Source organism: Arabidopsis lyrata, assembly GCF_000004255.2.
Source record: "Arabidopsis lyrata subsp. lyrata unplaced genomic scaffold ARALYscaffold_2, whole genome shotgun sequence".
NCBI classification, from domain to species: Eukaryota; Viridiplantae; Streptophyta; class Magnoliopsida; order Brassicales; family Brassicaceae; genus Arabidopsis; species Arabidopsis lyrata.
The window spans coordinates 3,866,770-3,991,900 of record NW_003302554.1 but is presented as its reverse complement, the minus strand read 5'-3'; the positions used below and the strand labels follow the sequence as shown (position 1 = coordinate 3,991,900).

Genomic DNA, 125,131 nt, shown 5'->3' with positions numbered 1-125,131 from the left:
CTAATTTTGTTTCAAATAAGGGTAAAATGGTCATTAAAAATTAAAAGAGGGCAAACTTAAAAATGGACTCTCAAAGGGGGCATTTTTGAAAAGGGGTATTGAAAAAGGGGCATTTTTAACAATTTCTCTTAAAACATATGTAACGTCAAATAACTCTAAATGGATGCATTAGTGATTAGGCTAACAGATAACCAAAATAACTCTAATTAATTCAAAACATTAAATCCAATTAATTCACAAAAATGTACGCTAAGTCTACTTCTATATATTACCCACATGTGAAGCTAAAAAAACTATTGTAGAGTTTTTGCTTTTTCCAGTCTGTTCTTTTATTTTTTATTGACTTTTAGTTGCTTTCTCTTTATTTCAGGCTATTGTCCATATAGTAAAAATATCTACAAAAGTTTTCTCATTTGGTGTTCCAGTTAGGTTTGTGATTTCATATGGTGTTCAAGTTAGGTTCACCAACACCATTAGTTCTACATAAAAGTGTTCTATTTTTTTTTAAGTTCTATTTTTAATTGTTTCTTTATTTTTCAACTCACCAATAAGATTTGTATACATACATTGAGAAAATTTATATCTATTATTATGGTCAGTTAAAGTGTAATTATAAATTTAAGTATTTAGATAAATGACATTACATTATATTTATTAAATTTTCTCACTCTTATGATCTATATGTATTCATAAATTTGAAAACTATAAGTTTGTTAAAAAATTTATGATATAAAATGAAAAACCATTTATGTAATTATTCTCAACATCACTTATCAAAAAGTTAAGAGTTTGTTTTCAAATTTATGAATATGTAAAGCTGTTTCAAGATGATTTTGTTCTTGAATACGTAAAACTCATGGGATCATGAGTCAAAAAAAAAATCAGATAGTTTATGCCATTCTTTATTTCTTTTACATAATTACTCAACGTTTGAGAGAGATCGACGTTTGAGTTTCATATATCTTTATTTTTAATATTGTATAACATTTGACTTGATTATGTTTTGAATTCAATTTATTTTTAGTTTATCATACAAATTAAGTAAGAAATAAAGATCATATGAAAGAATATAAAATTTGTATTTATTTTTATCAAAGTTTCCATAAAACCAACCCAATGAAATTTACCCAAAAAATTTAAAAAGTTCCACCAAAGGTTTTTTTTCTTTTTAATCTATCCTCATGGGATTTTTGAAAAGAATTATGTTTGCTTAGGGAATTTGCATAGAATATCATAATTGACTAATTCAGTTAAAACCTATCATGCTATTAAAGTATTTAGATAAACGGCATTACATTATATTTATTAAATTTTTGTACTCTTATGACCTATATATATATATATATATATATACAAATTTTATAAAATGGCATATTTATTTTGTTTTCAAACAATTGAATTTATATATATACATATATATATATATATATTAAAACTGAACTAAAATTTTTTAATATAAACTTTCAAAAATAAAATTTTTATTATATCATCTGAAGTCATTTTCCTAAATTAAATATGATTATAATTAAGTGTAACATATATATATGTTTTTTGCGCAAAGGCTGATTCAATTTAACTTATGTTTGGGCAGGCTCATTACAAGAGAAACGAGAGACTGTTTTGCCAATGAATCAGCACCTGAGTTCTGCAAACGGGGAATGAAACTAAACGAAATAACATCAAAGGTAGAAGATAAATTCAGGATATCGAAGAGAATCCCATGAAGCTCCTTGTGTTGAAGCTCAGATTTTAAAGCTTTGACTAGCTGTGCTGAGTCGGAAGCGAGAGAGAGATGTGAAAAACCCAGATTAACATGTATAAAATATGTTTTTTCTCATTTGGACCACCTTGCTATTTTATTAAATTTAATCATTATCACAAATTATTTAAATTTTTCTTAAATTTTTAACATATATAGATAAAATTTAGCAAAAAAAAATAATAAATATGAATATATTTTACCTTTGATCTCCTAATTTTATTATGGATTATATGGATATAATATCTAAACCTTATTGTCGAGGGAAAGTCATGAGATCGGGAAGATCTACCTTCTGATGAGATCCAACGAGGGAAAACGGCCAATATCAACCCCAATTATCAACTCGAAACCACATAAATGTCAAATAACAAACCTAAACTATGTAATCGTTAGCCAATTTTAACATATACATGTTATTAAATAATGTAACAAACCTGAATTATTTAACCTTTAGCCAATTGAATAAAATGAATGATTCAGATACAAAAGAACATATAATTACGACTTAACAATTCTAATCGACATTAACAAATACAAAAAAAAAACTGTGTTAAAATTGGATAACGGTTAGATAGTTTAGGTTTGTTTTTTTAAAAATTGTATGAGTTCGGGTTGATTAGCTCTGGGGGTCAGAGTTTGGGATGAAAAAGCCGCATAAAAATAGTTGGAGTTGATTTTGACCGTTTTCCCGATCCAAGGATCATGAAGCAGCAAACAAGTGATTCTACGATGAGGTATGATATATATATTTCCACAATAAAATATTTTATGTAAATGAAGAAAAAGTAGTGGTATATATTTATGTCATACCATCTTGTATTACTTTAATACAAATTTCATTATTATCCAGAATTAATATTAAATATATAACCCACGCATCGCGTGGGCAGCTTTCTAGTATATATATATATATCGTTTAGTTGTTTGATCATATAAATTCTTTTCCATTCTATTAGTTTTAACAACAAATATATTTTCTATCCAGCAAGTTTCAATTTTTATTTATCATATATGATTCACTTAAGCCCTTAAAAAAAAAAGAATCATTATACAGTGACTCTATTGCTAGAATACATTTGACATTTTCTTGTCCTTTCTAATAGAAAGTTTCTATGATCGATTGATAAAATAAGAGAGATCCGTTAGAAAGTGTAGAAAAGACCAGTGAATTTGACAGAAAATAATAGAATTTTAATTCTAGTGCTATTCAACTAGGTATTTTATAAATTCTTTAAAATTCTTATGTTATTCAATTTCTGAATTTAACTTGCTCTTTCAAATGCAGGTGTTATTCAAAATTATGTAGTTTTGTATGAAAATTTGATTTTACAATAATTTAATAGAAATCCTAGTGTAAAATGTAAAGAACAAATTCTCAGGTTTTAAGTTGTGATTTGGATAGAAGGGTTCTCAAATGAAATTGTCGTTCTCCCCTTGGTCTCACTTCGTCGGTAAGAAGTTAATATTACTGTCCGACGATGATCTATCACGTCGTCGTTCTCATTTCTCACTCTTCTTCGTTTCTGTGTGTTCTCGGCCATGACAAAATGTCCTTTCTCCCTCCTCAGATTCGGATCTACTTTTTCTTGTTAGTAATCATTTGGAGATCTTGTGATTTCATTATTTTACGATTAACAGATAGTATATATGACTCTCCATAACACGTGACAAATTCCATTTATATTTTACATGCTAAGCTTCGTTCGTGAAGAAAGAAAAAAAAGAAAACAGATTATTTATTATTATGAAAATGAAACACAACAAATAAGCTTATGATGCGGCGGCTAAAATAATCAAAACTAACAATAAAAAATATTTACTTAGAAAATCCATGGTGATTGAATGAAAACTCACCTAGTCCGACATGATCGCACTTGGCTATGCAATGGGAGTGAAACTGTGCGTTTTAGCTTTGTCGTTTTATCCACAAATACCTTATTGGTGCAATTTTTTTGATCCGAATCAACCACAATCGCCAATCTCTCACAATTGTTATTTTTAGTTTCTTCATTTTCATTCTTCCCGGCAGAATCGTTGACACAGTGTTCTTCTTCCACGGCCACTTTAGCAACTTGCATTGACCCGTGGCTTGACGAGACAACCATGACAATACCGAGACCTAGCCAGATGAGACTAGGAAGAATGATCAGGGACAAGGAGTAGTAGATGATCCATTGGAACCCGCTATGGTTTTTGCCATGAAATGTCCATTCAAATGCAAAACCGATTCCGGAGAAGAACGTGGCAAAACTGCTTATAAAAAAGATTCTAATGGTTCTCGGGTTAGGAACGTCGAAAAATGTCTTGATGTGGTTAAGCCAACGCTTTGGTGGTTGCGGTTGTGGACTAATGGCGGTGGTCTTTGGCTTTTGGTCCATGTTCTTTTCTTTTTCTTTGAGAGGAAGAGACTACATAAGTCGTTGAAGCTTTGACTACTAATATAAGGAGATTAATTTTTTTTTCCTTTTTTTTTGTTGGAGTTGTTCAGATTATTCTTGCGATTTAATGGTTGAGATTCGAATATTTTGAAATTATAATACAAAACAGAAAATAATTTAACTATTTATTTATTAGTTACATAAAACAACAAAACCAAGTCAAACCAATACTACTAAATATTTGCATTAACCGAACTATGGAGAGTAAAAATAATAACGAGGCTAGCTTCATCTTTAATTCGACTTTTGATCCTAATTGTTAAAACTAAAACGACCAAAAACAAAAGGATGAAGAGAGAGCAATACTTGATATATAGTGGCTACTGGCTCATAAATCTTGGTTACTTGATAGTGATATAGCGGTTTGTGCCGTGCCTAACCCAATAGTCCTTGAGATCAAGTGGAGAAGAAAGCTCGTGCCCTTCTCTAGCTAAACGACTAAGTAACCTGGACAAGACAATTCCGCTCACCTTCCTACCGCACACTCGAGAATGCCGCTTGTTTGGCATCTGCGAGAGCGGATACTGAGACAAAGTGGTTGTGCAGCAAGATGATTGCCAACCGTCTTACCCGGCCCCACTTATAACACTAACGAGAAGTCCCGGTGCAAGTGCACATGGGCACTGCCATTGTCATTTTATCGAATGTGACTACGTTTCAAGCCAAAATCAAAAGAGACTGAAACCTTTAACTAAGAAGAGAAGCAAACATGCTTAAACTTTAAGAGAAACAATAGAACAAAGAAAACAAATTAATCGCGGTCAATCCAAAAATAACATCAACCACCTCCTATCAAAACGAGAGGGCCGATTTTTCGACATCAATAACCAATAACTTCATAACTTCAAAAACCATTAAAAAAAAAATCTCGAACAAACATATGACAAATTCATTCGTTGATATTTTTAATTTTTTTATGAAGATATGTCAATTTTTTTTAATTTTCCTACAACAATTAAAATATGATATTTCTTATAAAAATCCTAGTAATATGGTAATACGTAAAAAATATCCTAATAATATGGTCAGCACAACTGGTTTTGCCATAACCGGAAAGATTCCAAAACAAATCGTCACTTTAAAATTGGATTAAACCAACCGAACATCGAAAAGATTCGTCTGTTGTCTTCTTCTTCTTCAACTTGTTCTCTGTTCCTCACTTCTTGGTTCTACACACTTCTTGGTTCTACATTCATTCATGTCTCTACCCAAATCTATCTGGTAAATCAAAATAAAAAATTTCACAATCCCCAATTCTCATATCATTACAATCCCTAGATCTCTCTCTGAGTCCCAATTTGCTGTAGTTTTCATGGACCTTGTTCGATTGAGAGACATAGGTTCAATTTCACCTCAGAGAAGAAGGAAATGGCTGATTCTATTAGCGGTTTTCGGTGTTTCGGGTTATGGAGTTTACAGGGTTTACAATTCTGAATACATCACTAGGAAGACGAAGCGTCTTATGAAGCTATTCGGAGGTATTGTTTCATTCGCCGAATTGGTAATCGATTCGGCGGAGACGATAAGTATCGTTTCTCGGGATTTGAAAGAGTTTCTGGATTCGGATTCTGATGAGATCCCTAATAGCTTGAAACAGCTCGCGAAGATTACTAAATCGAAAGAGTTCACTGATTCTTTAGCTAGGGTTTCTGAAGCCCTAGCGATTGGGGTTTTCCGCGGGTATAATTTCGATCAGGAGTTGAAAAACGTCGAAAAAGAATCGAATTTGAGTGTAGTTGATAGAGTTTTCTCAGAGGAAGGAGCTGGTTTTGTTTCTGTTGTTGTTGGTAGCTTTGCTAAGAATCTTGTTCTTGGATTTTACTCTGGTGAGATTGAGATTGATGATTCTTCGAAACCTAGATGGATGAATTTGTTTAGTGATGGTAAGTGTAGAGAGCTTTTAGCTGATTGTATTGAGAGATTTACTAGCTCAGCGGTATCGGTGTATATCGATAAAACGGTTGGGGTTAATACTTATGATCAGATATTCTCTGGTTTGACGAATCCGAAACATCGAGATAGTGCTAGAGATGTTCTTGTTTCGGTTTGTAATGGAGCTCTTGAGACTTTCATGAGAACTTCTCACGATGTCTTTACATCTTCAGGCGAGAAAACCGATTCCTCCTTAAGGAAGTCGGAGAATCGAGAAGAATCGAGAAACGGATGGGCTGAGGCGCTTTCGACTACATTAGCAGTGCCAAGCAATAGGAAGTTTATGTTTGATGTTACGGGAAGAGTGACACTCGAGACAATGAGATCAATTCTTGAATTTGTAATCTTGAAAACGTCACAAAGCTTTAAGAGGAGTTTGGATGTGATTCATGAAGAAGTTACAGAGCGAGGACGTCAAGTAGTTGGATACGTTGGTGCCAAATCTTCAGTGATAATCACTGTTTGTCTTGCGGTTTACCTTCACATCTTTAACCGCATTGTTCGAGGCTCTCCGGTTTACTTAAGCCAGCAATTCTAGTTATCGGATCGATCTTTTAGCTCGTTAGAGTTGTTAGGGACATTAGATCTTCAGCTTTCACATTCTTATTAGTTTATAGTTTGAGCTGAATAACGTAGAGTTTTAGCAGTGTAATGTACACCCCACATATTGATTCTTATTTATACAGAGGATTCTTGAGATAATCTCTGCATCTATGCAACTATAAATGATATAAAACATATGATTGATTACTTGATTAGGCTGTAACTGCTAAATTGCTTAATTGGGCTAAATTATCAGTTAAATTGATGCTGAATTTGAAGGTTGGATGTGACTCAACTAGTTATATACTCTGCTACAGTATTAGGAGTGTGTGACACAAATTGTTACAAAGAACAACAATGAAGAACTTTTTTTTTTCCAAAGTTCATGTGGAAATGATTGAATTACAACATAGATGAATTGATTGAGGAAGAATGCAAAGATACATAATCGAAATGTTGATGTGGCATTGGAGTCTTATTGAGAAGATCCAAGAAGAGTAAAAAGTGTTCCATGAATTTGAATTCATAAGAGTAGTCATGTGAGGCTTGCTTTAAAGAGAAGCTCATGTAAATATTAAAAGATTATGTGAGCATAAGGAGCTTAAGGTTTAGCTTAAGCTCTTGTAATTTTTTTTTTGTCATTCCTTACTTTTTTACATTTGCTTACTCTGTTATATCTTCTTTTATTGGTAACACAAATCAGCAGTAAATGTTTTTTTAGCATATAAGAAAATGGTAAACGACATCAGAATAGTTAAAAGCAGTGACAATAGATACAAAAAGCGATTAAAACAGTAAAGCCCATATATCGCGTTGGTACCAGATTACCAATCAAATCGTTTTTTTTGGTGTTTTTTAAGGCCAAATACTATCTTTTAACAGCATCGAACAGTACTAAAAATAATACTCCCTCTGTTCCTTGTTAATTTATTTTCAAGGAAGAACATTTATTTTGAAAATATATATTTTGAGGTTATATGTATTTTTTAATTAGCTATTGATGATGAACTGTAAATTTCAAAAATAATAAGTTAATGCTATTGGTTTAGTGTTATAAAAATTTGTAAAATCGCAAAAATAATATATATATATATATATATAAATCAAATTTTAATATATTTTTTAATATATGTGAATAGTTATTACTTATTAGTACTGGTTTGGTGCTAATTTTTTGATACACCAACTAAACATTAGAAAAATCAATTCTGAATATACTAGATTTTTCAAAAATAGCTTCAATACATATTTTGAGTGGGTTCATAAATTAGGGCATTCGACGCTAACACCTCTTATTTATTTTATAAATGTAGTTGCGATGACGTAAGAAAAAAAAACAATTGGCGAATAAAAAAATAAAAAGCATTTCGATATGGCTTGTCGTATCTCTTCACCATCTCTTAAGTATGTTGCACTATTGAGTGTGGAGGTGTCGCTAGGTTTACTAGCGTCCGTGATGTACCACTGTTGCACGTCTTTATGGTTTAATTTTTTTTTTTTTCATTTGTGTACATTTATGGATATAGTCTATCGAGTGGAGCGGATTAAGCGGATCAGGTAGATCAAACGGAATAAGAGTGAATCAAACATTAATGGCGGTACAAGTGCGGATCAAACGGTTCTAACGGTCCAAAATGTGTGAATGATGAAAGCGGATTAAATATTTATTTAGTAAAATATATTATTTATAGAAAACAAAAAATTCTTGGATTCACCCTTAGAACCTCTTTCATTCACCCCCTCTTAATTAACCAATTAGAATTTGCCATATCATCTAACTAAACTGGATTCAAGCTGGATTCTTGTTGATGGAGAAATAGAAGATGATAAGCACAAAATGTAAGTTGATTTAACTTCACTCAAGGAATCTTTTACAGCCCAAAATACTTTTTTTAAACCAAAAAATCTCGTCAATTAAATAAATAAACAGGTTTTAGTCAAAATTAAATAAGCAAACCTAGAGTTTGTTTCATCGTCAATATGTCGGAATCTTCTGAGCTTCACCATTACGAACCAAAGGATCCCAATCAAGTCCCATGGACGGAGCTCTGGTAATGCTGTAGTGAGTGACTCTCTTACGAGACCAAATAACATCGACTCCATATGCAACTAAGGATCTCACCACCCTAGCTGCACGGCGGTTATTGATTATAAGCATGAGGCTAAGTAAAATATTTTATTTAGTAAAATATTTAAAATGGCGGTACAAATACCTCGATATTTTCTATACCTCTATATGATAAAATATCTTAATAATAGCTGTAAGAGTCAGTTATTACCTTAACCAAACGGTTTTCAGGCAGTTCCCCAAATTTCTGCCTCGGGTGAGGGAAGCCTATAGCAAAATTCCATCTATTATCAGCAGACTTTTTTAGAATCTTACCAGTCCCCACTATTTTCCACTCCACCGACCGTGGGGATACATTTATCATCTCCGGGCTAGTCTTACCAATAATATAAGATACGGTCACTTTGAAGTTCCTAGCCAAAAGAGCTTTAATTGTTCGAACATAGTCTTTGTCGCAGACAATGACAAAGGTTGACCCCGGAGGTTGATTCTCGACAGCCCATTTTTACATGTGAAGTTTCATGTTAATGTCCGCATAATCCCGTTTCTTCTGGCCTAGAAAATCTAAATAAACACAACAAGCATGTTATTGATAAAGTGATAAAGAAAAAAAAACAATCGGCGAATAAAAAAATAAAAAGCATTTCGATATGGCTTGTCGTATCTCTTCACCATCTCTTAAGTATGTTGCACTAGTGAGTGTGCAGGTGTCGCTAGGTTTACTAGCATTCGTGATGTACCACTGTTGCACGTCTTTATGCTTTAATTTTTTTCTTTTTCATTTGTGTACATTTATGGATATAGCTAGGGTATTGAGTGGAGCGGATTAAGCGGATCAGGTAGATCAAACAGAACAAGAGTGAATGAAACATTAATGGCGGTACAAATGCGGATCAAACGGTTCTAAAGGTCCAAAATGTGTGAATGATGAAAGCGGATTAATTATTTATTTAGTAAACAATATTATTCTTAAAGAAAAGAAAAATTCTTGGGTTCACCCCTAGAACCTCTTTCATTCACTCCCTCTTAATTAACCAATTAGAATTTGTCATATCATCTAATTAAACAAATAAAAACAATTAATATTATCTAAATACATTAATTCAAAAAATTTATTTAAATATAGTTTACTGTAATTTATTTTTTTCCATAAGTTTATTTACATAACACATCATCTAGACTCGAGCATGGCATGAGGTTCTCTTCTTTATTGATGTGTCTATCTTATCCCAACGATCGCCTGACAAATTATTGCCATTATTCTTTTGTTCATTTCCTTTTCCTTTGTTTTGCCTGAGCTTTCTCTTGGGCGTGCTAGGCGCTGAAGGAAAGCAATATTTAGATTCTTGATTTGCGGAATCTAACTACTTTTCTCTAAAAGCTGATTTTATCTCATCTACGTGGTTAGTGATGATATACGATTGGTTTTCTCCGTTTTACGTTCAAAATCTAATGCTCGTTTACACAAATTCTTGCTTTGACGTGAAGTTTTTCCAACCGCATCTTTGTCTCAAGTAGATTCTTGATCTTTACTACTTCTTTTTCTACACACATTTCCACCTAAACATTTTGTCTTCTTGACCATATACAATTTGTTTTGTAGGAGTTTACGTATTATAGTTTATCTTAACTTTTTTGCTAGTCGGCCTTTGTGGAGTCTTGGTCTGTTGAAAAACATTCTTATTCACTGAGATGAGACTCTCGACTGGTTCATTGTATATTTTTTTATCATCTCTGTTTTCCTCCAACAAAGAAACAAATGACATAAAATTCTTAGAAAACTTTTTTTAATGATTCTTAAAATATCAAGACTTCATATTTCATCTCTTATCGAAGACATCGAAGTTATTATAACCAGTAATGTTGTTGTCTAAGTGAATCGCCTGCATGCATCACCCGTTAAGTGAGAAGAAAAATTTCTTAGATTCACAAGTTAAAAGTAACTAATTAAAATTAGAAATATACTCGAAGCTATTAGTATAATAATGGACGATGATGAGAAAATTTTAGAGTAAAGAGAGAGAGATTATGAAATGTTTATTCGATTAGGTCCCAAAAAGGACAAAATGCATTTTATTATTTGACATTCTCCTATCGCATAATTTGATGAATTATGTTTTTTTTTTTTTGTGGGTCAGCAAACCTATTATCGAAGGGTAATACAACAATCAAAAATACTTTTAGCTCATTACACGTTTATAAAATGCTGGAGATATTTCCTTCTTTATCTCTTCCTTAGTGAATTTCTATGTTGTCTTGGGCTGTTTTTCTTTTGTAAGCTCAGTTAGTTTGAGACTTTGTAAGATTGTATTTCTGAAGAGAAAAAAAAAAGACTCTTAATAGTTTCTAAAAAATGTTATTGTAAATCCTAGAATAAAAATGTAGCTCTTAAAAAAGAAAGATTATATAATTATAAGAAAAATTGAAGCTTGCAACTTGTTAACTTGGGCATGAACTGACTTTGTCAACTTGATTTTCTTATATACTATATAAGGACCATCCCGATATGCGGGTTTAAAATATTTTAAATTAAATTAAATTTAACCAAAAAATGTATAAAATTTCATTGTAATTAGTAACAATTTTTAGGAAGTAAATAGAGAATTTTGTTAGTTAGCGAAAATAATTATTTAGATATTCTTTTTTGTCTTCATATACTCATTTACATTTCTATATTATAAATTTATTTTAAGATTCTATATATACATTTTTGAATACAATTATGAAATAAATCCTGGCTTTCACTACTATTTACAATGGAATGCCACTGGATTTAATTCTTAAGATTTGGAAAATTAAATAAAAGATATGAAAAAAAGATTTTGGCTCCAAAGATCTTGCTTAAATATGATGTTTCCTTTTTTTATTAACGATTTTAAAGCAAGTTTTGTTATATTTCTGTTTGTTTTCTTAATTATTTAATTTACACTAATTGTATTTGATTAATTTTTTTTTTTGGTCGTAACTATGATTCATAATCAACACTAAACTTAGATTTTTAGTTGGTTTTGATTATAACTATAGTAAGCAACATCTATATATTATTACTTTATTATAATAAAAACATTACAACTATATGTTTTTTTAAAGCAAACTTATAAATTGACTCGAATTGTATATGTTTTTAAATAAAAATATTATTAAAAAGAAATATAACAAAATGATGTTTAATTTCATGGGACGGGTTATATGGTGGGACGGGTTTGGGTCGATATTAATACGGGACGGTATACTACGGGTGAAATCCTAGGATTAACAATCAAATACAGTTATATAATCTTAAACACTAAATAAAATAAATAATATTAACAAAAAAATACAACTTAAAATTTAAAAATTATTGTTATAAAAAATCGACCCGAAGTATCGCGGGGTAATATATATAATATATACATATGTAAGTATATTTAACCAAACAAAACAATAGGTTATATCTATAGATAATTTTCAAACTTTTGTTTAAAGTATAGCCCCGCGGTGTACCGCGGGTTAAAATCTAGTTATTACAATAATTTAGTAAAGTTAAGTTATCAACCACCAATACTTTTGCCAAATATTCATCATTATTTATTATTGTCAAATCTAAAAAAAGTAGTTTCTTAATCTCGCCTAGAATATGATTCCACAACTCATTAGAAAATGTTTTACATGCAAACCACTGGTCAAACCGTCATCTGATTTACATTATGAATCTACTATCTACTTTACCACTAAAATTGTCTTTTTACATCAAATCATATATTACTATTGAAATATGTTCTTTACCATCACCTAGAAAATGTCTCTATGAACACATTAAACCAATTATATGTCTCTCTTTTTTTTTATGTCCAACTATATGTCTCTTTACTTTCGTTTTTGTATAGTTTAACCACTAAAATTATTGACTCAATATATCACCTATCATTAATTTATGATGTATTTATAAAAGGAAAAATTTAAATAAATAAAAACTACTCAATTGCAATAAGTTTATTACTAATCAATAAAGGTAACTAAAAAAAATTAATTTGACATAACTAAAAGAAAAAATGGAAAATTGTTAGCACACTGATATATAAGTCTTAGAGAATTCAAAGATGAAACTAGAAATTAAAATAAATAGTCTTAAAATACTACAAGTAAAATAAAAAATTTAGAAAAAAGTAAGCATATATTGATCTTATATACTTCTAATTGAGAATGAAAATTCAAAAAATATAAAAAGTTATTTTAAATCATCAAATATTTCTAATTAGAAAATGAAATTGAAATATATTTTTTTTGTCAACAAATGAAATTGAAATATATAATGTCAAAATGTCGCAATCTAAAATTATCAGCACGATCACATATCATAAATCTTAAATAATTCAAACTGAAAGTAGAAATCAAAATAAATAATATCTAAAAAGAAATGTTTTCAGGATATTGAAAGAATGTGTAGTTCATTCCTTTGGAGTGGTTCACCGCTTGATGCAACAATGGCCAAGGTGTCTTGGGAGGAGGTATGTTACCCGAAAAAGGAAGGGGGGTTGGGAGTTCGATGTATGACTAAGGTCTCTCGGGTTTATGCACTGAGTCTAATTTGGAGGTTCTTTACCATGTCGGGTTCTCTATGGGTGGCTTGGGTCAATCAATACCTTCTACGTAATGAGTCGTTCTGGGATATCAAAGCTACAGTCTCGGGGTCATGGGTTTGGCGTAAGCTGCTCAAGCTTCGACCACAAGCCATGTAATTCATAAAAATGGAAGTAAAAGATGGCGTTAATAATACACAGTTTTGGTCAGATACTTGGTTGTCAATGGGGTGTCTTATTGACTTAATTGAAGAAAGGGGAACATAAGAACTAGCTGTGCATCGATTTGCCACAGTTTCAGAGGCAGTTACCGGAGGTTGCTGGTCAATCTGTCGCGGTCACAACCAACACAAAAAACTGGTTGTCGACTAGATCATGGCTACGACTCTGCCTGTACTTTTGGCTGGTAAGGATCTTATTTTATGGAGGTATGCACCACAGCACCAGACACATGTGAATAGGAATTCTCAGCAAAAGTGACGTGGGAACAAATTCGCCTTCGTCGTCCAGAGCAACCTTGGGCCCGTTCAATATGGTTCTCACGAGTACGTAGTGTCGCCGTTTGCATTTATAACTTGGCTTGCTGTCAAGAATCGGTTATCGACTGGTGTAACGGCAAGAGTGTGGGGAGGGGATCAACCATGTATTTTTTTTGTAGGGAACCAGACGAGTCAATAAATCATTTATTCTTCGCTTGTCCTTACACTTTTACGGTTTGGAGTGACATTGTTGGAGACTTGCTGGAATCTCAACCCAACCCGGATTGGGATATTACTTTGCACCAACTCAACAAAAACCGAGATAAGCTAAGTCAGATTCTCCTTCGTTTGGCTTTCGAAACTACAATTTATTTTGTATGGAAGGAGCTAGAGAAACGATCGACGACATGGGGCTACTCAACGTACGATTACACACATGACTCGTACGATAGAGAAAACTGTTCGACAACGTGTCCTTTCACTTTGTTATCAAGACTCCCACGATTGAGATCTGTCCTCCAAAGATGGTTTCAAGCTCGTGGTTTTAGATAATCTTGTTAGGTTTGGTTTTATTCATTTTTTTTTTACATAATCACTTTTTTATATTGATCAATAAATTTAACTTTTCATCAAAAAAAAAACACAAAAACAATTCAATGAAAAATAAAATAGATAATTATAAACACGATGATATATAAATCTTTTGCTAATTTAACTCATGTCACTATCATGTTAATTATTAACTTTGAAACATCAAACATTATATAATAAGATGTAATTGTAATTATAATTATTTTAATAATATAGTAATTGTAATTATTTTTTACATTTACCCTTTTTAATAAGTTTTTTAGTAATTGTTGTTTTAATTGAAGTATATCCTTTTTAATCATATACTATAATATGCTGTCAAAAAAAAAAAATCATATACTATAAAATATACGTTTTATTTTGCTTAGGTTTTTATGTATAATTTTCATTTTAAATATATATTGTCGATATTATAAGATGTTAGTAATGTGGGTGCCACAGGAAAAATGGCGACTTTTCGCTCTGCGGGTGATCGCTAAGGCGATTCCCGATCATCCTTCTTTTCTTCTCTTTTCCGGAGGAATTTTCCGGCGATATTCTTTATTTGTAAAGGTTTTTTCAACGGTTTCACTCTGCCTGTTGACTTCCATGGCAGTTGTTGGATTCCTATTTTCCCGAGGGGTAACTTCCAATCCCAACCGCCAGGAACCCAATTCTATAAATTTCCCAATTTCTGTCTTCGATTTAACATTCCTTCATTCCGATTAATTCAATCACAAACAGAACCAATAACAATGAGTGATCTCCGAAAGTCAATTCAGGATCTGGATTTGGGCATCGATGATGCACCACTAACTCTACCCCGGGAATTCATTGCAAGGGCTGCTTCTGTCAACCGTTTTGCTCTGGTCGTCACCGCTGTTAATCCACAGAAGCAGAACCTCAGAGCAATGATCACCCAAATGCCAAGGGTTTGGGGCCTTGAAAATTCTTGTGTTGGTCGGGTCCTCGGGAATGGAAAAGCACAATTTGTGTTTCAGAACGATAAATCGATGAATTTGGTGCTCCGCAGGAATCGATGAATTCTTGTGTTGGTCGGGTCTTTCAATGATTGGATGGTCTCGGTCCACCGATGGTACCCCAACATAACAGACGAAGAGATGAAGATAATTCATTTCTGGGTGCAGATCAAAGGACTTCCATTGTTGTATCTCACTGGGGATATGGCCAAATCCATTGGAAACAAATTGGCGCCGGTTACAGATGTGGACTTTGATGTGAATCGGGTGGATTTTGTCAAGGTCAGTATGTCTTGGAACTTCAATTCACCACTGCGCTTTAAAAGGAACATTCAGTTTGGATTTGAAGAGAATTCCATCATTCAGTATCGCTTTGAGAGGCTCTGCAATTTTTGTACAAAATGTGGATCGTTGAAGCACGATGTGAAAGATTGCACTTTGGACTATGAAGACGATGATCCGGATATCCAAAGTGGAGAGGATGATGATGACATGGAGGGGAGAGACGTTCCACAGCAAGAAATTTCTGAGGCAAACACTATGGAGACCATTGACCTGCATGATTTAATCCCGGGTTTGCAGATGCATAGGGATGACAACACGCCTTCTGGTAAAGATACTGATGCTCCGTCCTTACCAAGTGTTATTGAGGATGTTGAATTGACTGCAGAGAGAGCCTTCATTTCTTTCTGATAACATCGTATAATAGCCCACTTTTACTATGTTTTATTTAGGTTTCCCAAAGAGAAAACATGAGATATTGGAGATTTCAAGGATGTTTTCAAGTATTTATGCTTCAAGGATGAATAATGTGTTTTCAAGCAAAAAAGAGTAAAAGACGATCAAATCCCGTTTCAAGACAGTTTATGTGCCTCAGAAGTATGGCATCCGTTTGAGGTCTTACCGATTAGAAAATCAAAAGATCTCGGTAGCTATGGAAAGCTAGGAGAGTCAAGATTCACCTCAAAGTGGAATCGGAGCTTTTCAACGAGCCAATAGGAAGTTATGCCCTGAAGAGGGAAGACATGTCCCGAACACCCAGACAGCTTCGCGACCGGTCCGGAGCCTTCTGACGCCCCCGGTCGTGAATGCCCGTGCCCGAGCTTCAATTCGTAACTTACTAAAGGATGTAAGGTTTTGGTCATCAAAGTTTAAAGAGATCCGTTTTGCTTTTATAAGACGATCATGTAATGAAGCAGTTCATGTGCTTGCAAGATATAGTTGTAATAATTCTGTAAAACCACCAATATGGTTGGAACACAAATTTTGTAGTGACTTTCAAATATAGATATAACCTTATTTCGACGAAAAATAAAATAATATATATATATATATATATATTTTCTAGGAATAATAATTGTTGTTTTTCCCTTTTTATGGTTTGGTCATTTGTTATATTATTTTATTTTTATATATTTTGAAAAAAATTGTAATCTTTTTACTTTTAAAATTTGTATGATTTTCTTTTTAGCACGTATCAAAATTTGATGGATAAAATTTATTTGTCATATATGAATTACTAACTTTGAAACCCACCATTTATACAATAAAATTTTTTTAATTGCAATCACAGAAAATGATTTATGCGCAAAAAGAAAAGAGGGAGTAATGTTAATTAGCACATCGGAAAAAATGAATAAATAATGTTAATTTCAGTGTAGCAAATCGGTAGTTATTGAGGTTCCCCGCTCCGATTGACGCAACACGCCAACATTTTGCCAACGCTAAAGCAAATCAGATCGACGATTTGTGTTCTCTTTTATCTCACTCGCAAAAATTAGAAACGAAGAACCAGTCAGAGATAGTGACACCAGAAAAAAAACCCTATTCGATCACGAGATCGTCAACCACGAAGAAGAATTTAGCAGAATCATCGGAGGGTAGAAAAAAATGCTCAACGATGGAGAAGAGACTCCTTCTAGGTAAACAAATCGAGATCATAACATCTTCAGATTTTTTTCTTGTTCTATGTTTGATCTCGTGCTTAGTTCCATCAGTCACTGCTCAAATTGAAGTGACATAGTTGTCTATTTGATGGATTTTGTTATTCCACCATGAAATTGCTTTATTCGGAAACTAAGAATTCGTAGTAATTCAGCATTTATTTGATTCGATCGTTCTATATGTGATTTTATTTGTCTGCTTCATGTTTTTGTCAGACATGAGATTCTGAGTATGGTAAAGAAGCACTCAAAGTCATTAGGAAAGACGTCTATTGATGAGCAAGATGCGTCTGATGTAGAAATGGACTCTAATTTCTGGCATGGTGTGTTTGATGTTTACTTCATTCGTTGCATGGAGTCAAGGAGGCGGCAAGACGATGATCTTCTGTTTTTTGTCAGGAAATTGGTATGTAAGCCGGAAATTTACAACATCGGTATTATCCTGCAGGCTTGATAATGTTGCTGAGTGTTTTGTTGCTTTTTGCCAGAGCTGTAAGTCATATGGTTTGACTGAAAATGAAGAAGCACCGGCTCCTTACTTTGTGCGCAGGTGGGCACCTAAGGTAAAAACTGTAGGAAACAGATATCTGGTATTGTTCTTTGCTGGCCTACATGCCAAAGCTTTTCATGATCTATCATATCTTATTTATCTGGGAACTAGACCACTTGAGGCTTCAAAGTATCTGTTTGTTTGTTGTGTTCCACCTTGTATCTATTGTCTATAAATACATGGTAATGGATTTCTTCTCCATTTTGAAGCAGTTGGATGAGCTGCTTGGTGAAAGTTTGGCTGAAGTTGATTGGAGGAAATCATTTTATTTGAACATGATTGCTCACACATCATATACTGTTACAGTGGCTATTTGCAGGTAACCATTTGACTTTCAGATGGTGATTAGCGTTTCATGTCGGTCTATTTTACATTAATTAACAATTTTGGTTCTGTGATTACTGTTTTGCTAATCTTACTATCCTCCTTTACTGTTTTGGGTTCAAATACATCTTATTGCATCAAGCATTACTTCAATCTAGCTATTTCTTAGGTTGGAATTTCAGATACCCTCTTCTTTGTTTCAGTGATTAGGCCTTGAGTCATTTTTATGACCTGTTTCTTCTGTGGTCCAATGTTATACTTTTCATATGGCTTTTTTTGTCTTTCCATTTTACTCCATCATGGTAACTTTTAACTGCTTGTGTTTATAGTAATGAGGCCCTTAAGACGTACCAAGGAAATAAAGACACAAAACTCTCTCCTATATACAAGGTTAGAGATCCTACGAATGTTGGATGAAATTGCTCTTGACTCTTCAGCTCGTCTTTTATCTTTTCATATGAAAAAGCAACAGAAGCAAAAGAGTAGTTATATACACTGCTGTTCAAAACATGTCAGTCCAGCTTTGTTTTTATCATGAGCCTATTAAAACAACGGTAAGGAAAAGGAAACGGAATAAGAAATCCAGTTTCGTTTTTCTAAAAGAGAGGACATTCCACAGGAGTGTTGGGCCAGACATAAATTGGATATTTCCTTCTGAGCCTCATGTTGGTTTCATATTCTGTAAGCCAATAATAATCACATTGTCTGATCTGACATTCATATCGTGCAGGTTGTAAAAACTGTATATGCATCACCTAGTCGTGTTAATTTTCATCTGGACTCAAAAAAGGCAAGTATAGTCGCTTTTCTGGTAGCAATGTTTTTCCATTTGGAATTAGCGTTTGATGTTTCCATTGTTGTGTCAATAGGAAGTGGAAACAACACCTGCCTACCCAGAAATTTGTTTTGCCGTAGATGATTTTGACTCAACCTTTGATGCTGTGGTAACATATTTTCCTTCCTTTATATTGCCCTTCCAATTGTTATATTCTGTAGTCCTTTTGTTCAAAGAAACTCTAAACATGAATGTCAAAGGAAATGTGACATTTTGTTCATAATGAAATCGGCTCTGGAAGAATAGTTTTTGGTTGAGGAAATCTGCATGAACTCCCCTTTGCCACTGGGGTGAAGTTACATGCATTTTTAGTTTCTCCTTACCTGGAGAGTAAAATCTTTTGTAGGATACATTAGTTGGCTTTTGGTACAGGATCCAGATAATAATATTATAACTACCCTTTGCGGTGCTTTAACATCCTCTCCTTATTTGAGTTCAGTATCTGCTTTTTATTATCTTCTTCAGAGGATTGGCCTGTCTTCTTCTTTAGTTTTGCTTAAGCCCAGAGGGGTTTGGCTTTATAGTTCCTATAAATAACTTAAGTCGTATGGTTAGATTTATGCATTGAAGTTGTTATACTGACCATAGTTTTTTCCGACCTTGTTCATTGGCTTTGTCATTGATGTTTGCAGGTTCTGACAGAAAAAGATCATTGCTATTGCGTACTTCTAAATTCTCACGATGGGGCAGCGTTTCCAAGTGCAACTGTTAAAGATTCGAGTGATTCTAATACGAGTGCTGACCCTAGAAGTGTGAAAGATCCTAAGGTCTAGTTTTTCCCCGTCTATGTTTCTCTATTTTCAGCAGTTGCTGCCAATCATCTATCAATTATTCATTTGCTACCCTTTATAAGTTTCAAACAGATTCCTTAATATGTGGTCTTGTTTAGCAACTGGTAACGTAATCCTTCTTTAAGTAGGAGAAAACAACTAAAGGTATTTATCTTTTGCAAACGTAACTGTCCATGTATATTGAGGGCCTTGACCTATTCCCCATACTTTTGGATGAACGTTTGGCTCTTACTTTCCATCGAGATGACCTCCATCTTGAGTTCTCTAATAAATCTCTATGGTGCACATTATACTATAATAGCCTGTTTCCATCTCAAGGGGTTTGACTGCAATTGAGTCTTAATTTTAAGTATGCTAGTCAAGCATCTGGGTTGGCCATTCTTCCAACTCAATCCTTATAAAAGTGTCTGTAGACAGCTTTGAATGAGTTCTCTGTCCATAAAAGGTTATTTAAGGATCTAAAATATCTGTTGAAGTTCAGCTGCTCCGTGCAAGGAGATTATTGATTATTTAATGCTTTGAAAATATCTTTTTAACTATGTCATATAAAGGAATATGTCGGTAGTTTCACTGATACTTGCAAGGGTCGATCTTAAACAAATTAAGGAATATTGTTTTTGATTTTTGGAAAGATGTTTTAACTTCAAGCACAGTGGTTTGTAAAAGGCCTATGGACACATTACATGGTCGTGACTTCCTAATGAGAAAGAAAATTGACATGCTGGTGCTTTTGGTTGCAGGTTACTCTGTTTTCTGGGTTTGTCAGCTATCAGATGGTTCGAGAAGCCTATGAAGGTCACTTTACAGTTTCTTATCTATTTCTTATGCAGTTTTAGAACCTAATTCAATTCTCCAGCAACTTTTGTAGTCATGGTTTACTTGCCTTAGTCTTCTAGTACTTAGCACTATCATTGTTGATCTCGGTCTTTCATATTTCTCCCAAAATATTTGATGGAAAGTATACATTAAGGGTCAATGATAGTAAGGAACTTGGTCTCCAGCTTGCCTCCTCTATAGCACACAGAATTCATTAGTGGTTACTCATTCGTGTCAGGGAAACATGCAGTCTTAATATTCATGCCTTTACTCATTTGCTGGAATCAATGGCTGACTCAAAGTAAAGTTGAAAATTTTGGAAGTAATATCGTTCCTTTAGAGATCAAGGAGGTGTGAATATGAAACGGTACCCAACCCCAAGATGGCTGGACTACACAATTAACTTTTGTAGACATGAAATTTTGAGATGTTAAGAGCTAAAAGACCTAAAGGAACCTATTCCTTGTTTCCTTGTCTATATAGGCTGAGATCGGTTTTGTCGATTTAGGCTAATTGATATTTTCACGCTTTATGTTTTTTCATCTTTTAAACTTTTTTATTACAGGGGAGAGGAATCGGTTTGGAAGTCTCCTATCACTCGGTCATAATACAGGAAAAGCAGACAGACTTTATATGAGAGGTCCAGGAGGACGTGGAGAAGTTGAAGTAGCTGTTTCTGGCGTTATAGGTACTTTTCGCTTCTTATGCTTGAATGGCTCTTTATTTTTCTGTTAGTTTTTTTTTCTATTTTCTCGAGTTTTACAGTGTAGTTAGTAATATTGCATGGAAGATAAAAAGTAAAAACATATAGAATGCCCTAGCCAACAACTGCCTTAAGTCGGATTGTCTTAATAACAGAAAATTTTAAGAAGTACAATCGCCAAAAGTTAAGAGTAGCAGATTCTTTGAAAGGTATATGGACGACGTAGCATGCTTTAAAGGATGATTGTATAGAATTGATTTTCTCAGATCAGAGCCAAGTAGTTTTAGGGCCTGTTTCACCAATGTCTTCAAAGAAGAGCATCGATCTCGGCTCCATTTTCCGTAAAGCAGCCTCTGTTGCATCTGTCGCAGCTAAACATGCAATAGCAGCTGCAACCGCCTCATATGATGAAGACGAGATGTTCCCTCTTAAATGCTGCTTAATGTCCATCTCGTTACCGTGGGACACTATTGCTCATGATCTTTTATTCAAGGTACCAGATGATTTGTCATCAACAATTGAAAACTAGTGGATCTTTTCGATATATTATCCGTTTTGCTGATAGATTCCACTTATTGTGTTTTATTCAGGCATCTCCACCAGTAAACATGGAGTAGAACACTCTGGAATGAAGCGTAGGAAACAGAAAGTGTGGGTTTTGTCAAAATGAGTTTTTGTACTCTGATGGAATATTCCTTTTGTGCTGTTACTTGACTAAGTGGTTTACCACAACCACTGTTATTACCTCCAGGAATAAATGAAAGTGAAGTTGTGATTTTGTGAATTTGCAATCATCAAGTCTATAGATTCTTGTTCTAGTATTGTGTAAACACTCAGGTTTATACTTTTACAAAAATCAGTTCTTAATTCAGTTCGGGCCACAAACTTTTGTGCGGTTTGGTGGATTGATGAATTTTGGTTCAGTTTGGTTCAGTTTGGTTCGGTTTTTACGCCGATCCCTATAAAGATACTTACATCTTGCATAGAGCATATGGCACTTAGAGACTTGGGAGTATTATACATGTGAAATAAAACAGCTTTTTGCCTTGTTTTGTTGGACTTTACTTGAGAGGTGAGAATGTGGAATGCTAAAGAATAAAAAGAAATTTAGGGTAGACAAATAAGGAGGAAGCACATGAATCCAACTCTTGGTGGTAGACATTTCTTAATTAGATGGCAAAACTCTGTTTGAGGTTAAACTAATTAATGTTCCTATCTTTACGCAAAAAGAAATATGTCAAAATATAGATTGGTTGTTAGACAAGCCTTAGTTAGATGACAAAACTCATGTCTGAGGTTAAACTAATGTTTCTATTTTAATAACATAAAGGAATTATGTTAATATATAGAGTCGGTTATAGAAGTTGAGAAAATGTGAATGCATGTTTGAGTCCACTAACAAAAGCTACAAAGTCACAAACAGTGGACTTTGGATTTTCTTGAAACGTGATTACAAAGGTCAAATATAAGAATAGTGTGTTCTTTAACATCCTTTAACTCTGGAAATAATTGTAGGCAAAAAAACAAGATTGGTGCCCACTACATAAATTTTTGACATAAACAAAACCCTCTTAAGTAAATAGGCAAGATTAGTTATACACTTATACTTATACCACAGTGACGAGATATTCCAATATATCACTGTATTATATTATATATCAACCCCCTAATGGATAGACGATATACGATTATACCAAAACATTTACCCTTTATTATTTTAATGAATTTGTTTGATTCAGAATTTTAATGATACATTTACCCTTCACTACTAGTTGCTGCCTCTGTGGTTTGTTCCCGGAAACTCGAGATCATCTGTTTCTTCATTGTGAAATTAGTGAAGATCTTTGGTCAAAGGCAACAAAAAGATTGGGCTACACTCCTTTTGCTTTCCACACTTGGGACGCTTTCTCAACTTGGTTAGACATCAAAGACTCTTCCTCACCACGTATTCTTCGGAGGCTCGTTGCGCAGGTAATAATCTATACCATTTGGATGGAGAGGAACAACCGGTACCACAATAGCATTGCAACCGAGACTCACGCCTTATTCAAGATCATTGACAGACTGGTTCGAGATGCTATCTTGGCGAAAAAAAGACGCAAACACTTCAAAAATCTTATGAGTGTTTGGCTTAAGTATGACTAGATTACCTTCTGATCATATTTTCTCTTATTAGATTCTTCCTTGTTTTTACCTTTTTTTGGCAAGGAACAATCTTTTGTATCACGACTATTGTAACTTCTACAATCTTTTCATCTATTGAAAATTCACATATTTATCAAAAAAAAAAATGATACATAACACTATAAAGAGAATGCAGCTGTAGTTTCACTTGTATTGTTTACTTTATCTTACTAAAAAGATAAGAAAATCCAAAGACACAAAAAATAAACTAAGACGTAATATGCTTTTTGTTAGATTCTTCGCCATTAAGCTAAGCTCTCATCTTCTTCTTCTTGTCAAGACCCACACACCATTTTCTCCCCCTTGATTCTTAACTTAAGTAAAGAACTGTATATATAGAAACGCCAAAACTTTTGTCTTTAGTATACAATTTTATTTGATTTTTTTTTTTTGTCAACAACATGTAATATGCTAGCTTGAATTCGGAGTCGTTTCTAGCAATCGAAGGACTCGAAGAGGAAATAAAGTGTGTGTCCTCTTTTTTATCACATTTTTAAAAAGTGGATGCATTTTCTTAGTTTGAAACTACTCAGTATCTCTAACACCCACTAATTCATATCACTATACACATAATTGGTCTCATAACTGAAATATATTTTTGACACAAAGACAACACTAACACATCAATAGACTACATATATCCTAATCATTTAAAAACTTAATTATGATCTGAAAATAATAATTTAGTATACCTTTTGTATAGTTTCTTTCTGATATTTTAAACATGGCGACATCCGATCCTTAAACATTCAGTGCTTTATATTAATCAATATTACAAATTTTGTTTAAAAGAAAACACTAATCTTACAACAGTGTGAAATTAATACACTATCTCTGTAGTTTTTTTTTTGGTAAGCACACTATCTCTGTAGTTAAAAGTAGTGCTAAGAAAGTGATAAAAGTTAAAAAAAGCAGTATCCAATCAAAAGGTAAAATAATATAGTAATTATGTTATCTAGAGCACTAGTGGACAAACATTCCAATTAATCTCTTAGATTGACTCTGATTATGACATATTAATACTTGGCACTTTTTTAGTGGACAGTATAATCCCAATGTGAGTCACACGTGTTCTTCCTCATTTCTCTCTATAAATAACCACTCTTGGTTCATTTTGGATCTTCCCCTTCCTCTCTAGCTTTCATTCTCTAGCTTAAATACCAATTATACCAATAACCGGTTTAATACCAAACCGGATATCATTTTCTATCTAATATCGATGTTTTCTACCAATTTAGAGCCGGTTCATATCTGCTTTGATGATCATGATACGATAACCGGTGATGAAATCACTGAAATATTGGCGTTTCTTCAATCAGACGAGTCGGGTATTCCAAGTGGTACAAACGAATTAGTACCGGTTGATGAGAAGAAGAGAAGACGGACGATATCAAACCGGGAATCGGCAAAGAGATCGAGGTTGAAGAAGAAGAAACGTTTTGAAGAGTTAACCGAAGAAGTGAACCGGCTGAACCAAAGGAATGAGGAGTTGAAAAACCGGTTAGCTAATGTGGTTAGTTGTGGTAATTTCATATCTAGTGAGAATAACCGCTTAAAAACCGAATCGGTCTGCCTTGAAATTAGGCTTCTAGAGTTGTACCGGTTTTTAGTGGCCATTCAATCGCCAATCTCAACTAGAGTAAATTACATCACAGAGCTCGAGATTTAAGTTTGAAAAAAAAAAAAAAAACGATGCCAAGTAACTTTGAGCATTTTTGTAAAGGTCAAACGTTTTTTTAACTATGAATTTTCACATTTTGGTTCAAAGTTATGCATATGTGTATATGTAATCTGTATGGATAATATTTGTGAATCTTGATTCCCTCCACATAAACACATTCATAATTCTATTGTCGAGACCTAAACAAGACGTGCACCGAAACAAGACCCGTTCATCGATATCGTCAAACTGAATTAAAATTTTCAAATTTTTATTTTCCTCAAAAAGCTAGAGACAAAAATCAAGTTCAACAAGCCTAAGCATAAAACTAAATATCCGATGGTCATTTTTATTTACGTTTCCCAGTTTGGTTTTGATGAGGTGAGAATTTTTACTCGATCCATGAAAAGGAAACGTTATGAACTATTTTATGGCATTTAATTATCTTTGGATTATCTTCGCATGCATGTTGTTCTATTGCTTAATTATATGAATGAAAAGTTTATATGATTATCATTCAAGGAAAAGTTTGGTAAACGTACGTAACGAAGTAGCCAAACATAACACTATTTTTGTGCAGCTATGACTTTGAGCCCAAGAGTCCAAACATGATAATATGAAATATGGTGTAATGCACATAAAGATCCAAGGTTTAGAAGATAACAATAGGTGGTTTTCATTTCTTTGACCATACCTTTCAATAAGAAATTTTCCCGAAGTTGACACTTAGATAAACTATGGTCGAAACTCTAAACTTGCTAGCTTTTTTTTTTTTTTTATAGGAATGTGAATATCATTAAAATGAAGTGTTGAGGTTTTACATAAGAAACTTAACCTATAGATTGTAAATGATGCAAAAAAAGAATAAAAAACATGGTTTACAAAGTTCTGTTGGGTGTCAATCAACAATTGGCGGATCCAAAGGAGCATTAGATCTCTGAAGAGCTTCTGAGACCTTCTTGCAGTGATAGTATTTTTCAATTCCCGATCGATGTCCTTGTAGATTTCCGATGGGAGGCGAGTGTTGTCATTATGCAAAACGTTATTTCTCTGCTTCCAGATGTGATAGACCGCAGCATGATCAACCAATTAACTTCTGAAGAATAGTAGGTGCAGAGTCGGTCTTAATCTTAGTCCAGACAAGGAGAGCATTCTATGTATAAAAAATACAAGGAGAGAGATGCAGTCTGACCTGGATCCACTACCAAATAAGAGTACTAAAACTGCAAGTCAAGAGAAGATGATCCCTTGATTCAATAATCTGAGCATAAGTAGCAATGTTGTGGGATTTGCATGCCCCAAGAGAATAACCTGTCACGAGTAGGCAGCCTATTCAGATGAGAGACCCACATAGTAAATCCGTGCTTTGGAGTCGCTCCTTTGAACTTGCTAGCTTAATGCAAATGTTTTTTACAAATACTTTTCGAATTGTTAGACTATATTAACCATGTCTTTAAGCTTAGAAATTCAGATAATGTTAAAAGTTTACGAGATAATAATTCCGAAATAATTGTTTGAGTTTAACAATATGATTATTATATATTTTTTCTTTTATAAAGAAAATGTCCCATCCCAAAATCACAAATACTTTTTGGTAGTGTGCACTATATGATGGGGTTTGAAGAAAAATCTTGGACCAAATCATGCACACAAAGGAAAACGTGGGACTTTGTTTGTGTGGCTAATTAAGTAAATGATCATCCATTAAGAGATGCATGCATGCATGATACAAAGAACAAAAGCAGATTTTGTAAGGGTTGATTTGCTAAATGACCATGTATACGGTAGTTATAATTTATTTGCAAACGGTAACATACGGTGACAAATTGTAAATAAGTGACATATTTGTTTGCATGTTAATTAAGCAGTAACATTCTACTTATTTACCATTTTAACAGCTGTTATTTTTACAAATAAATGACTCATCACATGATTACCTAATCGGCTAATCCAAATGCATTTTGTTTAGGTCTCTATATATATATGTAAGTGTTAGTATCACAATTCACAAGCTAGTTTAGAACATGGAACAAAAGTAAACCCAAAATCGTACGTAGGTAAGAAAACAATAATTAAAGTTAACTTTCAAATAATATATATAGATTATCTAAATAAGCAAACTTCATCGAAAAATATCAAGATGAATCATTTTCAAGAATTGTATATGCAGCTACCAACCAAATCTTACGTAGGTAAGAAAACAATAATCAAAGGTGACTTTCAAATAAAATAGAATATCTAAATAAGGAAGCTTCATCGAAAAATATCAAGATGAATCATTTCCAAGAATTGTACTGGAGCTACCAACGTTAAGGAACAAAGAAAATAAGGTAGTGTCACTGTGTCTGAATAAGGAAAAAGATAGATTTGTCATGTGATGGGATCTTCTCGGTGGATATCATATAAAGCTCTCATCAATATTGAACTCAAATCTAATTTTTGTCGCTTTTATTCGGCCGACATATCTTCGCACAAGTTCTACCCAAATTTTATCTTCTCTAACCCTAAACAAGTATATTTTCTAGATATTTAAGATGTCGGCTGTATAAAGGTAAAATTTCTCTGACATATAAAAAGAATGATACAATTTCTCTTTTCTTTTTCTTAAGATATCTCTATGGACGATTGTTTGCCGGTTCATTGCTCATTGATTCGTAAGCTGAAAATGAATCATTTTCTAATACTAAAATTAAATCAACCGTAAATATCTCTATTTCCCATGAAAAGATGACATGAGACATATATATATGGGTGGTGGTGGTGGTGGGTATAGAAATTAGAATTTCGATAATATTCGAAGTTACCGTTTTGATGCAGTACTTCATATATTTACAAACAAGGATGCAATTTTCCCAACAAAATGAAGATGAGAAAATGCTATATAGTACTAGGTTAGAGTCCGCGGTGCCACCGCGGGGGAAGATTTTTCGTTACGTTTGTTTGTGATTTGATTTTTTTTAACATTGTTTGTGGTTTAATGTCGTTATTGGAATGTGAATTTAAAGTGTAGACTAATAAAAATTACATAATAATAAGACATGGGCATTTGTGTTAGATATTGGTAAGAATCTGACCCAATATGAAACCCAACGTTTGATTGGATATTTATTTAATTGGGTTTAGATATTATCAAATGATTAGGATTGCAGTATACAAACAACAGAGAAAAAAAAAAGCGTAAATGAAGAAGACGAATTCTCCAATCTTCTTCTGCAATGAAATCTAAATATCATACAGACCCATCAATTGATAGATTGCAGCTCCGATTTGTGTCGTTGTGAGCTTAAACGCCTGGAATTTTAATCGAAGAGGTAAGAAAAATTCATGTTTTACATCTATAAGATCCATTTAATTTGCAATCGATTCTTAATCAGAAATTACAATTTAATATTACATCGTCGATATTAAGTTGTTATCTGCGCTGAAAAAGGTTTTTATTATACATGAAGCTTGGTTTGTAGTTTGTGAAGATTTCGGTACAGAGAAATAGTGACCTTTAAAATGGAGATAAGGTAAATCGGAAATCGTATATAATTCATATATCTATCGATTGAGTTTGTTTCAACAAAGTAATCTTTTTTTTAATGTCTTCTATTGATAAGAAATGGAAAACTGTAATTTAGTTAAACATGTGATGTATTTGAATATAAGATTTTAGACTTATTGTATGCATTTTATTTGAATCTCTGTTTTCAAATTAGTGTTAGCCAATGTAGTTTAGTTAGGATGTTTTTGTAATCTGGAAATGTAAATACATGTTTTTGAGAAATTTATTTGATTAAATAAAAGTCGGTATCAATGGCGAAGATTGTACACATAATCTTAAATTTGCCAACCTATTAGAATTTTGTTTGAAAAATGTTAGAAAATTAACTAAAGACATAAAAAAGAGTATAAAGATTATTAGAATTGTAAAGATCCACCTCAGATGAATGTAGAAGCTCTTGAATGGTATTACGAGGAAACATGTTGTAGTATTCAACCTTTTGAACAACATTTTGTTCTTTTGGAACATGCAGTTGCAGTGTCAAAGCGAGACCATCATCTGGCAAGCTAGATATAATTGTGGTTAGTATATATATAATGTAAACATGGTATGGTTTCAGTCATATTAAAGCATATATCATTAGCAATAAATACTCACTTTTGAACAAACTCAAGAGCCTCTGGATAGTGGGGATCAATCAACAGCAAAGACATATCAAAAGCATTCGATATTGATCGTACACCTATAGAAGACATATAAAAATGTAAGGTATTATAATGAGATCTTAGTAATAAAGCTGGTATTTAATCAATAATGTGCAAACCTTTGAACGAAGTTATCTTAGCGAAACGCATCAAACATATCACCTTCTTATCACCGCTGTTTTCACAAGCGGACATAAGAGTTTCAGCAAATCTCCCCCAAAACGTGCCAGCCATTCGCTCATCACTGCAAAGCAATAAAAGGAATCCGGAAAATTAGTATTCTTTTGTTAAATAATGTAAATTAAAAACATAGCTAAAAAGTGATACGACTTTGTGTTTCTGAGTTCAAATTCGAGTTTCTTCGTAATTTTATTATTGACGTCGTGTGTTTTCATTTCGCCAACATTGACGAGCTAGCCAATGATATCTGATAGAAAGAAAACGTAAGCTTTAGTATATTTAAACTATTAGCATAATATAGTATGGTTAGAATAGATTATGTAAATACATACCAACCAAAATATTCTCAGGTCATTGAGCTTCATCTGAAACAGCATCGAAGGCAGCCAAGTCCAAGTACATGTCGTCAGACAACGAAGGACAGGGAGTGACGATAGTTGAATTCATGAGAGACATCCGGTATGGATGTTTTGTAGCCCTAAATTTCTCCATGGCTTTAGCCAAAGTATAATTCTCAATGATTCTCCATTCACCAGAGATGATAAATTTCTGGTATTTGGCAAGTTATTGTTTCTTGAGAGTGGCATGAATCAAAGTACCCTATAAATAACAAATATAAAAGTATGGTTAAAGAATTGAAACGTAGATGGCAAACGTAATCAAGGAAGAGATGGTTTGATCCTATATTTATATTGGTTACGCATAGATTAAGAATAGTAGGGTTTTCGGAATTTGTTATGGGAAAGTATAATTGTCACCGTGATTTGCAAATGTTTTTTATTTGATAAGTCTTTAAAAAGGAATTCAAATCTTAACATAATATATGATCTTAGCAATATCAATAATTATCGTAATAAGTATTTCTCTGATTCGAATACAAAATAAAGTAATTAATATATTGTGGGCGAGATTTGAGGAATTTTGGGACGTATAAAAGCTAAATAAGATCTTGAAGATATGTTTTGCATAATCTTATTCCCGCAATTACGTTTGGTATATTGTTGATGGAAATAAATTAAAGAATAAAATTTGATAAAATTTGATTTCGAAGAATATCCATAGAGCGTCATTTAACTTGTTTGCCACATAAGCCATGTTTTGAGCAAACTACTTTCGCGTTACAATTACTATTAGATTTTCGTGTTTTATTTTGTAATTATTGACGCAAGATGTTTCCTTTTAAATGAGGAAGATCCGATTAGCTTAATTCCGGGTTATTTACCCTTAATTTTTTTTTAATAACCCGACCCAAGTACATTTGTACTTCTCTTTTAATAGTATAGAGATTTTTATTTTTAATCAAAACAAATGGCATACAATTTTCGTTTACGTTTTCACATTTTCAAAATATCATTTCGGTATTTTATATTATTCATCAATTATTTTCTTTTAAAATTATTTGAAAATAATTCGGCTATAGAAAAACATTTTAAAAACCAGTTTTATGTTGAGCTAAAAAAGATTTTACTATTTTACCATTTGATAATTGAGTTATTAAACTGTTTTACTCGCATACTACAGTCATGTCCAAAGTTTTATGGAATACTATCAAACTTCTGAAAAAAAAAAAACACATTCCAAATTTAACTTCTACTACATATTCATCTACCAAACTCATAGTTGAGAATGTATTATGAAGTTGGAAATTTAATCTCAAAATTAATTGAACCAACTGAATTAATTAATCAAATAATTAAAACCAAATTGAAAGTCATAAATCAAACCATTTTGTACGTAGTTACAGTATATATTTTTTTTGATAAAATTCAAAAAAGTTTCTAAGAAAATTTAACCAAACCGAAATCATCAGATCACCTACTTTGTCTTGTCCTCGTTCAAATGGGTTTTGTCTCTTTAATTTTTTATATTATTGGGTGAAAAAGTTGTATTTCCCTAATGGTGTCAGATCTATCATCTATGGTGGTTCCATGGCCTTCCACCACTATTTGAATTGGGACAAAATAAAAACTATTTGAAGCTTTGTGACTAAAGACTGACCTGACCTCTTTAACTAATTCAATAAGAGAACAGTTACAAATGAGAAGAAACCACAAGAACGAAAAGAGAAGCTCAAGATATTTTCATTTAACAATAACTCGCATGAAGATCATCATCATAAAGCCCTGCACGTGTATCGTACGTGATACACATTCTACCAACTTTAACCTAGTTAGTAGTGACAGATCCATTAACTTTTTGTATCGAAGTCAAAACATAACGGAATAGAGATACAAAAAAATTAGGAAAAGTCCCTAAACGTCAAAATATGAGGTCGAAAACGGGTCAATGGTACAAAACCATTGCTATGTCGGATGGCTTTTTTTGGGCTTTCGGAAAAACTATTTTATGTAGAGTTTGTCTTCACGGTCTAAAAGTTATTACATTCCGAACGTAATATATCATACGATTTAATAAAAAGAAAGAAAAAATTAAAAAAAAAATGCAACACGAAGACTTCCCGAGAACTCGAGGGACCTTTTAGTATCATTCTATTGAATATGATTCAAACACTTGTTTCCCTCTTGATTCACTCTTTAGACTTATAGCCTTTCATTGATCTCGAAATTTAGTTTCATCACCGATTTTATCATAATGTGCTCACAAAAATTATAGACAAATTAAACATTAAAGACTACTTTTTATTTTGGCTCGAGTCATTTTTACCGTGTTCGGCGTGATTTAGTAAGTAATTGGTTGAATTGTATATCTAAATTATTTGGATCCAATGACAGATCCATAGAGGGCAAAAATTTATCTAAACAATATTTATAAAATTTAAAATTTAACATGTAAAAACAAATATAAAACTTTTCTTGTTAAAAATATATATAAATAACATTTTAAATATTCTTTGTTTTCTTTGATTAAATTAAAATCGATTTCGATTCATTTTCGATTGGTGTTTTAAAAATACTATCACCAGCTGGTTTGAAATGAGATCGGTTTAATTTGATTTGGTTCATTTGGTTTTGGTTTGGTATAACATCCATGTGAATGTCAATTGACTGGTCAAAAAGAGAAAAAAGGGTATTACTGTAAATTTGAGTTGCATTCAAAAGCTTAAAGGCTCCCTTTGAGTGGGATTCTGAGATTCAAATTTCAAACGGCACTTTCAGATCGAAGACGAAGATGGAAAAGATCTGTGTCGCAGTCAGGGTAAGACCACCGGCGCCGGAATTATCACCGGAAAACGGATCTTCTCTCTGGAAAGTTGAAGATAATCGGATCTCTCTTCATAAATCACTCGACACTCCAATCACAACCGCTTCTTACGCTTTCGGTAAATTCTTCTCCTTTCTTCTCAATCAATTTCTATGGATCTGAGTGAAATCGAAAGTTTCTTCTTTTTTAATTTTGGTGGTGTTTCGTTTTTTTTTTTTTTTGTGTGCAGATCATGTGTTCGACGAAAGTTCTACGAATGCTAGTGTCTATGAACTTCTTACTAAGGATATTATTCATGCCGCCGTCGAGGGGTTTAATGGTAATCTAAATCAGATCCGAATCCGAATAAACGTGAGATTAATTTTATGTTTTTTTTCAGAGTTTTTGATTTTATGGAGCTACTCTGATTTTTGTCAGGTACTGCATTTGCTTATGGGCAAACTAGTAGTGGAAAGACGTTTACGATGACGGGTTCTGAAACTGATCCTGGAATTATTCGAAGATCTGTTAGAGATGTGTTTGAAAGAATTCATATGGTAGGCATTATATTTGTCAAATGATTCATGAAGTAAAGTAAAGATTACAACTTTTGAGTTGTGTGTTTCATGTTTCTTCCTTCTTAGATATCTGATCGCGAGTTTCTCATCCGGGTTTCGTACATGGAAATTTACAACGAAGAAATTAATGATCTTTTAGCTGTTGAGAATCAGAGACTGCAGATTCATGAACATTTGGAGGTTGGTTTGGATCATTTTCATTAGTGATATTTTCTTCATTAGTTTGTTTAAAAGTGATTAAATCCACTTGCTTTCTCTTGATGTATAGCGTGGAGTGTTTGTTGCTGGGCTTAAGGAAGAAATTGTTAGTGACGCTGAACAGATTCTAAAGCTTATAGATTCTGGAGAAGGTTTTAAAGCCAAAGCTTTACTAAGAAGTACTTGTTTTCCTGCATTTTTTTTATGTCCAATGTGTATTGACTTGGTCTTTTTCAATTAACAGTTAATAGGCACTTTGGCGAGACAAACATGAATGTTCATAGTAGCAGGTCTCACACCATCTTCAGAATGGTACGATTCAGAAGCTATGAACGAAATCTTCTACTTTGTAAAGTTCTTAATCTGATACAATCTCTCTGGTGGGTAGGTGATTGAGAGCAGGGGAAAAGATAATACTTCTTCAGATGCTATCCGTGTCTCAGTCTTGGTGAGTGATAATTTTCACTCCGGTAACATCTTTCAAAAGTTTCTTGTGAAAGTTACATAATGTACAAGCTAATTGTTTTCTATGGGTGTTCTTTCAATGGAACCTAGAATTTGGTTGACTTGGCTGGATCTGAGCGAATTGCTAAAACTGGTGCTGGTGGAGTACGCTTGCAAGAAGGGAAGTACATTAATAAGAGCTTAATGATTCTTGGTAATGTCATTAATAAACTAAGTGACAGTGCAAAGCTAAGGTACTTTCTTACCTTTGATTTGGTTTACACTTAACAACAATACAGCTCAGCTCATTTCTTAACATTTCTTATTATAGGGCACATATTCCGTACCGAGATAGTAAGCTGACTCGAATTCTTCAGCCTGCACTTGGTGGTAATGCAAAGACCTGCATTATATGCACTATCGCACCAGAAGAGGTAAAATAAGTTACCTTGTGTCAGATTTCGCATTTTCATGGTCTTAACATGCTGATGTATGTAGCATCATATTGAGGAATCGAAAGGAACTCTCCAATTTGCAAGCAGAGCAAAGCGCATCACCAACTGTGCTCAAGTGAATGAGGTCTGCATTTAAATTTTAAAGCATTTAAACTTCTTTTGATTATTTGGAGATATTTGTTACTCTCGTTTTTAGATGTTACTTCTCTATATTGTTTTTTCCCATTAAGAAGGATCACTGCCTACATGTGTACTGTTGACTGGATTTCCTCCTCTTTATCGGAATATAATCAGACAATGTTTAAATGCTGCAGATCTTGACCGATGCCGCTTTATTGAAGCGCCAAAAGTTAGAGATAGAAGAGCTACGCATGAAGCTTCAGGTATAGTCACTTTTTTATTTCAATTACATAGTGGAAAGGAGACAATACCAACATCGGTGATGTTTGTAGGGATCTCATGCCGAAGTGTTGGAACAAGAGATCTTAAAATTAAGCAATCAGATGCTGAAGGTAGCTTTTTTGTGCTTTTCCTAGTGTATACATTGAATATAACATTAACCAGACACATTATACAAAACAGCTACACTTTTGTTTGAATTCCAGTATGAGTTGGAATGTGAAAGGCTAAAAACACAACTGGAAGAAGAGAGAAGGAAGCAGAAGGAGCAGGAAAATTGCATCAAGGAACAGCAGATGAAAATTGAGAACCTTAACAATCTGGTCACTAATTCTGACTTCAAGAGGAACCAGTCAGAGGTACGAATGCATTCATTGGCTTAGGCGATGTCTTGCTTTTCTTGGATTGTTACTTCTGTGTGATGTTCCTCAACCATTACTAACACATTTTGCTGAAGTAAACATAACCTTAAAAGAAAAATAGGCTTTAGTTAAATTCAAGTGAAAATACGATGTAGAATGAATCAAAGATAGCAAATTTGTAACATCTCATTAGTTTTGTTAGACATGTTCATGGTTACGTAAAAATCCATCAATGTAATTTCTTTATTGGCAGGACTTTATCATTTCAAGAAAGACTCCAGATGGGCTATGCAATATCAATGATATCAGCAATGTTCCTGGAACCCCTTGCTTTAAATCAGCTTCCCGTTCCTTTGTGGTTGCTCGGTCAAATAATTATTCAGGACTATCTGATTTTAGTCCGATGGTTTATTCCCTGGGGGGCGTGGCCGATGAAGACACTTGGATGAAACTAAACAAGGGTTTTGTTGCTGACCTTGATCAAATCCAGTTTACACCTGCTGTTAAATGTCAACCCACTCCGTTAAGTATTGCAACCACGGTGAGTAGATATATTTACTTTACTCCTATTATCTTCCAATATTGAAAATTATTTGCGCATGAAAAGCTCACAAAATCAGAATGGAGACTTCTTGATGCATATGGTCAAACCAACTCTCCATCCCCTTTTCTTCATGGTTCTAGACTCTGTGTTTCTTTTCCTTTTCATTTTCATATCAGCTTGCATTCAAACATTCTGGTTTATCAGAACCTGGCTGGTATCTAGCTCATGTATGTTGAGAATCATTTGAAACTTCATATAGACAAAAACTGAAACACTATGCCAAGTTATGCTGCTAGTATAGTTTTCAATAACACTGGTGATTTCAGCACCTAAAACATGTGCCCCAAGGTGGCCGTTACTGTTCCTTAACTTTCATTTTAGGAATGCCCTCGTGAAAATTACATAGAGGTGGAAGATCTCAAAAGTCAGATTGAGTTGCTGACCAATGATAAGGACAGTCTTCAGGTTAGTCTTTTTGGTTTGTTGATTGTTTTAAGTGAAAATCCTCTTTCAATATTAGTTGGATAGCTCTCTGATGTAGCTCTGAGCAGAAATTGAACTTTTTATCAAGAATTCCTGAAACTAAAAGAAAGATATATCTGTTTTTACTTTTACCTACTTCCTTTGTTATCTTCTTAATTTTTAAAAGTGCACTTGATAAGCTGGAAACCACAACTGAATTGGAGTTTTAATGATCATTTATGCATCAATTATGTACTGCCAGGTAAAATTCAACGAACAAGTACTTCTGAGCAACAAACTGATGCAAGAGATGTCTGAGCTCAAACAAGAAACGCTTACCATGAAAGAAATTCCGAATAGGTTATCTGAGTCAGTTGCTAACTGCAAGGATGTCTACAAGGATGTTATAGGCACAATGAAGGTGAAAAGCTTACTTTTTCTTGTGTGATTTTTATTTTGAGATATTAATAGAAGGAAATATGAGTTCACAAGTGTTTTCTCTTGCAATTTGATAGAGCTTAATTGCTGACAAGGAATCTCCAACGGCGAACCTGCTCTTGGGTTCAACTGAAATCACAACGAGCCTACTGTCAACTCTAGAAACACAATTCTCAATGATAATGGATGGTCAGAAAACGGGTAGTAGCATAGATCATCCTTTCTCTGACCAATGGGAAACACTTCGTGAGAGTCTGAAGAACACAACCAGGTCGTTGCTGTCAGACGCACAAGCAAAAGATGAATTTCTTAACTGCCACAACAAGGTAGCTTCCTTGCCACTATTGTCAAGATATGGATCAATTTTATTAATCTTTTTAGTAGTTTTGTTAGGATACTTTGTCTCTCTTGTTAGGACTTTAGTCCAGTGAAATCTCTGAATATGTTGAACTGCAAATAAATCTAATAAATGGCGTTATTTTTACGTTTTTTTCCTGGTAATCTACAAATAAATAGCAAGAAGAGTTTGTTGCATACTAAGCCAAAGCGTCGAATTCGTATCATAAGTTATTAAGTGTTTCATTTTCCTTTGTCTTCGGCATAAAAATTCTCATCAATCTAAGTTGTCATTTAAGAAATTAAAAGTCAAACCAGACATGCAAGATTGAGTGGCTCATTTGAGCAAAACACATTCTTTCTTATACAATGTTGCCAGGAAAAAGCAGGAACTGAATTAATGTTTGGTTAGTTAGATGTTGTGGTCAGACTACTATTTCTCCTTTCTCTAAGACAGGTTTTGAATGTGATTTTAAAGGGACAAGAAACAGCTGCTTTAGAGGAGAGGAAACTGAAGTCTGAGCTCAGCATCATCAAGGAAAGATACAAAGAGCTCGAGAAAGAGTTGTTTTCGGATAAACAACTTCTAGAAGCTTCAAGAGAAAGCCATGAGAAGCTGTTAAAAGAGGTACAGTTCCTGAAGGAAGAAAGAGATTCTTTAGATAGAAAAATCTCTCAATCCACTCAGAGATTGAGAGTGATTGCAAGTGATAAAGAGAATGCTTTGAAAGATCTTAATGTGGAAGTGAAGCGGAGGAAAGATATGGAGGAAGAGATTAAGCACATCAGCATTGCTTTCGCTACCAGGCACAAATCTTTTGTGTCTTTTCACAGTGAAATCAAGTCCAAAATGCAGAAACTAACCACTCAAAACTCAAAAGCTCCGTAGCAAAAACAGTTAAGTTTATTGAATTTGTCTGTTTAATTTATCACTGGATTCGCTAATGTTGATTAAAAAGTGAAGAACCTATATATTAAGTTGCAACTTTGGACTTGGAGTTTAAGTGATCTGTGTTGTGAGAATTGTCTATTTGAACTTGATTTTCGAATTAACCAACAACACAAAAAGTTAGAATTAGTTACAAGAATATTCGACTTCAGCATCATTTCAAGAAGATGTAAAAAAGGAACAACATGTCGCAATCTTCACTCCCAAGTAACCGAAATGATCGAATTAGCGATCCCAGATTGATCAAACGTGGCCTTAGCTCCATAATGCAGAGTCTTGGAAGCACCAGGAATCGCTTGCACTAGCTTGAACGCCTTCTTCTCTGATTCCTCCATGTGAGAATAACAGAAAGACCAGAGAAGCTGAATCGGTTCACTCTTAAGAAACTTTCTCTGCTTTCTTCTCCCATTTGGAAATTGAACGCTGATACTGCAGACAACACTTCGATCACAGTCTCCTTTAGGCTCTTCTGTCAAAACCGGGAACTTAAACATGTTGCTTGACAAACAAGTTTCCTCCTCATGTTCGGATAAAGTCATTATTACATCTTCAAATTCTTGCCCGGAAGAAGAAACCACGACGCGATCTGACGGAGAATTCACCTCCCTTATGTATGAGTTTAAAGACCTTTCATCTACTGACTCATCAAAATCGTCAAAGTCATCTTCCATAAAAGTAGCCATGTCTCGATCAAGATGGCAAATCTTTTTTGTTTTTACGCGCATGTTCCTTGCCATAGAAGCAAAGTATTCGTGAGGAGTAGCATCAATATACTTCTTCAAATCCTCAAGAAAACTCTGAGCTTTAATCTCGCCGCTCCATGTATGCATCTTCTTACCAGTAATGGGAACAATGAGAAGCACCACAGGAGGAGCAGAGTCGATCTTATAGAAACTAGAGATTTTTCTTCCTTCCTTGGTATGATCATAAACTTGCCATAACATAAACCTAAACTCAAGGGCTTGAGAAACGTCGTCGTTTGACCATAAATCTCGGTTAAGTGTATTACAAGGCAACTCAGTTTTGGATTGGATGTGAACAAGCAACCACAGATCTTCGCTAGAGGAAGTTGCTTTCGCGTCTTCAAACGAACCGTTGAAAAGCAGATTTAGAGAAGGACGGTACAAGGAAGACAATTTAGTAGAAGAATCAGAAGGTTTTTGTGTCGAAGATTGGTTTCTTCTGTCGATGAGAAAGAAGAGATTAATGGCTTCTTCAACCTTCCAATTTGTTGCGTTTAGGCACTTTATAGCGGTTTCCACGGTTTGATCTACAGCGATCTCGAGGAAAGATGAGACCAGTTTTCTCTGGTGGTCACTCTCCATTGTTTTGCCGTCAAAGAGAAAGAGATAACAATTTTTATGAGTTTAATCTTCTCTTTTTTACGTCTTTTGCTTCAATTTATTTGTTTATATAGAGAAGTTGATAGTTTTAGTTTCCTTTTTTTCACTCCAATTTGGTTTAAGAAAAAAGGGAATTTTCCTTTTCACTTTTTCTTTGATTGATGGTAATATTAATATACTTTACGGTTTTGTCTTTAAAACTTACTTTTTGAATTTTGATATAACAATATTTACTTGTCTCAAAGAAATTTTTAAAATCACGCTTTAATTACAATTGAACTTTTCTTTATTTGAAAATATTGTATCTTACACATTTAATAACTTTTGCCCAAAAAATTATTTTTTTGAAACATTCACGATTCACGATATTAGTTTGACAATTACATATTTGTTTGAAAATATTTAATAACATTCACGATTTGAAATAAATTGTATACTTGGTATTTAATTACTTGTTTGTCAATTTTTAAAAAGAGAATCAAAAGATCGTTTGATTAATTAATTAGTATTTTAGAGGAAAATGTTATTTAAAAAAATCTAAAATTAAAAAAAAAAAAAGAGTTAAATTACTTTCTCAATTAGGACTCCTTTCCGAAATCGTGTTTTTTGGGAACAAATTAAGAACAATCAAATATATTAGTCAAACACTATTTCTGCATTCTTACCAAAAAAAAAAAAACACTATTTCTGCATTACTTAGTATTTTAATATTTAAACAAAAAGAAATTGGGTTTAATTAAGAAAAAAATTACAAGATCTACCACATTTCCCCAATTTGTTTCAAGATCTACCACATTCTTCTCCATCTTTCAACTCATACCACATTTGTCTGTGAATTGTCAATTTTGCCCTCACAGTTGATGGCAGTTTTCCCGCCTGCGCCTGGCAACGAGTTGACATTCACACCTTCTCGTTTCCCTATTAACCCTCGAGACCCGTGCAAAATTACACCCCACAAACTTCTCTCCCCTGTGAGAAGTGTAACCGCTTTCGTCTCTCATTCACTTTCCCTTTCTCTTTCTTCTCCTTCTCCTCTCATCGGAAGTTAGTTACGGGAAACCATTTTCGGCAGATTCTTTGAATGTAACTGACACTCGATTTTGTCCCTCATACTTGATTAATCACAAGTTAGTTTGTAGTCATCTAATTATTGGTTCGTAGTCATCTAATTTGATTTAATCGTTTCGTCCCCAATTTCTAGGGTTTCTGTCCATCTGCATGCTCCTTTTCCACTGTTCGATTTTCAAAGAAATTCTTAATTTTTTCTCCTGTTTTCTCTCCTCCGCCGCAGATGAAGTCCTCCTCGAGTAAATTGAAACAAAAGTCTCCGCTTGGCAGTTCCAGGCGCCCGGTTTCCTTTGAAGACGACGACGACCCTTTTGTCTCCGCCAAGTCAACCGCGACCCACTCAAATTCTCCATATCAGCCGCGACCAGAGATCCCGGTAGTAAACAGGGACAAACTTCCGAAAAGGCTCTACGCCACTGACTGCTATCCGCCTCTCGGACGTATTAATGCTTATTCAAAGCCGGAGTATCTGCTCGATCTCGTCGAAATCCTAGAAGGGACGAAAGAGTTAAATTATCTACGCGCCTCATGCTTTGGCCCGCTGTTTCAGCTTCCTGTTCGCAAATGTTTGTTTTCCGGCAAATTAGTACATCAGATGTTGTGTAGAGGCGTCTACACAAGGAAAAAACACGAGCTATGGTTTATTTTTGTCGGTCAGCCATTCCGTTTTTCGTTAAGAGAATTTGCCATTCTCACTGGTCTGGATTGTCGGCCGTATTCTCCACCGGCAGATGTATTGAAGTCGCAGAGAGAATGTACCAAAAAACATCCGTACTGGAATATTCTCATAGGCGAGGACCACCCGGGTGTCCTCATCAAGGACATTGTTGACTGGCTGAGGAAAGACAAGATGAAGCCCAAGAAAGAGAAGATGGATGACTGGAGAAGGCTTCGTCTCGCTCTTATCGTGATCGTTGAAGGGGTATTGCTTTGCAGTTCCCAACCTGTGAGAGCTTCTCTTCAAGTTGTCGAAATGGTTCAGCATTTGGAGTCGTTTGAAGCGTTTCCATGGGGACGAGAATCATTCCTTCTGACAATGCGAATGGTTAAGGTCAGTCAGAAGGTTAACAGTCTCTCTGCCCTAATTGCGAAGTTCAACCAGTCTCACTCTTCAACCCATGGGTTCCCTCTTGTCTTCCAACTGTTGATGTTAAAGGCCATCCCAGTTTTTGAGAGATACCTTAATCAACCTGATGATACGCAGACTATCATTGATGGGTCAATCACTACTTTGCCTCCGTTGAAGACTTTTCACAATTCCAACATAATGGAAACAGAGCTAATTCCTGGGGTAATTATTATTTTTGTCCTTCTCGTGAACATTATTATTTTTTTACCCTAGTACCCAAGTGTTTACTAATTAATTATTGAATTCAATGTAGTTAAGTATTGCCCCGCTGTTGTCTACTGATGATCCCCCACACCCATCGATCAACGATTGGCCTGATGAAGTCTCTGACCCGGCGATTGACTATATGGAAAGCCTTATTGGTGGCGGATACAAGTTCTGCCAAGCTGACTGGATTGGTGGGTGTCGTACTTGGCCAAAGATAGTCGTTGATGAGAACCCCAAAGAACCCAATGTTCGCAAGACCAAGAAGGTACCTGTGAGACGTCCAAATAGAAACTCTGACATGCCTGAGTTTCCCCAGGGTGGTCCATCTGGTTCATCAAAAGGTAAAGGGAAGGTCGATGAAGACTTTTGTCCCCCAGCAGGGACTGAAGGTAAAGATGTTCTCCATGCTCTGATCATGGAAGAAGTTAATTCGAAGTTCCGTGACATGAAAGAGGAATTGAAGGTTGAATTGATGGGTGAAGTTTGTCGGATGTATGGAGTAGAGAAGTCTTTATTGAAAGACGAACTCTTAGACGAGATTATTAGCAATCTGCGCCATGGTGGGAAGTTTCCAACAACCCCCCCTCCGAAAGCTGCTTCACCAGGTAAAAAAAAACCATCTGAGGGACAAACCTATGGTCCCCCTAATAATGCAAATGTAAACAAGGAGTCCGGGGGACACACAGATGTCCCATTAACAAACGCTGTTACTGAGGGACAAACGCATGGTCCCCCAGAAAATATAAATATCAACAAGGTCCCTAGTAGGCAGACCTCTGATTCCCCCCATGTCCAGATAGACCCTCCCGCCCCAAGTTCTCCTCAATCGCCGTCTAAGGGGAAAAGTAATTCTCAACTTTTGGAGGAGTTTCAGCGGCAAGCCTGGTCTGAGTACGGAGGAGTGTCTGATGTTTTACAAAACCTCAACCAGTCTTATGCATCTCCCTCTGGTCCTGCTAAGTCTGGTCCGTTTGGACCTTCTCCTGGTCTTGTTGCTTCTGGTCCTTCTACCATTCATCCATCTCCTTCTGGTCCTTCTTCCTCGAAGTTCTCTATTGATCACAACGTAAGTTTCCTTGTTGCTTCTGGTCCTTCTCTATTGTTTTGACGTTGAATAACCTCTGTTTCTTACATATTATTCAGCCAAAAGACTTCCAAACTCCATTGCCAACCATTAGTGAGGACAACGCAGAGGAATCCGAAGACGAAGAAGTTGCAGATGAGGTTTGTATATTACATTTTTTTTTTGTCTACCTCTTTCTGGAAATGGTTCCTAAACCATTTTACACAGGTCCTGGTTGGAAAGTCTGTTAAAGAGAATTTTCCTGAAGATCACAACGTAAGTTTAACTAAAGTCATTATTTGTTTTCTTATGTGGTGGAGTTTTTTGTTTTTCTAATCCTTTTTTACTTTTAATTCTCTTTACTTTTAGCCCAACGACTTCCAAACGCCTCATCAAGATGTAGAGGAGATCAGTTCGGCTGATGAATCAGAGGACGATCAAGATACAGAGCAGGTTTGTTTCTGTTTCAACGTGGATACTTGTGTCTTTCCATGGATATGATCCTCTCTTCTAATCAACTATAACAGGTTGCTGGTGGAAATTCTTTTGGTGTGTCTGAGGACGTGGGATTTGTTGGTGAGGAGAGAAGGGAAGCTATAGAGAATAAGTCTGTTGGTGTGTCTGAGCACGTTGATGTTGTTGAGTGCGAGGACAGAAGAGAAGAAGTAATTGAAAAGTCTGTTGATGTCTCCGGGGACGATGTTGAGACTGAGGTTTTAGAGGATAAGTCTGTTTCTAGGGACCATGAACCCAAAGAGGGTGACGAGAGTAGTGGTGATAGTGAAGGAAGGTCTGAAGACGAGGATCACCAAGATGAAGCTATGGACGAGGTATAATACTTATTTCTGTAATAACTAAAACGCAAATTCTAATTTCTTATCCCTAACCTGTCGTGCCCATTCATCTAGGCAAACAAAGCATGGCCGCCAGAGCTTTTTAAATCCTCAAGAGGTGCTGATGAACAACTGGTTGACGATCAAGAGGTATCTCATAAATTTTCAGCATTTTAATTGTGGTTCTGTTTGTCCCTTTCCCTAAAATACCTTTTTTTTATAGGGAAATGCTACTGGTGGTGTGGCAATTTCAGAAAAAAGTCCCTCTGGGAAAAAGAGAAAATCTTCTTCTCTTGGCGGGGATTCTTCTAAGCCGATCCTCCCTCCCAAAAGGGCAAGGAATAAACCCCACCGTTTCCGTGACCCTATTCCAGTCCAGGGACAAGAATCCACAGGGACCAATAGTGTTTCCCAATCAACTGATGAGGTTTTGCACCTGTTTGTCCTAGTAAATGATGATCTTCGGAAACATTTCTTGTCCACTCTCAAATCTTATCGCCAGAGGTAATTCAGTTTCTTATTGAATTCATTACTTACTTCTTTTTCCCCAACCTTTAAATTACTATTTTCCATTAATGGTCAGGGAGTTCGTCCTCGATGCACATGTTGTCCCCAGATCATTTTTTAAGGACATGCTTACTCCTCACCATTCTATCCACCAAGAGGTACGTTGTAAACCAATGATACCTGCATTTTATAATATCATGTCCCTTAAATTAATTATTGTCCTCTATACAATCCAGCACATCGATGCCATGCTAAGCCTGTTGGCTCGGAGGTTTGGGGATACTTTGGTCCAGAGTAGGTCTGCCATACTTGATTCATGGTTTTCGATTACCCTTAGCGAACTCTATTCTCGTTTCAAGAAGTCCAAAAGTAAATCTGAGTGGCCGTGGAACAGTAAGATACGGGACTACGTCAGGGGTATAGTCCCTGGCCGATTCACGAGACAGGCTTGGTTTTCTGATGTCGACACTCTGTACGCGCCTTTACATCTGTCTGGGGGCCACTGGGCTGCGCTTGTCATAGATCTGAAAGAGGGTACCATAGGTGTTCTTGACCCTAACGTGGCTGCCAAAACCGACAAACAGATGGGCGTGCTCATGAAACCTCTCGTTGTGTTGCTTCCTTTTATCATCAAATCACTTGTCCCCCAAGATGTTCTCTGCAATCATCAAGTTCCCCCTGAGTTCGCCTTTGATCGTCTCCCTGAGATCTTTCAAAGCGAACATGAAGACGACAGTGGCCCGCTCTCTATGAAGTACATTGAGCTTCATTTCCAAAACATTAGTCACGACAGCATAACTGAAGAACTTGTGGAGAATATCAGGATGAGATTTGCTGTCGACATCTTCGAGGAGTTTGTTCAGCCTCTCCGGCTGTGATGCCCCTTTCAATATTTCTGCTTAAGAACTTATGTCTTTTTGTAATAATTATTTACTCTTCTTTGTTTTCTTCTTGGATGCTACTTGGATGCTTAGGAACTAAATATTTTTAAACTGCTATCTATTTAGGAACTACTTGGATATTTAGGTTGTCCTCCGCAAACAGAGATCCTGTCTCGTAAAATATTCTATATTATGTTGTCCCTGTCGCAATTTTGGATAGGCAATTTTTACAAACAAGTCAACGTTTAGATACCCAATAACAACAGTAGAAGCCAGTTGCTCTCCACTATTCTCTCCCCTAACCCGTTACGCTTCCCCATGATTTTCCTTCTGTGTCATCACATCAGCGAAAAGGTAACTTTTTGCTTAATAAATTTATATTATATTCTTTTCAAGATTTTTGGGCATCAGTCTCTATTTATCTCTCCACATTAATGATCTCTTCATCTACACAATTATCCCCTTTCTCTCAAACTCCCCCAGCCTACTCCATAATTTCTACCATCTAATTGTTTCCCACGGACCATGGGCCTCCATAGTTATAGCCAGTCATTGGATTCATCCCGAGAATCTCTTAGTTCTTATGGACCTGTTTATCCCGGGCCAATGTCTTTTGAAAATCTTGGTATACCTCGTCACTGTTACTGCGGAGGGACGGTCGTACTTGCGAATTCACTCTCCGAGGACAACCCTGGCAGGCAGTTTTATCAGTGCGAGAAGAGAGATGTAAGTTTAAATCCCACTCTTACTATATTCAATAATTCGATGTACTATAGTTACATTTGCTATGTTTGTATTAAGGACCGACCTGGGCGCCATCTTGTTAAATGGTTGGACGAGGCATTTATGGACGAGATTTCAGCGGTTAAGTGCTCTATTAGGGAACAAGAAGAACACCTTAAGTTCCTACTTACCGCCCCTAACGGGGAGCACATGGATCTTGCCTTGATGTGCGATCGTCTGGACCTTTACCAGGAAGACATTAAATTGCTTCAGCAGAATTTATGTCTTTTGCAACGCTCCCCTCGTTCCATTGTCGACGTCGCTCGTTCGTGTCCTAAAATCATCGTTCTCGTCCTTGCGATTATTGTCCCCGTAGCCGCGTTCGTGCTTGGCACTTATATGTAGCTTTAATAGCTCTTTTTTCATCCTTCGGCTATTATGTCCCCCATTTTTTATATCATGTTGTCTACTGGGGACTATCGTGTAATGTTCGTCCCTCTTTTATTGTAGCCCGAATTCTACAAGTTATCTATATTTAAGATATGAAGCTATCACTTAGAGACGTTCGTGTCCTCCAAACGTGTTTTTGCTTACACGCGATTATTGTACCTGAGACGCTTCCAAGCTTCGACTCAATTCTACAACTTATATATATTGTAAAAATATGAAGTATCAAGATATCTCGCCCCAGATCTACTTATTTCTATGCCGACAAGCTACCGTAAATTGTATATTCACGTCCCCCAATGCAATACGAAACTGCTAAACAGTTATCCCTTAGAATAGTTAGTCACCTAGTAATGAGATAGGTCTTGTCACTTTAATTAGTATTTACTTTTCCACATTCATTGTCCCCAACTACTAATTCAAAATCTCTAACAGCAGCATTCATTGTCCCCAACCATTAATTAGTAATCCCATCTATATATAGGTAAGTAACGACATTCATTGTGCTAAACCATTCCTAATTCCAATTCCTTGATATGTTTTTGTGGCAAAAGCTTCCCAAACATCTTAGAGTATCGATTGTCCTTCTTGTTGGTAAGTCATGTTACCGACACTTAGGTCCCCTTATTCTCTCTGGGAACGCTGGCATGCGTCTCGCACTTGATCCTTCTGTTTTGCGGGAGACTTCTCTGGCTCTCCTTGAAGCGCATCCTCAAAATGTTTTCATCGGTTCACCCGTTTACTTCTTTGTTTTACGATGTGTAAAGGCTGGAAATCCTGCTGCTTGTTACTTAGAGAGCATTAGGCTCGCTGCAGTTGAAGGTTTAATCAAAGAAGCAATGGACATGCTCGCTCATATACCCGATCCATCCGACAAAATTCTTTTCACCAAGGGTCTCTACCTTGTCTCTATTAATAGACCTAAGAATGCGATCATCGCCATGAATCTATTCAAACAAGAAGTTGTCTCTTCTCGCAACGCTGATCGTGTGGCCAAGCTTGTGATATCCGATATTAAGAAGATTGCCCCAACCCAACTTAGATTCAACTGGACTGGCTATACGTACTACTTGATCCATCCCCCTCGTCGATATTCAGAATGTTCCAACTGTAATGTTTGGAACCCCTGTCCTCTCTGTGTTAATTGGTGGGTCTTATGATTTGTTTGTTTTTCCTTTATATGGTCTCCCATATATTTTTGTCTTCCGCGAAGATGTATATGATAAATATATATAGTTTTTGTTCGATAAGTTGTGAGATGTGCTTGCCAAAAGATACCCATACATGTCATACTACATTCAATTACCAAAAGATAAATATATATTAGTTATACTTTCCGTGTTAAGCCATGGACTAAAAAATTGGATGTTAAGCCATGGACTAAACAAATTTCCCGTGGCCTATCCAACCAACGTAACGATAAACCCTCTTTTCCGCAATACTTCATGGACCAAAAGCCGCCAAAGTATTATTCCCTAAAACTTAGATAGGATTTTTGCAAGTTGCTCTGTTGTGGCCATCCTTCCCACATGTGGTGCATTTGTTAGGTTTTTTTTTCTTCCCTCCTTTGCCCTGCAACACATACATGGACACAATTAATTATTTTGTGTTGAAGGACAAAACTCATTTAAGACTCTTAATTTGTTACCTGATACTCTCCCCGCGATGGTATGCGTACTGTCTTTGGTCTTCCGCCTGGTCTTCTTGTTTTTGGTGGATTCACAACCATTTCACTAACTACGTTTGGGACCTCCGTGTCTTTTTCCTTAGGCGGAGGTAGAATATGGGCACGCCAAAGCTTACGCTACTCCGTCACGAATGCATAGTTCCCGATCAGGGAGTAAATGTCCACGTTCCTTATCCCCACCGCGGCTAAAGCGTGACAACACGGCACCATTAGCACATCAAATACTCTGCAAGTACATGTTTTTTTCTCTAGATCCACAGTGAAAACGATACCAAAACCGTCGTTTACTTGATAAATCCATTCACTTGCTGCTATGACAGCACAATCTGTCGCTAATTTCAGGTGATCTATTAGCATTTCCTCGATCTCTGGCGTACATCTTGTCCTCGTTCTAGTTGCAGCTTCTCTTCTCTCGTAAAACCAACGCATTAACATAGTCCTAATGAATTCTACCATCGTCACTATCGGGAAATCTATGGCTTTTTGCATTGCAGCATTTAGGGACTCCGAGATATTGCTGCTCATCACATTGTATCGCATTCCCGGGAAGTACACAAGTGTCCAATGAGATATTCCTATCTCTACCAAATAATTGGCACAATTGATGTCTCTTTTCTGAATTTCTTCAAACCAATATCGCAAATCTCCCACAGTGTAAGATCTAGTCGCATTGGATACCATTTTAGCAAGTCCCTCACACTTGAAATGGTGGACAACGTTCCTAAATAAATGCACAGTGCAGCAAGCGTGCTTTGCAAGTGGATACACTGTCCTTAGTCCAGCATATATGGCCGCATGTCTGTCGGAGACGAAGACAAGATCGTCTTCATCAGGGACAAACTGTAACAGTTGTTTGAAAGGTTTAGGGATTAAAACAATAAATCCCTATTTTGGCGACTGACGATCGTCTCCATCATTGGACTTCACTTTTTCTCTCTGACTGAAAATTTTGATCGGTTTCTGATTTCTCAGCGAAAGAAGCAAAGTGCCGACAAATAGTGATTTTCGTGAAGGAATCAGTTAGAAAAAGATGATACATTTGGCTGGATTTACGTGTTGTTTAGGCGGCATCGCTCTTTATCTTCTCAGCCGGAACACAGGCGGGTTAGGGTTTTTCTTGTTGTCTTTACTATTTACGTTCACTTGTGTTCGGTGATAATGTTCTTTCTCTCCTATTTCGTGTGACAGAGTTGTCAAATCAATCACTAGGGTTAACCACCTCAAGGATTTGGGTATGTTCCTTGAGACAGTTGCATTTCAATTTGAGGTTGATGGGTTTTGGTTATGTGTTTGAGATCTTTCTGTTTTCTTCAGAACAATTGGTAGAGAGCAAGGTGTTTCCTTTGATCATAGCAGTATCAGGAATTGTCGGCTCTGAGACACCTATCAAGTGTGAGCATAGTGACATACTCGGTGTTTTTCTCAAGAAAACGGTATGTTATGAAATTGGATTATTGTGTTTAGAGATAGAAAAGTTTTATATAATCTTTTCTTTCGTTTCATTGATTTTGGGTATGTAAAAAAAAACGATCTTTCAGGCAGAACAACAGGTTTTGAGTCGTAATTGGAGGTTCTCGTGGGTTCGAAAGAGTACATTGATGCAGCCGATGACTAAGGAAGTCCCGTGGTTTCTGGTATAAGTCTGTTGGACTTTGATTAGAGTATATTACTATTAAAGTCTGATATTGGTTGCGTGTAGGACGATGGGACAGGTCGTGTGAATGTAGCGGTATCTCAAGGTGAAATAGGCTTGGCGTTGACGGTTGGAAGTGATGTATTTGAAAAGGCAGAGCCGGTTTCGCTTGTTCAAGGAACCTTGGATTATCTTAAAGGCCTCAAGGTCTTTTTCTTCCTTTCCTTTCACTTTTCATTTTATTTGCTTTTGTTTGGAAAATGCTAATATATTGTGGCACCATTGTTGTCTATAGATACTTGGAGTAAGACGCGTTGAGCATGTTGTCCCAATTGGTACACCGCTTACAATTGTTGGTGAGGTATGTTTTTATCTGTTAGCGGCTAAAAATCTCCTTATATATCAGAATACGTTTTACATTTCAGTTTTGTTGTGTTGCTTAAGGCTGTTAAGGATGGCATGGGGAATGTCAGGATTCAAAAACCTGAGCAAGGACCTTTCTACGTGTCTTATGTACCGCTCGATCAACTCATCTCTAAATTGGGAGAATGGTCAAGGTTGTTTCTTTTCTCTGTTTTGCCAATTCTTTTCTTCGAAAACTATGACTGAAAAAAAGTCTATAAGACATCTTTTTTTGGCAGGAGGTTCAAGTATGCCTCCATGGGTTTAACTGTTGTTGGTGTGATTCTTCTTTCAAAGCCTGTGATTAAATATATTCTAAAGAAAATTGAAGATACTCTAGAGAGAAGGCGGCGACAATTGTTACAGAAAAGGTATATCGCAGCTTAACCAAAACCACATATAAATTAGCCATTCCGAGTTAAGTGTTGAGCAATTTGTTGCAGAGTTGTTGATGTACCTGATCTCTGCGTGATCTGCCATGACCAGAAGTATAACACCGCTTTTGTTCAGTAAGTATAACACCCCTTTTCTTGTAAAAACTCTTGAAACCCTCTCATTGATCAAACATGGCAGCTTTTGATTCCTCTTTTCGTTTGGTTTGGACTTGTAGGTGTGGTCATATGTGTTGCTGCTTAACATGCTCCTTGCGATTGACGACCTGTCCTCTTTGCCGGGAACAAATACAACAAGTTTTGAAGATTTACCGCCATTGACTGACAATACTGAGGTCTCATCTCACCTTTAGAAGACATTGGACTAAAAAACTTTCGATCTACTAAAACCATTGACCAAGCAAACAATCATATATTAGTCTTGTTATATAAAGCCTTGTATCTTGAATTCGACTAGAACGATTTTTGTATTGTAGATCGTGATAACGAGTAATTACTCAAATCCCATATGAGATTTTAAGCTTATATTTTACTAATGATGTTAAAAATTCATCACTTTTCTATGTTAAAATAAAAGGTAAAAAAAAACGTGAACGGCAGGATTCGAACCTGCGCGGGCAGAGCCCACATGATTTCTAGTCATGCCCGATAACCACTCCGGCACGTCCACATTTTTGTGAACTCCCTACAATCTTAAATATTTATACTTTTAGATTAATTATTACTAATCAGATTGGGCTTAATTAAGCCCAAACTTAATGACGGATTAGTGAAAGAGACAGAGAAAAGAAACAGCTCTAAAATGGTAATGAACGAGAAACTAGAGAGTCAACGGTCAGAGCGTTGACCAAATCTCTCACTCTCACCAGCCAAATCTCTCTCCCAACTTCTTCTCTCTCTCTCAACCCAAATCTCACCGGCGATCGTCACCGACGAATCTGATTCGTCTCCAACACACTCACAGGGTAAGCTCTCTCTGCAAAATTCAGATCGTTCAAGCTCAATCTCAACATCGATCAAGATTCAATTTTTGTTCCTTTCCCTTAAACAAAGCTTTTGATCATTAGTGAAATCTGAAACATTAGAGTGATTTGGATCAGTGAATTTCATAAACTTAAGCTTAGAGAACCCTAAGATCAAACCTAAAAATTTGATCTTTAAGTAGTTCAAAATTATGTGTTGTGTAAATTTTTCAACTTTTGTGGGAATGGTATATAACTTGTTAAATCGGTTATTGGATGTTCGAATTCCGAAAAAGTTTCGATTTCTATTCCTTTTGTTCTGTGTTGTTTGTTATAAGGAGGAAGAAGAATGGCGACTCCGGTTGATCCACCAAATGGAATAAGGAATCAAGGGAAGCATTACTTCTCAATGTGGCAAACACTTTTCGAGATTGATACGAAATACGTGCCTATTAAACCGATAGGCCGAGGCGCGTACGGTGTAGTTTGTTCTTCGGTTAACAGAGAGAGTAATGAGAGAGTGGCGATCAAGAAGATCCACAATGTGTTTGAGAATCGGATTGATGCGTTGAGGACTCTTAGGGAACTTAAGCTTTTACGTCATCTTCGACATGAGAATGTGGTTGCTCTTAAAGATGTAATGATGGCTAACAATAAGAGAAGCTTTAAGGATGTGTATCTTGTTTCTGAGCTTATGGATACTGATCTTCATCAGATTATCAAGTCGTCTCAAGTGCTAAGTAATGACCATTGTCAATACTTCTTGTTCCAGGTATGCAATTTGCGCGTACTGTTGCTTTGTTATCAGGTTATATATCAAGAATACTTGTTCTAGCTTAGGCGGTTAGGCCTGCAATTTGATTGCGTATTCTATTACGTTTAGTGTGCATCGTTTGCATTAACACTTTTCAAAAGGTTGTCTTGAAACAATCCAAGCCTTGGTTTTTACTTGTTTTTTCTTTCTGTTGTGTAGTTGCTTCGTGGGCTCAAGTATATTCATTCAGCAAACATTCTCCATCGGGATCTGAAACCCGGTAACCTTCTTGTGAATGCAAACTGCGACTTAAAGATATGCGATTTTGGGCTAGCGAGGACGAGCAACACCAAAGGTCAGTTCATGACTGAATATGTTGTGACTAGATGGTACCGAGCACCAGAGCTTCTCCTCTGTTGTGACAACTACGGAACCTCCATTGATGTCTGGTCAGTTGGTTGCATATTCGCCGAGCTTCTTGGAAGAAAACCTATATTCCCTGGAACAGAATGTCTAAACCAGATTAAACTCATCATTAACATTTTGGGAAGCCAGAGAGAGGAAGATCTCGAGTTTATAGATAACCCGAAAGCCAAAAGATACATAGAATCACTCCCTTACTCACCGGGAATATCATTCTCTCGTCTTTACCCAAATGCACACGTTCTAGCCATCGATCTGCTTCAGAAAATGCTCGTTCTTGACCCTTCAAAAAGGATTAGTGTCACGGAAGCGCTTCAGCATCCTTACATGGCGCCTTTATACGACCCGAATGCAAATCCACCTGCTCAAGTTCCTATTGATCTTGATGTAGACGAAGACGAGGATTTGGGAGCAGAGATGATAAGAGAGTTAATGTGGAAGGAAATGATTCATTATCATCCAGAAGCTGCTACCATGAACAACAATGAGCTCTCTGAGTTTTGAGATCAAGTCTTTTGCAGGTAATTTTCAGAGAGATCTTTCAGCTACTTTCTTTTATCTATTTTCATGTTTGCTTGAAATGTTGTTAATAATAGTGTTTAAGAAGAACAATAACATAAATTATGTGATATGTTTGTGTCATGGAAGCTTTGCTTTGTTTTTGGTTACAAGCTAAAGTGTCTGTAACGTTTGTACATAAGTGTATGTGTCCTTAAAACTAATACTCTGCCTCTGATCTTCTTATTGGTGATTTTTCTAATTGAAGGATTTCGAATGTACAAAGTTCAAACCATTGGATTGAATATGATTTTGAAAATAAATATATTAACTATTTGAGAAAATAAAACATATGCATATAGTAGTTTTTGATTCGAGTATGTCAAAATAAATTATTTCACAAATAATTTTCAATGACACATAGAATGTTCCAGAGTATTGTAGAATTTTTAAAACATGTGTTTTTGGACTTTCATATACCTAGTTCTGAATTCACACTCCTTAAGCTGCGTTACAAGTGGATTCATGGATTGGAGGTTTTTTTTTTTAATACCTAATCAATTGTTTTATGTTATTTTTATGGGATTTTAACTCAAAATCAATTAACAATGAGTGAATTGACCAATATTTTTTATATATTAGTGTTGTTTCCTTCAAATTTTCGATAAGAAATTCTAACACGGTCCTTAAAAGTGATGACTGTTATCGGTCTATCTCCAACTAAACCTCAATTTAGAAGCAATAATAACCCCTTTTGGACTACTTTACTTGGGTTAACAAATAAGATTTTGATACCATGTTAAGTTTTATGGGTTTTCAACTCAAAACTAATTGATAACAAATGGATTGACTCATATCTTCTATATACTAGTGTTGGTTCTTTCAAACTTTCGATGTGGGATCCTAATATTTTATGTTTAAAATAAATTAATACGAGGATGATTTTGATTGAAATACACTATAAAGATTGTATCACTAAGCATTTGATTTGTACTAAAGTGGCTATAGTATATTTAAATTACCTAAGATGGTTAAATTCTAAACTTTATATGAACATTTTCTGCTTTGGTATATATAAATGTATCAATTTCCATTGTGGAGAGTTACTAATGCAATACTTCTATTTAATGATATAAATATTTTGATGTCTATCACACTTAACTTAAATGATAGAAATAAAAAAAATGTTAATAATCAGTAACATGTATACTTCGGAAAAATATGTTGATGAACACAGTGTGAATAAGAATCTTTTACTTTTGTAAATGGAAAAATGTAGGAGTGCACTAATTATTGAGACCATTGATGTGAAAAAAATTAATAGAGCCAAAGAGATAAAGATTCTAGAAGATCAAGTCAAGTCTTTTATCGATAGTCAATGAATAATCATCATCATCATCATCATCATCATCATCTCTTCGATTTATGCATTGATGTCATTCTGTCGTTTCTGTATTATTCCATCAATTCGTTTAACTATTCGTATGATATTGCGGTAGGACTATTATGATGGTGAAGCAGTTTACTTGTAAACGTTTATCCAAAAGTTACGATGATTTGACACTAGTTTAGGTGATTTGAACCTCTTTTTCTGTCACAATTTATTTCTCCAATTACTCAAATTTTCACATCACTTTTTTTTAACTTGATACTTTCAAATAACTTTTTAGCTGCATAATTTTTTTATTTTAATAATTCAAATTATATTAGTTTAATCCTCAAGAAAGTGCATAGCGGAGAAGATTACAACAATGAAAAGCGGCTACAAAACAGAGAGAAAATTTAACTTATTTTATTATAAACTTGATTTCGCTTACAAAACTCCAACACATATAAAAATTGTAATTAATGTGGTTAAAACAAGTATATGTCAATCAATTAAATTTCGACATATATTAAAAAAATTAACAAATCAAGACGAATATTTTTTTTTTCTAAGTTTTTATATTCATTAATAAGATATTGGAACGGATGTTAGATAAACTCTCGGATCATAAATACTAGTTTCACGATACTGATCCCTGCTTTCTAAATTTTCCTAGACCTCGTCTTTTCTTTTTTTTCCTTTGCATTTGAGAGAATGTGGCGAGAATTGATGTGATCGATGAATGCAAGAGAAAAAAAAAGATATAAAGTTGAATTAATATAACTTCCTAGACAATGATAGAACTAGAGATGCAATGTTCAATCTCCTTTGGAGGGGCCAGATTGGCCAGAATCTGCAACAAGACACACCACTTGCTTGACATTAAATTTTATCTTTCTATCTTCTCTTTTAGCATACTAATGTTATGCTAATGTTATATATATATATATATATATATATATATATATATATATATATATATAATTATCTATAAAGTCTAAACACAGAGTGGCAACCTAAATTTTTATATAAAACACTTGGTAACTAGCAAAACAACACTTAATTGTGTCACATGTGCATACATAACAATACTGAAAACTAAACTAATAAAGCCACCAACATTATGTGAACAATAATATCAAGCTTTCGAGCTAAGTTAACAAACCTAACTCGTGTTTTAACAATGTTTATATTGCAACACTTTTATAAACAAAAAATAATTTGCAAATATATCAAATATATGTTTATAACTTGCTTTACCAGATTGTAAATTCTGTTTACAAACCTATGTATTTCGAAATTTCGCATCCAATATGTATAATTTATACCCCACACACACACACACACATCAAATTAGTTGCCATTCACACATCAAAATAGTTGCCAAAAACATCAATATCTATACATTAAATAATTCATCCGTCGTGGAAATTTATGTAAGAAAGACTTATTTTTAGCTTATTCCCCAAGAAAGTCAATAAATAAGACCAACGTTATCACATACGCGATCGATGATAATGCTCTTTATTTCTTGGAAACTTCTTAATTCTTATAATCATCCAAACAAAAAAAAAAATTAAAAGAAATATAAAATTCTAAGGGGATGTGCCTTTAGTCAAGTGGTTAAGTCCACTTGACCATTTGACTCCGCCTTCCCCACCGGAGTTCGACTTAACTAAATCGCGTTACCCCGCGTAATAAGGATTGGCTATGGATCGGGCCTTGTCGATCCAAAAATGTCAAAAAAAAAAAAAAAAAAAAAAAAAAAAAAAAAATTCTGAGATCTTAAGATTTGACCAAGTTATAACGCTTCATCATCTGATCCGGTCAAATTCTTAAATCCTTTTAATATAGAAAAAAAAACGTTATCGCGTTACATAAAGAATAGTATTGTCCCGTGAAATCTTTTATAAAATTAATACAAATCTTATATATTAATAACAAGGTCGTCTCTCTTGTCTCCAAAACAAATCCTCATTAACCAAAAACCAAAAAAAAAAAACTTGGAACTCTCTGAATCTCACAAGAACATCTCAAGATTAAAGAAACCATAAGATCATCGCTCAAAGTAAAAATGGTGAGCCCATTTAGATCTCCATGTTCTTCACCAAAAAAATCAAGAAAAGCAAGCAAGAACCCTTATTCAAATCGTGGACTTGACAAATTCTCTGAGCTTCTTTCCGAGCTCGACGAGAAGAGACAAAGCATATACTCGAAGAAGCTCGATTCCGGTGGCCCGCCTCTTGTTCGATTCGTGTTCACAAGCTCCGGTGAGTGTGTCCCCGTTGTGATCAGATCATCTTATCTTCACAAGAAGAACAAGAAGACGAAAGATGTTGTCGCTGATAAAGTCAAAACAGAAGTCAAAGAAGCGAAAACAGAGGAAATCAAGAACATAGAGCCTGAAACAGAGCAAAAACAGAGCTGTGTTATAAACGAGAATTTAAAGAAGATCGCTAGACCGAATCATTTCTTGCCTGTGACTATGATCTTGGTTCTTGTGTTTTTGGTTTTCTTTGGAAGATCTGTTGCGATTATGTGTACTTGTATCGCTTGGTACTTGGTTCCAACGATTCAAGAACAAAGCGGAAACAGAGGATCATCACCGGCTTACGCGATGAAGAAGAAAGATTTCGCTAGGAAATTGAGTATTGAGAACAGAGCATCGTTTAATCCAAGAACTGTTCGTGATAACTCTCCTCGCAAGTAGAAGAAGTTTCTTATTTTGGCTGCTCGTGAAGAAAACCGCGTGACCGAGCAAACACTTTTTTTTCTTTGTCAAAAGTTTTTTGGTTTATTTCTTTGTTACTTTTTGTTTATTCTCTGTTTCGTTCATAGTTGTTGAATTTAGAAACAGCTGAATTAGCAGAAAAATGTGTAGCTTTTTATATTTTTAGGTTTTTAATGTTTATACATGTATATAATGCAATTGGAGATGTTCTTGATAACATATGATCTATTGCAACCATGCTTAATTTGAGCAAAAAACTTTTATCTAAATGATAATATAAAATCCCAATTTTTAACAATGGTATGAACCAAAGAGGTGGTGGCCTAGTGGCTAGTGGTAAGACAGGGTTAGTTCCTTTTGTGTTCAAGGTTCAAACCCTTTTTGGTACGCAAGTGTATTCTTTAAATCGTAATATCTAAAGACTGACTCCATGTACTAGGGGAGATTATGGCCAAGGTCGGGAACTCCATCGGTTTAACAAAGAAAAATAAAACAATGATATGATATTTTCCAAGGACTCGTAACGTTAAAGTTAGCATTTTGGTCGTTTTGGACCATCTAAAATAATGTATATTGCTAAAAAAGACATGAGTACTAATCACTAGACTATGGTCATTCGGTAAAGTGAAAATAATAAAAGAAGCATAACTTTCAACCTATCCTAAATAATACTCCATCCGTTTCATAAGATAAGATGTTTTAGAGAAACTTTTTTGTTTTACAATATAAGATGTTTTAAAGTTTCTAGATAAATTATATATTAGGTTACTATTTTATGATTATTAATATTATGCAGTTTCTTTCATGATTGGTTGAACTTTTTAAAAGTGGTTATTTTTTAACATGCTTTTATCTAAAACATTTTATATTTTGAAACGGAAGGAATACTAATTAATGGAAATGAAAGATAGATAATGATGCGATACATTTGTCATGTTGTCTAATAATTCAATTAGTTGCCACTACACATTTATGGAAAACGTGATACATGGATATTCGATGGAAAGTGAACCAAAAACTTCAAACTATCATCAATGATTATTAATGGAAATAAAAGGTATATGGTGGATGACCTTGTATATATCTTTCAAGGAGAGACAGTATGTCTCGGACTCAGACAGCTTCTAGATATCAATTGACCTCAATGGAAGTTCTACATAGGTAACGGTCTTCTCAAGGAGTTTTGAGATTTATTAAAGTCGTGTTTATGGATATATCTTTTTTTTTTTTTGGTAAAATTTATGGATATATCTTGTCCGCTGCAAAAGCCTTTTTTTCTATGTTATCCTATCAGATTTGTTCACTTTAGAAATATGATTCATTGGTGATGGATATGGTTGTGGTTCTAGAACTTTGTTTTGATGATGTTATAACTTTAGCTATCAATATAATATTCACAGGACTTATGCTAAGATAGTTTTTTCCAAATCAAATATCTTAAAACTATGCAAGTTTTGAAAAGTATTACCAAAACATTAGTTTGTACTTTCTAGTATATTTTGGGGGAAAACGGTCTATTTCTCTCCGTGAAGTATCGTATCATAACAGATAGAGCCCAAACTTTAACCTCGGTCCTAATGTCCATGAAATGAAAGTTCTATTCCTATTTTCCCATGAATTCAAAGTTCAATACTTGAATGTCCCCGATTTAATAGTTCGAGAGCTAAAACCACACAGAACTGGGTTTAATCGGTTTACTGCATTCAAAATCGATAAACAAACCAACTAAACCTAATTATAACCAGATTAAACCCGTTGACAACCCAATTTAACCGAATACATTTAATTTAATTAATTGTATGATATTTTTGGGTAATTTTTATTGAATAATTAAGAAACAAAAAGAAAACACGATGGCTTTCTTCTTCGTTCCCCTTAGGTGAACGGTGATGTCGATGCCGATGATGGTGGCTATAGATCTATTTTGCAGCGGTTCCCCTCTTCTTCTTATTCCTCCTCTCCGCCCTGATCTGCTTCACTATTGGAGCTTCATCGGCTTTGATTAAACCCGAATCGAGACCATCGGACATTATCCCATCCAAATTGAAAATTCATCGCTGAATCCGCCATTATCGGCTTGATGGTTTGTGTTGATTCTTTTATGGGTTTTGTAATTTGTTTCCCGATTGATTTTAAGATGAGAAATCTAATAAACAGAGAGATGATTCAATAAAACAAATGTAATAATAGAGATGTTGATTTGGGGTAATTAGATTGTTGTATTTGCAATGTTGCAATTGAACGAGTTTATCTTATTGAAAACACAGTGATTAATGGTGTTTGCAAAAACAGAGACGTGGATAAGGCACTGGAGATTGTTAATGGTGCTTCAATTTTTTCAAAAAGATTTGGGATTCGAGGAGATATAGGTTGACAAATATTGTTTCTGAGACACCTAACATGTAGTTATAGATTGGGCTCTATCTGTTATGATGCGATACTTCTCGGAGGGAAATAGACCGTTTTCCATATTTTGGCTTATCTCCGTTCTAGTCGGATTATAAAAAATTAGACCTGCAAACTTAGGTTGGACCGAACTAGCCCAATTGACGACTGACATGCCAAATTTCTACTCACATTTTTCCAAAGGGAATATATTTCCAAAACTAAATTCGAGTCAAGTCAAATTCTGCGTTATGTATTTTGGCATAAGAACAAAAATCAGATCTGAACTTAGAAATCTTCAAAACATTATATAAAATACAAATACAACACCGTCATTGACCTAGAAGACAGAGAGCAGCACTACATCTCCCATGTTTCTCTAGACATCATCTCAGTGCATTACTCCTGCAAATAAACAGATTTAACATATCAGAATCATTGTCTGGATTCACCATCTTAATTATATGATCACAATCATGCATTACCCTAAATCTTTTCCGGCGTAAATCATCCTGATTGTATCCAAAAGCCTCGTTTCTGTATCCTCCATCTCTGTTATCCAACGTCCTTCTCGAGTTCCGGAAGAACCCAACCTTGTCCCATGTTAATTCATAGTCTGCCTTTAGCCGAGTGCCTTCCTGCTCAGATGAAAAAAAACACAGAATACATCAGTAATGTTCCAATGCATACACGAGAAATACCAACAAAAAAATACCAGTTGCCTAATTCTTTCTGCATAAACAATCAAATTAAATTTAATCTATTGACTATCAAACTGGAAGTATTGAATGTGGTATATACAGATGTTGCAGAGCCGGTAAAACATATTTAGATGTGGTTATATCACAGTATTTAGGTTTGGATACAGTAGCAAGAACCCACAGAACCACACTGGCAGAAACTAGTTTTTTCACACAATCTAGTGCAGGATTCATTAGAAGCATCCAAAAAAAAACATTTTTGCGAATGATATAAGCCCGTCTGCTATTTAAGAAGCTTAGGCAACAGCGGAACAAAGAAAGCTACTATACCACCATATCCAATGTTCCCAAAATATTTGTCTCATGAAACCTAAAATGCTTCTTTGCAATATAGATGATACCTTTTCCATTGAGCGACCACTGAAAGCCTTCATGGCATTTACGAAGTCATTGTACTTCTCGAACTGAACCACAATCTTACAATGGAGACCTGATACGAGGTCTCCACTGTCCTCATCTGCGTCCTTACCTAGATCATCGTCCTCAGCAACATTAAGATTCCTATAGAGGATGAGTTAATGCAGCTGAACATGGATTTATGTAAATTATCGGAATTACATTAACATCAGATTCATTGGTAAACAGAATAAATGATCCGACGAATACTGAGCACACATGGTAGAGCAAGTTCGATACAATGATTGTAATTTGTCTTCAGATAAGATTTCCATACAAAATGTCATTTCTTTTGAACTACATGGACAAATTCTGTAGCCTATGACCAAATGTAGATGCATTAAATCTATCCGAAGCAACACAAAACCAATGAATTTTCCAATAAGCAAACCATAAATCAATCTCAACTCCCTTAAGCTCACATTCTCATATTCTTGAAGCAAATTGGCCATGAAATGTGACAGAATCTTTACCTTATTTTCCCAAAGCTAGAGAAGATTGTATGCGTAACCAACATTGAAGGCTTCGATGAAACTCTTGGCTCTGCAAACCATCTTGATGGAACACCTCTAAGTATAACCGTATCAGCCTCTCTCCTTCCTTCCCTTGAATGTCCTGCAAATCACAAACACATCAAACACACGAAAAATCGTAAAATCAAAATCCAAAATTGAAGAACCAAAATTACCAAAAGCATAAAACTCCTCCCAATCTTTCTTCAACCTCTCGAAATCATCTGAAATCGGAAGTACAACACTAAGCTTATACTTAACTCCTTCCAAATTAAGCTCAATACCATTCATCTTCTCCACCAAACTCTTCCTCCAATCCAAAAACTTCTTCTCCAATTCCTTCACATCTCTCTCTCCATCATTCTCTTTCTTCCTCTTCTTCCCATCAAGAAACCCTAAATCGCGTATAAACAACGATCCATGAGCAACTGGCTCCTCACGCTTCCGTTTCTTTAAATCCTTGTGACGGCGAACTACGATGTCTTCCTCCGCAACTGTGACGGACGGTACGACGGAGTTTTTGAGGTAATCTATTAAGGATCGTTTGAGTTGCCATTCGTCGATGGATTTGGATACGGAGGGGACTATTGGGTGGATTGTGAGACAGAGCTTGACGCGTGAGACGAGAGAGAGACCGTTCTCTTCGATATCTAGGGTTTCGACCGGAGATAACTCTTCTAACGATCGCATTTTTCCGCCGTCGAAGCAAAATTCAAAAATCAAAATCGCGATTGGCTATCACAGTCTCGGCGGCTTTGGTTATAGTTAACATGAAGATACTGAAAACAGTGCTAAACCCGAATTAAATAGGTTATTTCCGGTTCTCTTGAATTCTAAGATTTTGGGAATAAATTGCATAAACGGTCCAAAATTAGAGATTAATTTGTAGTTTGTTTCATCTAAATTATTGACAATCTTTTTTAGTTTTTTTTTGTAATTAATCATCTTTCATTGACCACGGATTTTAAATCTATCTCAATTTATTATATAGCCTAAAACAGTATCGTCGGCATTGGCAAATCATATAATACTAGGATTCAACCCGCGGTTCACCGCGGGCATTGGTTTTATGCGGTTTTTCTATTAAGTATTTGATAATGTTCTATATACATAATTTATATTTTGTTTTGTTTGTTGTTAAATTTTTAATTAGGAGAAAGGGTTTTAATGTGGTTAAACATGTGTATTATTTTATATATCTGTATCAAAATTTAATATCGTATAAACTTTTTGATTATAGATATATCAAATTTCTAATATATTCATTAAGTTTTTTATTCAATCCGCGGTACATCGCGGGTATCGATTTTATTTGGTTTTCATATTATATATTGAATAATGTATAATTTATAATTTTATAAAAAGTATTTATGTTTTTTACAGTTAATTGAATAAAAAACGTTTTGATTTTTGTTAAGTAGAGAGAAGAGAATGTTTACGTGCGGTGCGATAATCTTGCAGGCCAATTTACTCTATATCTATGGAGTGGGAGACATATTATTTGGAGTAAGTATTTTAGGTCAAACCGTTGGAAATCTTAAATTTGGGAAAAGATGATTATTTAACCCATTTAATTTGATATTTAAATTTAGAACTTTTAAAATGTTTATTTCCTACAATCTGTCACAAAGATCTGGTTATTGGTTTTGGTAACAATAGTTAGGATGTGATTTAATTGTAGAATGTTTTAATGTTTTTTTTTCCTAATTCAAGAATAAAATACCGCGGATTTGGTTGTTTCAATTTTTAGAAATATTCCTAATTACTCGCTTGAAGAATATATGCTCATATTTTCGATAGCCAACATATTTAAAATATTATTTTTGTTATGGTTTTAGCGAATTTAGTATTCGTCATTCAATTTGAAAACTTTTAAATCCCCTAGATCATATAAACTAATTTATTTATGTGTTTCAATTGTTTTTTACATTAGTTGCTAAAATGAGAAGATATGATTTTGTTAAAACGACCCTAAATATATTGGTTGCAAAAATATATTGAAAATAGGGTTCAACCCGCAGTACACCGCGAATGTAGGTTTTATTCGGTTTTCATTTTATATCTTTAATAATGTAGAAGTGATAATGTTAATAGAAATTAAATTAAGAAAATATGCTGTAAATAATAATGCTTGTGAAACGGAATTTTTGTACATTATAAAATCAGAAGTTTACATGATCAAGACAAAAGTAAACAAAATAGAAGGTAAATTGCGTTTAGTGACATAAGTCTTAAAAAAAAGAGAGAAAAAAAAGGAAAACAGAAAGACGTTTCTTACATCTTGATTTCTGATTTTCTTCGAGCAACTCTATATTCCGATCAGAGAATCCATCGATTCAGCATGTATATCCAATCAGAGAATCCATCGATTCTGCATGTATCTGGGCCGATCTAGATCGTTGGTAACTCAAACACGAATACAATTAATGTTCTTCATTTGTTGAGTTCTCATCTCTATCTAATTTCCTAAAATCTAACCCAGATCATATTTGGCTTCAATTGAGTGTGAATTATTGCAAAGAGAAGCCGGATAGCCACTCATGAAGGTAGGAAACACCATGACCGATATCTGAAGGTAGACAGGAGTCGAAAACCCCGATTGTCTTAATCCGGGCAAAAGTTAGATTTCGATGCGTGCCCATAAACCAATCAATCATCATCTCTATAAGGTTATTTTCTCAGTTATTATTTTAGATGAACATTTACATTTTGTGCATTCGATTAGGGATAAAAATCAACTTAGGTGTTTCTGTTTTGTACAAAAAGTTTGAAAAGCCATTTTATTGTTAAGGAATGCAATTTAGATGAAATCGTTGATTTTTTAAACAATATTTGATTGAATTGTAGTAGCATGATAAGAATTAAAAAACTTATCATTGCTTGAATGTGTTGAAAACCAAATTCACAACCAAACTAAATCGTTACTAACTAACCATTGTAAAACAATCGGAGAATCATATGGTTCTTCTATAAATTGCAGATATGCAAGACACCGACTTGAACTCTCCAAGCCGTTTTGTACAGCTTCACATCATCAAGGAAAGCAATTGATTGAGACATTGGAAAAAAGAAAAATGAGTCGTTTGCTGTGAGTAAAGGTAATTGTTGGATGAGTAAGAAATAAGAAAGACGTTTGATATTTATAGTGAAGTAGAATGTTAGGGTTTTTGGCTTTAAAATTTTCGAAAATCTTGTAGAGGAAGCAGAAAATATTGGATACGTTAACTATCATATCTTCTCATTGGCATCAAAATGAATGATACACGATTTTAGGGGAAATAAAGATATTGTATTGTAGTTTATGGTTAGGATTATATTAGATCATATATTTAAGAAATTTAGTTAGCAATTAGGCGAGATATAGAGAATATCTTACAATGTAATTCGAATATGCCTTTAATTAGATACCATATATGTTGAATGGTTAGGATCGAATAATTGTTTTTTTTGAAGTTTTTAAACCCGATTAGTGATTCGTTTTATGTATTTGGAGATATTTGATCCACTACCCGATTAGAAACACGCGGATCCTCTAATCGTTTAATGAGATTTGATGACCAAATTACCCTTGACGATTTTGATTAACAATGAACAAAATCCAAAATTGAAATTGAAATTGATGCCAAATTAGACTATTTTTCAATTTGTACTTCCCTTTTAATAATAAGGGGATAGATTTTAGCGTTTGTTTCATCTGAATTCATATATGTTAAGGTTTTTGATTCGTATGTTTACAGTTAACAGCACTAGATTCAATTCTTGTGTTTAGGATTTCAATGTTTGATATCGATTTGAATGTTTAGCGTTTGAATAATTGATACAAGGTCACAAAGTCTATCATCACATGGATGCTTCAAAAAGAAATGAATTATAGATTACAATTTACAAAAATTATGTTGCATTTGAAAGTGAAACAAAAAATCTATTTTGGACACACCATTTTAAGTGTCTCGTGAAATTTTTTATAATTTGGCTCAGACCACTAGACCTTCATTGGTAGAGCAATTGATTACTTCAACATAGGTTGTCCACATTATGTTGCAACAAACCAAAGAAAATTGACGGTATCTCTATACTATTAAAAGAGAAGTACAAATGAAAATGGGTCGGGTTAAAATCAGAAAATTGACCCGAAATTCTGAAATCGGATCTTTGAAATTTTTTTGGAATATAAATTCGAATTAATAATGAAAAATCGAAATAAAATCAAATATTTATGGAAATCAAATAAAATCTGATTGTACTTATGGTAACTAATAATAAAAGCATATTTCAAACAATATTATACATTAATTACGTATAATAAATTTGTTCATATATTTTTGGGACTAATTCCATAACAATCAACGTTTTTGTCATTAATTTCGCTCATTTTAGCCAATTATCATTAATTGAAAGATATTTTATTTGCTTCTAAAGATTTCTAGAAAATTTATCACAAATAACCCATATGTTTTATAAATTAAATTGATATTGTTATTTTGGTAGTGTAAATTAAATAGATACTAGGATTTAACCCGCGGTATCCCGCGGGCGTAGATTTTGTGCGGTTTTCTTATTAAGTAGTTTATTATGTTTTATATACATAATTTATAAAATTGGTTTTTAAATTAAATCCTTTATAACTAATAATTGGTATTTTAATTGGTTGGTTGTTATTTAATACTTAGAAGAATGTGATTTAATATATTTAAATAGGTGTATTAATTATAAAATGGGTTTGTAATGTTAATATAAGTAAAAGTAGATATTAAAATGTGAAATAGTAAAAGTGGTGTAATTGTTTTTGTGATTATAAGTGTTCTTTTACTATATAGTTTTGAAGAGAATTTGTTTTTAGCATAACAAAGATTCTAACATTTATAAAATTTTTTAAAAAAATTGAAGATAAAGTAAACAAATAAAATTAAAATTATGTTTTTAAAAAATTAAAGACACATAAGTTGTGTATTTAAAAAAATAAAAAAAAATAAAAAAAAACAAAAAAAAAAACATATGAGAACGATGATTATCGTTCTCCACCGAAAGTTAACATCCATTGACATGCTTAAGCTTTACCGATGATACCGAAGAAGCTGATAATCAGATCATAAGCTCACATCAATAGACATGTTCTCTGCGCCAATTCTTCTTAATTTCTAAGCTTCATTCTAATTCAATTGAATTGTTTCAAGATAATTTAGATTCTGTGATCAATTACCTTTTTCAGATTTCATATAGGATTCGGATAAAGCACTTGAGATGATGAATTGATTTCTGTTAGAAATCTGGGAGAGGGGATCAGTGAAGAACAGAACCTGAATGAAACCATTTGCAGATCAAATTTTGCAAATCGACAACACTTCAAGCAATAATCATTTCTATAAGGTTAGTTTTGGATCTGTTTTTTCAGTTGTAGACACAAATTAAAGTTGTTGTTTGTCTCAATCGGAGTTATAATTGAACTAAGGTTTCTTGATTTTGTTGTCTAGAAATGAACTCTTAAACTTACACTACTGTAGTTGCAGAGAGTCTGATTATGTTTGGATTAAAATGACTATGGAAAGGAACTTGCTGTTCTAAAAAACAATACAAAACATCTACAAAGTTAAATAACAGAAGCAAAAAAACTAAAACTATCCTAATTCCTTAGGTTCTGAAAGATCTCTTTGAAGACGACATTCATTGTTTGACTCTGAGTTTTTCCTTCTTTATCCACAATAAGAACTTTCAAACCTTTTTTGGAAGTGACTCTTGATAAGGCAACATACAGCTGGCCATGAGAAAATACTGGTCTAGGAAGATAAATCCCTACCTCTTTAAGTGATTGTCCCTGGCTTTTGTTTATTGTCATTGCAAAAGCCACAGATATTGGAAACTGTCTTCTCCTCATGCGAAAAGGCAATTTGGTATCTGAAGGTGATATCTGAGATTTAGGGATTATCACTTTGTCTCCGATTCTATCTCCAGTAATCACTTTGGCTTCAAGTATATGATTACCCATCTGCGTTATCTGCAATCTAGTACCATTACATAGACCATTTTTTGGATCAATATTCCTTAGTAACATAACCGGTGCACCAATCTTGAGACTGAGACTGTGATTTGGCAAACCAGAAAGCTTGATACTATTGAGGAAATCAGGTGTGAAGACAGGATTGTTCAATGAAGCACCATCCTGAGGATCAATATCGTCTGCACTTAAATAAGTCATTGCTTCACCTGTTTAGGGAAAATTTGTTTGATAAGTTTCTTATACATATACAGTTAAAGATTATAGTATTAAAACGTAATTCTTACCATTAAGTTTCTCAAGCATGATGTCGTTGATGGTGTTGACATCACTATTTCTTGGACACAATATAGCTCTCTCTTGAAAGAATTTAGGATCATTATTAGGCTGCAACAAATCCAATTCTCCGTAAACTGCTTTGATAATAGATTCAATAGGATCATTTACATCTTTAATCAGTAAATCTTCTGGAATATCTATGAGAACTTCACCATCATTAGGCTCTGAAACTCTACCATCACCAACGACCAAGAGCCAATCAGAAAACTCTTTAATTTTCTCTGCCTCATCTTTATCCAAATCATTAGCCATAAGACGCATGTTCTTTGTCAAAGTGAGGACCTTGCAGTGTTCCCAGAGATAAGATGAATTTAATGCAGCTAAAACAATCTCTGCCCTACCAGCACCATGTATTACAGGGAGTACTTGTCTGAAATCACCTCCGAAAACAACAACTTTACCACCAAATGGCTTTCCATCGACATTTCCAATAACAACATTTAGACTTCTATCCAATGACTCAAAACAATAACGACTCATCATAGGAGCTTCATCCCATATGATAAGAGATGCTTCCTTAAGCATATTAGCAAGGTCTGAGTTAGGCACGATATGACATGTTGTGAAATCATCAGGATGAATAGGGATACCAAACCTAGAATGTGCAGTTCTACCACCTTCTAACAACAAAGAAGCAATCCCGCTAGACGCAACATTGACAGAAATCAAACCCCTCATTTGAACTGCGGCAGATAGAGTTTTCCACATAAAAGTTTTACCGGTTCCCCCAAATCCATAAACAAAGAAGACACCTCCACTGTTTTCTAAAACAGCACCAATGATCTCATCATAAATGCCTTTTTGCTCAGAAGTCATCTTATTAACCCACTCATCATGGTCTTCTCGCAACTTATCACGGTTATAGTTTTTCTCTTCTGTAATGAAACGGTTTGAATGATCTATACCTTCTTGAGTAGGTTTAGGCATGTCTTTGAAGTGTGTCAGAGTACTCCCATTACACAACAGCAAATCTTCTATCTCTTGAAGAGCATAATTTCTTTTCTCAGCATCAGTTAATACTAAATCTGGAGTAAAAAAGAAAAACACTATTTCATTATAACAGAAACGGAAAGCAAGCAAACCAACGGAAAAAAAATTGTATCTCAACAAACCTGGATTGTTGTACTGATTTCTTTTCTTTGTTTCGATGTCTTCCGTTAAAATTCCACAACACATTTCCCACACATACTCCGGTCTTGCAAGACATTTATCCAGAAGCATCATAGAAAAGAAATTACAAAGATGATCTCCAAAGAAAAATAAGCTTGCTTCCACTATACTATCAATATAAGCTTGATCGTCTGTTAGAATACCACGTGCCAAACATGCCTCCTTGTATGTCTCATACACAACATCTTTGTATGTTCTGATATCTTCATCACTCTTTGGACCAGTTACTATCCCAAGAAGGATCCTCATGTAATATTCTGGTTCCATTTTAATGGAGGCATAGTTTATTCTCCCTATACAGAAACCTCTTTCCCTAAGCTTCCACTGCTTATTCTGTCCATCCCAAGTGAAATATTGAGGAATCTCTGCGTAAGTGAACTGTCTAGCAAACTCATTCTCCTTATTCAGATTAAGATAAGCCATAAACATAGAATCTTCGTTTGCTTTTCTATCCAATAGTTCATCAATATTCTGGGTGCCATCGAAAAATAATGGTTGCTTTCCAGGAAGATGGTAAGAAAGCTTCATCACAGGTGTAGTCCTAAACTGGATGGGAAATTTGAATATCCTCCAAACAGCTTCAGAAGCTGAAACATACCTATTTATTAAGGGAAAAAATGTAAATTATTGCAAACTGAAAATATAAAACTGATATAGTAGATATATTCACTAAGGAATATTATATCATACCTGCAATCGAAGTAATCTTTGATTTCATCTTTACTTTTTTCTTTACTGCCAGTTGCTGATCCAGTCTCCGTATCAGTATTCTTGTCCTTAGGTTCAACAACGATAGCTACACGATCTTGTCCTTTGTTAATATACTTAAATAAGTATTTGATAGAACCGGATTGGTTACACGACTCAACGTTGATGTGAGCTCTATAACGCAATGATAAAAGGCGATTATACGGAACAACATAACTGTTGTCACACTTAATACCACCTTTTTCAACAAAGTGCTGAGATTCCCGCCTTCTATATATTGGGTATCCGTCTTTACCAACTGTTGTTTGCTCAACCAATTTCTTAGGAAAAAACTTAGAACACTTGCCATCAACCATGCATGGTGAATCTTTGTTGGCCGCACCACATGGACCATGTATCATATACTCCTTTACAACCTCATATAACTTAGGATCCTTAGCTTTATCTGGAATCTCAGCAGAGATGATATTTTCAATATCATCAGATGTTGGAAATTTGCAACTTTTATCCATGAATAAGAGTATATGAGCATGTGGTAGTCCTCTTTTCTGAAACTCCACTGTGTACATAGCTGCAAATAGCAATAACCATTTTAAACTCATATTCGTACAGTAACAGGCAATAAAATAAACAAACATAAAACATATAAAGAAGACAAAACAATTCATTACCAGAGACAGTTTTTCCTAGAAGATGGTCTTCTGTTAAATCTTTCATAAGAGAGTCAAGCTTCATCTTGAATATCCGACACACAACATTTGGTCTATCATCCGCATTAAGTTTACGCTCTTTACAATATCTAGTTATTTCTGGCCACTTGGGGTTACATGTAAATGTTATAAACAGGTCTGGGAAACCATACATTTTACACGTAGCCATAGCATCATAATAACTGTTCAACATATAGCGAGGTCCACCAGTAAAAGAAGATGGAATACGTATTGATTTACCTTGTTCACCCATGTTGGTGTTTCCAGCTTCTGAGGCAGCCTTAAGAGTAGAATAATTCTCACATCTCAGATTAGACTGGTTAAACTTAATATAGGACAGCCTGTTGGATTCCAGTGTTGTGTATCCATCTACCAAGAACTGTTGGAACAAACGCTTTGAACGTAGTAGTGTCTGTGCTTCATCAAATCTCTCTTGTATTCTGAAAGCATACCACTGCCTCATACTTATACACTTGTTTGCTTGTTTTTCTGTCTTGCCTGTATATCCCTTTTCTATTCCTGGTCTAAATCCATCTTCACCATAAGTAAATATGAGAGGATATTGCATTGGGACATAAGAAGGATGAACTTCGCTTATTCTTGAAAGCTGTCATGTTTTCTTATCTTGAACAATAATATCACGTGTAGGCATTTCAGGACGAAAATCTCCGAGAATCAAAGCTGCAACTTCAGACGCTGTAGGGTTGGAATAAGTTCTTCCATCTTTTCCTACCCTATCACTAACAATCTTCATGTAGAACGGTTCACCATCATTACTATCCAACTTATCTTTTGCCATCCTGAAATTTTCAACGTAGGGATTGCAATCATCCAACAATTTGATGAGCTTTGCAATGAGGTCCTTTCTGACTTGATTCTTGACTGTTGTTTTCTTTGGATTTTTTCCCTTGCTACACTCACATAAATTGAATGGATGCTAAATTAGTGAAAATACCATAAAATGTAATATAATACACAACTAAAAATTAGTAATAAATAATATTAAATATATATGGTACCTCATGACAGTAGATCTGTTATCAACTTCATTCTCAGTATCAACAATATAAAGCTGTGAGAATTTAGCATAATCTCCTTCACCAGGAATCATACTACCAATCAAATGATAATTGGCTCCATGTAGTTGGAACTGGTTAGGACCTTTTCCCTGTGGATTAGATCTATCAACTTTACCGTCAAGGGAAGTCATACTGAATAACATGTTGTAAGCTCTGATATTCTCACAGAAATGCCTGCTTAGTGCATCATCCTTACTCAGCAATTCTCTAATTAACTCAGGTGCTTCTTTAAGAAATGGCAATTTAACTGCTCCCTGAAGACAGCAAAGAGAGAATTTTGGTTTCTTGCTTTTTCTTCTTTTGTTAACACGCTCATCATACCACATCATAGCACCACAGTATTGACATTTCCATTTTGGATCACTGTGATCTAAATAAGGAATGTCAATGAGGGCTTCTGAAAAAGAAATCAAATAAAGACAAATAAATAATTTTTTTATATGTAAACACTGAAATTATGGACATATGAGTTTGGTTAATAGTAACCTGTTTTTCTTTTTATGTGGTTAGATGCTCCTTTAGTATATTTTCTTCGTTTAAGACTAATTCCTTTTCTCCCTTTACTACATGTTCCCCTCTTATTCTGAACATGTATTACTTCATCTGTTTCAACTGATAATTCTGTTTCATATCCAGAACTGCTATCAGAACCCATATCTTCTTGACTACTCACATCATATTCCTGTTCTAGATCAGAAATTTCTTCTTCTGTTTGACAACAAACTTTTATTAGTATACATTAAAAATCCAAAGCCAAATATAAACTATATAGAAGATGATTACTACCTTCAAAAGGTGTGGAGTCAAATAAATTTACACGACAATCTTCCAAATTTGGAGTCTTCTTAGATTTTCTTTGTTTTGGTTGCTGTTCTGAATATTCAACTGTACAAATTGCATAAAATGGTAAATTTATGTCTAATGTCATATAAAGGTTTTGTTATTGATATTAATATTTGCAAATGAAATCAAATATATACTCACAGTTTGGTGTATAATTTTATTTGTTTTGTGCAGAATATAATACACTGCTCCCAAGTGGCTCATGCCGTCTTCTTCTATCAGGTTTGTTTGATATGTCTCCTAACACCCTATTAGGTGTTCTCTTCTTAGCTGACTTTAAGGTCTGGGTTCCTGAATTAGACTGAATGATGGTGTCTAACCAAAAAGCAAATAGATTTAGGACATATATATTATGTGAAATAAGCTGAATAATAAAATACAATATCAAAAACCAAACTTTAGTAAAAACTTACTTTTTGTAGCTTCTCTTCTTATGTCGGATAAAAAGGTATCTGCTCCAAGTTGAGCATAAGATTGACTTATTCTGACTGATGAAAGGTTTTGAACATTTTCATCAGCCAATGTTGCTGAAAATTGTGTATGAGTAATTATATGAGTACGATAAAAAAGAGTATCTAACCAAAGCTGAAAAAAATGAAGCTATGTTGATAAAAACTGCTCACATTTGATTGCTTCGGATCTGATAGAACTTAGGAAATCCTTGCTGGCCAGTGATGAGGTTGATTGTTTAATTGGTATATCTGTTAAATTTGATCCATCATTTATCAAACATTCACTAAGTTCTGCAGTATATAATAGGATACATTTAATACATAAGTCAGATTTATATATAAAAAAAAACACGAATATGTTAAAATGTACTATCAATATACCAGTTGAATTTATATATCCCTGGCATTGAGAGGAGTGAATAGATGCAGTAATTGGAACCGAGCATAAAGAGTATGGTTCTTGAGAAGACAATGATTGTCTAACACAAACAGGTGTTAGATATGAGTTCTCATCTAGTGAACCTAAAAAACAATTATAAAGAAGCAAATTGTACATTTAGAAAAACATAAAGCAAAACTGTAAACATCAAAAAATTAGCAGAATGATCAATATAATGATTTACCTGTATCAGTTACTGATAAATTTTTCCCTCTAGGACAAAGAGACTCTTCTAACACCACATGAGTCAAATTTGTTATGTCTGTAAATACCCTACCAAATATTGACTTCACAGGAACTGATGTCTGCTTTTCAGATGAATTAGGTTGTTGCAAATTACTTATAACTCTGGATTTAGGTGTAGAACACTTCCTCTTAGAAGATGGAGTTGCGTCAGTTAAACCTTTATCAACCAATGAATTTCTTTTCTTCATTTAGAAAATGTTTCTGTAATCAAATAATCAATATTGTTTCAAGGATAAGACGATTAAACATGTAGGGTCTGATATCTTGCTAACAATAAAGTCTGTTTTGTTTAGAATCAATTAGATATTCTTGATATATTTTAATGCCAAAAAAGAATATTATCTCGTTGCTATATACCTTTAAAAAAGGAATCTATAATTAATTAGTTAAAGAAATCTTATTATTTTATTTCCTATTAACAGGTTATGATCAATAAGATGAGTAAGTCCCATTACGCAAGGAACAGATCACTTATCATACGGAAAGGTTAGTTATTCTCAATTTGACAAACTTTTAATTGTATGTAGTAGTTGTAGTAAGTTACCATATAATGGTTAATGATAAATAAAGCTTCATAACAATGCATTTTGTTCTAGAATAGTAAAACAAAAAGTTTTAGAAAATAACTTGAATCTATCATGATATAGATAGAAGTATACGTAATAAAATAGAGTTTCACTTATTACATATGAACCCGGGTCATCAATTAGTGACCAAATGTTTGCATAAACAAAAACAAAAGAGTTCAATACTGAAACTGCAATAGGAAAACATAAAACAGAACATAATTAAACATAGGTCCTCCACCAAACAGCAATGAACATCTACTGGTTCTCTGCAACCACCTCCATCATGACATTGTCATCGTCAGCTCTTTGCTTCTCCATGAAATCATGACTGTGTAAATTCCACAAAGAGTGAGTGTAGAAACACAACAAAAGAAGGTAGTTTTTTGAATCATAAGCTAGAATTGAATCTTACATGTATCTTGGGACATCTACATCCGGAAACCTTGGGTTTAGGTAGAGATGGGAACAACCATGTTCACTCATTAAAACATTTGAACCTATATTCATGGATGAAAGTGCTGTATAGTTAATAACAAATATAGACAGAAGTACTCTGTTTAGACTGATCAATACTCTTTTAGACTGACTAAAACCGCTAACTTGATACCTTTATATAAAAACACAAACACAAACACAAACAATAGATATGAACTGTAAGGAAAACCAAAACAAAACCAATAGAACCAAACAAATTTCCCGGATTTTAAAAAACAGAAGCAAATGTGGAAACTGTTGCCTTAAACCACTTATTGAAAACACAACTCCAAAAAGACAAAACATTGTTGGATGTCAACTACTTCATATTCTTGTTCTTCTGCTTAACATCAGAACCCTTGAACTATAGATAAAACAAATTATCCTCATGAAAGTTCTATAGAAAAACTTACCAAAAACCTCTTTGATTCTCCAACCTCGGAGAACAGCGACTATAGGTTGGTAGTTGTAAGTAATCTTACTGATTTGTTGAGCATATTTGATTACAAACAACTCACAGCACCTACCAACAACACAGCACTTGATCTCCTTACCCCTATAGTATGTTTGAACAAAACTTTTATGTAAAAAAAGAATTTCAGATGATATGAAAATAACAACACTGGATTTTACAAACTTAATTGAAGTCAAACTTACTCATAGTCCACTAACTTGAAAGCCACATATCTTGACTCATAATCTGTCCCTCCATTCTGACAGACATAAGGAAACCGTTTGATGGTAGTCACAGCCTTGACAACACCAATAGCATCTAAGGACATGATATAAAGATAAAAAAGAGTTCAGTAAGGTTTTTATAATCTAAAACTGTCTAACATTACAAAATCTCTTACCAGTCACAAACTCTTTGTCCTCTTCCTGTGCAAATTCAACAGTTTGTGGGAAAACAAAATAAAAAAAAACTGTAAGGACATTCAAGAGTAATAGGCCACATGGTAGTGTCTGCGATGCATTTGATTTCGACTGGGAAGCAAGAATATTTGGTTTTCTTCTCATCAGGACGCACAACCTCAAAGTCAGACATGCGATGCCATAACCCTGGTTTCAATACAGCCAGGAAATTCCAGTGGTAATGGCGATTTGGAATGGTTGCATCGATCCTGTTTCCCTTTTGAAATCAAAAATTTTGGCATGAGTTTTAGCAAAACAAAGAAACATTCTATAAAAAAGAGCAAGAAACGTATAAGTCATAGAATTTTATACCTTCTCGTCAGCCAATATCATTCTGATCTCTGTCCTCCAAGAAGAAGTAGGTTCTTTCCATAAACTTAATATCTTCACATGCACCAACCATCTAGTTGCATGAACATTCAAATCAGAAAGATAATGATGAGGTTCCATATTTAACAGAAACTTTTAGAATTGAGGAAAATGTTTTTAGATTTAGGGTTTCCCTGTGACTGCTTCTGTGGAGATCTTGTTATATATTTATGAAGAGAAGTTCCTGTGAAGTTATATGACACGTTTAAGACTAAAAAAACAATAAAAGTTCAATATTATCTATAAGTGATGATTACATATGGACTGACATTAGCATTGAAATTGGAAAAGTAATTATAACAATGATTTGATATATTTAGAGTTTCCATACTTCTCTCACCGTTAAGATTTTTATTCTCTTAACCGTATATTTGTTATTATTTTTCTGAAATATTAATATATTTACTCTTTGTGTATTTGGTAAGAGGAGAATATTTGTATCTTACTCCATGAGAATAAACCGTAAAAATTACATATTTGATTCATTTTGACAGGATTAGGTGCATTAAGCTTATGGTGCAGTTGGAAAATACATGCTGAAGAATACCATAAAAGTAAGTCTTTTTTTACTATATATAAAAATTTAGCTTCTTGGAACATATCTTCTACATCATATATCGAATTAAGATGAAGGATTCAACTTAAAAACATAAAGAACCAATAGGAAAAAAAACAAATGAAAAAACTTATAAAATTAAGAAAAAGTTCTTAGAGAAATATCAAACCAACATAATAAGAACACTGATGTATGTTTTCCAGTGATTAAAGAAACATTTAAAGAAACATTAAACAATAGATATGAACTGTAAGAAAAACCAATAGAAAAACCAATAAAACCAAATAACATTCCAAATTTTAGAAAACAGAAGCAAATGTGGAAACTGCTAACATAAACCACTTATTGAAAACACAAATCCAAAAAGAAAAAACATTGTTGGATGTCAACTACTTCATATTCTTGTTCTTCTGCTTAACATCAGAACCCTTGAGCTTGTCCAAATTGACTTTGTCTTCATCAGTGTTTTCTTCATGCTGCTTCACAGCAACACACTCGAGCTTGACTCCATCGACTTTATCTTCATTAGTCTTCACACCCTTCTCTTGCTTTATCTTCACAACGTTGATTGACTCAAGACAAAGTTTCTTAGTTGTAGAAGAATTATCAGCTGGTGACAGAGAACTGTCACTACTCCTCTTAGAAGATGGAGTAGTAGTCTCTGAAGGCTCTCCAGAGTAGGAAAGCAGCAGGCTCCCCTGAGTCTAAAACATAATAAGATTAGGATTATTGATATATCGAATTCTTCTCAAATCATAGGGGGTAGGACCTCAGACAAAATTTAGCATACCTAATCAATTGAATCATCTGGTAGATCTTCCTCTCCAACACAATCATTAGCAAGAACTCTAGATACCTTATAAGTATCCAGTCCATTCCACACATTTTCATTCTCAACACAGACCAGATACTGGTATGTCTTACCAGTCAAATGTCTGATCGCATCAGGTAGGTTCTCTGGGTCCTCAAACTCATCGAAAGATCCATCAAGGAGACTATTTGCTGGACAGCCAACAATCTCAGAAGCCATACTATCAAAAAGCATCAGCTTCATCTCACCAGTTGAATCCATTACTTTAACATGTAGCTTGTACCTGTTGAGTTCATCGTTACAATTAGACATTTCAGTAACAAATAAATCATTAATATATCAGTAGATTATGAACCATACCTTGCAACCACATTGCACACAGGTGATCGGCAAGAGTCACACCAGAATTGTGGCTTGAGAGAAGTTGTGACAACCTTAGACACTTTCTTATTGCATTTCCTACAGGCAATATAATGCCACGACCAATCTCTGTCAATATCATATATTGTACAGAGCACCTTAACCCTCCCAGTCTGAAAATAGGAACATTTAAAAGTTGGTTAGAATAAACTATGCAATCAAATTAGAATGTAAAAGAAAAAAAGAACTATTACATCAAACATCTCAGCGACTTCTTTGATGGTCTTCTTAGGAAACTGAAGATAGAAATCCCCTGTAGGCAGCTCGATCATTTCCTGCTTTGGTTTAGACTCAAGAAGAGTAAGAGCAAGCCCATCTTTTGGTAAACTTTCTTTGAAGGCAACAATCTCAGGGATGTCTGGATTGATCAAGATCTGAGATGTATTGAAAGCATTGGAGATACTCCTTACATCTAGAAAGCAAAACATAAAGAAAGTGTCATCAGCTCAATTTTTAAAAGATTTTAAAAAACTATAAGTATGATATTAATACCAAAACAAAATACCTTTGTAAGTCTTGATCTTAGCATATCTCACCAAACATATGACCATCTCACCAGCAGAAGCTTCACAGGCAGTGAAAACTTGTTCTGCAAATGAACCCCATAGAGTACAAGGTAGCCTTTCATCCCTAAATATTGTAATAGCAATATTAGATTCAAAAATAAGACTCTTTAATTTTAATGCAGACAGAACTAATGAATGAAACTTACGTATGATCCCTCAGTTCAAAATCAATCTTCTTAGTAGGTTTATTTTGCACGTCGATAGTCTCCATTTCACCAACATTCACGATTTGACCGACAACATCTTGAACCAAAAGAGAATAACAAAACGTCAATATATATTGCATAAAGGATTAGATAAAAATGAAAATATAGCTCATATGAAAATGTACCAATCAAGTAGTTCTGGTTGAGACCAGTAGTTAAAACATCATTGAAAGGAGTCAATGACAGGTAATAAGAATCAGACAATGGGTCCATCCTCACAACTCTAGTTTGGGCCATGAAGCCCATTTTGTAACGATGATCAGTTGCTTTGAACTGACCAGTTGCATAAGTCAATCCAAAGTTTTCAATAGCCTTCCACTCTCCTGGAACCATGAGCTTCTCAAAACGGTTGAGATGCTCTCTCTTCACAGATGCATGGATCTTCTTGCCCTACCATAGAAATAGAAATATATTAGTATATCATTAGACAACTTATTTTAATATATTGAACTAATATAGACATGACAAAGAATTCTTACTTTGACATCAGACAGAACCATGTTGAAAATCTCACCAAACTTTGTGGTAAATGTCTTCCAGGTATGAAGGACACGGACCTGAACTCTCCAAGTGGTTTTGTATGGTTTGATGTCATCGAGGTAAGCAATTGCTTGAGCCATTTGTGATATCTAAATAAGAAGGATGCTAAGGATAGAGGAATTTGAGTGATGGATTGGAAATGAGAATGACGTTGATATTTATAGCATTCTAGGATGCTAGGGTTTTTGGCTCCAATAATTTTAAAATCTAGGAGAATATCTTGGAGACAAAGCATAAAATCAAAGATACTATTAACAAAATATATTCGAATTTGGAATAGAATTGAATGATTGGCTATATTTAGATAAATGATGAATATTGTAGAGTTGGTTATGGTTAGGATTATATTTATGAGAGATAGTAATTACGATTTTTTTGGGATTAGGCAATATATGATCGAATTTGCAGTTATTATGAGAGATAATTACATCGAATTTGCAATTATTATGATCGAATTTGCAATTATTATGATCGAATATGCTCATATTTAGATACCAAAAATGAACAAAATTTACAAAATAATTTGAACGGCTTAGATTGACTTATGTGGATGCTAAACCCGATTAAGAACTTGACTATGTGATTAAGAGTTAATTACTCCTAACCCACCCGAGTATTAACACGCGGATCTCAGAAAGTTTAATGAAACTTTATGACCAAATTGCCCTTGTCGATTTTGATTAACAAAGAACAAAATCCAAAATTGAAATTGAAATTGAGGCTAAATTTGACCATTTTTCAATTTGTACTTCCCTTTTAATAATAAGGGGATAAAATCCATGTAACTAATTTTAATTTAATTAGATTAAATCGAAATTATGATATTTTCATACCTATAGCTTACCAAAGAAGTTTAATTTTCAATTTATAAAGATTTCTTAGTTTTGGCATGCTTAGGCTAAAGCATTGCATCCTATTGTGAGGTTTGGTGGTTTGTGCTCCCTGTTGACCTTAGCAATGCGTCCATATCAATTGAGTACGGTTGGATTCATACCTTTAGCGAAACATTGACATTCGCTAGGTCTCCAATGTGGGGTTAGATGTCATGAACCATTAGCCGCACAAGTGAACTTTAATGCACATTGTAGAGGTTTGCACTTGGATATGGTTTGACGGGATATTGAGATGATATCTTTCATACAAAAACATTAAACGCATATGATAATGACACTCTTACACACACTTTCAATTATTCACACGACAAATATTTTTTCGTACTACATATTTGCGGATGATTTTAAGATTTTTTTTTTTTGTGAGAGTCTTTACTTTGTTCCGAATTCTATGTCTAACACCGTGATTTATAAAATACCTATATACAGAAGTTATCCTTAATATTCTTTTGGAAGCATCTCTCAAAACCTTTTTTTTCTTTGGTGATGTTCATTTTCTATCCAACGGTTTATCGAAAGTAGAAACCACAAAATGTATATAGACACACAAATTTATGCACAAATAACTAGACCAATACCAAAATTTGGGTGATATAATTGCAAACATACCATGTTAATGAATTTGATAACTTCCGCTGTCAAAAAAAAAAAAAAAAATGAATTTGATAACTTCCATGCCTTATCCCAATTAGCGAAACAAATTAGTGGAGAAAATAAACTCTATATTAATTCGAACGGATTTAGCCGATGAGAATGTTTTTGATGACACAAAAAGTTGTGTTAATTTATATTTTACGCATCCACATTTGTAAAGAATTTTTTTTCAACATTTATGAAATAAAAGAAAAAACCACATAATAATTTTCAACATTTATGAAATTTGAAAAATGTGTTAATTACTAAAACGTGTTTATGTGTTAATTACTAAAACGTGTTTATGTGTTAAGTTATATGACCCGTCATCGCCCATTCTCTCCCCGACGAAGACACACACACAAAAACAAATCCTAGCTTAGCACCGTCGCGACCGAATTCGAAATTCCGGTTACCCAATCGCCGGAAATATCCACCGCTCGTGGTTACCGAGATTGATTCTCATCGGATCTAGCGGCTCCCTTTCTTCGTCAAGATCTCGTACTTCATTCGAGACCTCGATTCGCTGTGCAAGTTACGATGGAGGCGATCGATGAGTTGTCTCAGCTTTCGGATTCGATGAGACAAGCGGCGGCGCTACTTGCTGACGAAGATCCCGATGAGACCTCTTCTTCTAGACGGCCAGCTACTTCTCTCAACGTCGTTGCCCTAGGGAATGTGGTGGGTTTCTCTCGCCGTTTCTTCGATGTGGTTGTATTTGGTGTTTGTGTGTTAGGTTTATGCTGTGATCGAGTGTAGATTTTGGTCGCCGTATCGTGGATCTTGTGGATCTCGATGAGGTTTTTTGAAATGGTTCCGTAACCTAGGAGTTTGGTAGGATGTATTCTTCGTTCGTAGCTTGTTTTGTTGCGTTTCCCTTTATTAGGGATTAGTTGATTTTATGAGATTCAAACCTGGGAGGTATTGCTTTAAGAGAGAAGGTTGATGTGTTTGGTATTTGAAACTATGAGATATCTATTTTAGAAAGTGTATATCAGAACGAAAAATGTATGAGTTTTGCTCTGTTTCCTTAAACACTTGTCTGTTGGAAGACAGAGGAATAGATTGCTCTGTGCTTGTGATTGGAACTTATAAGCCTTGGAAAAGAAAATTTCTTATGTTTCGATTGAAGTTATTTCACTTTTCTTGGTGGATCAGGGAGCTGGAAAGTCTGCAGTTCTGAATAGTCTAATTGGTCATCCAGTTCTGGTATGTTTTATATTGAATGTGCGGGAATTTGTGTATGTCACTATTGGCTGATACCTTTTCTTAAAGTAACCACTTTCTGTTGTCCTATCTGCTACAATTACCATGGATAGCCGACGGGTGAGAATGGTGCGACACGGGCTCCTATTATCATTGACTTGAGTAGAGAAGAATCACTGAGCAGCAAGGCGATCATCTTGCAAATTGACAATAAAAATCAACAAGTTTCTGCAAGTAAGGGCTCCCTCTGTGCACATATGCTATTTGGAAATGATTAATAAAGCTATTTCTGCATGTAAGATACAATGCATTAGATTAATGTTTGACTGATTTTTCCGTTTTTTTCAATGGGTGTATTATAGGTGCGCTAAGGCATTCTCTACAAGATAGGCTTAGCAAAGGAGCCTCAGGAAGGGGCCGTGATGAAATATACCTAAAACTTCGTACCAGCACAGGTAATTCCTTTCTACTTGCACAATCATAAATGTGAATCCCTATTTATTGCAACATCCATATTATCCAAGCCTAATTCGGATAATGTCCTCTACTTCAGTGAACAGCTCAGCTGTAATGAGTTTAACCCACTAATTCTAACTTCAACTTCTTTTTGGGTAGAATCTGAAGATAAGTCGTGGAAATTGGACTATATATCTAAATGAAGATCTAACTGAAATGTTCTCTTTGGAACATGAATAATCACATAGAATTTCTTTTCTTACTGTTTTCTGTAATCATCATAACATATTTTTCCCTTTTAATTGCAGCTCCACCACTGAAATTGATTGATTTGCCTGGACTGGACCAGCGAATTGTGGACGATTCTATGGTAAGTTGAGGAACTGCTTGATGCCTTTGTCATCCAAATGTCAACCATGGAGAATTTCACAATTTTTTATTAGGCATTCTGGTTGTAGGGAAACATAGATTCATTATCATATTTTCATTGTCATCTTATAATTTGTTTTTCTCCTCTCTTTGCAAGATTGGTGAACATGCACAGCACAACGATGCCATATTGCTGGTTGTTGTGCCTGCTAGCCAGGCATCTGAAATTTCGTCATCTCGAGCCTTGAAGATCGCGAAGGAGTATGATCCAGAGAGTGAGTATATAGGCACTTTCATTATAGAGACCCTTCATCATACTTCTCAACCACTGTGGTTACTACATTTGGATTAAACCATTGGAGCTAAATTTTGTGTATACTAGAACAAATTTTTTTAACATCACACCTTATTTATAGGTACCAGGACAGTAGGAATTATCAGCAAAATTGATCAGGCAGCAGAGAACCCAAAATCCCTTGCAGCAGTTCAGGCTCTTCTTTCAAATCAAGGACCTCCAAAAACAACTGATATTCCATGGGTTGCACTTATTGGCCAATCTGTCTCAATTGCATCAGCGCAGTCTGGTGGCAGTGAGAACTCTTTAGAAACTGCTTGGCGTGCTGAGAGTGAAAGTCTGAAATCCATTTTGACTGGTGCTCCACAAAGCAAACTTGGCAGAATTGCCCTGGTCGACACTCTTGCTAGCCAGATTCGTAGCAGAATGAAGCTCAGGCTTCCAAACATCTTAACTGGGTATTTCCTTTCTCCATATGTTTGCTTTTATATGTCAAATCGATTGTCTGTTTGCCTATTTCTCTGTACTGGTAGTTTAGGGAAGACTTGCAATTTGCTCCATCAAAGCCAATTTGTTTTTTTCTTTCTTTGAAGTTGAAGTCGACCTTTAGGCTTAGTTAGCTAGACTTTCCAGCTCCCATCATCATTAGGCATTAGCGCACTTCTCATTAGATATTTTAGAAAGCTTTGTCCTTGTGTCTTTTTAATCAACATATGGAAGCTAAGTTTCGGAAAAGAAAAAGAAGATTAATATCTTTAACTGATTGAATAGATGAAAATCTACCTAAAAGTCAAGAAATTAAACCTTTATGTTGAATTTGCAATGGAAAGTAACAGTGTTTAACGAATTGGAATAAACCAAAAGGGCAAGATCTTCGAAGGAAGATAAAGCAAAAAAGAAAGTTGCACAAGAGGAAATAGTAATCTGAAATTGGATAGGTACCAGATTTATCTGCCATCATTACTGAGTTCTGAAAATAAGAACTCTTGCTTGCAAGGTCTCTGTTCAATGCTCATCCTCTGTTAAGCTGATATATTTTCTTTTGTCTCCCAAAATGTGATGTCTGTCTTTTGTTTTAGTTTCTCGATGATTATTCAGGGACATGATTTTGGTTCTTATGATAGTGCTGAACTTACAAATTCCTTTCTTACATGCAGACTCCAGGGTAAGTCTCAAATAGTGCAGGACGAATTAGCAAGGCTTGGTGAGCAATTGGTTAGCAGTGCTGAAGGCACAAGGGCAATAGCTTTGGAGCTTTGTCGTGAGTTTGAGGACAAATTTCTTCTCCATTTAGCTGGTGGTGAAGTGAGTATTTTCCTAGATTAGCTGAACCATACTTTAGCCTTTTCATTTTTCTAGTTGTAATGGAAAATGTGTGGTGCTGTTTTAATTTAGACAATTAAGAAATTTAGGAAGATTGTCTGATATCATCTAGTATTTCACGATACTAATACTGGATCTATATGTGATATGTTTCACGGGAAAAGTTTTTGAATTGCATGTCTGGTGGTTGTGCCCGTTCATGTGCTGAAGCCCCTTTTGGATTACGGTAAATATTATTCTCTAATAAAAGTTTGGTTCAGGGAAGTGGTTGGAAGGTTGTTGCAAGTTTTGAAGGCAATTTCCCCAACCGTATCAAAAAGCTTCCATTGGATAGACATTTTGACTTGAACAATGTCAAAAGGGTGGGTTTCTTAAATTTTTTGCCTCGAATTTTATAAACAAGAAAAGTTTTAGACTGGAGTGTAACAGATTGATTTTCCAATTGTTTCAGATCGTGTTGGAGGCAGATGGTTATCAACCTTATCTTATATCTCCAGAGAAAGGGTTGAGATCGTTAATAAAAACCGTTCTTGAGTTGGCTAAAGACCCAGCACGACTATGTGTTGATGAGGTGTGTCCATGTTAGTGTTTATAGCTGGTGTTGTCTTCCTCTTGTTTGAGCTGCGTAGGATTGAAATTTAGAAATTTACTAAATAGTGAAACATTGGCTATGGCTTGTCACACATGGTCTTTTCAACACATTTCACTATGATATTTTAATTCTCCTGATCCAGATTTATTAAAGTCCTACTCAACCTTATCACAAATACTGTCATGGTTCATTTTTATTCTGATGATTTTCCAACCTGGTTGCCTTACAGTCTCATCTGTTACTGAGCTAATATGGTCTGAACTTTTTATTAGGTTCACCGAGTGCTTGTTGACATAGTTTCAGCTTCCGCGAATGCCACACCTGGTCTTGGGAGATATCCTCCTTTTAAGAGAGAGGTAATAATGCTTTCCACTGCTCTTTCAGTAGCATTTTTCATATTAGTAATAGCTGTTCTTTTCTTAAATAATCGTCAACCAGGTTGTAGCTATAGCTAGTGCCGCACTTGATGGATTCAAGAATGAAGCTAAGAAGATGGTAGTTGCATTAGTTGATATGGAGCGTGCATTTGTACCACCTCAGCACTTCATCCGCCTCGTACAAAGAAGGTAACATCAGCTTCCCTTTCTTTGCTTTTTGGCTGTCATTTCGAGTGGCGTTATCATACTCAAACGTATAGATTATTATCTTAAAATTCCTATCTTTTAATGTAAGACGGTTTTAAACATGTTCAAATGGATCTACTTTCTTGTGTGTCCGGCTATTTTTTATATCTTTGCCTGTGAAAGGAACATTTATGTATCTGAATAGTTTCATTACATTCACAAATTTGACCTTTTTAATAGTCTCATAGCTGAAAGCCATGATATTTACAATATACATGTTACAAGTTCTTATGTGATGCATATCTCACTAAATTTTCGTTTTTTTGGCTGTGCGGTTTACTATCTTTATCAGAATGGAAAGGCAGCGTCGTGAGGAGGAGCTAAAAGGTCGTTCCTCTAAAAAGGGACAAGATGCAGAGCAGTCTCTCTTAAACAGGGTTTGCTTTTATCTCAGAATCAATCTGGATTCACTTACTGGATAGTGCTTCTACTATTTTTTTTCTTATATGAAAGTACATAATGAAACAATTCTTGTTTTTGCTTGTAAATCAGGCAACTAGTCCTCAGCCAGATGGGCCATCATCAACTGGTGGTAGCTTAAAATCTTTGAGAGACAAATTAATGCCGCAAGATAAAGACAAAGATAAAGATAAAGAGACTCCGGAGGTGTCTGGTCTGAAGACTGCTGGACCTGAGGGAGAGATAACAGCAGGTCCTTATTCTTCCATATTTCTACAGTGGCTATCTAACAATTGTTTTTTTACTAGCGATCCATTTTCCTTGCATTACATGTTATCTGTCAGTTCAAATTGCATGATTTTATCTTCTTTTCTATTTCCTTTCTCATTTAAGCATTGAACTGGTGCAGGATCAGCTTTTTTCTTTATTTGTTGATAAAAACCAACTTCAGAGCTTTTCTGGTCCAATTTTGTGATCTCCTTTTTAATAGTCTGCCACTTTAGCCTTGACCTATCGTAGGATAATTTTTCGAGGTTTTAGTTTGTTATAAAAACCAACTGCCAAGGTCTTCATCATAAATTTTCTTCTGTTGTGCAGGGTACTTAATGAAGAAAAGTGCAAAGACAAATGGGTGGAGTAGGCGATGGTTTGTTCTGAATGAAAAAACAGGAAAGGTTAGTATTGATACAAATATTTGCGAAAAAGAAAGCTGTGTGCACTCTAATTGTAATTGTAATGCTGGTAGTATACTATCCCTCACAATGTTACTCTTTTTTCTAGAAGAACTTTTTGTAATTGATATTGAAGTGATCTGCCTTTGCATTTACCTTTCTTCAGCTTGGCTATACAAAAAAACAAGAAGAGAGAAACTTCCGCGGCACTGTAACTTTGGAGGTAAAATTTTCTTGCATTACTTCCTTTTCTTTGGTCAAAGTCGAAAATAACTGCAACCAAAAGAGTAATAATAGGATTTCATATTTACATTGCTCTTCCACCCGGTCCTTTAAGCAGAGTGATTATTACTTTTAATTGTGAAGCGTACACCATAAAACGGTTTATTACCATTATTGCTGATAAGAATACCTGGATACTCCATAAATAACATATAGCTTTTTGGAAATATTATCGAGGTACACAATACTCAATACTTTTTGTCTCATAAAACTTTTTAATCTGCTCAGGAATGCAGTATCGAAGAAATTTCTGATGATGAAGGAGAAAAATCAAAGAGCTCTAAAGATAAGAAATCAAATGGACCTGATTCAAAAGGACCAGGCCTTGTATTTAAGATAACTTGCAGGGTTCCTTATAAGACTGTACTTAAAGGTATGCCAAGCGATTATCAATATTAACTGCTTGACCCTCTTTTCACTCTTTTATATGAGCAAATTCTCAAAAGCTCTTATATTGCAGCTCATAATGCGTTGGTTCTCAAGGCCGAGAGCATGGTTGATAAGAATGAATGGATTGATAAGCTGCAAAAGGTTATCCAGGCCCGAGGAGGCCAAGTGGGTAGCGCTTCCATGAGACAAAGTCTTTCAGAAGGTTCACTTGTAAGTCACACAAGGAAACTATCTGCTTATTCATTGAATTTGCTTTTCAAACTTTCCCTTAAAAGTTTGCTAGCTGATCTTAATGCAGTACCAATATCATGATGATTAAGTCTTTGCTATAAATTCCCTATATATAAATGAGTAAAAACTGATGTCTTTGTTGGTCGTACTTGAAGAGGGTTATAATTTTGTTAGGCGTAAGCGTTTAAGATAGCTTTGTTTGGGCATGTGAGGCGTTTAGTTTTCCTGATGGGGTGGTAAATTACAGTTTTGCTTTACTTGTCTAATTTTCTTTCCTTTCTCAGGATAAGATGGTAAGGAAACCGGTCGACCCAGAAGAGGAATTGCGGTGGATGTCCCAAGAAGTACGGGGTTACGTTGAAGCTGTTCTCAACAGTCTAGCTGCCAATGTTCCAAAGGTGGACTATTCAATTTTCTTGTGGATCCTTAATTTCCCATGCCATCTTGCTTTTCATTACTCGATCACATTACTAAAACTGTGACTTCAACAGGCTGTTGTTCTTTGTCAAGTGGAGAAATCAAAGGAAGACATGCTGAATCAGCTATACAGCTCTATCAGGTTTTGTTCATATCCTTTCCCAATGTATTATTGTAACATCAATATGGCTGTTTGTGTTGTACTTATATATCTCTCACTTGCATTGATCTGCAGCGCAATTGGTAATGAGAGGATTGAATCATTGATTCAAGAGGATCAGAATGTCAAAAGACGAAGAGACCGTTACCAGAAACAGTCCTCTCTTCTCACAAAGCTCACAAGGCAGCTTAGCATTCACGATAACAGAGCAGCTGCTGCTTCAAGCTGGTCTGACAATAGTGGCACTGGTATATATACACAATTACACACACTCATCTACCCTTTCGATGTTGTGCTAATATGTAACCGCAAAATGCATGGGATTGATTCGTTTTCGTGTATCGTCTTTGTTTGTTTTTATCTGCAGAAAGCAGCCCGAGAACCAATGGAGGGTCAACAGGAGAGGACTGGATGAATGCGTTTAACGCAGCTGCTAGTGGACCTGACTCATTGAAGAGATACGGATCTGGCGGCCATAGCCGCCGTTACAGTGATCCAGCGCAGAACGGTGAGGATTCTTCTGGATCTGGCGGCAGCTCCCGTCGTACCACGCCAAACCGACTCCCACCAGCACCGCCACAGTCTGGATCATCTTACAGGTATTAGAAATCTGGTTGATTTCCAGGATTGTTATTGAAAGAACCATAAAAACACAATTCTTTTTTTGCCCTTTCGGATTGGTCCCCGTTTTTGGGACTATTTTTCTTATTTCCTCACTAGTTAAAAAAAAAAACAGAATGATAATATGATGATGATGTACTTGCGTGTGTTTGTAGATAGATATTTGTTAGTGACACATATGAGTTTGGTCTTCATTTGGTAATATGCTTTTTATTAAAGAAAATGTTACTTTTCTTTGAACCGTATCTAAATCTTGGGTAAGTGAAAGTGTAGAATTTTCCATTTTTTCACCAAGCTTATGTCTCTCTCTCTCTCTCTCTCTCTCTCTCTCTCTATACTCTATAGAGTGTCTATCAATTAAGTTTCATGGAATTGTCCAGGTAAATTGTAGTCCAATCTAATCATAGGCAAATTCGAATAACCAACCAAAAAGGGAAATGACTAAACGAAAAAATTATTTTAAGATTAAACGAAATCGATTACCTTTATCAAGTTCATCATTCCACAATGGATACAAAAAAATGAGGAAGTTGCGATTCAAGTCCGCCCCTGCTCTCAATCTCCAACGGTCATATTTTTGCGTAACTCTGTTTTTTTCCCGCCAATGCCGAAATCTTTTTCTTAGGCCGGTCGTACCTTTTTTTTTTGATCCTTTTGTATCAATTTGATAATAAATCGACATGGCAATTGCACGAGGAAAAACAAACCCTAAAATTGGATTAGAACCATACGTCAAAACCTCATGAGCTCTGTTTTGGTAAATCCTATGATCTTCCGAATTCTGTTTTAGAGAGAAGATCTCCCTCAAACCCTCCTTCGAAATTAATTGGATTGAAGGAGAAATTGGGTAAAATAGGTCGACCGTCATTCTCTGTTTTTACCCGATTTCGTCTTCAAATCCAACTAATTTGGAATCTACATCATCAGAGAGTGCCTTGGCTGAGTCCCTATTGTTGTTATTTGGTGATGATCTCTTATTCTACATATATACTTTTCTTAATCTTTGACTATACAGAAATATATACATGACAACGCATATGCATGATGGAAGGTACTACTTACTTCTGGCAATGAGTATGTTGCATTACGTGCAGATCCAACATGTGTCATTTTAAAACCAAAATGCCTAACTTCTGAAGAAAGTTGGACATTTTCCAAAAGATAGCATTTCCTAGAAAGGACACATCGTGTAAGCTTTCAAGGAAGATAGTTTTTTACGTTTAAGTAAAACAGAGAAACTTCTTTTACATTGTGTAGAATATGAGGTTGATGAAGAAATGGAAAAGATGAGCAAGCAGATGATCAAACATTGTGGAGGTCTACCGTTGGCTGTTAAGGTGTTAGGAGGGTTTTTAGCTGCCCAACACACATAAAGTGAATGGAAAAGGGTTTTTGAGAATATTGGATCTCATACTGTTGGAGGGACTAGCTTCGATGACGGAAATCTCAGTTCGGTTTATAATATATTGTTTCTGAGCTTTGAAGAGCTGCCTATGTATTTGAAGCACTGCTTCTCTACCTTGTCCATTTTCCAGAAGATTTTCCAATAGATGTTGGAAATTTGTCCTATTTATGGGCAGCATAAGGAATACCAAGGCCGAGGTATTGTAATGGAGCGACCATTAGAGAGGTTGCAGATGGGTACATAGAAGAATTGGCGAAGAGAAACATGGTTATTTCTAAAAGAGATGCTAGAACTTCAAGATTTGAAACATGTCACCTACATGATATGATGAGAGAAGTTTGTCTTCTTAAAGTCGAAGAAGAGAATTTCATGTGCATTGTTGATACACTTCCCTTCTCACCTGACAACCATATCTCTAACTGATTGTCGTTTGGTGGAGGATCCGTTGTCGATGCTAGAGAAGTTGCCTAATCTATATGAACTCAGTTTATTGAATACATCTTTCTGTGGGAGAAGAATGGTTTGTTCTGGCGGTGGGTTTCCGCAATTACATAAGCTTAAGTTATCTGGACTAGATGACTTGGAAGAGTGGATAGTGAAAGAAGGCTCCATGCCACTTCTTCATACTCTCTCGATCCGTCGTTGTAACAAGTTAAAGGAGCATCTTGATGGACTGAGATTTTTCAGTTCTTTGGAAGAATTGAATATTTACACGGTTCATTTGGAGTTTATGGAAGCATTGTCTAAAGAAGGAGAAGAATACTGTAAAATTCCAACACATTCCTCTTGTTCGAATTAACTAAGACTATCCAATAATTTTATGGAATAACAGTAGTTAAACCTTACTTTAATAATTATTAAAACATTAAAGTAAGGTTTAAGCTTCGTTAGTTCGTTGTTTTAAAAACAACATGTAACACTCCGGTTTCAGGAATATGGTTGTGGATGTCGGATTCACACACTCAAGTATTTTTATTAATAGGGTAGATTATTCTTGAGGGACAAAAAATAATAGTGTAAAAAGCTTATGAATTGCTACAAAAATTGCTATAGTATTTCTTGCTTGAGGGAGAGATCCCCTTTACATGGCCATTGGCCTTTATATTTATACATAGAAAAACGACATTTAAATGGCTAATTAAGTACAATTATTCCCTCTTAAATGTGTCCGTTTTGATCTTTTGCTTTTAATGCTTAACGTTTGAATTTAAGTTGACTCTGATCTTCATGGGCCTCGCCTTTTGGCCCAAATGTCCTTGAACCAAATTAACCATGACTTTGATGTCGGACTCATATCGAAGTGCAATCACTTCGAATTCTCCTTATGGTGATAACCACTTCGACTGTTCTTTTGACTTCTGGGTCTAATGGGCTTTATCCTTTATGGGCTGTTACCCTGACTATGTGGCAATGTTTGGTTGGTCCTGGACCTCTGGTGCGGGATCCGACACCAACAATTAGCCTCCCAAGTTCTTCGAAGTGCCATTCCAATTCGAAGACTTTAAATGCTTAAATGACCAAAGATTGCGCTCGAGAATCTTTCTGATTTCCCGCCGAAAATTTCATCACTCCTTTAATTCCGGCACTAGCCATTTTTAACCGAGTGACATCTGTCATCATTATGACCGTATAGTAATTAATTACTATTAAAACGGGAAAAACTTTCCCACTTCCCACACAACTTCCGAGGCGGTTTCATCATTTAGCTTGTGTAAGGTAACTTCTTCTCACCATCATTTTCTTCTTTTACTTTTGTGCTTTAATCAAAACTTCTCTCTACTTTTCTTCGCCGAACCTCTCTTCGCCGGATCTTGAATTTTTCATTTTTCTCCGATGACTTCCGATTCTGAGAGACCTGAATCTCCGTCTTACGATGAGAGGCGTTCTAGTAATGACGAATGCACTCGTCCTAACGATATTGCCGGTCCTCATTACAAATCCACCTGTACTCTTCAATCCCTTGAGCGATTAAAGGGGCTTTGTCAAATTCCTCCTGGAATCATAGCAGAGGCACAGATAGCCGATCCTACGGAATCCCCGGAGAACCACCGCGACGGCTACTTTTGTGTTTACGAAATCTACTTCAAGGGCTGCGGATTGACCTTCCCCCTTCCCGAAGCCCTAGTTCGATTCTTGGCGGCTCTTGAGATTGCTTTACCTCAACTAACCCCCAATCTCCTCCGAACCATCCTCGGGATTATAACCGTTGCGGCAGAGGCTGGCTACGTCATTGGAGTCCCCGAGCTGAATGAACTCCTAAGTGTAAGGAGTTCATCAAAGAAAACAGGGTACTTCTCGGCGTATCCAAATGCCAACAGGAACGTTATTTCGCACCTCTCGAACAAAGATGAAAACTGGCACCATCCTTGGTTCCTGATTAGGAAAACTCCTGCTTCAATTGGAAATCTTTCCGATGTACTCCCATCGAAGTGGTCTGCGAAGCCTGGTAGAAATTAGGTCGTATATTCCTTCCTTGGTTGTTTTATTTTTTACTGACCAAACTCGTTGTTTTCACTTCGTAAACGTCATCGCTTTGACCCTTCCGACTGAAGAATTCGTCAAGTTCTTCAAAACAATCCTTGAAGGGGAAACCCTTTGGAATTCTTTCACCCTCGATCGGTTCGTTGAGGCCAACCGAAAACTTAGGATGAGTCCTCCCAATCTACTTCATCGTCTTCCGCCTCCTCCCTCAACTCAGGGAATGTCAGCTCGGGCCCTTACTGCCCAGCATAAGAAACTCTCCAAGCCGATAGCAGAGGCTTGTGATGAAAACAAGGCGTTCCTTGCGGCCGCCATTGACAAAAAAGACTACAGCAGGACCCTGCTGGTTGATGATAACAGCACCGAGGGAGCCAGATCCGTTGCTGCTTATAGGTTAACACCTCGTCGCGAACGTCATGACGAACGTTCTCCTCGGAGAGAGCGATCTCCTCGTCGTGATTCTCCTCGTCCTCCCCGAGACGATTTTAGCAGTGAACCACTTAAGAACTTGGTTCGCAGGAAGGGAGACAAGTCATCCCGTAGTGACTCTTCTTCGCGAAGGGAGAAATCAAGGGCCCGGACTGACCGTTCACCTCGATCATCCCCTCCCACTGAACCAATGGGTCCTCCTCGACCTATTGATATGTCTTCTTCTTCCCAGCCTGACAGCGAGAAGACTGCTCGGAGTCCATCTCCTAAAAAGGGAGATTCTGAATCTCGAGATGCTTCCTCGAGGTTAAAGCATGCTCTTGTCCCTCAAGTCAAATCGCTTTCAGGTTTGGTGATTTACACATACTTAAAAGTTTTTGTTTCTATTAAGATTCCAATTTTTACAACTCTTCCTCCTTCGCAGCTATGGAAAAAGAAGGCAGCGTCTTCCGATGCTTCAAGACCCGATCGGGTTCGATCCTGCCAGACTTCGACAACTGGCGCCCTGCGATTCGTGAACGCTATTTGCTTCATGCTCATCATTCATCTCGGGTTAGTTCCGCTTTATTTTTCCGATTGTGCTGCCGTTCTTCGAAATGACTCACCATCCCGGTTTTATGCATAATGCCAGGCTAACGGTGAGCTTAATGACATGATTGAACATTATGAGGGGCTGGTCATTGGTCGGGAAAAGGAGATTGACGCGTGGAAGAAAAAACTTTCTGCTCTTGAGGCTGAACTAAGCTCTTCTACCGGCTCCAAGCACGATATGGAGGACAAGGTCGACAGTCTAACATCCGAGCTTGTAAAGATAAAGGGGTAGTTGCAGGACCAGTACGACCAGAACTTCAAACTCCAGGATGAGCTTTCTCGTGTTCAGGGTAGGCTTCACGAATCTGAATCAAACGCCGATACCCTGAACAACCAACTTACTGAGCTTAACGCGAAGTACAAGGCGATCACCAAATTGCGTGATTTCGAATTGGCGAGGTCGGCATCAAAAGCCAGAAAAGAGGTGAAGGGACGCGGGATGGAGTTGATCCAAGGAGCCATCCGCTTCATTCAAACCGAGAAAGCTAGGTCAGATCTGGAATCAGACATCAAGGAGCACGAGAGCAACCTGATTTTGTTGGATCAAATCCATGAAACGGATTTCTCCGAGGTACAAGAGAGGACCGAACTATCGGCTAATCTTTCTGAAAAGCGGAGTCGCTTGGCAGCTCTTCCTACTTCGACCTTCAACCCGCAGGACTTCGAGGAATTCTTCACTGAATCGCCTCCTATAAGTGAATCGGGTCTAGACTGGGCAGGTAACGCTTGGCTCCTGACTCTTACTACCTTTTTATCACTTTATGTTGTTTTTTTTTTAAATTGACTCGAACCGTCCTTCCCAGGCCCAAGTGAGACGGAAGATGTCGTTCCACCAGAAGTTCCTGTGACACCGGAGGTCACCCCGGAGGATGGTTGTACTGTGGAGGGCGGACCAGGAGCTCCATCTGACCAAGTACCAGCCAAGGAGGCGAATGAAACTTTGACTGTCGAGCCGGAGTCCGAGGTGGCTGTTACTCCGTAGTGGCTGCGTCCACTTTAAATTGGGAATTGTCCCATTAATTCTAAAACTTAATTTCGAACTTGTTTTTGCCTAAGGAGGCTTTATTATTTCTTTTGAACAAGATATTTGCCTAAGGAGGCTTTTAAACCTTTCTAGGTTTTGACCCCAAGGGGGTTTGGTTAAAATTATGTGCGGGTTTGCAAAGTCCGCTTTTAACCCTTTGTGGCCTTGTGGTTATGCTTTCGAGATTTTTAGGCTGATCAGACCTTTCTCTTTAGAATGCGAGAACTGAGCTCGGCTTAAAGCGAGTTCCCCACTTCGTTTTTAGTCAACTCGAGAAATTTGTTGGGCTTGCGCCTTAGAAACTTTTGTAGTTAATGCGACGGTTGCTCTTTCCCTTCTTATTTCTTAAAAGTAGGAAAAACGGCTCGTCTTTAATGCAATAACTGCCTTTTCTCGATTTTCCATTAATGGTTTAAACCATTAGGGCACGCCACCATTATTGAATTTTCATTCCCAAGACAAACTCTAACCCTATTATAAGTAAGAGCTTGTTCGCCTTTGATCTTTCCTCAAGAAACTTCATAACACCACATTAATGGAAAACGAAAAAGTAGCCCCCATTGATCCCGGCAGCCCACTCTTCTTGTCCGGCGACGGCTTTGAACCGGCCGGCGTTCTTTTCCCTCACGCCGTCTTTCACTTTCCTTCAAAGGAGAAGAAAGAGGCTTGCGACTTCATTGAAAAGGTTAATATCTGTCGTCTTTGATTAAAAACTTTTGTTTCATCTTGTTCATTCATCTTTATGCTAGGTCGCCGAAAAGCACCGTCGCTTGTGTGAAGAGAGACAGCGGCTGGGCCTGAAAAGGCAAACACTCGATGCTCGCATCGCTCGGGTGGAGAGGAAGATACGGGCTTTGGAAAGTGATCCCTTTCAATGGGAATGGCGGAACTTTGATTCTGTCGCTGAGATCCCGAAGATGCTCTGGATGTATCTCCGCGCTAAAGGAGTCCCGGGTCCCGTGAATGCCCCGGTCTATACCGTTCCATCTGACAGCGAAGAAGAAGACGAGGAGGAGGCCAGCACCTGTCGAAAACGCGTTCGAGATTGTTCCGAAGTGGATGCCAAGAACAAGGCGTCCACTTCGAAAGTTAAACCGGCAATGAAGGAGCCTGTTCCTGAGCCTCTTCCTTAAATGTTACCTAACTCTGCTCCTATTTTGAACTCGTAATGGGCTTTGGCCCCTTTTTATTTATGGAAACATTTGCAATTTTCCTTACTCTTCAAATATTCTCGGAGATACATCTTTTAATGCAGGATTGGTTTAAGGGCATAAATCTCTCCGTAAATCATTCCATTATTAGGATAGAATCCGCAGTTTACTAGGAATACGATATTCCTATAACTTATAGTCTCAACTTCTCTTTTCTCCTTATCACTCTATTTCATTTTAGCAGGTATGGAGTTCAACCTTCGATGTTCAGAATCTATGCCCGACTTCTCCAGGATCGGAATGATAAACGAAGATGCCCGAAATGAGCCAAATAGGCGGCCTCTTCCACTTCGCGGCTTCTTAAGATTCCAGATCCGAGCTCCATGTGCTTTGATCAGGGATCTCCCAATCAGAGACCAAGGAACAGCGATGGCGTTCATAGAGGCACTTGCGCTTCAACATCGGAAGCTTACGTTGGAAAAGAGGAGACTCCGGAAGAAGATTAACCGGATGCAATGCAGGCTTACTAATCAAGAGATCTTCACGTCCTTGAATCTCACCCTGGAGAATGGGTCGAGCTTAGAATCTCTGACTTCGCTCGAATTCCGGATTGCATGAAGCCAATCCTCGACCTTGCTGGTCAAGGAGTTGAAGTGTTCTGCTCGTCAACAAGATCTCCATAACCCGAAGTGTATGATGAAGGACATTCCATTTTTGTTGTTTGAATAAACGCTTTATTTCCAATCTCTTGTATGTTCGCATAGCCAAACCTTTATTTGCTTCATTTGTTCGCACAGTCGAACTTTTCCCTTTAATACAGAAATAAAACAAATTTTTATTAATAGCTGAACTCGTTTCCGAGCTGCCTACGTACCCATTTCGGGATCAAGCCACACCGTAGTTCATGTACATATAAAATGCATGTAGCTTTAAATATAAAACTTCTTTAGGTTGATCACATTCCAAGGTCGCTTGACTGGCCTGTCTTCTAAGTCTTTCAATCTGTAGACACCGTTCCGAACCACATCGGTAACAATGTAAGGTCCTTCCCAATTAATACCAAGTTTACCGGCACCTTCTTCTTTTTTATTGTCAAAGACGCGCCTTAACACATAATCTCCCACGAAGAACGGCCTACTTTTGACTTTAGAATTGTAATATCGGGCTGCTGCCTGCTGGTAGTTCTAAATCCGAATCAAAGCTTGATCACGCCTTTCATTTATGGTATCTAGTGAATCATTAAGCATTACTGAATTTTCTTCCTCATTTAATGGTGCTTCTGTTCGGCGAAGTCCGGGCACGTTGAGTTCAGCTGGTACTACTGCCTCCATGCCATAAACCAAAGAGAATGGAGTTTCTCCGGTAGGTCGCCTAGGGGTTGTACGATAGGCCCATAGGACGGGTTGGAGTTCTTCGTACCATCCTCCCTTTAGATGACTTAAACGTTTCTTGAGATTGCTCAATATCGTCTTGTTCGCGGCTTCAGCTTGACCGTTTCCTTGCAGATATCGTGGAGTAGAGTAACTGACTTTGATTCCCCAGTCCGCACAAAAGGCATCAAACTCTTGTGAAATGAATTGTGGCCCGTTATCGGTGACTATTTCATACGGAACTCCATGTCGACATATAATATACTTCCAAATGAAAGTCTTTACCGCCGAATCCTTGATGCCAACATATGCCTCAGCTTCAATCCATTTCGAAAAGTAATCCGTCAAGACCAAAAGGTATTGTACACCTCGATTTGATATGTGCAATGGTCCAATGATGTCCATTGACCATCTCATAAACGGGTACGGGGCGGAGATGGAAGAGAATAACTCTGAAGGTTGATGGATCAATGGTGCATGGAGTTGGCAGCGCTTACATCTTTGGGCAAATTTAACACAATCCGTGATCATAGTGGGCCAATAGTATCCCATTCTTTTAACTTTAAAAGCCATAGCTCTTCCTGATGAATGACTCCCACATAATCCTTCATGCACTTCGCTCATGACGATTTCGACTTCGGGCCCAAAAATGCATAATAGGTAAGGGTCACTAACACCTCGTCTATATAATGCATCCTTTGATAGGCAAAATTTCGCGCTAACGATTCTTATTTTCCTAGCTTGCCACTTATTCTTTGGGAGCTCGCCTGTCATGATGTAGCGCTTTATTGGCTCCCTCCAGTCAGCCCCCCAGTCTTTAGCCGGAATTTGGTCAACCTTGTGAAATACTCGTGGCTCTGGCTCGGGGTGTTCGTTTGGTTCAAGAACATCCTCCTCGATTAACGGCTCGGTTTCTAATATCGTTTCTGGAATCACATCTTCTGCTAAGACCACGAGTTCCTAGTTAGATGTGTTTGATCCCTTTGACTTCCTCCGTTTGTTGGGTGGCGGTTCGATCTCTGGTTCGCCACGGTCACGTGCCGCTGCTCGAGACCTTGTAACGACGAGGGTTTCTTTGTTGTCTTGAATGCTTTGCTCCGAAATGCATTCCACTGGAATAACTCTTTTCAACTCAGGATCTGATGTCGACGCCAATGCGGCAAGTGCATCCGCAGTTGTATTCTCCCCCCAAGGTATGCGGATTAATTTGAATTTCAAGAAATTTTTAGATAGATCCTTCACCACTTCGAGGTACGCTTCCATTCTTGAGTCTTTGGCTTCATAGTCTCCATTAAACTGGTTGACTACTAATTGCAAATCACAATAAGCCACTATTTCCTTAGCTCCAACTCCTTGTGCCAATCAAAGTTCGGCGATCAAGGCTTCGTATTCTGCCTCATTATTGGAGGCATTGAATAACAATCGGAATGATTGTTCTAGAATTTCTGATGTCGGAGACTCCAACTTGATTCCCACTCCGGATCCTTGCTTTGTTGAAGACCCATCTAAGTGTAATTTCCAAGTTTGGTTCTCAGGTTGCTCTATCGTTCCAGGTATTGGTAGCTCGGTCAAGAAATCTGCTAAAACCTGAGCCTTTATACTGATCCGGCTTTTGAATTCTATATCGTACTCGCTTAATTCTACTGCCCATTTCGCCAAACGTCCGGACTGACTTGGACTATGAAGTATTGTTTGGAGTGGTTGGTTGGTTAATGCTTCAACCGGATGGGATTAAAAATATGGGCGCAGCTTCCGAGCCGAAGTCACCACCGCGAGTACGAGTTTTTCCATCATTGTGTATCTGGTTTCCGGATCCGTCATTGACTTACTCACATAGTAAATTGGCTTCTGTTCCCCGCGGTCTTCCCGAACCAAGACTCCACTAACCGCATGGTTTGAAACTGACACGTACAAATAAAGTTTTTCATCCACTTCTGGTTTGGACAGTATAGGTGGAGTGGTTAAGTATGCCTTAAGCTGCCCAAAAGCTTCTTCACACTTCTCATCCCAAAGGAATCCTTTGTTTCCTTTTAGAATTTGGTAGAAAGGTAACGACTTATCTGTTGATCTCGAGATAAAACGATTCAAAGCCGCAATCCGCCCAGTCAACCGTTGTACTTCCTTGAAGTTTCTTGGAGATGGCATGTTTAGAAAGGCGTTTATTTGATTTGGATTGGCTTCAATCCCTCTTTCTGTCACAATATAGCCAAGAAACTCTCCGGATGGGACTCCGAATGTGCACTTCGCCGGGTTCAGCTTCATTTGATATTTATTGAGAATATCAAAACATTCCTCTAAATGCTTAACATGATCTTCTTTCTTTAACGATTTAACCGACATATCATCTATGTAGACTTCCATTGTTTTCCCGAGATGATGGTGGAACATTTTATTAACCAACCGTTGATAAGTTGCCCCTGCATTTTTCAAACCGAAAGGCATTACCTTATAACAATAGATACCTCTATCAGTGATAAATGACGTTTTTTCTTGGTCTTCGGGGTTCATCATTATTTGATTATAACCCGAGAAGGCATCCATGAATGTTAACAGCTTATTCCCAGCGGTGGATTCTACAAGTCGATCTATATGCGGGAGCGGGAAACTGTCTTTGGGACATGCTTTATTGAGGTCTGTGAAGTCGATGCAAACCCTATCTTTCCCATTCTTCTTCTTGACAACGACAGTGTTTGCTACCCATTCCGGGTATTGCACTTCTCTTATGGACCCTATCTTCAAAAGTTTATCCACTTCGTCATTTACTATTTTTGCTCGCTCTACTCCAAGCTTTCTTCTTTTTTGTTTCACCGGTTTGAAGCTCGGATCCACGTTTAGTTCATGACAAATTATACTCGGATTTATGCCAGGCATATCCGCCGCTGACCACGCAAACGATGTTTTTTTTTTTCTCAAAAGTTCGATTAAAGCTTCTTTTATTTGGCCAGTCAAAGTTGCCCCAATTCGAATTTTCCGGTCCGGTTTGTCTTCTTCCAACATCACTTCGATTACTACATCATTTTTTTTTTGCCCGCTAGGAAATTTTGTTCTTAGTCCCTCTTTTGCGGGCTTCGTTAATTGCTATTGAATCTTCATACGGTGGCTAGCTAGATAACACGTCCGTGAAGCTTCTTGATCTCCCCGAATTGTTTCCACTCCTCTTGATGTTGGAAATTTGATACATTGATGATATGTAGAAGGGACTGCCTTCATTTGATAAATCCAGGGAGTCCCGAGAATGATGTTGTAAGCTACGGGCTTATCGAAGACAACGAAGTCCACGATCTTTGATACCTTTTTGGCAAGGACCGGTAGCTTGATTGTCCCGAGAGACATGGCTGACTCACTTGTGAATGCAACTAATGGAGACGGAGGCCCCACTATGTCCGCCCGACTAATTCACATTCTTTCTAAAGTACTTAAAAAGATCAAGTCGACCGAACTGCCTGTATCTATAAGGATCCTTGATACTTCGAAGTTGGCAACGTCAAGGGTAATGACTAGAGCATCATCATGAGGTCTTTCGAGGTGCCGCGTTTCTTCTTCATTAAATGATATTGATGCACCTTGAAAATTGACTTCTTCTCTCAAGCTTGCTTTGAGTAGGACATTTCGTCTATGTTTCTTGATGGAACTTATCGAATCTCGACAAAATTTGGAACCTCCTAGAATAACATTGATCTTCCCCTTAGAATTCCTTGGTTCTTCCTCGTTGGTTAACCTTGGTCTTTTGGAATTTTGATCTTTGGAATTTTCCTTTGCTTCGTGGTATTCCTTCACAAAATCTTTTATATCGAATTTGGAAAGATCTCCACTAGCCCAAAGCTCTGCGAGGTGGCTTTTGAGAACGCTACAATCCTTGGTTAAATGTCCGGTCACTTTATGAATGTCGCAATATAAACTTTCATCACAGACCCAAGTGTTTGATCTTCCTTTCCCTTGGAATTGCTTTCCGACGGTACTGTTAAAGGGTTGCGACCCAAATTTCTTTGGTCCTTTATTCTCCCTGGGTTCGAACTTCTTGGTAGGGACGGTGATTGCCGGCTTTTCTTGCTTATTTCTTTTGGCAAAATTTTCTTTTTCGTCCTCTACCTCCATCCAGTTGTTTGCGCGGAAGAGTGCATCCTGAATTGTGTCTGGTTTATGAAGTATTAAATCTTCTTTAAATCTTTAATCATGTCGCAATCCTTTTCGTAAGGCAGATAAAGCTGATTGTTGTGAGATTCTTGGGAGCTTTGACAGCACTCCTTTGAACTTGGTGATGAAAACTCGAAGTGATTCATTTGATCCTTGTGATAAGTTCCAAAGATCGGCATCCGAAACGCTTTTATCCATAAGGATGAAATATTGCTTTAAGAATACAGCTGATAGCTCGTCGAAATTGCTGATCGAACCCGGCTCTAATTGGGTGAACCACATTAAAGCTTGGCCGCATAGATTTTCCGGAAAAAGCTTGCAGTAACCTGCATCCTCATCAGCTTCATCCAATTCGACTCTTCCAGCAGCGATCAGAAAAGCTGCGAGATAGCTCTTTGGATCCTCCAATCCGCTGTAAGGGTCCAACTTGAGCTTCCGGGAATCTTTGATTCTCAAACTCGCAATTCGCGAGATGAAAGGTGTTCGCCTAGCTTCTTCAATGACTCGATTGATATCCGGCTCCGAACTCGTAGCCTGATGGAACTTTGACTTCATTTCTTTTAGTTCTTGGCTAACCTTCCTCATAGTCTCGAACTGGTCCAGGTTTTCCTGCTCGTATTGATCTGCAAGTTGAGCTTCATCTTCGAGCTGTGCCTCTCCATCCAATGGCTGAACTACATTATTAGTAGTACCAGGAGTTGTTTGTCCGCTGGTTTCATTTCGCGCAATGGAACTTGGCGAGTTGAGTATCCTCCTTCGGATTCTCACAGGATTTCCTGCACTTAAAGAGCGAACACGAGTTTGTATAGTATTGACGTTTTGACTAAGAGATACCTGGGATGTTTGCAACGTATCGACGGCCTTTTCCACATCCGAGAACTTTTGTGATATGTCCGACATGGTTTGCTGCAAAGCTTTGAGGGTTTCGGCCAATGATGTCTCAACGGCATCTCCTCCGGACATTACTGCTTATCTCGGAAATGTAGTAAAGAAAAAATCTGACCACTCAAGAATCCTCTCTCCCCACAGACGGCGCCAAAATGTGGATGTCGGATTCACACACTCAAGTATTTTTATTAATAGGGTAGATTATTCTTGAGGGACAAAAAATAATAGTGTAAAAAGCTTATGAATTGCTACAAAAATTGCTATAGTATTTCTTGCTTGAGGGAGAGATCCCCTTTACATGGCCATTGGCCTTTATATTTATACATAAAAAAACGACATTTAAATGGCTAACTAAGTACAATTATTCCCTCTTAAATGTGTCCGTTTTGATCTTTTGCTTTTAATGCTTAACGTTTGAATTTAAGTTGACTCTGATCTTCATGGGCCTCGCCTTTTGGCCCAAATGTCCTTGAACCGAATTAACCATGACTTTGATGTCGGACTCATATCGAAGTGCAATCACTTCGAATTCTCCTTATGGTGATAACCACTTCGACTGTTCTTTTGACTTGTGGGTCTAATGGGTTTTATCCTTTATGGGCTGTTACCCTGACTATGTGGCAATGTTTGGTTGGTCCTGGACCTCTGGTGCGGGATCCGACACCAACAATGGTGGTGCATGCGAGAGGTTTAAAAGAATTGATTTGGCCACCTATGTCACCAAAGTGCACTTATCTTTTCGGTCAACTGTCCTGAGAGAACTCCACAGTTAAGCGTGCTTGGGATGGAGTAGTTTCAGGATAGGTGACCTTCCGGGAAGTGATTGTCAGAACTGTGTGAGTGAGGACAAGACAAAGAAAAAGATCACGTGGTGATTTGTAGGGTCGGTAAACAAGTCTTTAAAACCTCCCGGCCGTCGGACAGAGGTGGACCCATAGGCCCGAGAGAAGACGTGGGGCCCACTGGTAGAGATGGTCGGGGCGTTACACAACAGGTGCACTTGTAACAATTTTTAAAACTGTTGTCAAATCGTACTTGGGAGTTTGATTTGATTAATACTTTTAATAATCCATGGTACAGTTTTTTTCATTTATATTTGGTCACTTTTGTGCAGCAATTTTAGAAGTAACAATGGACAATGGTCACAATATAGAATTGTTACTATCTCCTCTGTTCTTAGCTTTTAATTGTTGCAGCTACGATGAATTTATCCGTCTGTGTGGTCGGTACACCAAAGTAAAATGTTAAAACTTCGTTGGGTACACATTTTCAATTTGATTACAGTGACAACTATGATAGCAAAAAAAAAAAAAAACTATGATAGCGTAGTAAATTTGTTAAATCTCCAAGTGATTGTTGTTGGTGCTATAAACTCATGTTACAGTGACCATTTTTATGGTAGCTGTACTGTCACAGTCACCAAATCTCTAGCCCTCTCTTGATAAACTCATGTTTTCTAGTTTCTGTAAATTTTTCTAATAATGAAGTGATTTGTATTTTTTTTATTTTATTTTAATGGTTATTAACCAAGCTGGACCAATTTAATTGAAATGTAAAATGATATGTGGCAACTGGCAAGTAGGAAGTTGCCTTTAGCACTTTTTTGGCCAAAGGTTGTCGGTAGGTGTTGACTTGGAGTCCAACACTCATAATGGATCTTAAGCAGGGTTCTTCTCTATACAGATCATTTGGAGGAAAAGCGATTTCCAGAAAGGTGAGATTATTGTTGATCATTTTTATTTTTCTTTATTTGATCTCTTGTATTTTTCAAAAATAGCCATTCATTTTCACAAGAGCTGGTCGTCGGATAAGAGTCCACTCTTCTACTTGATCTATTAGCAGAGATCTAGCTTAAACACACATAAAGAACTCATCGCCTTCTTCTTCTTCTTCTTCTTCTTCTTCTAAATATTGATTGGACCAAAAACCGATTTCGAGAAGAGGTGAGTCATGTTGATTTAATTACTTCTCTTTCTTTAGTTTTATGTTTATCTCGGATCTTTTGTGTGCTTGTATAACTATTTATAGTAATGTAATGTTATTATTGTTTCTATAGAATGATCTGTGGATTGAATATTTCACCCGAATTATATGTTTTATTCTGTGAATTCTGCATTATAATATCTGGAATTGTGAACTAAGGGACCCTAATCTAGTGAGTGTTTATTACTACTTTGGTTAAGCAGGAGACTTATGGCTGAGACAATTTTGTCGGTTGGAGTCGAAAAGCTTTGGGACCTCCTTGTCCGAGAATCTGATCGATTTCAAGGAGTTAAAGAGCAATTTAATGTATTAAAAAGTGATCTGAATATGTTAAGGTGCTTTTTAGAAGATGCAGATGTCAAGAAACATAAAAGTGCAATGGTGAGTAACACTGTGAAAGAAGTCAAGGAAATTGTTTATGACACAGAAGATATAATTGAAACCTTTCTTCGAAAAGAAGAACTCGGAAGAACAAGTGGCATCAAGAAACGTATCAAACAATTTGCTTGCGTTATTCCTGATCGCCGGAAAATTGCTATCGATATGGAAGGCCTAAGTAACAGGATCTCTAAGGTGATCTCCGATATGCAGAGTCTTGGCGTACAACAGGTCATTGTCAATGACGGGTATATGAAGTCTTTACAAGAAAGACAAAGGAATATGCGACAAACATTTTCTAATAACAATGAAAGTGTTCTTGTGGGGTTGGAGGAAAATGTTAAGAAATTGGTTGGCCATTTGGTGGAGGAAAATAGCAGCCAAGTGGTTTCTATAACCGGGATGGGCGGTATTGGTAAAACCACCCTTGCAAGACAAGTTTTCAATCATGAGACAGTAAAAAGTCATTTTGCTAGACTCGCGTGGGTATGTGTTTCACAACAGTTTACAAGGAAGTATGTCTGGCAAACGATCTTGCGGAAAGTTGGGCCAGAATATATAGAGTCAGAGATGACAGAAGACGAACTTCAAGAAAAACTCTTTCGAGTATTGGGAACACAAAAGGCTTTGATTGTCCTTGATGATATATGGAGAGAAGAAGATTGGGACATGATAGAACCAATCTTTCCACTGGGAAAAGGTAACAATCTCTTTTCAATATTCAAAATACATGCAATTGCAAACATATTGGTTATGAAGCATTATGTTCCCTTTTGTTAGGGAGTTATATAATAAGAGATGTATTTTGTATAGGCTGGAAAGTATTACTTACTTCTCGCAATGAGGGTGTCGCATTACGAGCAAATCCAAATGGTTTCACCTTTAAACCAGATTGCCTAACTCTTGAAGAGAGTTGGACAATTTTTCAAAGGATAGTTTTTCCGGGAGAAAACACTACCGGTAAGCTTTCAAGACAATTTAATTAATTTTTGTGATCATAATCAAGAACTTTTTACTTAGATGATCACAATCCGCTTTTCCTTAATAATATATGTCGCAGCTCGTCTAATTCTTAGGGACATTCATGCAGAATATAAGGTTGATGAAAAAATGGAAGAGCTGGGTAAGCAGATGATCAAACATTGTGGAGGGTTACCATTGGCTCTTAAGGTGTTAGGCGGGTTGTTAGTTGTGCAATTCACATTGGATGAGTGGAAAAGGATATATGGGAATATCAAGTCTCACATCGTTGGGGGGACTAGCTTCAATGACAGAAATTTGAGTTCAGTTTATCATATTTTGTATCTGAGCTTTGAAGAGCTGCCTATATATTTGAAGCACTGCTTCCTCTACCTTGCCCAATTTCCTGAAGATTTTACAATAGATGTGGAAAAATTATCTTATTACTGGGCCGCAGAAGGAATGCCAAGGCCAAGGTATTACGATGGAGCGACCATTCGAGAGGTCGGAGATGGATACATAGAAGAGTTGGTAAAGAGAAACATGGTTATTTCTGAAAGAGACGCGAGAACTAGGAGATTTGAAACATGTCACTTGCATGATATTGTGAGAGAAGTTTGTCTTCTTAAAGCTGAAGAAGAGAACTTCATACAAATTGTTCACAGCACATCAAGTGAAAACTCGAAATCTCTTTGTAAATCTCGCAGACTTGTAGTACAACAGTGTGATGAACCATATATGGAGGAGAAGCTGAAGAATCCAAAAATTAGATCTCTCTTGTTTATCGAGCAGCTTAGATGGGCAGTAAAAGGAAGCTTTACGAGGCTACAGTTGATGAGGGTGTTAGATCTTTCTGATGTTCATTTTGGAGGGGAGTTACCCTCTAGCATCGGACTGCTAATCCACTTGAGATATTTGAGTTTATATCGGGCACTCGTATCTCATCTACCTTCTTCCATGCGGAATTTGAAGATGCTGCTGTATTTAAACCTATGTGTAGATCCTGATGAGGTATGTTCAATTTCCATTCCCAATTTATTGAAAGAGATGCAGGAATTGAAATACCTCTCTCTCCCGTTAAGAATGCATGATACGGTAAAAATAGAATTGGGTAATCTAGTCAACCTGGAGACGTTGGAAAATTTCTCAACAGAGCATGGGAGAGTGGGGGATCTCCAGTTTATGACCCGGCTCAGAACCCTCTCTATCTATATCAGAGGCAGGTTGACTATGAAAACTCTATCTTCATCTCTAAGTGAATTAAGACGCTTGGAAAATCTTACTATCTGTTATTACCCGATGTATGCTCCCATGAGTGCTAAAGAAGGATTAGTTTTGGATTGCGCTAATCTCAAGCATCTGAATTTGAGAATATATATGCCAAGGTTACCTGATGAACAACAATTTCCTTCTTACCTTAGAAACATATCTCTAGCTGAGTGTTGTTTGAAGGAAGATCCAATGCCGATTCTAGAGAAGCTGATTCACTTAAATGAGGTCAGTTTATCGCATCAATCTTTTTGCGGGAAGAGAATGGTTTGCTCGGGTGGTGGGTTTCCTCAATTGCTGAAGCTCGATTTGTGTGGACTAGATGAATGGGAAGAGTGGATAGTAGAAGAAGGCTCCATGCCCCTTCTTCATAAGCTGACTCTCCGCAACGATCCTAAATTAAAGGAGTTTCCTGATGGGCTGAAATTTATCACTTCCTTGAAAGAACTGCATGTCATCTTAAATAATTGGGACTTTAAGAAGAAACTGTCCAGGGGAGGAGAAGATTACTACAAAGTCCAACACATTCCTCTCGTTCGATTTCTCTAAGCCTATCAAATTATAGTCACTCAGGTAATATATTCTTTCCCCAGTCCAATAATCTGAGAATTCATTATGAGAAAGAAAATTAGGATGGCTCGACTTCATTGTTTGGTGCAAAAGTAGACTGATTATTATGAACTTAAATGAATATTGAATAAAATATTCTCTATTTGTTTTCTCAGGTGAATCCCTTCTGAAGCGAATCTTTTCTCCATTGGGTTGTAAAAGTATATATTCTTACAACATAATGTCTTGATGTGTTTTGGTTCACACTCAAACTTTTGATTTATGTTCTACTACCATACGGGAAAAAAAAGAAGACAACTTCTTGTTCTGTTTTTTTGATTAATTTGGTGCAGCTAATGTTATTGGTATAAGTGACTTGTCTTGTGGTTATTGATTTTTAGTGTGATCGTACTTCATGGTTTTGAATCTCCGAATGACGGGAAGAGGCTCTGCAACAAATCTTGTGTTTCATAAGAATCTGAAATTTATGGGTGGATTTATATGGTAAGTTAGATTACTTGACAATCTAAAGGGTAATGTCGGCTAAACTCTTGACAAAATGTGATACTTTCAAGCTCAGCATTAAAGCAAAAGAAAAAATAAAATCCATTCATCAAATAAGTTTATGTACAAACATGGGATTACGTTGGAGCAAGACGGGTTTTTTGGGTTTTGTGCAAAAAAAAACCTTCCAACTCGACTATTTTTGCAACTTTACCCTCCATCTCCGAAAAATGCAGATTAATCCTACAAAATCCAAAATAATACTCAATATAATCTTCATACGTATATTGTAAACGTTTTTCCGTTCATATATATTAGTTTCTTAAAATTCTAAGAGTAGTTTTGAACTCAAGGGCTTCTATTTGACATATTATTTGTCAAAATTTTACGAACTTGACGGTAACGAATAAGGGTTACATTGCTTATGACGGTAGCAAAATTTATCCGTCTGTGTGGTCGGTACACCAAAGTAAAATGTAACAGAAAGTAAAATGTTAAAACTTCGTTGGGTACACCGTACACACTTTCAATTTGATTACAATGACAACTATGATCGCGTAGTAAATTTGTTAAATCTCCAAGTGATTGTTGTTGGTGCTATAAACTCATGTTACAGTGACCACTTTTATGGTAGATGTACTGTCACAATCACCAAATCTCTAGCCCTCTCTTCAGGGCCGGCCCAGACCTAAAGCCCATCAAGCAGGTGCTTTAGGCATCAGATAATATTTTAATTTTTAAGGGGCATCAAATTTTAGATAAGATCTTGTAGTACAGTGGTTAATGTCTCATTTATAGCGGGACTTGACGAGTTCGAGTGACTTTAAGACGAAATTTTAACATTTTTTTGTATTTTTGTTGATTAATGGGTAACAAAATATTCTTGGGCTTTACGCATTCAAATCCTTTGGGCCGGCCCTGCCTCTCTTGATAAACTCATGTTTTCTTGTTTCTGTGAATTTTCCTAATAAAGAAGTGATTTCTATTTTATTTTTAATTGTAATGGTTTATTAACCAAACTGGACCAATTTAATTGAAATGTAAAATGATATGTGGCAACTGGCAAGTAGGAAGTTGCTGAGTGCTGGATATATAGTGTTGCCTTTAGCACTTTTTCGGCCAAAGGTTGTCGGTAGGTGTTGACTTGGAGTCCAACACTCATAATGGATCTTAAGCAGGGTTCTTCTTACAAAACACCCAAAAAAAAAAAAACACAGGGCAAACTTCTCTACAGATCATTTGGAGGAAAAGCGATTTCCAGGGAGGTGAGATTATTGTTGATCATTTTTATTTTTCTTTCTTTGATCTCTTGTATTTTTCAAATATTTTTTTTGTTTTTTTATCCTAATATTTTGCATGTCTCACCAAAATAGATGCCGTAAAATTTGCAAAAATTATTATCATAATAATGTGAACTCATGGTTAAGCAGGGGATTTATGGCTGAAACACTTAGACCATACGCAGTGAGGTAAGTTTTAGGAGGGTGTGAGTAATAAAAAAATAGAAAATAATGAAAAAGTTGGCACCCGCGTGTAGAATTACACTCGAGTGTGGGAGGACAGATGTCGCGAAATGCCCAAATTAGCTTTCTCACATGCTTTGTAACTGGGACCCACGAGCCTCCGCCACCAATAATCTCTCACGAGCATTTATTGAAGGTCATTTTTATTAGTTTTTAGAAAAGTATCTTAAATACATTTAAACTATTAAAAATTCATAACACAGATCCTCCCACTTGTCCCATTGCTAATGCTCTTATGTCTTAATTAAATTAACTGCGGCTATTTGCAGATGGATAGTGACATTTAATTAACTGCTGCTATTCATTTAGTTACTATAGTAAGTGCCCTCCTGGCAAGGCCCACCAAATATTAGGCCTTTTGGGCTCTTCCTCCTAATAGAGAATAGGAGGATACATTCCCTTGATCAATCTGGGCACATATAATCAGACAAGTGGGTACAACTGTACAAGTGATAAGGTGTCATCAATAATTGTTTATAAGAAGAGCTGGTCGTCGGATAAGAGTCCACTCTTCTACTTGATCTATTAGCAGGGATCTAGCTTAAACACACATAAAGAACTCATCGCCTTCTTCTTCCTCTAAATATTGATTGGACCAAAAAGCGATTTCGAGAAGAGGTGAGTCATGTTGTTTTAATTACTTTTTTTTCTTTAGTTTTATGTTTATCTCGGATCTTTTGTGTGCTTGTATAACTATTTATAGTAATGTAATGTTTATTGTCTCTATAGAATGATCTATGGATTGAAATATTCCACCCGAATTATATATTTTATTCTGCAAAATAATATTATGAATTTTGAACTCAGGGAGATCTAGTGAGTGTTGATTACTACTTTCATTTATTTGGCTAAGCAGGAGACTAATTATGGCTGAGACATTTTTGTCGTTTGGAGTTGAGAAGCTTTGGAACCTCCTTGTCCGAGAATCTGAGCGATTTCAAGGAGTTAAAGAGCAATTTAATGTATTAAAAAGTGATCTGAATATGTTAAGGTGCTTTTTAAAGGATGCAGATGCCAAGAAACATACAAGTGCAATGGTGAGAAACACTGTGAACGAGATCAAAGAAATTGTTTATGACGCTGAAGATATCATCGAAACCTTTCTTCTAAAGCAAGAACTCGGCAAAACAAGTAGCATCAAGAAACGTATCAGACAATTTCCTTTTGTTATTGCTGATCGTAGGGGACTTGCTTTTGATATGGAAGCTCTAAGTAAGAGGATTGCTAAAGTGATTCGCGATATGCAGATTCTTGGCGTACAACAGGTCATTGTCAATGAATATGATACGCAGTCTCTACAAGAAAGACAAAGGGTTATGCGACAAACATTTTCTAGCGATTATGAAGACCATCTTGTGGGGTTGGAGAAAAATGTTGAGCAATTGGTTGGCTATTTGGTGGAGGAAGATAGCAGTCAAGTGGTTTCTATAACTGGAATGGGCGGTATTGGTAAAACTACTTTGGCTCGACAAGTTTTTAATCATGAGATGGTAAAACACCATTTTGATGGAGTTGCGTGGGTGTGTATATCACAACAGTTTACAAGGAAATTTGTGTGGCAGACGATTTTTCAAAAGCTTAGTTCAAAACAAGATGAGCCAAGGGACTCAAATATGAGTGAAATGGAGCTTCAGGACAAACTCTTTCAGCTTTTGGAAACCAGTAATTCTTTGATTGTCCTGGATGACATGTGGAAGGAAGAAGACTGGGACATTATAAAGCCTGTGTTTCCATCAAAGAAAGGTGACATCTTATGCTTCATCTTATTTAACAGATATAAGACTTTATTACTTTTCTTAAACTTTGACTGTACTTGGTTAAGAAAATTATTGAACATGACTAGGCATATATTTCCTTTTGCTTAAAAGTCAAAATATATTGCAGGATGGAAGATACTACTTACTTCTCGCAACGAGAACGTTGCAATTCGTGCAGATCCTTTGTGTGTCATTTTCCAACCAGAATGCCTAACCCCTGATGAAAGTTGGACACTTTTTCGAAGGATAGCGTTTTGTAGAGAAAATGCTACTCGTAAGCTTTCAAGATCCTTTTTAAATTAATTTTTACTTAGAATGATCACAATACGCTTTTCCTTAATAATATCTCTCCAACACGCCTAAAACCTAGGGATATTCATGTTATTTCATCATATCCTGATGATGTCGTGCAGAGTCTAAGGTTGATGTAGAAATGGAAGAGATGGGTGAGCAGATGATCAAACATTGTGGAGGACTACCATTGGCGGTTAAGGTATTAGGAGGCTTGTTAACTGCCCAACATACATTAAATGAGTATCTGAAAATATTAAATCTCACATCAGTGGAGGGACTAGCTTCAATGACAGAAATATCAGTTCGGTTTATCATATATTGTCTCTGAGCTTTGAAGAGCTGCCTGTTAATTTGAAGCAATGCTTCCTCTACCTTGCCCATTTTCCAGAAGATCATCCAATGCCTGTTTGGGATTTGTCCTTTTACTGGGCAGCAGAAGGAATACCAAGGCCAAGGTATTACGATGGAGCGACAATTCAAGAGGCTGCAAATGGATAGATAGAAGAATTGGTGAAGAGAAACATGGTCAAACGAGATGTTGGTACTTGGAGATTTGAGACATGTTACCTACATGACATGATGAGAGAAGTTTGTCTGCGTAAAGCTGAAGAAGAGAATTTCGTACATATTGTTGATATTGCAAACTCTCAATCTCCTTGTACATCTCGCAAAGTTGCAGTACACGAGCTTCCTTTTCAGCAGAAGTGGGAGAAGCAGAACCCAAAACTTAGATCCATCTGGTTTAAAGACGATTATTGGAGGAAAGTTTGGATGGAATCAGGATTATGCTTTACAAAGCTACAGTTGATGAGGGGTTTAGATCTCTCTAGAGTTGATTTTGAGACGTATAAAAGAGGGAAGATACCCTCTAGCATTGGGAAGCTCATCCACTTGAGATATTTGAATTTATTTAGGGCAAAAGTATCTCATCTACCTTCTTCTATACAGAATCTGAAGAAGCTGCTCTATTTAAGCCTAGATGTATTACTGAACGTATATACAATAGCAGGATCTCTGAACTACATGGCCCCTAATTTCTTCAAAGAGGTATGCTAGAATTGGCATACCTCTCTCTTCCACGGTGCATGCATGATAAGACGAAGTTGGAATTAGGTAATCTAATCAACTTGGAGACGTTAGAGAATTTCTCGACAAAGCATTGCAGTGTGAAGGATCTTCAACTAATGACAAAGCTAAGGAATCTTTCTATCTATATCGAAGGCCAAGAGTGTATTGTGAAAACTCTATCTTCATCTCTTAGTGAATTTAGACAATTGGAAGATCTGTCTATATATGATGAAGAGGTGGATGAGAAAGAAGGATTTGTTTTGAATTGCGTTCATCTCAAAAAGCTGACGTTGAGAATATATATGCCAAGGTTACCTGATGAACAACACTTCCCTTCTCACCTGACAACCATATCTCTAACTTATTGTCGTTTGGTAGAGGATCCGATGCCGATTCTAGAGAAACTGGTTCAGTTGAAAAAGGTTAAATTAGGGGACCAATCTTTCAGTGGGAGGAGAATGGTTTGCTTGAGCCGTGGGTTTCCTCAACTACAGGAGCTTTCAATACAGGGACTAAAGGAATGGGAAGAGTGGATAGTAGAAGAAGGCTCCTTGCCCCTTCTTCATTCTCTCAGTATTGAATGGTGTGTGATGTTAAAGGAGCTTCCTGATGGGCTGCGATTCATATATTCGTTAAAGGATCTGACTGTGGGACAGATATGGAAGGAGAGATTGTCGGAAGGAGGAGAAGATTATTACAAAGTTACACACATTCCTTCTGTTAAATTCGACTAGGAATGAGGCTCTCAGCAATTTTCTTCGTGTACACAGGTAAAATATTATTTCATCAAGTAAACAAGATCAGTCATCCAATAGAGAAATTGTTGTTCAGTTAAAATATGGCTTTATATTCTAGTTATTTTGCGTAAAATTAGTTATGTATGTTTTTAATTTCAGGCAAGTGAAATATAGATGAAGAGCTGCAGTGATGGGGTTCGACGAAATGTCTGAGACTTGATCTCCTGTACCGTTTTGGTCAGTGAGTTTCCTTTCAAGAGAGAGAGGGCTTTCACGAACTCTGCCTGGTATGACAAACTCGTATCTATCTTTTTTTTGGTGATTCAGAGAGAACTAAGGCATGTCATTCTGCAATTAGTATAATTCTCTTTTATTTGCGTTACCAAGCGACTCGGCTTGACTGCTACAATCCTTATCTTTGTAGTCTGATACACTTGCATGGGTGTGTAAACATGTCTGGTAAACAATAATTCCAACAGATTCCTTTTGCTTAATTTGTTTATTTTGGATAAAGAGTAGGAACTCTTAACAACAACAGAGTATCAGGTAACACTTGTCTTCCTATCTTAGTCAGCAGATAAACAAAAATTATATAGATATAGGAAAAATTGGTTGGGTTAAGTGCCTAGATAATTTGGTAGTTATGCTAAGCTAATTAGTAGAATAACAGTTTTTATTATGATATGTTTCCACTTTCCAAGGGTCTGATTTGGGGTTCATTTCCTCTCTTCACAGCTGGTCTGTGTTTGATCCTACTTCCTAGCATTCACCACCATATCATCAGCTAATAATTTCAGTTTTCTTTTTGTACTTGTTTTTTTTGCAGATGTGGAGAAGTTTAATCATCAGTGAGACCCTGGTGACTTATATCATCATCACCTATGTTAAGTGTTGCTTAGTTTCGTAGTTTATGGTTTCTTTCCTGGTATGGATCAATTTCAAGTTTTGCGTCTCCTACTACAGTCTGAGTTAGGGAAGAATTTCTTGTCACCGTGCATAAACAGTCTTTTTTTGCTTCATTTCTTTTGTTCCCTGATCTTTTGTTTCGATTAGATTATCTCGTCATGTAACTGTTTTATAGTGACTGTAATTATCGTTTTCTTGATTAAATATCAGCTGCAATATAATTTTTTTTCTCATGTCTTGTTCTAGTTATCTCCTCTCTTCTTAGCTTTTAAATGTTTCTGATTTTTTAGATGTTTGCTGCTATAAGATGAATTTAGTCTTCTGCGTGGTCTCTCTTCTCAGGGCTTTTCTTTTTCTTTTTTACTTAAGCAGAGAAGGAAATCTTTTGCCTCACGCCAAAATGGAGATCCCTCCGGAGCTTCTGAAACCTATATTGGCTTGATGTGTTTTGGTTCCCAATCAAACGTTTGGTTTCCGTTCGACTATACGGAAGAGTTGAGAGTTAAAAATATCAGCCATGGAAACCAAGTAAACAAATGGAGAGTCTGAGTTAGGGAATAATTTATAAACAAACAGTCTATTTTGCTTCATTAGTTTGTTCCCTGATCTTTTCTGTTTCCATATTTTAGAATTTCAGTGGATTACCTTGTCTTGTAACTGTTTTGTTGTAACAATCTCTTGTTATCTTGTTCCTGTGATTTACTTGAAAGGAAATGATTAGACAGAAGACTTAAACTAAACTTGGACCAATTTTTTGACGTATAAAAAATCTTAGTTTTCCCTTTCTTTCTGAACTAAAATGTAAAAAAGACACGTGGGAAGTAAGAAGTGGCTACAATAGATTGCATGTAAGACTTTTTGGGTAGATGATCCACACATCATCTTCACCACAGCTGGTTGTTCGATGGTATTGAATTGACTTGGAATCAACTCTAATAATGGATCTTTAGCAAAGTTCTAACTCAACGCTAAACAAATACATCAGTTGGACGAAAAGATATTCCAGGAGGTGATTTTTTTTTATTTATCTATATATCTTTTTATAGTTTGCTATGGATCAGGAAGGTGCTTCGATCCTATGTATTTTGCATCTTTTAAATCACATAAATGTTCATGTCTATGTACAAATGACCTTTAATTTGGACTAATATCCCACAGAATAGTTTATTTATTCTCTGAATTTTCAAAAGTATTATCTGAATTATGAACTCATGTTTTTAAGCAGAAAACTTATGGCTGAGACACTTTTGTCCGAGAATCGGAGCGATTTCAAGGAGTTGAAGAGCAATTTAATGAATTAAAAAGTGATCTGAATATGTTAAGGTGCTTTCTGGAAGATGCAGATGCCAAGAAACATACAAGTGCAATGGTGAGAAATACTGTGATAGAAATCAAGGAAATCGTTTATGACGCAGAAGATATAATCGAAACATTTCTTCTAAAGGAAGAACTGGGAAAATCAAGTGGCATGATCAGGAACAGTGTGAGAAGGTTTTCTAAACGCATTGGGCTTTCTTTTGATATGAAAGCCATTAGTAGGAGGATTGCTAAGGTGATCCGTGATATGCAGAGTCTTGGTACACAGCAGGTCATTGTCAATGACGGGTATATGCAATCTTTACAAGAAAGACAAAGGGAAATGCGGCAAACATTTTCTACCGACAATGAAAGCTTTCTTGTGGGGGTGGAGGAAAACGTTAAGAAATTGGTCATTCATTTGGTGGAGGAAGAAAGCAGTCAAGTTGTTTCTATAACCGGGATGGGCGGTATTGGTAAAACCACCCTCGCAAGACAAGTTTTTAATCATGAGATTGTAAAGAGTCATTTTGCTGGACTCGTGTGGGTATGTGTTTCACAACAGTTTACAAGGAACCATGTGTGGCAGATGATCTTGCGGAAACTAAGGCCAAAATATAAAGTGTTAGACATGCCTGAAGACGAACTTCAAGAAAAAATCTTTCAGGTATTGGAAACACAAAAAGCTTTGATTGTTCTTGATGATATCTGGAAAGAAGAAGATTGGGACAGAATAAAACCATTTTTTCCACGGGTAAAAGGTGAGAACTTATGATACATTTACGCGTATTGGTCATAAAGCATTATGTTCTTTTTTGTTAGGGAGTTATGTAACAAGAGATTCATTTTGTATAGGTTGGAAGGTACTACTTACTTCACGCAATGAGGGTGTCGCGTTACGAGCAGATCCAAATTGTTTCACCTTTAAACCAAGCTGCCTAACACTCAAAGAGAGTTGGACAATTTTTCAAAGGATAGCATTTCCTAGAGAAAAGACTATTGGTAAGCTTTCAAAACAGTTTATTTAATTTTGTTTTCATGTGATTATAATTAAGGACTTTTTACTTAAGATGATCAATCCGCTTTTCCTTTAATCATATCTCTCGAACACGTCTATTCCTTATGGATATTCATTTAGACATTTAATTTTAATTTTCAACACGTTTTGTAGAATATAAAGTTGATGAAGAAATGGAAGAGGTGGGTAAACAGATGGTCAAACATTGTGGAGGTTTACCGTTGGCTGTTATGGTGTTAGGCGGGATGTTAGCTGGGCAATACACATTGCGTGAGTGGAAAAGGATATATGAGAATATTAGATCTCACATCGTTGGAGGGACTACGTTCAATGACAGAAATATGAGTTCGGTTTATCATGTTTTATATCTGAGTTTTGAAGAGCTGCCTATATATCTAAAGCACTGCTTCCTCTATCTTGCCCATTTTCCAGAAGATTATGTGATAGATGTGGGGAATTTGTCCTACTATTGGGCTGGAGAAGGAATACAAAGACCGAGGTATTATGATGGAGCAACAATTCGAGAGGTGGCAGATGAATACGTAAAAGAATTGGTGAAGAGAAACATGGTTATATCTAAAAGAGATGTTGGTACTTCAAGATTTGAAACATGTCACTTACATGACATGATGAGAGAAGTTTGTCTACTTAAAGCTGAAGAAGAGAACTTCCTAAAAATTGTTAATGACACATCAACTACAAATTCTAAATCTCCTTGTAAATCCCGCCGACTCGCCATAGATTGGCATGATGAAACATATCACCCGGTGGGGGAGATGAAGAATCCAAAACTTAGATCTCTCTTGTTTATGAAGAAGCTCAATTGGGTGGAATCAAGATTATGCTTTACAAGGCTACAATTGATGAGGGTTTTAGATCTCTCTAGAGCCCAGTTTGAAGGAGGGAAGTTACCATCTAGCATCGGAAAGCTCATCCATTTGAGATATTTGAGTTTATATCAGGCACAAGTTTCTCATCTACCTTCTTCTATGCGGAATCTGAAGTTGTTGCTCTACTTAAACATATGTGTACAAGAGAGATGTTCAGTCTACATGCCAAATTTCTTGAAAGAGATGCGAGAATTGACATACCTCTCTCTTCCGTGGAGAATACATGATAAGGTAAAGCTAGAATTGGGTAATCTAAACAACTTGGAGACATTGATGAATTTCTCAACAAAGCATGGGACAATGAGGAATCTACAGGGTATGCCAAGGCTAAGAGCACTCTCTATCTTTATCAAAGGCGGGTGTATTTTGGAAACGCTATCTTCATCTCTAAGTGAATTGAGACACTTGGAAAATCTTTCTATATATGACTACACGACGTATGCTCCTAGGAATGATGAAGGATTAGTGTTGGATTCCGTTCATCTCAAACAATTGAAGTTGAGAATATATATGCCAAGGTTACCTAATGAGCAACATTTCCCTTCTCACCTTAGAAACATATCTCTAACTGAGTGTTGTCTGGAGGAGGATCCGATGCCAATTCTAGAGAAGCTGCTTCACTTACATGAGGTAAAATTATTGAATAAATCTTTCTATGGGAGGAGAATGGTTTGCTCGGGCGGTGGGTTTCCTCAGTTGGAGAAGCTATACTTATTTGGACTAGAGGAATGGGATGAGTGGATAATAGAAGAAGGCTCCATGCCGCTTCTTCATACTCTGACTATTCGTAACTGTCAGAAGTTGAAGGAGCTTCCTGATGGGCTGAGGTTTCTCATTTCCTTGAAGAAATTAAATATCACCTTAGGTAATTGGGACTTCAAGAAGAAATTGTCAAAAGGAGGAGAAGATTACTACAAAGTCCAACACATTGCTCTTGTTGTGATTGTATAAGACTCTTCAATTATAGACAAACATGTAATATATTCTTTACGCAATCCAATCATCTAAGAAACAATTTGATAAAGAGAAAGAAAATGAGGATGGCTCGACTTCATTGCTGCAAAACAAGTTTGATTATGTATTTGTATCAAAACAGAATTAATTATTCTTTCTTTGACTATTGCGATTGTTAATATGTGACTCCTTGACGATATAAGTATGTGACAAGTGACAAAACAGCCAAAAACCTCATAAAGCCTCTGTTTCCACTGAAAAACAGGTGAACTCTTCCTTTTCTTGAAATTTCACTAGTGTCTAGAACATACCTGATTGGTCAGATATTCTTATAAGTTCTACAAGACAAGCGCTACAAGAATACTTGCATGATAGATATTCTTATAACATGCCTAAAGGGTTTAATCAAGCAAGACTATGCACTAATGTTTATTTTCAATACTCAGTGTTACTCGGCTTCTGTTCACTTATTAATTTCAAAGGAATGCTAAAACTAACTCTGGGGGAATAGATACTTCTTTGGTTTTTGGTTCAAATATTTGGCATCCTCTTTTCTAGTAATTTCGCAAAGCAAACTTGTTTTAATAATGTTTCAGATGTCTAAGCTCACCTTACCTACATGTGATTAAATATGGCCTAGTTGTTATAATTATAATGAACTTGTATATGCATTTTAACCTATTGTGATGTGCACGTGAATCCCACACACACATCAGCTAAAAAAGTGTAGGTAAAGTCTGTCTGCTATCGCTCTTAGTGATTTAGTTTTTCTAGTCTATGCGTAAATTATGTCGAGTTAGGTGAAAGAAGAAGCCAATATTTTTTAAATTTGTTCAAGATACTATCGTGCCCCAAGCTCACAACTGCAGTAGGCATATGGTCCACAGGTTGTGTGATGGCTGAAACTGATTCTTGGACAGGTTGGAACTTGGAACACTATTTTTGCATTACCTATATGATATTTTGCTCTCGGTATACTATTTTTCACCCTTAAAGACTTGTTATGCACCTTCTGCTTCCTCTAAGAGACCCAAACACTCGTCTGCCAAATGGTCGGCAACTTCCTCCACCAATGAGAACGACTTCAAGAAAAGAAAATAAAAGTGATTCATAACAAAACAAACCACATGAAGTTTGGTTCAGTTTGGTCTGCATAATAATGAATGTAGACCTACAAGTGCAAATAAATAAACAAAAAAGCAACAATGGAAATCAAACTTGTAAAAGTCTCTCAAGAAATGGAGATCAAACTGGGAACATAAACAGAGGATTGAAACTTAAATACCACTCCATCTATCTTAATCTTTTTGCACATATCTCCCCTCACAATATAGACCCAAGCTTGTCTAGGTTTCTTGCTATTGCAACACAGAACGAAGCTCTTCCCATAGATATTATCATCGACGAAGTAACTTGTGTGACTAAGTAACATGGGGAGGTCAGGTCTTGAGACAGTCATGAACTTAATCCACACCACATTGTCTCCATCATCCCCGTTACCAATTTTCTTCTCTGTCACCCAAATCTTAATCTCGCTTGTTCTTGTGCATTGTTGTAACACTGAAAACCGATCTCCCTTGTAAATCGAGAGCATACGATGATGGGAAGCACATTTTTTCCCCTTACACGGTAAAACACAAAAGATCTTTATTACCTCTTTCGAAAAATCGAGCATTTCGATGAAATACTGACCAGTTTCGGGATATTTATAACCTGTCCAGTACACATTTCCATTCAGGGAGACGGTAGACGAGTCGTCGTGTGATGTTAACACTTCGCCAAAACTGGTACGATGAGTAACTTCCCATGCATTGGTTGCAAATTCGAAGACTGCAACTCTATGGATCGAATTACTACTGGAACGTCCAATAATCTTGTAACTCTTTTCGGGTCTACTACCATCATAACCCATCTCTTTGCCACATGAAGACTCATCCGCGGCAATCCTTTTAGTCTGTCTCAAAAACGGGTTCCAAACCACGCCTCCTTCGTCGTAGTCATACATGAAGAAGTAACCATCGCAATTCCCATAGTAATGATAACGGCTACCGCATAAATCAAAGCATAAATCACGCACTTTTACAGTTGGATTGTCATTGAGATTGACGCTTATCGAATAAATATGGGAATGTGTCTTTAACATGAATTCTGGGCGACCACAAGCAAAGTTTTTGTCGGCGAATCTCTTATTGTGGAAAAGAGTGTTCCATTCTTTGCAAACGGATCTGAAGCGAACGAGAGATCGAGGTGGAACACGAATGAGTATCTCTTCTTCCAGATCTAATGGAAGCTTTCTCGCCACCATTAAGGTTTTCTTTGTAAAGGAAGGAAGTTAGAGAAGAAATACATATATATTTAGGGTAAAATAAAATTTAGGGTTTTCTTTGTAAAGGGAGGAAGGGAAGAAAAATATATTTATATACATAGCAAAAATATATATATACGAAATTTCCCAATTTCAGGACTTTTGAAATCCCAAAATCCAAAAGATATTAATGCTTGGAAGTTGGAAAGAGGTGCAAAAAATAGGAAAAGAATATATGATGATTAATTGATTATGTGGAGAATTAAGGGCCGGATTTAATGGCATAAAGATTCCATATAAATGAAATTATCATAATCTAAAAAGGTTATTTGAGATTTGTTTTTGACGAGTTAGGGTGACTTTGATCTCAATCAAATTAAAACCCTAACAACCAAAGCTGAGCAGCGCCTGAACATTCTCTGCTAATCTATCACCGTACTCCGTTACCAAGAGTCGAGAACGTGAATCTGTCTCAACAAACTTTAAATCCACTAGAGCCCCTCTTGTTTCCTAAAGCAATTTCTCTGCATACATGGGAGATTTTAAAAGCATAGAGGACCCAGAAATTGTCCAAGAGTCACGTACTCGAAAGAATCACGGCCGTTTCGTTTGGTCACATGAGCTCCACCAGAAGTTTCTCAATGCCATTGACCAATTGGGCGGCAACGACAGTGAGTTTCCCCATAAACGCCTTTTCACCTTTCCTTATGTGTGATGTTCCACTCTTGTCTGAGTTGTCTCTTGTTTCTCCTAAAGATGTATTTCGGTCATGTTCGTTTCATAATCGCAGGGCGATTTGAATCGCATGATGTTGTTCGTTTAGCAATCGCGCGACTAATCGCTATTTGAAAAATCAGTCGCAAGTTGCATCGCTAATTTTTTTTGCGATCAAAAAAATCAGTCGCAAGTCGCAGCGATTGATCGCGCGATTAGTCGCAGCGATTGATCGCGCGATTAGTCGCAGGATCTTGCGACTGCCAAACGAACAACTTTCAGTAGCAGTCGCAGGCTCCTGCGACTGCCAAACGAACATGACCTCATGTGTGGAGTCCTCTTTTCATGTATCCTAATGTTTGTTTTCTCTGCCTCTTCATCACAGAGGCTATTCCCAAGAAAATACTTGCCGACATGAATGTAGAAGGTCTTACTAGGCTAAACGTAGCCACCCATTTGCAGGTACTCATTTCCCATTCTCTCATGCATTTTGACTTGTTTCCACTTTTGATGATGAGATGGTTCGACGACTTGTTTGTTTGTTTATTTCTCTCTGATTTTGGTTGCAGAAGTACAGACTAACTTTGGAAAGGACAACCGAAGCTCAGCAGCTGAACATGGCCACAAGACAAGTGCCAAGCTTCATCCAACAAGGGCATCACCAGAACTCAAGCAACTCAGCTAATCCATCTGAGTCTAGGACGTGAATATACGTTGCAACCAACTTCATCTCCACTAAAGCCCCTCTTGTTTCCTAAAAGCAATTTCTCTGCATTCAAGGAAGATTTTAAAATCATTAAGGACCCAATGCTGCTCTTACGAGAGTGATGGCTGCAACTTTCTTTTATTATTTCCTCTCAGGATTATGTTTTGGTTTTTGATATCTCTAATCTCAATAATTCAGTCCCAAAATGAGCATCTAGTTTTCTACTTGTGGTCGTTGAAATCTCAAAATAAACCGAAACTTGTAAACACTGCCAAAATACAGATTACCTATGTCACATACTAATGGGGTTGAAAAAACATGGGCTTCATGATCTTGGCTTTTGTGCTGGTTTGAGTATTCTAAAAACTCTGTGGCTCACTCTATGTCATTTTTCTCGTTTTCTTGGCTTTGCGTCTCTCTGGGGCGGATCTAAGTGCAAGCCTACATAGGCACGTGCCCCACACTACTATTGAAAATTTTCTGTTTTTAGTTATAATTATTCGATTGTTACATGGCAAAATCAGACTAATTTTCTCTCGTGCCTAAATAAACTTTGGTTCACTTCCTATCTTCTTTATTATTGTTCGTTTGTTTTACTTCATGTAATTATATTTTTTTACTTTGCACTAAACGCTACTTTTCAACAAAACTTTTTGTTTCTTTTTCTATAATATCATTATCCCACCATCAATACTAATTGTATATTTAAATCCCTAAATTTAGTTTTCTTTTCTTTTCTTAATGGCTATATATGTGCAGGTAAAAATTTATACAAAATAGTCATTCTTATAATTTAAAAATAAAATTCAAAATCAATACAAAATTTACAAAAAATTATTACATGTAACATTTTTAGCAATGTTATAGTACATATTTTATTTATAAATAATTTATAAGTAATTAATGGTGCCCCTGGTAGAAAAAAGTTCTAGATCCGCCACTATCTGGTCATGTTCTTATAAACACAAGAACCATATGTTTGTGCTTATCAGGTATTCCAAAAACGTTTGCCACCAGAAGCATTAGACCTTACTTGTCGCTGCTTCCCTAATTTGAGATGCACAACACGACAACAGTAAGTTTTTTCATGGTTTGGTCTGACTTTGTTAGGTATGATCGGAATCAGCATCGGAAGCTCTAATTAAAGCCATTAATAAATATGTCTTATGGTGGCTCTTTGGATCTCAGCTTTGGGGGTTTTTAGTAGATAACCTTCTTTTCTATAAGCTATACATAAACAAGAATCACTAACAAAGAAACGACTTTGTATATCTTCCCTGGCTCACGAACTAGATTTTATTCAAAACCTCTATTAATTAACCAAAGTAGGCCAAACAAATTGTGGAAATCAAACTTGTAAAAGTTTTATTAAATAAATAAATAAAACAAGAACGTAACAATGGTAATCAAACTTGTAAAAATTCTTATTGTTGACTAGCTTCAGCAAAAGTCTCTCAAGAAATGGTGATCAAACTGGGAACATAAAAAGAGGATTGAAACTTACATAGCACTCCATCTATCTTAATCTTTTTGCACATATCTCCCCTCACAATATACACCCAAGCTTGTCTAGGTTTCTTGCTATTGCAACACAGAACGAAGCTCTTCCCATAGATATTATTATCGACAAAGTAACTTGTAGACATGGGAGTAAGTAATTTGGGGAAGTCAGGTCTTGAGACAGTCATGAAATTAATCCACACCACATTGTCTCCGTCATCCCCATTACCAATTTTCTTCTCTGTCACCCAAATCTTAATCTCGCCTGTTCTTTTGCATTGTTGTAACACTGAAAACCGATCTCCCTTGTAAATCGAAAGCATACGAGTATGGGAAGTACCTTTTTTTCCCTTACACGGTAGCATACAAAAGATCTTTATTATCTCTTTCGAAAAATCGAGCATTTCGATGAAACACTGACCAGTGTAGGGATATTTGTAACCTGTCAAGTACAAATTTCCATTCAGGGAGACCCTAGAATTAGAGTCGAGTGATTGTAACTCTTCGCCAAAACTGGTACGATGAGTAACCTTCCAGGCATTGGTTGCAAATTTCAAGACTGCAACTCTATGATACCAATTAGTACTGCAACGTCCAATAATCTTGTAACTCTTTTCGGGTCTACTACCATCGTAACCCATGCTCCTGCCACATATATTCTCATCCTTGGCAATCAATTTAGTCTTTCTCAACAACGGGTTCCAAACCACGCCTCTTTTGTAAGAATCATACATGAAGAATAAGTTACCATCGCAAGTCCCATAGAGAGAATAACGGAGACGGTGTAAATCAACGCATAAATCGTGCACTTTCATAGTTGGATCGTCATTGAGATTGACGCTTATCGAATAAATATGGGAATGTGTCGTTAACACGAATTCTGGGCGATTGCAAGCAAAGTTTTTGTTGATGAATCTCTTATTGTGGAAAAGAGTGTTCCACTCTTTGCAAACGGATCTGAAGCGAACGAGAGATCGAGGTGGCACTCGGAAGAGTATCTCCTCTTCTAGCTCTGATGGAAGCTTTCTCGCCACTATTAGGGTTTTCTTTTTTTTGGTTGGAACCATTAGGGTTTTCTTTGTAAAGGAAGCAATGGAAGAATGTATATATATATATATATATATATGTAAAAATATTCCATTTTCGAGTACTATGTTATATAAATAAGAGAAAATTAACATCTATGCCACATTTGGCCCAATTTTTTTTTTCTACCATATTGCCGGTCCATTTATCATTCATACCACAATTGCCGTGTGTAATGACTATTTTGCCCTTCCTTTTGTGTGCTCAAACTTTAGGGACAAAATTCATTGTTTGAGTACACAAAAGGAAGTTTACATACAGTTGTCCCCGAAGTTTGAGCCTTCCACAATTTCATCTTATTTTTGCATGTTAGCTGGTTTTTGTCGTCCCTCGATTTTAATTCATTGTTCTTCGATCTTAGTTCTCCTAAATTCTAATTGCGGTTTTTTTATTTTGTTTGATGTTTATATTTCGTTTGATTATTGTCCTCGAATAGGTTTACTGTCCCCAGATACTTATCCCTAAATATTGCACTTTATCTGTCACATCAGTTGAGGGCAAAACCGTCTTTTTAATACCACAATACTACATGAATGTGGTATGAGTGGAAAATGGTTATCAAATGTGGTAGAAATGGAAATGCTTTAGTCAAATATGGTAGAGTTGACCAAATTCCCTATAAATAATATTTGAGAAAATAAAACCTTTTTTATTCTTTTAACAAAAAAACATCTTTTTATCTTTTAGTAACTTCAATGGAGAAAAAACTCCTTTCAATGCTACTACTTTGGCGGATTTGAAAAGCTTGAAATAATTTCATTTTTTTTTGGTAAAGTTCGTGAAAGTCCAACAAAATTTTTTTCACTCATACGGTAACAAAAATCACTTTTACTTGAATAATCACAAATTATCACGTGATCATTCCTACTTGAATCTCAAAGAGAAGTGTTCAGTGTAAGTTTTGTAGTCAAAGCTTTTCATAGAAAATAAGAATCTTATCTTTTCTTAGGAGTGGGAACGGAGCAGATATCCTGGATTTCGGTGGTGTCTGTGATCCGCTCCGCTCCGTCCGAATATATAGTTTCTGATCCGTATAAGCTCCGTAAGTAACCGGATATCCGAACAACCAGATTTCTGGTAAGATATTTACTATTTGCCAGATATGAGATACGTTCAATATATATTTGAAAATAAATTTAGAAATTATTAAAATATAGAAGAAAAAAAATTAATCCAAAAAAGTAATATTTCATTAAAACTAGTAGTTAAATAATTAATTTGATGAACAAAAAATTATTAAACATATATAGAGAAATAGGAAAATTATAATTTATATATGTATACGGTATACCGGAGCGGCGTGGATATCCGCCTATTTAAATTATAATATTTGTGATTTTTTTCGTTTTAACGAATATCAATTTTTAGTATTCAATTTGCTT

The 125,131-nt window shown here is 36.0% G+C and overlaps 17 protein-coding genes, 3 long non-coding RNA genes, 1 other non-coding gene and 4 pseudogenes across 31 annotated transcripts; 19 read left to right on the top strand and 6 right to left on the bottom strand.

The window, feature by feature from the left end:
• Positions 1 to 3,556: 3,556 nt before the first annotated feature.
• On the bottom strand, positions 3,557 to 4,255 carry LOC9322743. Its single transcript, XM_002886631.2, has one exon. It carries the CDS (start codon positions 4,138 to 4,140, stop codon positions 3,613 to 3,615), a length of 528 nt encoding a protein of 175 aa, XP_002886677.1. The 5' UTR covers positions 4,141 to 4,255; the 3' UTR covers positions 3,557 to 3,612.
• A 1,008-nt stretch (positions 4,256 to 5,263) lies between these two features.
• LOC9324268 (protein PHLOEM PROTEIN 2-LIKE A10) lies at positions 5,264 to 6,882 on the top strand. The gene has a single exon (XM_021034651.1). It carries the CDS (start codon positions 5,513 to 5,515, stop codon positions 6,668 to 6,670), a length of 1,158 nt encoding a protein of 385 aa, XP_020890310.1. The 5' UTR covers positions 5,264 to 5,512; the 3' UTR covers positions 6,671 to 6,882.
• Positions 6,883 to 14,816: 7,934 nt separating this feature from the next.
• On the top strand, positions 14,817 to 16,620 carry LOC110230782 (uncharacterized protein At4g02000-like). The gene is made up of 2 exons (XM_021034664.1): positions 14,817 to 15,941; positions 16,066 to 16,620. Exons 1-2 carry the CDS (start codon positions 15,428 to 15,430, stop codon positions 16,164 to 16,166), a joined length of 615 nt encoding a protein of 204 aa, XP_020890323.1. The 5' UTR covers positions 14,817 to 15,427; the 3' UTR covers positions 16,167 to 16,620.
• Positions 16,621 to 16,948: 328 nt separating this feature from the next.
• Positions 16,949 to 22,108, top strand: LOC9324267 (uncharacterized protein KIAA0930 homolog). Of its 7 annotated transcripts, none has more exons than XM_021034646.1 (12): positions 16,951 to 17,253; positions 17,491 to 17,680; positions 17,763 to 17,837; positions 18,034 to 18,143; positions 18,478 to 18,538; positions 18,879 to 18,938; positions 19,018 to 19,092; positions 19,616 to 19,750; positions 20,515 to 20,569; positions 21,156 to 21,278; positions 21,665 to 21,786; positions 21,884 to 22,108. In XM_021034646.1, the coding sequence occupies exons 1-12, from the start codon at positions 17,222 to 17,224 to the stop codon at positions 21,908 to 21,910; spliced, it is 1,065 nt and encodes a 354-aa protein (XP_020890305.1). In that variant the 5' UTR covers positions 16,951 to 17,221; the 3' UTR covers positions 21,911 to 22,108. The 7 variants fall into 7 exon arrangements, with proteins under 7 accessions (XP_020890307.1, XP_020890305.1, XP_020890301.1 ...); XM_021034642.1 differs by having other exon boundaries at positions 21,545 to 21,786; XM_021034647.1 differs by having other exon boundaries at positions 16,953 to 17,253; positions 18,037 to 18,143.
• A 2,269-nt stretch (positions 22,109 to 24,377) lies between these two features.
• Positions 24,378 to 25,412, top strand: LOC9324266 (basic leucine zipper 4). The gene has a single exon (XM_002888157.2). It carries the CDS (start codon positions 24,697 to 24,699, stop codon positions 25,144 to 25,146), a length of 450 nt encoding a protein of 149 aa, XP_002888203.2. The 5' UTR covers positions 24,378 to 24,696; the 3' UTR covers positions 25,147 to 25,412.
• Positions 25,413 to 28,282: 2,870 nt separating this feature from the next.
• On the top strand, positions 28,283 to 28,925 carry LOC110230790. The gene is made up of 2 exons (XR_002333945.1): positions 28,283 to 28,448; positions 28,587 to 28,925. It is a non-coding gene; the product is annotated as an uncharacterized LOC110230790 (long non-coding RNA).
• Positions 28,926 to 32,553: 3,628 nt separating this feature from the next.
• LOC9322742 (kinesin-like protein KIN-7N) lies at positions 32,554 to 37,888 on the top strand. The gene is made up of 18 exons (XM_002888156.2): positions 32,554 to 32,788; positions 32,900 to 32,989; positions 33,088 to 33,206; positions 33,294 to 33,407; positions 33,496 to 33,577; positions 33,670 to 33,737; positions 33,814 to 33,873; positions 33,981 to 34,123; positions 34,201 to 34,303; positions 34,368 to 34,448; positions 34,639 to 34,707; positions 34,777 to 34,836; positions 34,930 to 35,082; positions 35,339 to 35,626; positions 36,011 to 36,094; positions 36,354 to 36,512; positions 36,607 to 36,855; positions 37,344 to 37,888. The coding sequence occupies exons 1-18, from the start codon at positions 32,638 to 32,640 to the stop codon at positions 37,752 to 37,754; spliced, it is 2,484 nt and encodes an 827-aa protein (XP_002888202.1). The 5' UTR covers positions 32,554 to 32,637; the 3' UTR covers positions 37,755 to 37,888.
• An 83-nt stretch (positions 37,889 to 37,971) lies between these two features.
• LOC9324265 (putative plant UBX domain-containing protein 15) lies at positions 37,972 to 39,139 on the bottom strand. The gene has a single exon (XM_021034654.1). It carries the CDS (start codon positions 39,137 to 39,139, stop codon positions 38,012 to 38,014), a length of 1,128 nt encoding a protein of 375 aa, XP_020890313.1. The 3' UTR covers positions 37,972 to 38,011.
• Positions 39,140 to 42,764: 3,625 nt separating this feature from the next.
• Positions 42,765 to 43,353, top strand: LOC110230788. The gene is made up of 4 exons (XR_002333943.1): positions 42,765 to 42,785; positions 42,853 to 42,900; positions 42,994 to 43,077; positions 43,152 to 43,353. It is a non-coding gene; the product is annotated as an uncharacterized LOC110230788 (long non-coding RNA).
• A 5,223-nt stretch (positions 43,354 to 48,576) lies between these two features.
• LOC9324264 (E3 ubiquitin-protein ligase SPL1) lies at positions 48,577 to 50,684 on the top strand. 2 transcript variants are annotated; one of them, XM_021034658.1, is made up of 10 exons: positions 48,577 to 48,806; positions 48,891 to 48,934; positions 49,017 to 49,135; positions 49,241 to 49,336; positions 49,402 to 49,542; positions 49,631 to 49,696; positions 49,780 to 49,886; positions 49,977 to 50,108; positions 50,181 to 50,246; positions 50,348 to 50,684. In XM_021034658.1, the coding sequence occupies exons 1-10, from the start codon at positions 48,733 to 48,735 to the stop codon at positions 50,448 to 50,450; spliced, it is 948 nt and encodes a 315-aa protein (XP_020890317.1). In that variant the 5' UTR covers positions 48,577 to 48,732; the 3' UTR covers positions 50,451 to 50,684. The 2 variants fall into 2 exon arrangements, with proteins under 2 accessions (XP_020890317.1, XP_002888201.1); XM_002888155.2 differs by having other exon boundaries at positions 48,578 to 48,806; positions 49,780 to 49,892.
• A 33-nt stretch (positions 50,685 to 50,717) lies between these two features.
• TRNAS-AGA lies at positions 50,718 to 50,799 on the bottom strand. Its single transcript has one exon. It is a non-coding gene; the product is annotated as a tRNA-Ser (tRNA).
• A 102-nt stretch (positions 50,800 to 50,901) lies between these two features.
• On the top strand, positions 50,902 to 53,051 carry LOC9324263 (mitogen-activated protein kinase 2). 2 transcript variants are annotated; one of them, XM_021034653.1, is made up of 3 exons: positions 50,902 to 51,094; positions 51,430 to 51,863; positions 52,065 to 53,051. In XM_021034653.1, the coding sequence occupies exons 2-3, from the start codon at positions 51,441 to 51,443 to the stop codon at positions 52,770 to 52,772; spliced, it is 1,131 nt and encodes a 376-aa protein (XP_020890312.1). In that variant the 5' UTR covers positions 50,902 to 51,094; positions 51,430 to 51,440; the 3' UTR covers positions 52,773 to 53,051. The 2 variants fall into 2 exon arrangements, with proteins under 2 accessions (XP_020890312.1, XP_002888200.1); XM_002888154.2 differs by having other exon boundaries at positions 50,935 to 51,094; positions 51,433 to 51,863.
• A 2,878-nt stretch (positions 53,052 to 55,929) lies between these two features.
• Positions 55,930 to 57,127, top strand: LOC9322741. The gene has a single exon (XM_002888153.2). The coding sequence runs from the start codon at positions 56,207 to 56,209 to the stop codon at positions 56,840 to 56,842; it is 636 nt and encodes a 211-aa protein (XP_002888199.2). The 5' UTR covers positions 55,930 to 56,206; the 3' UTR covers positions 56,843 to 57,127.
• A 2,347-nt stretch (positions 57,128 to 59,474) lies between these two features.
• On the bottom strand, positions 59,475 to 61,746 carry LOC9322740. The gene is made up of 5 exons (XM_002886628.2): positions 61,094 to 61,746; positions 60,879 to 61,020; positions 60,351 to 60,510; positions 59,734 to 59,886; positions 59,475 to 59,653 (listed from the first exon to the last, which is right to left on the bottom strand). Exons 1-5 carry the CDS (start codon positions 61,605 to 61,607, stop codon positions 59,648 to 59,650), a joined length of 975 nt encoding a protein of 324 aa, XP_002886674.1. The 5' UTR covers positions 61,608 to 61,746; the 3' UTR covers positions 59,475 to 59,647.
• A 1,369-nt stretch (positions 61,747 to 63,115) lies between these two features.
• On the top strand, positions 63,116 to 64,156 carry LOC110230787. Its single transcript, XR_002333942.1, has 3 exons — positions 63,116 to 63,319; positions 63,400 to 63,586; positions 63,898 to 64,156. It is a non-coding gene; the product is annotated as an uncharacterized LOC110230787 (long non-coding RNA).
• Positions 64,157 to 66,073: 1,917 nt separating this feature from the next.
• On the top strand, positions 66,074 to 78,691 carry LOC110230784. Of its 2 annotated transcripts, XM_021034671.1 has the most exons (5): positions 66,086 to 66,284; positions 71,933 to 71,980; positions 73,318 to 73,381; positions 75,714 to 75,773; positions 78,319 to 78,691. In XM_021034671.1, the coding sequence occupies exons 1-5, from the start codon at positions 66,219 to 66,221 to the stop codon at positions 78,402 to 78,404; spliced, it is 324 nt and encodes a 107-aa protein (XP_020890330.1). In that variant the 5' UTR covers positions 66,086 to 66,218; the 3' UTR covers positions 78,405 to 78,691. The 2 variants fall into 2 exon arrangements, with proteins under 2 accessions (XP_020890331.1, XP_020890330.1); XM_021034672.1 differs by lacking the exon at positions 75,714 to 75,773 and having other exon boundaries at positions 66,074 to 66,284.
• A 1,485-nt stretch (positions 78,692 to 80,176) lies between these two features.
• On the top strand, positions 80,177 to 88,119 carry LOC9324261 (dynamin-2B). Its single transcript, XM_002888152.2, has 22 exons — positions 80,177 to 80,525; positions 81,003 to 81,053; positions 81,164 to 81,284; positions 81,413 to 81,505; positions 81,815 to 81,876; positions 82,033 to 82,150; positions 82,292 to 82,628; positions 83,328 to 83,475; positions 83,754 to 83,855; positions 83,945 to 84,064; positions 84,358 to 84,441; positions 84,524 to 84,651; positions 85,001 to 85,085; positions 85,201 to 85,360; positions 85,705 to 85,781; positions 85,945 to 86,001; positions 86,289 to 86,433; positions 86,521 to 86,660; positions 86,966 to 87,079; positions 87,173 to 87,240; positions 87,334 to 87,506; positions 87,626 to 88,119. The coding sequence occupies exons 1-22, from the start codon at positions 80,385 to 80,387 to the stop codon at positions 87,862 to 87,864; spliced, it is 2,763 nt and encodes a 920-aa protein (XP_002888198.1). The 5' UTR covers positions 80,177 to 80,384; the 3' UTR covers positions 87,865 to 88,119.
• Positions 88,120 to 89,177: 1,058 nt separating this feature from the next.
• LOC110230881 lies at positions 89,178 to 89,707 on the top strand (annotated as a pseudogene).
• Positions 89,708 to 91,117: 1,410 nt separating this feature from the next.
• On the top strand, positions 91,118 to 93,767 carry LOC110230776 (annotated as a pseudogene).
• Positions 93,768 to 102,929: 9,162 nt separating this feature from the next.
• On the top strand, positions 102,930 to 106,905 carry LOC9322739 (probable disease resistance protein At1g59620). 2 transcript variants are annotated; one of them, XM_021034627.1, is made up of 5 exons: positions 102,930 to 103,066; positions 103,539 to 104,413; positions 104,527 to 104,673; positions 104,804 to 106,515; positions 106,668 to 106,905. In XM_021034627.1, the coding sequence occupies exons 2-4, from the start codon at positions 103,546 to 103,548 to the stop codon at positions 106,489 to 106,491; spliced, it is 2,703 nt and encodes a 900-aa protein (XP_020890286.1). In that variant the 5' UTR covers positions 102,930 to 103,066; positions 103,539 to 103,545; the 3' UTR covers positions 106,492 to 106,515; positions 106,668 to 106,905. The 2 variants fall into 2 exon arrangements, with proteins under 2 accessions (XP_020890286.1, XP_020890285.1); XM_021034626.1 differs by having other exon boundaries at positions 102,930 to 103,295.
• Positions 106,906 to 108,968: 2,063 nt separating this feature from the next.
• On the top strand, positions 108,969 to 113,518 carry LOC110230775 (annotated as a pseudogene).
• A 1,266-nt stretch (positions 113,519 to 114,784) lies between these two features.
• Positions 114,785 to 117,540, top strand: LOC110230777 (probable disease resistance protein At1g59620). The gene is given in 4 exon segments (XM_021034628.1): positions 114,785 to 114,909; positions 114,912 to 115,337; positions 115,432 to 115,578; positions 115,748 to 117,540. Coding segments are annotated over 4 exon segments (2,292 nt in total). The 5' UTR covers positions 114,785 to 114,878; the 3' UTR covers positions 117,436 to 117,540.
• A 155-nt stretch (positions 117,541 to 117,695) lies between these two features.
• LOC9324259 (putative F-box protein At1g58090) lies at positions 117,696 to 119,773 on the bottom strand. The gene has a single exon (XM_021034656.1). The coding sequence runs from the start codon at positions 119,741 to 119,743 to the stop codon at positions 118,670 to 118,672; it is 1,074 nt and encodes a 357-aa protein (XP_020890315.1). The 5' UTR covers positions 119,744 to 119,773; the 3' UTR covers positions 117,696 to 118,669.
• Positions 119,774 to 120,098: 325 nt separating this feature from the next.
• LOC9322738 (two-component response regulator ARR18) lies at positions 120,099 to 121,530 on the top strand. The gene is made up of 3 exons (XM_002888149.2): positions 120,099 to 120,414; positions 120,843 to 120,919; positions 121,027 to 121,530. Exons 1-3 carry the CDS (start codon positions 120,276 to 120,278, stop codon positions 121,162 to 121,164), a joined length of 354 nt encoding a protein of 117 aa, XP_002888195.1. The 5' UTR covers positions 120,099 to 120,275; the 3' UTR covers positions 121,165 to 121,530.
• Positions 121,531 to 122,185: 655 nt separating this feature from the next.
• LOC9322737 lies at positions 122,186 to 123,126 on the bottom strand (annotated as a pseudogene).
• Positions 123,127 to 125,131: the final 2,005 nt, after the last annotated feature.

Bases quoted from the DNA above. Each gene is read 5' to 3' on its own strand.
- LOC9322743 (XM_002886631.2), bottom strand. From the start codon at position 4,140: ATGGACCAAAAGCCAAAGACCACCGCCATTAGTCCACAACCGCAACCA.
- LOC9324268 (XM_021034651.1), top strand. From the start codon at position 5,513: ATGGACCTTGTTCGATTGAGAGACATAGGTTCAATTTCACCTCAGAGA.
- LOC110230782 (XM_021034664.1), top strand. From the start codon at position 15,428: ATGGTCTCGGTCCACCGATGGTACCCCAACATAACAGACGAAGAGATG. The intron at 15,942-16,065 runs GTAAAGATACTG...TGTTTTATTTAG, and splicing joins GGATGACAACACGCCTTCTG to GTTTCCCAAAGAGAAAACAT.
- LOC9324267 (XM_021034642.1), top strand. From the start codon at position 17,222: ATGCTCAACGATGGAGAAGAGACTCCTTCTAG. The intron at 18,939-19,017 runs GCAAGTATAGTC...TTGTGTCAATAG, and splicing joins TTCATCTGGACTCAAAAAAG to GAAGTGGAAACAACACCTGC. The intron at 21,787-21,883 runs GTACCAGATGAT...TGTTTTATTCAG, and splicing joins CTCATGATCTTTTATTCAAG to GCATCTCCACCAGTAAACAT.
- LOC9324266 (XM_002888157.2), top strand. From the start codon at position 24,697: ATGTTTTCTACCAATTTAGAGCCGGTTCATATCTGCTTTGATGATCAT.
- LOC9322742 (XM_002888156.2), top strand. From the start codon at position 32,638: ATGGAAAAGATCTGTGTCGCAGTCAGGGTAAGACCACCGGCGCCGGAA. The intron at 33,408-33,495 runs GTTGGTTTGGAT...CTTGATGTATAG, and splicing joins AGATTCATGAACATTTGGAG to CGTGGAGTGTTTGTTGCTGG. The intron at 36,856-37,343 runs GTAGCTTCCTTG...GTGATTTTAAAG, and splicing joins TTCTTAACTGCCACAACAAG to GGACAAGAAACAGCTGCTTT.
- LOC9324265 (XM_021034654.1), bottom strand. From the start codon at position 39,139: ATGGAGAGTGACCACCAGAGAAAACTGGTCTCATCTTTCCTCGAGATC.
- LOC9324264 (XM_002888155.2), top strand. From the start codon at position 48,733: ATGATACATTTGGCTGGATTTACGTGTTGTTTAGGCGGCATCGCTCTT. The intron at 49,136-49,240 runs GTATGTTATGAA...ACGATCTTTCAG, and splicing joins GTGTTTTTCTCAAGAAAACG to GCAGAACAACAGGTTTTGAG. The intron at 49,697-49,779 runs GTATGTTTTTAT...GTGTTGCTTAAG, and splicing joins CGCTTACAATTGTTGGTGAG to GCTGTTAAGGATGGCATGGG.
- LOC9324263 (XM_021034653.1), top strand. From the start codon at position 51,441: ATGGCGACTCCGGTTGATCCACCAAATGGAATAAGGAATCAAGGGAAG. The intron at 51,864-52,064 runs GTATGCAATTTG...TCTGTTGTGTAG, and splicing joins GTCAATACTTCTTGTTCCAG to TTGCTTCGTGGGCTCAAGTA.
- LOC9322741 (XM_002888153.2), top strand. From the start codon at position 56,207: ATGGTGAGCCCATTTAGATCTCCATGTTCTTCACCAAAAAAATCAAGA.
- LOC9322740 (XM_002886628.2), bottom strand. From the start codon at position 61,607: ATGCGATCGTTAGAAGAGTTATCTCCGGTCGAAACCCTAGATATCGAA. The intron at 60,511-60,878 runs GTAAAGATTCTG...CATCCTCTATAG, and splicing joins TCTAGCTTTGGGAAAATAAG to GAATCTTAATGTTGCTGAGG. The intron at 59,887-60,350 runs GTATCATCTATA...TCATCTGAGCAG, and splicing joins GTGGTCGCTCAATGGAAAAG to GAAGGCACTCGGCTAAAGGC.
- LOC110230784 (XM_021034671.1), top strand. From the start codon at position 66,219: ATGAAACCATTTGCAGATCAAATTTTGCAAATCGACAACACTTCAAGC. The intron at 73,382-75,713 runs GTTAGTTATTCT...TCATTTTGACAG, and splicing joins ATCACTTATCATACGGAAAG to GATTAGGTGCATTAAGCTTA. The intron at 75,774-78,318 runs GTAAGTCTTTTT...AATGTCTTCCAG, and splicing joins TGCTGAAGAATACCATAAAA to GTATGAAGGACACGGACCTG.
- LOC9324261 (XM_002888152.2), top strand. From the start codon at position 80,385: ATGGAGGCGATCGATGAGTTGTCTCAGCTTTCGGATTCGATGAGACAA. The intron at 81,506-81,814 runs GTAATTCCTTTC...TTTTAATTGCAG, and splicing joins AAAACTTCGTACCAGCACAG to CTCCACCACTGAAATTGATT. The intron at 82,629-83,327 runs GTATTTCCTTTC...TCTTACATGCAG, and splicing joins CTTCCAAACATCTTAACTGG to ACTCCAGGGTAAGTCTCAAA.
- LOC9322739 (XM_021034627.1), top strand. From the start codon at position 103,546: ATGGCTGAGACAATTTTGTCGGTTGGAGTCGAAAAGCTTTGGGACCTC. The intron at 104,414-104,526 runs GTAACAATCTCT...TATTTTGTATAG, and splicing joins AATCTTTCCACTGGGAAAAG to GCTGGAAAGTATTACTTACT. The intron at 104,674-104,803 runs GTAAGCTTTCAA...ACATTCATGCAG, and splicing joins TCCGGGAGAAAACACTACCG to AATATAAGGTTGATGAAAAA.
- LOC9324259 (XM_021034656.1), bottom strand. From the start codon at position 119,743: ATGGTGGCGAGAAAGCTTCCATTAGATCTGGAAGAAGAGATACTCATT.
- LOC9322738 (XM_002888149.2), top strand. From the start codon at position 120,276: ATGGGAGATTTTAAAAGCATAGAGGACCCAGAAATTGTCCAAGAGTCA. The intron at 120,415-120,842 runs GTGAGTTTCCCC...TCTTCATCACAG, and splicing joins CCAATTGGGCGGCAACGACA to AGGCTATTCCCAAGAAAATA. The intron at 120,920-121,026 runs GTACTCATTTCC...TTTTGGTTGCAG, and splicing joins ACGTAGCCACCCATTTGCAG to AAGTACAGACTAACTTTGGA.